Source organism: Rhinolophus hipposideros (assembly GCF_964194185.1).
Source record: "Rhinolophus hipposideros genome assembly, chromosome: X".
In the NCBI taxonomy this organism is placed as follows: Eukaryota; Metazoa; Chordata; class Mammalia; order Chiroptera; family Rhinolophidae; genus Rhinolophus; species Rhinolophus hipposideros.
In genome coordinates this window covers 534,297-653,719 of record NC_138046.1, presented here as the reverse complement: position 1 = coordinate 653,719, position 119,423 = coordinate 534,297, and the positions used below count along the sequence as shown (strand labels likewise).

General features: G+C 44.3%; 1 protein-coding gene and 1 pseudogene across 2 annotated transcripts; one reads left to right on the top strand and one right to left on the bottom strand.

Annotated features, from left to right (window-relative positions):
• Nucleotides 1-20,892: 20,892 nt before the first annotated feature.
• Nucleotides 20,893-87,736, bottom strand: SLC16A2 (solute carrier family 16 member 2). The gene is made up of 6 exons (XM_081042985.1): nucleotides 87,144-87,736; nucleotides 30,512-30,656; nucleotides 27,195-27,645; nucleotides 26,125-26,268; nucleotides 23,678-23,906; nucleotides 20,893-23,128 (listed from the first exon to the last, which is right to left on the bottom strand). The coding sequence occupies exons 1-6, from the start codon at nucleotides 87,535-87,537 to the stop codon at nucleotides 22,908-22,910; spliced, it is 1,584 nt and encodes a 527-aa protein (XP_080899111.1). The 5' UTR covers nucleotides 87,538-87,736; the 3' UTR covers nucleotides 20,893-22,907.
• LOC308495354 (small ribosomal subunit protein eS7-like) lies at nucleotides 41,318-41,821 on the top strand (annotated as a pseudogene). The gene has a single exon. The product of its transcript is annotated as a small ribosomal subunit protein eS7-like (transcript).
• Nucleotides 87,737-119,423: the final 31,687 nt, after the last annotated feature.

Sequence of the window (119,423 nt, the reverse complement as noted above, 5' to 3'; positions counted from 1 at the left end):
GTACATATAGATTATTCAAACATTGATAGACAAAGACAAAGGAAGTAGAATAGGTAAAGTAATTTTTAAAAAAGAATAAAGTAAGAGGAATTGGTCTACCCAATTTCAAGACATTAATTAGCCATAGTAGTCAAGACTGAGTGCTATAGGCAGATATGTGGACATGTAGATCAATGTAACAGAATAGAAAACACAGACGTAAATCCATGCAAATATGCCCAACTGAATTGTGATAAAGGTGTGAAATCAATTCAATGCAGGTAAGAAAGACTTTTTAACAAATGATATTGGAACAATTGGACATCAATAAGCAAAAAAACTGAACTTCAATATAAGTCTCATATCTTACACAAAAATTAACTGAAAAATCAATCACAGTCTTAATTGTAAATGAAAACCGTAAATCTTTTAGAGAAAAAAACAGGAGAAAATCTTTGGGATCTATGAGTAGGTAATGAATTTTTAGACATGAAAACAAAAACACAACCCATAAAAGGAAAAATTAATAAATTGGACCATATCAAATTAAAACAGAATAATTCATTTATACGAATGTTTACACACTCAATATTGACACCCACCACATCCCAGTTCCTAAGATTACTGCCATTTAGATTTGCTACAGGGGAAAGATTGGAAGACTCTTGTGAGGAAACTGACCACCCCAACAGAAAAGACTGAAAGATAATGACATGGGGAATTGCCCAAAGAAATGGAGCAATCAGAACATCCTGCAGAGAAAATTTGTCTTTATGTCCCATCCACATGCAGAGATGCCAATCAGCTTTCTAGTATTCAAATCTTAAATACAAGTAGACAATGGAGGATCACCATGCATTTGAGGAAATATGAATATAAATAATATGAAAGACAGAGACCAAGATCAACAAATAGAGGAAGTATTTTGGAGGAAACAAGCCATTCATGGAAAGGGAAACAAAGAAATCTAAACATTCCATTTGTCTAATATTTCCTTAGCATATTTATTCCATAATTAACTCTTCTTCCTTTGGGACCCACCCTATTGCCTCAGCAAAATCCTGAGCTACCTCCAGATCTGATGTGTTCTAGGGTGTTCCTACTTCTACTAAACTGCTCATGTATGTTATTATGTGCCTTACCTCTCTAGAAACCATTGAATTTTCCTTAAAATTTTTGCATCATAATTAAATATTTAGGAATAAAAGGCCATGACATTTATAATGTGCTCTCAAATGGTTTAGTAATAATAATAATAACAACAACAACAACAATAGCACAAGGTATATGGGAACTCCCTGTACTATTATTGCAACTTTTCTACAGAAAACTTACAAATTTTACATTTTTTAAAAAAGATTTTATTGGAGAAGGGGAACAAGACTTTATTGGGGAATAGTGTGTACTTCCGGGACTTTTCCAAGTCAAATTGTTGTCCTTTCAATCTCAGTTGTGGAGAGTGCAGCTCAACTCCAGGTCCATTTGCCATTGTTAGTTGCAGGGGGCACAGCCCAGCATTCCTTGTGGGAGTCGAACCAGCAACCTTGTGGTTGAGAGGATGCGCTCTAACCAACTGACCCACCCATCCGCCCCAAGTTTTACATTTTTAAAAAACACAAGGTCAAAAATATTGTGTTAGACAACACATATGTACACATAGCCCTATGTGGGCCACTTTCCCTTGGGATTTCTTGCAGGAAATCTTATTTAGAAACTGCTCAGCAGGCACAGTTCCAATTTTCCATTTGAAACACTGCCTCTTGAAGGTCACTGCACCCATTGACTCTAAGGGAATCAATTCAGCCCTCTCTCATATCCCTCTCCCCTTTAAGGGAATATTTCAAATGCCATTACTGTTCATGCTGAGTTCACCTCAATTTCTTTGCATGATTTTTCTAACAATCTGGATGCCAGAAATGAACATTTCTTGGCTCAGATCTAAGGTATGTTTAGATTTAGGTAGAGTTAAACATGACTCCATAGTTCCATCATCATGGAAAAGCTCCTCAACGGTAACCATTATGAATACTGGACCCAAGTGGTCTGATTGTTGCAAGGAGTTGTATTCAAAGAAGCATATTCAAAAAGGCTTAAATAATTTAAAAATATTTTCCATTTTTATCTTATGTCCCTTTAAAAATATAAAATAGAGTCCAATTTATACAATCAGCAATACTTTTTATGTCCTCTCGTATCTTTTCAATTTTCTTACACACCCTCACCCTAATATCTCTGAAGCCTCTTACTTGCAAAAATGCTTTCAAATACTCTCATCCCCCCCACCATTTTCCCCCAGTATCTTTTGGTTCTTTATTAGGTAGATTAGTCTAGCTTCTCGCTCTTTGCATACTTCTTATTTGTCCACCTTTGAGATAATGTCCTTCGCAGTTCATTTTTCCATTTCTTCATCACAAAAGATCCAAGAAATCACCTGGTGGGGGAATTGATCTTCTGGTTGGGGCTGCTAAACTGGGAAGACTGCATATCTTTACTTCCTGGGGGGAGACAGAAGAAATTGAGAACCTTGACACCTTAACATTTTTTTGCCCCTTCACTTAGTTTAGGGAAAAGGAAAAAAAGCCTCCAGAGACAAGCTCCTAGGGCAATCAAAATGCACCTGGCTGTCTTAATTCCATGGGGCTGCTTTTAAGAGACCAAGTTTGCAGAAAAATTTGCCTCATATCAATGTTTAAAAGATTATTTATTAGGTTTTGAAATGCAGAAAAATAGAAAGAAAAAACTAACGACCTATAACTCAATGTCCAGATAAAAGCCCAATGACAGCATTTTTAATAATAAACTAAATACACGAATATAGCCAGAAAATTTAAACAAAATAGAAGGGTATAAAAAAAAGTTTCCCTTCACCATCCTGCTTCCCAGTTTTCCTAAATCAAAATGATAGAAGAAAACTAGTGAAAATGTGTAACTCTGAGAATTGTGCTCTTGGAGAGTAGAGATGGTTGAGAAATGCCCCCACCCTTTTGCCTAACCACAAAGGGCCACCCTGTCCTCATATATACTCCCCGCCACTCCTGCTCATCATTTAGATGAGAGTTGCTGTCCACCTTTTCTTATGGCTCCCTTGTTTATCTGCCTCTATAAAACCCATGTCCCCTTCCTTTACTTTGAGACATTCTTCCACAGAAATGAACATTCTCCGTATTTCAATAGCCTGAATAAAAGCATCTCCTTAATTGTCCACTGCATTTTACCTCTCACATTAATGTCAAATAAAGATTATGCTGACACTTGTTAAGGAACAGTAAGGAAGACTTCATTCAAGGGACTACCGCAATGGGGGTTTGCAGTAGGAGGGAGAGATCAGGCTGAAATGCAAATACATGCAGGGTGAGTTGGGATTTAAACCAAGCAGAAGGGTAGGGGTTAGTGGGTAGAAAATTACTAAAACATCAGGGGAAAGCCGGGATTCTGACTTGACAGGTGTTGACCTTAAAATGTCAGTCAGATATCTCTAACAAAATGGGTTTATTCGAGAACAATAAAGAATTGTAATCTGGAACATGCAACCATGGCGGGCAACTTGTGAATCTACTAAAACAAAGGAAAGGAAACTTTCATCGAAGGGAAGAGGAAGTGGGTGGGGGTGGGGAGGCTCTAACAAACAAAGAGTTCTGCATGCCATGCTTTGTGACAGACGTAGGGCGTGAGGGCTCCCCCTACAGGCCCTCCCAATTTATTTTAAATGAGGTTTCTGCTTACTAATTTTTTCATACAGGATTACTACTGAAGGCAGGCCAGGGTGATCAGATAGCAAGGGTGAGGGATGAAGAATTTAATCAAGGTTGATCATAACGTGAGGGTGGGGATTCTTGCTAAACTGATTTAGCAGGATTTTTGCTAAAATTGGGCAATGCAATGATGGACACGGAAGTCCGAAGGTCGAGGACTAGTTGAGAAAAGGTTTCAGAGTAGCCTGCCTAGTTTGGTCAGGGAGAGTGCCTTTGTCACTAACAATTGAGGAATTTTGCTTTCTTTTGTTAAGCGAAGAATAAACACTAACCCCCAGCACTGGATCAAAATCTGTTGTAACTTTTATTCTTAGCTCTTCCCAATTTCCAACTTTAAACTGCAGGAAGCGAGGCGCCAGGGAATCCTGTGGGTTCCTGACCAGGACTTCTGAATCCCTAAAGATGCATTCTTAAGATCTATTATGGCTATCATTTATTCACAATAGGTCTCTAGAAATGGTTAGTGATCAGCAAGCCCAGTATTTCTCAGCAAAGAGTAAAAAATTTTACCACTATTTTTTACCGCCTTTTATTTTTGGAATTTACTCCTCTCTCTCTCTCTCTTTTTTCCCCAGTATTATTCCCACATACCCCAGAGCCAGTCTGCCAATGTTCCTTTGTTCTGTCATTTTTTTTCTCTCCTTATTGGCATTGACAATGAAAGGCTATGTATATGTATGGCAACAGAAAGAGCACAGGGCTTGGAGCCTAATTCATGTTCCAGTACTGCCTTACATGCCAACATGAATGAAGAGGCCTGAATTATTCAGAAAAGTAAGTTGCCCAGTTTATCACTAATGGCAGAGGACTCAAGACAATAACATATTCAGTGGTCTTGTTGCTTCTGTGCTGGCCTACAAACAGTCTATGGAGGTTGCACATGTAAATAAACTGATTTTTCCTCCTGTCAGTCTGTCTTGTATCAGTTTAATTAACATACCCCACTTGCAGAACTTAAAGGAGTAGACAAAAAGGGATTCCTCCCCGATAACATTCAGAAATGGGAATCTATAGATTGATGTGTAGATTTTATTTAGATCCTGACTCAAATAAACTGAAAAAACAAAAATCAAAAAGCCCTTCATAACATTGATGAGACATTTATTAAAGTTTGAATGCTCACAGCATATTTGATATTATGAAATTGTTGTTCATTACTTGAAGTGTTATGATGACACTGTAGTTGTATTAAGAGGAGAATTCTTGTGTTTCAAGCCTATACACTGAATACTTCCAAATACAATGATTTGATATTGAAACTGCAGGGCAACCTAGTTCGGGGCTCGTGCTGCCTGTCCAGCTCAGCCAATAGACCAACCCAGGAGCTGGGTCATAGAATAAGCGTTTATTATCGGAGCACCAGTGGTCTGAGAACACAGTGGGTTAACACCTCCAAAATCTGCCTTCATGTTCTCAGACCAGGTTGGGGTATTTAAGGGAAAATTTAGTCGTTCCTCTAAAGGCTACGTGACAGTTCCAGGGATATGCATGGAGTCTTCCCTCTGGCAACGTGGCTGTCTGGTGGCAGTGGCATCAGCAGCCCAGGAACAATGATAGGAATAGCTTAGAAAGAATGCTAGACCATAGAGATTGTGATCAATAAGCCTAAGGGTATTGATCACAAGTTTCAGGATAAGTTTCTAAAGCTCGGAACTGGGACACGGGACGTTGTGAGCTCAAGCCACAGGGGATGACCTATGACTAAGCTATAGGTCAAGACAAGGGGATACAGGGAGGCCTCTACTCCTGGTGTCACTATCTGCTCAAGAGTTGGTCCTTGTTGATGCTGGCTGATGTGCCTGTGTGGGGGCTGGGGGGTGGACACCTTATGCTATTCTACTTGTGTGTAAACTTGAAATTTTCCATAACAAAACGTTTTAAATATGAAATAGAGAAGGGTGGATCAGGAGCTGTTTACCCAAATGCAGCTTATCTTTTCAACTTTGGAACGCTTTCCTTACAGAGAGCAAGGATCTTAAATTTAAGAACGTGTGTGATTTGTGCACACTGGCGGTGTTGCTGGCAGCAGCTTATGACTGGAGACAGAGATGTCGCCCCCTCATTTCAGCCCCCTCATTAGGCAGCATCTGTGCTGTTCCTCCCAGCCTGTGACAGCCCGTTTGGTTGCCAGGCAATGGAAGCCAGAAGCCAGAAGCCCTTTCCTTGGGAGGGAGAAACAGGGAAAGGGAGGGAGAGAGCAAGGAAGGGGTGGGGGGGAAAGAAGTTGCTGGGGGGGGGGAAAGCTTGTTCCAGCCTGGGGGCCTGGCCCAGGGGGAGAGATGAGGGGTGCTGTGCACCCCGCGTTGGAGGCTGGATTGCACCCCACATTGGAGACCCGCTTCCCACAGCCTCCCTTTCGTGGTTCATTCCTGGGGGACAGCCGCATTGCCAGAGCGTGAGTCCCCACGGGAGGGTTGGGGGAATGCACGAATGAGACCTTCCTGTGAAGACCAGTGAGGTCTGTGATTAGGACAGAGTCAGAATTCCCGACAGGCCTCTCCTGGGACACACTCCTGAGTATGGTGAAGTTCAAAAGTCCTAGGAAAGCTGCCAGTCAAATGCGAAACCTGCACTGCTGATCACCCTGAGCTGGGGCCATGCCAGGAGGTAGGAGGGCACCAGGCTTCTTCTTTGGGTGGGGACACCTGCCCTCGCTGACCTTTGGGGAGGGGACGCAGATGCCTCCTGGGCTGCCAAATGGCCTGGCAGCCTCATGTATGCTGCCTGCGTTGGGGAGCCCCGTGCTCTGCCATGGGTTCACACTCGACTGTCACAGCTGTCACAGAGAGGCTGCGGGCCTGAGCCCTTCTCTGACGATCAGTTTGCTGATCTTGGGGCTGGGGGCGGGGTAGGGGTGGTTGTCACGTGTGGACCGTTGCCTTTCTGCAGGCTCCCATGGGCTGGAATGACAATGCGCTCCCACCCCCACCCCTGGGCAGGAATTGCTCTCACCCAGGGTGAAAGCGCCCACATTACTGCCATCTACCAGGCCACGCTGGAGGCACCGACACAGACAGTGACCTCAGTCTGTCTCTCGTGAGGGCACACCCCAGAGCCACCCTGCTGTGATCATGAGCCCCGTTCTGCTGGCCTGGGAAGTGGGATTCAGAGGGGCTGCCAGCTGGCAGGATGTGGATGAGGTCCAGCAGCTGCCTCAGAGATCAACCTTTGGAGACCCAGCACGTGAGAGAGGAAGGGTGTGTGTACCCAGTGAGAAAAACATCAGGGAGGCCAGCACTCAGGAGCTGAGCAAGAGCAGGGCCCAGACAGCCCCCTTTCTGCAGCATCTTTGTGGCTCCCGGTTGCTAGGAGCAGGCTCTTCCGTTGCTAAGCAACTGGAGCCTGGGGGATTAAAACCGATTTCCTGAGCTCGCTGGAAAGGGATGGGGGGTGGGGGGGAGAAGGTGCAACGCAGACACTGTGGGGAAGCTCACCCTTGCCTCCAACCTTTGTTGGGGGATGTGGGTAGTGGATGCAGGGAAGGTGAGGCACAGCTGGGAGGGGATCCCTAGAGAGAAGGGGGGAGGGGTGGGGAGGTTTCCACAGCTGGTACTCATTTTACAGCACACAAATCCAAGACTGGAGTGAGACTAGCAATTAAGACACCAATTAGAGTCCTAATGGATGTGAACGCTGCTCCTTTTGGAAGCCCCAGGAAAGGCCTGCAGTCCCTGGGGGCATTTCTGAGCCACCTGTCTGGGCCAGACAGGACTGGGCAGGGTTTGTCCTCCAAGCACGGGAGGATCAGAGCATTTTAGGGTGCAAGGGGCCCCAAGGGACCTGGGGCCCAGCTGCTTGCTGACTGACTGGCCCCTTGACAAGTGGCCCTCTGCTGTCTGCTTAGATAAAACCCCAGGATGACAGTGAGCTCACTTCCTCCTGTGACAGCCCTTTCTGTACCTCACCCTTGGAAAGTGCTTTGTCCAATGCAGCCCAAGCCCTTCGCCCCGTGGCTGCTTCTTTCTGCCCCAGAGTCCAGACTTCTGCCACTGCCCGGCCCACGCAGAGCCCTCCTGGCTCAGTACCTAGTCAGTGGGCAGGTGTTTCTCACTCCAGTGGGGTTTCTGTTTTAGGAAAAGCTGGCTGGGGTTGGAGGAGGAGGGCAATGGCCCTGTCCCTGCTGTGTGTTTGCCCTGACCGTGAATTTCTTCATGCCTTAGCTCCTGCTCCCTGGGCTTGGCTTAGCCTTACCTACAGACCATCTTCCTCATGCAGGTGGCATTCAGTAATCAAGGGCACATTCAGCTGGGCTGAATAAACATTTTCTTTTTCTCTATACCCCTTTCCATCATGTAACATATGTTTTCCATAGAATTTTGTTTTTCTTGCTCCCCACTATGATCTAAGTTCCACGAGGGTTGACATTTTTCTGGGTTTTGTTTATTTGTGTATCTCAGTGTGTACTGATAGGCCTGACCTAGTAGCACCTAGTAGGTGCTGAACAAATGTCATTGGGAGGATAAACAAGAAACTGGTAACCATGGTTGATTCAGGGCAGAAGAGTTGGGTGGCTGAAAGGACAGGCATAGTATATGTATTTTTCATGTTGTACCTATTTGTGCCTTTCGAATTTTGTACCATTAGCATTTATTACTTAAATGTTTTATTAAAATTTTAAAGCTTAGAGTTTTAAAACCTCTCAAATAAAAGCCAACTCAAGTGACTCATCTCCAACCTTAGGCTCCACTGTTTGTCAGCTTGCCAGACCCTAGTCATACCAGGCTATGTCATGTGATCCCCTAACTGCCAATCTATATTTAATTGTAACTAATAACTGATAATTTGCTCATGTCAAGTTGTTATGTTGAAACAGACAAGTTCATATTGTATGCCAAACATTTTCGGCTGACCTCATTGTCTCATTTCGTCCTATGAAAAGCTTAGCAGTCTTTTCCCTTTCTGCAACATGGAAACCTGCATATGTGTAGTGAGATAAGCCCTCTCATCCAGTGCCCTCGGCAGCATAAATTAGTTTGACTTTTCCCAAAGGTGGTGTGGCGATACGTCCTAAAGCTTAAAAGTACTCATCCGTATGAGCATCCATTTCTACATGGGCTAAAGAAAACATCAGACATGTGCATGTTTCATGCATAAGGATACTTTTCATTATGATGTTTATGAGAAAATATTTGAAATCATATACATGTCTAATTAGGGGAAAATGGTATTAAAATAAATGATGACACGGCCATGTGAGAGGATATCATGCAGACATTTTTAAAAAATCATGTTTTGGAGGCGACCGGGTCGCTCAGTAGTTAGAGTACGAGCTCTGAACAACAGAGTTGCCAGTTCGATTCCCACACGGGCCAGTGAGCTGTGCCCTCCACAACTAGATTGAAGACAACGAGCTGCTGCTGAACTTCCGGAGGGGCGGCCGGATGGCTCAGTTGGTTAGAGTGTGAGCTCTCAACAACAAGGTTGCTGGTTCGATTCCCACATGGGATGGTGGGCTGTGCCCCCTACAACTAAAGATTGAAAACGGCAAGTGGACTTGGAGCTGAGCTGTGCCCTCCACAACTAGGTTGAAGGACAACCACTGATGGGTCCTGGAGAAACACATGGTTCCCCAACATTCCCCAAGAAAAACTTTTTAAAAAAATCATGTCTTGTGGGAAACTGAATTTAATCTAAACTTACTGAAGAATGCTGAAAGTTGTGATTAATTATATGTACTAGATACACTGTTAGGCGCAACCACAGGAATTATGAAAAACAAAATGTCCTCTCTATTATATACTTCTTTTTTAGTAGCTTGTCTAAAACACACTCTCAGGAAGCTGGTGGGGGACAAAAATCATTTTTTTTCAAGCAGTAGACTGTAGTTAATACAGTGAATTTGCATTTTATGCAGAGGCTAGATTTTAAAAGGGATTAAATATTTAAGGAAAAATCACATATAGTCAAAATTATCCTTGAAAGTCATTTCTGAAAGCTCAGTGTGAAAGACCTACATAATGTCTATCAATAAGTCTAGCATTGGAAAAGATCTCTGTATAAGGATTTGTATACGGGTTTATTTGAGACAAACTGACAACATATGCTGGGGAGCAAGATCTCAAATGTTCCCTAGATCCCTGTTTCTCCAATTGAGCACCAGATTAAGTAGCTGGCGTGGGTTTAGAGTCCATGTTGCATGAAAAATACATGTTTAAACACTAGAAACACAGCCAAGGTGGTGACATACTGTGGGGACAGAGCCAGGAGTGCGGTTTCCAGGCTCTCGGCCTCACGTGGGAAGGTGCTGCCTCAGGTAGTAAATAGCCATCAGCTGTGATTGGATGGCCATCAGCTGTGGCTAGTTGGCCGTCAGCTGTAACCAGTGAGCCATTGGCCACTAATATAACTGTCATGGCTACGCTAGCAAAAAATGGGGGCTAGCAAGAAGATGGGGGCTGAGCCTGCAAGAGCAGCTGATTGCAACTAGTAGGGCGGATTGCTGCTAGCAAGTGAGGTTGGTTGGCAGAGAGAAGTGGACGGCAGGTTACCCATAGTGTGGCTCCTGCTTCCTGTGTCTCCTACTGTCATGCGTGGCGGCCTGCAGGGCCTCTGGTCCTTCTCCCCACATAAGAATGTAGGACATGGTGAGGCCAAAAAGGAACAGCCACAGAGCCATAAGTAGGGGAGTCATACCACTATATTCTTGCTGGCGGCATCCGCCTGTCTGCAATCCGCTCTTGCTAGCTCAGCCACCATCTTCTTGCTAGACCCCATTTTCACTGCTAGCATAGCCACAGCAGTTATATCAGTGACTAATGGCTAACTGGTTACAGCTGATGTCCAACTAGCCACAGCTGATGGCCATCTAGTACCTGAGCCAGCACCTTTCCACGTGAGGCTGAGAGCCTGGAAATTGCTCTCTGGGACTCTGTCTCCATACCAACCCAGCCGCCAGCAAGAATATAATGGTATGACTGCCCTATCTATGGCTCCATGGGTGTTCCTTTTTGGCCTCACCATGTCCTGCATTCTTATGTGGGGAACAGGACTAGAGACCCCACGTGACGCCCTGTGTGGGGACAAAACCCCCAAAAAGCAGTTTCCAGGCTCTCGGCCTCACATAGAAAGGTGCTGGCTCGGGTAGTAAATGGCCATCAACTGTGATCAGATGCCAGCAGCTGTGGCTAGTTGGCCGTCAGCTGTAACCCGTAGGCCATTGGCCACTAATATAACGGCTGTGGCTACGCTAGCAGGAAAGGAATGGGGGCTAGCAAGAAGATGGTGGCTGGCAAGCGCGGACTGCTGTTAGGCAGATTATGTAGATCCTGCTTCCTGTGTCTTCAGCACAGCCGCCAGCGAGAATATATTGGTTTGACTTCCCTACCTATGGCTCCGTGGGTGTTCCTTTTTGGCCTTACTGTGTCCTGCGTTCTTGGGCGGGGAGTGGGAGCCGAGACCCCGCCGGACGCCCTGCACGACAAATGGCGCAGCGAGCAGGGTCCCCTGCGTGACACATGGCGTAGTCGGCAGGATACGGTGCTGGCCAAAGCTTTCCGAAGGGCAGTGGAGCAGTTTGTGCCTATGAAAGCTCAGTCTGAGGAAGACCAAGAGGAGCAGCTGCCGGAGAGCTCGATTCCCGTGGAGGGGTGGAAAGACGTGGATGGTTCCCCAACCAGCAGAGGCCGGAGAAAGCAGAGAAAGCAGAGGTTGTTGCTGCCCTGTGGGCTGGGAACTGCTTGCTGAGCAGCCCGGATGCAGGACTTTTAGTCCCAGGAGGAAATGCTTGTTGAGTCCTCCTTGGGAGATGAGGGTGAGGTCAAGGTCATCCCTCACCCCCAGGACAGCCCTGGCGAATGACTATGGACTATGAGGAACTGCCTTCTATCCCTGATTTAATGGACGCTTGACTGTTTGGGAACATACCACCATGTAGTGGGACTGGTTTGATGTTTGCTTTTGTGTCTTGACTGGCCGCCATTGATAATATGTAAGCACCTTGATGTGAGCCGCTGTTGTTCCAGCACAGTACCCCGAGAGGCCCAGAGAGAGAGTGGCAGTGCCCTGAGGCCCTGGCTGTGTCCAGGAAGTCTGGCTGTGTCCAGAGAGTGGCAGTGTCCTGAGAGGCCCTGGCTGTGTCCAGGAAGTCTGGCTGTGTCCAGAGAGAGTGGCAGTGCCCTGAGAGGCCCTGGCTGAGTCCAGGAAGTCTGGCTGTGTCCAGAGAGAGTGACAGTGCCCTGAGAAACTCTGGCTGTGCCCGGGGAGACAGGTGGTACCCTAAGAAGCCCAGGAAGTCTGGCTGTGACCAGAAGTACTGTGGTGGTCCCCTGAGAAAACCTGGCTGTGCCCGGGGAGACAGGTGGTACCCTAAGAAGCCCAGGATGTCTGGCTGTGCCCAGAAGTACTGGTGGTGCCCTGAGAAACCCTGCCTGTGCCCAGAGAGCCTGGCTGTGTTCAGGATAGTGCATTCACCTCCAGGCTCCTTGCACAGGGCCCCTCGCAGAAGACGCTTGTCGCGTAGATTGTGAGGCGAGACCCTGTAGGGGTGGAGTGTGGGGACAAAACCCCCAAAAAGCAGTTTCCAGGCTCTCGGCCTCACATAGAAAGGTGCTGGCTCGGGTAGTAAATGGCCATCAACTGTGATCAGATGCCAGCAGCTGTGGCTAGTTGGCCGTCAGCTGTAACCCGTAGGCCATTGGCCACTAATATAACGGCTGTGGCTACGCTAGCAGGAAAGGAATGGGGGCTAGCAAGAAGATGGTGGCTGGCAAGCGCGGACTGCTGTTAGGCAGATTATGTAGATCCTGCTTCCTGTGTCTCCAGCACAGCCGCCAGCGAGAATATATTGGTTTGACTTCCCTACCTATGGCTCCGTGGGTGTTCCTTTTTGGCCTTACTGTGTCCTGCGTTCTTGGGCGGGGAGTGGGAGCCGAGACCCCGCCGGACGCCCTGCACGACAAATGGCGCAGCGAGCAGGGTCCCCTGCGTGACACCCTGCATGACACATACTTACACTATGAGATGCACACAGGAACTGAGATCTCCTAGGTGAAGAGCAGATTCAAGTCTCCCAACCCTCACTCACTGTGAGTGTAATGGTAGGTGGATTCACCCCCATTATTTTTATTCCTATCTCCCACATGTGTGCATGATGTGACTCCAAAATCTACAGGAAGTCACACACCCCCAAAAGGGTACATTTGGAGACAAAGTCAGAAATGCCTTTCAAACTGAAATTATTAAGAATCAACAGGAAAGGGAGATTAGCAAAAAGTGGCCAAACTGGAGAGATAGTATGTGCTTATAATATTATTACTTTCATGTTTCCCACATTTCTATAAATCATATTGCATGTCTTCTAAACAGAAATATCAAGAGCCTTCCAAATTCAATTGGGCTGATTCTGAAGTAGAAATGACTAGAATGGAATTCATTGAGTAGTGGGGGGAGTTTTCATAGGTTCAATTGTAACAAGGATGAGGTAATTGTGTTGTCACAAGAAAAGGGAAGTTTGCACAGAATATTGAAAAAGTAGGGCCCAAACTCAAGAATTGGATTGCGTTCATCAGCTCTGTGCGAAGAGGAGAGCGTGGTATGTGGCAGACATAAGATTTGGTTCCTGTGGCGGTATACCCAACTATGAGGCAAAGCCTTTTGCTCAGGTGCAGCTACACACAGCCTCTTCGGATTACCATAATGGCAGCTAACATTTTCTGAGCGCTTACTATATGGCAGGCCTACTCACATTTTCGCTTGACTCAACATACTAAGCAGGATACTAGTGGCTTCATTTCACTACTCTAACTTCCTCTTGTGTTTAAGTCTGTTTTATTCCCTCTTAGGGGACTGAAAGCTAAGAGAAGTTACTAAGGCCTAAATTGGTTGGTTTAAGGCTGAGTATCTGACTGTTTAGAAGCTCTTCCCAGGAAATTGAAACTGTGTGTGTGTGTGTGTGTGAGAGAGAGAGAGAGAGAAATGGATTTTCCCTCCATGGCCAAACCTTAGAAAGTAAACACCGTGTTTCCCTGAAAATAAAACCTAGCCAGACAATCAGCTCTAAGGCATTTTTTGGAGCAAAAATTAATATAAGACCCGGTCTTATATAAGACATGGTATTATACCTGATATTATATGATATGATATTAATTATATTATTGTCGTGCTGGGAACCCTGCTTGCTGCGCCATTTGTCGTGCAGGGTGGCCTGTGGGGTCTCTGGTCCCGCTCCCCACATAAGAACGCAGGACAGGGTGAGGCCAAAAAGGAACACCCACGGAGCCATAGATAGAGGAGTCAAACCAATATATTCTCGCTGGCGGCTGGGCTGGAGACACAGGAAGCAGGATCTACATAATCTGCCTAACAGCAGTCGGAGCTTGCCAGCCACCATCTTCTTGCTAGCCCCCATTTTTTCTGCTAGCGTAGCCACAGCCGTTATATTACTGGCCAATGGCTTACGGGTTACAGTTGACGGCCAACTAGCCACAGCTGCTGGCCATCTGATCACAGTTGATGGCCATTTACTACCCGAGCCAGCACCTTTCTATGTGAGGCCGAGAGCCTGGAAACTGTTTTTTGGGGGCTTTGTCCCCACAATTATATAAGTCCCGGTCTTATTTACTATAAGTAAAATAAGACCGGGTCTTATATTAATGTTTGCTCCAAAAGATGCCTTAGAGCTGATTGTCCGGCTAGGTCTTTTTTTCGGGGAAACATGGCAATAGTGCCATGGATCTCTGGGGAAGCTGTATTTCCCATGCTTTCTGAGGAGCAGAGGAAGCTGCTCATCAGAGTGTGATGCAAAACAAAACAAAACATTATAAAAAGGATAAAGATATTGTCTGTTGTCTGAGTTTCTGCAGACTTTGCAGTTGCCTGTTCTAGTTCATTCCTGAGATCCCATAACACTCTTGACTTTGGGTTTTACAAGACACCTCAAACTCTTTAAAATCAATTTCCCTATTTTTGCGTCAAGCAGCTTACCTTGGTTTTGGTTACTTGTAGCTGGAGAATCTTAGTATAGATACCTTAGTTAGGTTGATCATCCTGCCTAAGTCCCTGGACTAATTTCCTTTCATTTGTCTTTTATCACCTTGTCCAGAACAATGTCCAAGAACGCCCTCTACTTTCCCTGCTTCAGTCCCTGCTCCAGCCCCTTTCTTTCCACTGGCTGACATGCTGCAGTTCAATTAGTTACTCTTGCCAATGCCCAGGGGGTTGAGCCAGAGCCAAGCCACAAGTCACTGCCAACAAAGTAGCTGCATTTATTTCCAGTCTGTAGTAGTAGATAATTTATATACGTATTTAGAGTCTGTTGGAAGTTGTTGTGGAGAAAGTGGAAGGAGGAATAGTTCCAAAGTGAACATAGATACCAAATCAGTAGAGGAATGAAAGACATTTGTTAGATAATCTGTAGGAGCTCAGCCAGGGATCTCAGAGGAGACAGAGCAGATGACTGAGGTAATTCTCCAAAAATCAAGTTGCCATGTCAGGCTAACTGCTTTGTGGTGCATAGCTTTGCTTTTGAGGCAGGGAGAGCAGAAATATAACAAAGAACTAAAGAATTAGCAACCAGACAAGACAGGAACTCCAAGGCAGGGGAGAAGGTGAAGGAACAAGGTGACAGGATGGAAGAAAAATGAAATAGAAAGGCACAGAGACAAACCAGAGCATTCTAAAAGCACCAAGTCAGGAACCAGTTGACTCATCTGGATGTCGGCCAAACCAGACAGGGTAGCCCCATGTTGTGTTGATATAGGTAGTAGAGCCAAGAGCTTTGAAGACACTGATTTGGCCTTTCCTGATTATTTCGGCAAGACCAATATCCCCCCCCCCCATATTTATATCAACATGATTTGGATGAGCTCCTTTCTAATTGCCACTGTAGGCCTTCAACCTACATCAAAAGATCCTGCATTGTATCAGAGGTCTCCATTTCTCTCTATCCCTGTTTCCAGACAGAATATTGATAGAGACATCACAATTGAGCTGGCAACTAATATCTATCATTACTTGGCGCAAGTTTTAGTGTAAATGAAATCCATCTTTATATTTGGTCATTTTATCCAGGGTAAAGTGTTCCATTATAATTCATGAAAAATTCAAGAAAAAACAGAGTGTCTATTCAGGCATAATTGGTTGCAAGAAACCCACTCAAGTTAGCTTATATAAAGTGAAGTTTATTCTAAGGTTATGAGTAGAGTAATAGGATGGAAGGAAGAGTACAGAAATCCAAGAATAAATATTGTAACAGGAATGGACCTCACCAAGATCAGAGAGGGGGCATAGTTTTGGCTTCAAGGTAGTCTAGTAACTAAATGACTGCTTCTTTGCATCCCACTAACACTTGACTGCCTCTAACTACTCATTATTACTGGTAAATCTCCTTGTGCATGGCTTGTCATGACTTCTCCAGTTCCAAGTATACTTCGTGACCTTTCAGCTGTAATAAGTCACTGTTTGTTTTTTGTTATATTTGTTGTTTATATTTTAGATTGTTTAGTTGTTTTGTTTGATATTTTAGATTTAAGAAAGTAACTGATTAGCCCAGCTAATTTTTTTCAAACCAGCCCATGTCCTTGAGAAAGGTCTTCTTTCCCATCACAAAAATTTAGCTGTACCCAGGACAGGGAGGACAGGCAGAGTCATATGGTAGAAAAAGTGACTAATTAGGCAGCACCAGCTGTGCACAGGGCCATTTCACTTACAATAGTGTATGGGTAAAGCTTGCACCTTAACTAATATATCTGTGAAGGAGAATTATAGAAGTCTTCAAGAGCAGAAGACAATGGAATATGACATAAAGTGGGAGGAAAGAAAATGGCTGAGGCACTGGTGCCTACAACAATGAAAACTAACATGACGGACCAATTTAAGCCTGAGAAAAGGCCTTAGACCCAAACAGTACAAAGGTTGTTATGGGGCTCCCTTACAGGGACATGCATCGTACATCTACTTGGAACCAACCACTTTATATTTATTCACTCATTTTTCTGCTCTTACATTATTTCTGGGAAATAATTATTATAACCCAATTGTACAGATGAAGAAAATGAAGCCCCAAAAGTAACTATCTAAACTTATGAACAAAAGAATGACAGAGCTAGGAAGTCTAAGATCTATTCCACATGTTCCTGTTAGCAAGCAGGAAGCCCCCATTGGTGGGTATAGATAGTGGCCATCTTTATGAAGATAGGCGCATAAGTAGAAAGTCAGGCAAATGTCCTGGGGAGTTGGACTAGCCTTCTGGGGCCATCTGAGTTAGCGTGGTTTTAAAACCAGGCAAGTCATGTAAGTCCTAGTAGTAAGCCAGAGGTGAAAGGATGAGACACCAGGGAGAGAGTAAGTGATAGGAATTACTTTAAAAATGACCTTATGACCTCCCCTTAAATAGCCAGCCCTGACAAAGGACCCTTTGGGGATCCACAGGCATCAGGCAAGGCCCTGGAAATTGGTCGTTACTGATGATAATGTTATTGAATAATGAAGGGAGGCGGCGAGTAAGGCACAGGACAGCTCATTTTGGAGTTGTACCTCCATTTGAGGCAGAGAGGAACCCAGAAGACAATGTCCTGTACTCCCAGGGACAGGCAGATCAGAGACTCCTAATTCCTCTTCCACATTCCCCTCCCCTTCCACAGGAGAGGCGGACGTCGGTGGGCCGTGCGCAAGGGGTCCACCGAGCTCCTGCCGCCTTCCACGCCTCCATGCCTCCATCTCGGGACTCTGGTCCCCTCACTACCCAGAGCCTTCCTTGAGGAGGGGGCAGAGTGGGCCTGGGGGAAGCAGGAGCTGACTCCAGGAGCAGCAAGCAGGCCGTCTGAGAAGTCCGTCATGGGAAAAGACAGGTTCACTAACTTCCCTACTTTCTGTGAGGTGGGCTGGAGAAGAGGTTTGCAACCTGGCCTTCAGTTCCCCGCATGGGCCTCACTTTCCCGATCTGCACAACAGGTATAAGAGCAGCTGCCTCCCGTGTGTGTGTGTGTGTGTGTGTGTGTGTGTGTGTGTGTGTAAGCCCTTGTGTTCATGGTGTGTGTGTGTGTGTGTGTATGTGGGGGGGGCTTGTGTTCATGGAGCTGGAGGGTGAAGGGCGTGTGTCTGTGCACCCTTCCTCCAGGTGTGTTGGGGGAGCAGGAGGCGAATGAGGAGGCAGGTAGCTGCAAGATCTGGGACTGATACGAGGAAAGTGGCCTTTGGAAGGCTTTAGGGCCTCAGGATCTGCAAGGCGACCCCCCTCACCCCCCACAGCCAGCCTCCACCTCGGAAGAGGGAGGGTGTATGTGGGAGGTGTGGGCGGGGAGTGGGGGTGATCAGCCGGCTCCCTCCCTCGTGAGTCTCACTTAGGCAGGCGGCTGAAGAAAGCAGGCTTCGGAGCAGACTGGACGAGTGTTGCGTGGGTGCGGGGGCACAGAGGAGGCCGGGTCTTGGAGCCCACCTGGTCCTTCCCAGCATTCCTAGGGCTCCGTGCCGGTTTGCAGCAGGCTTCGCACGCCCAGGAAATGCTGCTAGCTCACCTGCGTGAAGCTGGGGCGGCCCGTGGGGGCCCGTTCTCCCTGGGGGGGACCTGGGGACGGCTGCTGGGGGAGCTCCCACCAGCGGGGTCGCCCTCCGAGTCCGGGCACAGCTTGCGTGGGGACTGGCCGTCTTGGGCAGAAGCGGCCCACGGCGCTGAGCTGATTGCTGCGTGGAGGAGGCGGCCCCGCAAGCAGGCGCGGCCTGGGGTGGGAGGTTGCAGAGCAGCGCGCCGGAAGATGGCTGCTCCGGCCCGAGCCGGCGTTTCCTGGACCCGGTTCCCGCCCGCAGCCCCCTCGTGCCCGCGGGCCTCCTGTCTGGAGTCCCCGAGGTCGCCCACCAGCTGCGGCCCGCCCCCGCCTTGGGGCCTTGGGCCCCATTTGCCGGGGAAGACAGGTCGGGTTGGAGGGCTGTCTGCCCGCGCAGCCCGGGCCCCTCGAGGACGCAGGGCGCAGCGCTGGGCCGTGCGGTGGCCGCTGAGGCGACGTCGCCGCGGTCCCGGTGCGGGTGCGGTGGTGTGGGCGTGGGCGCGGGCGCGGGGATGGAGCAGGAGCGGGGCTGGGACACGCGGCAGCTGCCGTCTGTCCGTCTGGCTCCCGGGACAGACAGTTGGCGCCCCCCCCCCACCACCACGAGCCCCTCCTTCCTCGCCGCCCCTTCCCCGGGTTCGGGCTCGGACACGCGTGAGATGTGAGCACTGAGCTGAGTTGATGGCGCCGCGTCCGGCTGCGCAGGAAACCGACGGCGGAGCGCTGACCTCTTCCGGGCGGCGCTGGCCCCGCGGAGGGCCCTGTCGGGGCGGCGGGACTGGGGTGCTGCGGCCTCGGGGCGGAAGCGGCGCCGTGCCCCCTTCCTGCCCCAAACTGCGGTTTGTATTCTCTAGGCCGCAACGGTCCCGAAGAGGAAAAGGTATCTTGGAAAGAAGATAGTAGAAATTGCTTCTTGTGTTTCTTCTCTTTGTTCCGCCTGTGCTCCTTTCATTCCTGAAATCCCTGGGTTCTAGCTGAGTGAGCGACACAAAGCAGGTCCATAGAAAATGTTGCTGAAACGACTTGAAAACCAAGCACGCAACTGTGCCTTTGGTGACCACTAGAGAGAGCTGAAAGGCAGGAATCCAAAAACCTAAAGCCAAGCCAGCTGAAGTGCCTTCCTTGTGCCTGTGCAGTATCCCCCCCATTTCAGCTTATTAGAATTTCAGTACTTCCTTCCGGACTCTGTTTCAAACCCGCACCCACCCTATCTAGGTACCAGCTGTCACACACCTGGGAAGTGGCAGAGAGCTTGCTGCTGGGAGACTCCTCAGACATGAAAAGTCCCTGCAGGAGGACATATGCTCATAAAAAGTATGGGATTCCACAACTTTGAAGTGAAATGATCCTGAGTGATCAAAAACAGACTGGGGTACTAGGGCTTCTGGGGGAGAGAGCGAGGGGGCAGCAGACCTCAGATGAGAGAGTCTCAGTGGGAGGAGATGATGAGGCTGGCATTCTGAGGATGTCTGCACTGAGTCAGGAGAGAAACTGCAATAGCCAGCAGCTGGGTGGACAAAGACCCTGTCAAAGGAAAGAAACCAGTCCTCGCTCATCGCCTCTCCCCTGCCTAGTGTGTGGCCATAGGGAGATGGACTTTGTGTGTCTCTTGGGTTGCTGGAGGTGGAAGGGCAGTAGGTGGAACCAGCTCTCCAAGGCCAAGGCTACATGAAGGTCTGCAGTGCTTGTGAAGAGAATCTCAAAGGTATGTGTCAGGAGTGAGGGTAATCATGAAAAGATGGGGTATGCTAAAAGTTACACTTAGGCTTCAATTTTGCTTGAAACCAGTAATGCTGACAACGTTTTGGAAACGGTCTCAGTACACTGTTGTTGAATGAAGTGGGCAAGTCATTTCCCCCTCCTTGGGTCAGTTTCCTCATCTGTAAAACGAGGGCTTTGGACTGGACTGGAACTCAGTTACCTGAGTTTAGGTCTCAACCTCCTGTCACTGATTAAGTGTGTGAACCTGCTGTAGCCCCTTCCTATCTCTAGGCCTCAGTTTTCCCACTAACATTTCATGGAGAGTATAGACCATGGAGACCGTAAGATGACTCCTAGCTTTGTCATCAATGTAGGTGCCTTTTTTTTTTTTCCAAATTTGTTTTTAAACAAATTTTTAAACAATTTTATTGGGGAATATCGGGGAACAGTGTGTTTCTCCAGAGCCCATCATCTCCAAGTAGTTGTCCTTCATTCTAGTGGAGGGAGCAGCTTGCCATCCCATGCGGGAATTGAACCAGCAACCCTGTTGTTCAGAGCTCGTGTTCTAAGCCATCTGGTCACCCCTATAGGTGCCTTTTGCATCACCATTAATGCCTCTTGCTTCCCGCTGTGGAACCCAGCTATAGCAGTCCTTCACATTGCCCCATCAATAACAAGGGAAACGATAGGGGGCTTGAATTTGCAACATGGCATGTTTGTAGCAAGGTAATGGCCTTGGAGGAGCCTCCACTCCAACTCAGCCAATAGGTACATTCTCATTTTGTGAAGTAACCACTTTCCCACTTCGGAGCTCCCTTACAAATCCAATCCTGAATGGTCCACCCAACTCCAAACCCCTACATAGCTCCTTTTCAAATTTCTGCTCTATGATTTGAAATAAGATTTCAGTTCTGAAGCCAAAGTTCCTGCTGTTAACCAGATTAAGACTATTTCACCCTTGCAGGCAACACACATACCAAAGCTAGATTTTTCGATCTGTTTATTTTGTTCCAAACCTTTTGAGGATTTAAATGTACCAGGTCTCAAGCTCCCAAGTTTTGTTCGTTGTCCTAGATTTGACTGTGCATGCATAAGAGGCTGCATCCTACCTTAAATATTAATACTGTGCTGCTTTGACCAACCAACATTGTCTCCAAAAGCACACAAGCCCACACATGCAGATGTACATATGTGGAAGAAGTAGACTGACACCCCCACCTTGTGTTAAGTGACACTTGATAGGGCAGATTTGGGACCTGTGAATGACTTTCCTCCATCTGGAGAGAAGTGGGTGGTAGCCTGATTCTTAAGGCTACTCACACCAGGAACAACAAAGGAGGCCCTGCATCTGCCTTCCAGTCACTTGCTGGGGGTGGGGCAGGGAGGAATGGAAGCAGGGGCTTTGTTGCTCCAACATTTTCAGTGGTCTCCTGGGGCCAAGCTTCTCCTTTCCCACTGCTGTTTGAGCTGACAGGATAGTAATTAGGCCCATTACTATTCAGAGGCAAGAACCAATGTGTTTTCCTTTGGAGAGTTGGTAAGAGCTGGACTGGGACTCCTGGAGGAGGCTCAGGACTTGGACTTGAAAGGGGCCCTCAGAGACCAACCATGTCCCAGCTGCCTGTTTGTAAGGGAAACAATAATGGGATCGCTGTCTTCTTTGGAGCCCCTCAGGGGCAAGCTCATTCTCCTGGCCCTCGAGATAGCCTTGGCTTGGGGTGGAAAGTGACTGTTAGCCCCAAGTAACAGCTGAGGATGCCTGGGAAGAAGATGAGGAAAAGTTTAGGTGATAGGAATACAAGAGACAAGGGCCCAGAACAAGGAGAAAGAGATACAAAGAGGCCGAGTGAGGGGAGACGTTGAGCCCCTAATGAAGTGAGCTGTGCTAGCTAGCTGCACACAGTCTGGCTGGGTATGCTCTTCAGTAAGACTGAAACATCTGGCACCTAGTTTAGAAGGGTGAAGATGGTCCAGAGTCTACCTTTTGTGGTATCTTTAATGCCCATGAAGCACAATGGCCCAGGATACACAGCATGGGGGACACATTGATTGGTAAAGCCTAAGAAGATATTCCCTTCTTGAAGAAACCTATCCAACCCTATGTGCAGCTGCTGCCTCTACTTTTTTTGGGATCCAAGTTGGGAATGGGATTTTCCTTAAACAGTCCCTTTCCTGGCCTAGCCTGGGTGGAAATATCATGAATAATGAGAAAGTGAGGAGTCAGTAGTTCACCAGGTCAATAACTATTGCCCCTCTCCCTACCATGCCATCCCCTCTGCCTGCTGAGATGAAAGGGATTTCTTCACATTTTGACAGGTGATACAAGGATGGGGAACTGGGAGGGCTTGCAGGTCAATGTTTTCACCTGGGAAATCTGTAAAAATCTGTGAGTGGTGTTTAAGGTCCCTTCCCTATGTGATACTCTATTCTTCCAGTCTATGATTATAGCAGCTTGAGCCAAAAAGTGAGATGTGGCTCAGCCTGAGATGAGTGGGAGTGATGAGTGTTAGGGGTGGGCTGGGCCAAGGTAAGGCTGATTGGCCCAAGCTCTGGGTCCCTCCTTTCTTTAAGCACCCATGTGTCTATGACAGTCAAAAAGAAATAGAAGGTGAAGAGAAATGAGGAGGAAGTAGAGGGAAAAAAGGATGAAGGGAAGGAGGCAGCTCATCAGTACCCAGAGGGGACAAGAAGTGCCATCCTCTTCTTCCCCCAGGGGTTAGAAAATATAGGGAGAGGTTCCAAAGGCCTGGGTGTGATTCCAAGCTTTCCTAGATCCTGGGAGAAGGACCCTGGCAAGTTTAAAGGCATTCAACGGAGAGAATTTGGTTAATGAGGTTGGAACACCTAGAGCTTTGGCTCCAAGGGAATAGTCAGGTGTCTGCAATGCTGTGTGCACAGGTTTGGGAACAAGTGTGCTGGTGGCAAAAATGTAAATGCTGAGCGGGGTGGGGTGAAGGGAAAGGGTTGGGGAGGAGCACACAATGGCAAGGAAGAGGCATTAGATTGCTTCCTCAGGGGTGGGGGAGCCTGGTAGCAGCTCCCCATTGGGGTCTGGGTCAGGTGCCAACATCTTGTCCTTGCTGGAATCCCTTTGCCCTTTCTTGAACATCCTTTGATGCATCAGAGGCACGAAGAAGAGGATTACAGCTCCAATGATTGGGGGCACACCAGCAAAGTAGAAGGCCACATGGTAGTCCCCAAAACAGTTGCGGAGGAGGCCTGAAACAGGAGAGAAAAGTCAAGCTCAGCTTTGTCCTATTGGCCAAAGGTGCTGACTTTTCTGGGGGCCCCCTCAATTTAAATACTGCTATTTGGAAGAAATAAAAGCTCTATTACAAGCACAGGTGGCTCCTCCCTGACGTACTGGAGCTGCAGGCTCTTGAGGCTAATGCTAATTATGAAGGAAGCTAACGAAGGTTGTTTAGAGAACTCTAGTGGCCAAGTTCTGGGATGTGGCCTTAATGAAATCTCTTCTACAGGCTCAGTTCAGAAGCCAGTAGAGGAGTAGGAGACTGTCTCTAAGTCTTCATAAAACCAGGGCCCACTTGCTCTTTTCTCCCTGCGCAACTATTTCTCTCTACACTGGTGGAATCAGCCATGTTGTGTACAGTAAAACTCCATTGAAATAGATGTATAACCATGAAAAGCACATTCCCCAAAATGAATCCAAGCACATATACTGTGCTTAAACAGTAAGAGGAAAACGGACTTCAAGTACAGGTGTTCAGGACTCGCCCCCTCATGTCTTCCCTGTACTATCACACTCACCTGCAATGGGGGGCCCAGCAATCATCGGCAGGGCCATCATGCCCAGGAGGTAGCCAATGGCCTGCGAGGCTTGCATTGGGCCCACCAGTTCAAACGCAATGGGAGCCATGATGGTGATGAAGAAGCCATCGCACAACCCCAGGAATAGGCAGACAACGATGAGGCCCCCGAAACCCCGGCACAGGGGAATCATCATGGACATCAGGCCCAAGAGCAGGAAGGAGATGACCTAGAGGAGCAAGGGCCTGAGGTCAGTCATATTACGCTTGCCAGTAGCAAATCACACCTTCTTTCTCAGGCTCTCATTCCTACCATGTATTAATATAAAATGGGCCCATGGGGTGTCACCAGAGAGAACACTTGGACTGAATAGTTACTTAGGCCACTTCTAAGTCCTTCATTAAAGGATTCAAAGTTTTTAAGACACTTCCTATTTAACTATGACTCTGTGTTGTTACTGCCAGTGAATATGTTAGGTTAATCAGTTGCTCTTTCAGAGAGGATAAGAAATGTCCTGAACATGCCATCTGAGAAAATCTCCTTCTTGGGAGACTTTTGACCTTTGCCAAGGTTGTTTGGTGAGAGAAGGCACAATCTAGGAATAAGAACCCAGATACCCACTGTGGGGACAGAGTCCCAGAGAGCAGTTTCCAGGTTCTCAGCCTCATGCGGGAAGGTGCTTGCTCGGGTAGTAGATGGCCATCAGCTGTGGCTAGTTGGCCATCAGCTGTAACCAGTTTGCCGTTAGTCACTGATATAACTGCCGTGGCTGAGCTAGCAAGTGCAGATTGCAGTTAGCAAGGGAGGTGGGTTACGGATCGTGTGGCTCCTGCTTGCTGTGTCTCCAACCCAGCCGCCAGCGAGAATATAGTGGTATGACTCCCCTATCTATGGCTCCGTGGGTGTTCCTTTTTGGCCTCACCATATCCTGCGTTCTGGTGCAGGGAGCAGGAACTGAGACCCCGCATAACATCCTGAAATTACACCCACCTTCCTCTCTAGGAAATTCATACATAACTGTAAGATAAAATCACACCTACCTAGCAACAACCAAGCCATAATGGTATGACAATTAAGAGTTAATACTATTATATAACGAAGAATCCCATTAACTGATTTCAATCAGATTTAATTACTACCTATTGTATCAAGCTGCCTCTTAACATCCTCCATGAGGCCTTGCCAATGTTTGGCAATTAAGAATCACTCTTGGAACTGAGAAGCAGGCTTCAACAACTGGCCCAAAGTGAGGCTGACCTGTAGGTTGTAACCATTTCCTTTCCAACAGACTGTCCAGCGGCTTCACCCCAAACACATGTGCCTGTCTTCTCAAACAGTACAAACCACAGGGTATAGTGGGGTGGCTCTTTACAACCTGAAGCTATGTATACACTCCTTTCCTCTTCCTGGCCTGTACCCAGAAAAAGAAATTTGTCCATTGTCTTGTGCTCTCAGCCTGAGACACTTACCAGCAGGATGAGATTGGACAGGTCACTTTCCCTCTGTGGGCCTTAGTTCCTCAATTTGTAAAATGAAGGAGTTGGACTACAAGTTGATGAAGATATGTTTCAGCCATAACATTGTAAGATTGTTTTATATTGTTCTAAGTGGTAAAAGTGGGTCAAGTAAGAGTGAAAAGGGGGAGAGAATGATGGGTGAGTAGGGGAACTGGTCAGCAGAAGTACTTGGCCTAAGCCTAGTTCTGCTTCTCACTAGCTAATGCCTTTGCCTCCCTTGGAGGAATTAGCTGCTGCCTCTCCTCAAAACAAAGCCCTGGCCCAATCCTAGCTACTCTGATTTCCTTTGGCCTCTTGGAGTTATCATGTGGAAGAAGCTGAGAGAGCTACACATGCTCGAACGTAAAAATCCACCCAGATAAGGCAATTGCTGATATTTACATGATTGGTTTATATCAATTACAAGCGTTTGGTTTGACCTTGTTCAAGTGACTTATCATCTCTGGGACTTGGCTCTGCCTTTCGTCACTTAGGGTACCACATGTTTCCTGGGTCTGCTGTCACCCCTCCATAGGGTTCCACATTTGGGTACTTTCCGGTAAACCCATGTGCAGGAACAAAAAGCATGAGATTAGTCCTCACTGGGGTCAGCATCTAACTCCTGGCCACAGTTTCCCTCTTTCAGATGGGAGAGCATTTACTCATAACAAATTTATTTGAACATATTCTTAGAGGTTCCATTTATACTGTTCTTTGTGGATCCTCACTCCATCTTGATGAAAGAGGCAGAATAAGGATGCTTGTATTCATTTGAAAGCAAGAGAAACTGAGGCTCAGAGAATTTTATTGACTTTCCCATGTTGCACAAGAAGCTGGTGTCAAAGCTGGGACGCACGGTACAGCAGTGACACACCCTGCCATTCTATCTCAAAGGGTGAGGGTAATCTAGCATCTGTTCCTCCCCATAGTGGACAGAGTGGCCACACTCACCTGCAAGTAGATCTTCTTAAGTCCAGGAATGGAGTCACTGACACGGCCTGACACAAGGCGCCCAAGGCCTGAGGTAGCCCCAATACACACCAAGAGCACCCAGGTCTGCTTGATTTCCAAGAACTCCTCTTCCACATATTTCATCTGAAAAGCATAGCACCAGACCCCCCAGGACAGGAGAAAAAAGAGGCGCTGACTGGTGAACTGCTGGCATACCCAGAACCCTGTACCACTTACTTGTTTGGACCATGGCAAAAACTACTGCCCCTGCAGCCCCCTCCCTTATAGCCCTATCTCTGGGACAAGCTCTCTGCTGCTTCTAAGAGCATAAAAGCCTGCATATCCCTGGCCTCTCTGGATTCTGGGCTTCTGAACAACAGCTGAATGGGATGGGTGTCTCCAAGCCTCTTCCAAGCCCTGGTGGGACAGAAAATGCAACGGTTCTCCTACAATCTCCCCATTCTGCTACCCAGAACTGACAGACTAGGGTAAAATCAGCTCATTACGGAGAAGGATTCACCAACTTTCAGGTTTTAAGTGTGTTTTAAGAAACATGAGCTGTATGGAAGATAACAGCTGGACTATAACCAACAGCTGTTTGGCCAATTAAGTAAGGTGGATGATGGTTAAATCAAACTAAATGGGTTTCATTATGGGAGGATTCTTTTGATACCTTTAAAAGATTGCTACACAATATGAAGTGAGAGAGATCTGATATATGTTAAATGATTTGACCACAAAGAACAGCATCCTTGGGTCACCTGGGCCAGTCTCCTACATCCCAGTGATGCTTATCTTCTCATGAAAATCTGTCTAAACTTTTCACGAGGAGAAACTACAGGCATAGGCCTTCCGCTAAGGAACTCCTCAGATTTCCCCTCCAGTCTTCCCTCAAACTGTGCCTTTTCTACTCTGAATCTCTCAAACTGCTAATTTGCCTCTTTTTCCAAAGGTCCCAGTTCTCCCCTTTCAATGTCCTCCACCCCAACCCTCTGGACTCTAGGCAGCTTAAGGGCAGAGTCTTAGGGCCAGGTGGGGTGGGCCCATGGGCCCACCCTGATATTCCTCACCAGGTGTACATAGGGAACGAAGTAGCCAAGGGCAGCAGCAGCAATCCCAAAGGCCCAGATGCGGTAGGTACGTTGGCGGAACACTCGCATGTTGAAGTACTTCCTGAGTTGAGCCAGAAAGCGTTGGCACAGGGTGCGGACACCTCTCTTGCTTGGGGTGTCCTGGGAGCTGGGCAGGAGGGGCCGGTAGGTGAGCGAAAGCAGTGTAAGAATAAACATGAAGGTACTCAGCACCTGGAAGGTTTGGGCGAGCTTTATCTTAGCCCCCAGCGTTTTGATGAGAAGGGGGAAGGATATGGAGAAGATGCTACTCCCAGCAGACACTACACCATTGGCCAGACCCAGGCGGCGTTGGAAGTAGTGGCCCAGGATGACGAGAGATGGCTGAAAGGCGAAGGAACAGCCACAACCAAAGAGAATCCCATAGGTGAAGTAACGCAGGCTTAGCGAGCTGTGGGAGAGACACCAAGAGCTATCCTCAGCAGCCTGATCAGCAATCTACCTGTCCTCCCCTCACCCTCCTGACACCTGCATCCCACATCAGTAACCCACAGCCCCTCTTACCACTGACCCTCAGAACACACAAGTAACAGGACCTTCTCATCCCCATTTTGCAGGTGGAGCAGCAGAGGCTCAGAGAAGTGATTTACTCAAGGTAGCATAACTGGGGATAAGCAAAACTTGGGCTTGACTCCAGGTCTGTGTGACCCTAGTTTGAATCATAGCACTTCATCATAGAGGACTGTTCAAAAGAAGGGCATAACCAACCTATGCAAAGGCTGGATGAGGTGCTACAAGGGGTAAGTCAGTACCTTTGAGAGAGCAGTTTTACCTACTGCTCATCTAGATAGAAGGGGTACGCTGGTAGCCAAATCTTTATTCCAAGTAACAACAAAGGTCTGCAAGGACTGGAAGGTTGAGACCGTGCTTAGGACTTTTCGGTGTCTTTCTCTGTGCTCAGGGCTCTTAATATTTCAGAGAATGGCTGGCGGTCTCCTGAGAGATCGCCCCTCCCCAACCCTGCCTAAGGTCTGACTATTTCAAGACCCTTTCCTTTAGGCCCTACATGATCTCCTGAGGTTCCCAACATAGCATGGCTGCTTGACGGGACCTTGAGTCTCAAAGAAGTTGTGGGTCTGGCCAAGTAAGACAGGTTCTGCGTCAAAACTCTTAGGCCCTGCTGTGGCCATAGGCCTCTTTACCGGAAGGCAAAGCATCAGCATGAAAAAGGCTGTGGGAAGGTTAGCTTGGCCAGCTGTCTGCCCCCAAACAGTATTTGCACAACCTACTGAAGAATTTTGTTTTCTTTTTGAAGCTTTCACATATTTTGCAATAGTTTTTATCTGACCACTTAATTACCTGATACTCTCCATGGTCAGGCAGTTCTTCCCAATAGATAGACCCAATCACCGTACTAAAGGCCTATGCTGTGGAGATGATGTGGGCCTATCATTTCCATTGATTTCCATCTGCTTGCATTCACTGGATATGAACAAGGGCTTGGCTTCAACACGGTTGGCTCCACTTGGAACCATTAGCTAAGACAACTGCTCTTGTGCTGTCAGATTCTAGCAACCCCTTGGGATGGCCTGGGCTAGGAGCATTGTCCAAGGGACAGGAGTTACACATTCAGGGAGTGGGTCAGTGGGGGTAAACCATGGAATTCAGTTCAGGTAGATCTATTTCCATCTGGGCCCGCAGGCAGGAGGCCACTTAGTAGGCCTACATTCTGCTCCACCTCACACCATCCAAAGAAACTCAGAGCCCTGATTCAGACAACTGGGAGGACTACTTGGAGCTCTAGCCACAAACAGAACCATTTTTCCACTGGATGTGAAGCCACTCAGAAAATTTCTTGGCTCTGAAGATGTTCTTACAGAAAAGGCAAATGGGGTTGGGGGAGGGGTTTAGGGGGCTGGAGAACAGAACGCCTAAGGAAGAGTGCCAGGAGAAAACACATCTGAGCCCCTTCCCGTCCTGTAACTGAGCTCATGTGGACCGGAAGGGAAATGGGATCCCTATGTTGCTAATTTGTTTATACTTCACTCTGCTCAGCCTTAAAAAGCAGGCCTCTCCTGCATTGTGTGGAGATGAGCTGATTCTGAGGCCTAGCTCCTTCCCACAAGGAGCCAGACACCAGATTGCTGAGGGCAAATGAGGCCAACCACTAGAGTGGTCCTGAAAGGGTTTGGAGCTGCTGCCTTGGGAGGACTGAGCCAAGAAACCATTGCAGAATAGATGTAAGCTCTGCTGGAGGGTGGGCTGGGTATCCAGCAATGCTCGTCACAAAGAAAGCTGGCTTATCCTCACAGGACCCAGTTGTGGCAGAAGACAATTATCATTCTCTGATGTGAGTGCATTGTCCTACAACAGCCCAGGCAGATTGGAAGTAGAAGGTACCATAGCTTCCAGAGTGTCTTTGGCTGAAAGTCAATGGAGTTCTTTAGGAATCCCATATTCCTCAGTCTGTGGTAGAGGGTTTTCACTTCTCCCCTTGCCTACAGACATGTGTCTGCAGGGCTGGGAGAAAGAAAATGGAAAACAAACTTGTATCTTGCTCCTTGCCTGACATTACTGAGTTTTGCCAGTAGGACTATCAGGACCAGAGTTTGACTCTAGCTTAGGCCTAGCTTGGTAGCTGGGTGCTGGGTCTGTACCTCAGTGGGGGATGCTGCTAAACATCCTTTCTCATGCCCCAAACATGAATCCTTATCTGTCCCAAATTGTGCATACATTGGTAGCCAGAAATATCTGGAAAGGGGTCAGAAATGCTAAACAGCTTTTGGCTCAGCAGATCTCTTTTTACAGCATAAGATTCCTTTAGGAATTCTGTAATGGTAGGTGTCCACATGAGCTCACTCTAAAAGCTCATTCCCAGGAAGACAGGTGAGGTCATGAGATGTTGATCAAAGGGGAATAAAATGGCAGCACTGGAAGAGACCTGAAAAGACAATCTGGTGTAATCCCCTCATATTGTTAGAGATACAGAAAATGAGGGCCAGAGAGAGGAATGGTACTCATCAATTCTTCCATAACCATTCAGTGGCCAAAACTGGACATGGGCCCAGCTGTATGAACTCCCAGGCATAGGCTCTTCCTACCAGTTTGGAACTCTTGGGTCCTCTTTGGTCACTGTGTCCTGGGGACCCTACTTAGGTGAGTCCTATTTCACAATGATCCCTGAGAGTAGAGTCTTTGAGGACCTTACATGGAAAGGGCCACAGGGGATTCTGCAATGAGAAGAGTGTCCCTAGTTGAAGCCTGGAAAGAAGCCAACCCTCGGGCTTGAGCAAATGGCCAGCAACTCATAGCCTTACCTGGTGAAGGAGCTGGTATGGAGTCCGATGAAAGCGATGGCAGCCCCTGCAGTTGCTGTGATTCGGCAGCCCAAACGATCAGTGAATATACTCACAATGGGAGAGCAGAAGAAGATCATGCCCATTGAGAGGGCTCCCACCCATGCTACAGAGGAAATAAGCACAAAGATGCCTTCGCTTAATGTGGTATCTGGTGGTGTGACTGGTGTCTCAATTCTTCTGTGGCCTTTGACAGGGGGCATTGCATTGGTCTGCACTGCCAGTCAGCCACTCCCTAGTGGTCAGACAGGCAATGTGAGAAGCAGGAGTCCAGTTCATAACTTCAGAGCTGGTGCAACGAAGCTTTAAAGATCAAGTCTATACCTTGGGCTGTTTGATAGGAACATGTAACTGAATTCAGACCAATGGAATGTAGGTATAAGTGATACACACCACTTCCAGAACCGGACTATAAAAAAAAACTCCCATGAGTTTTCTGCAGTGAACTTGAAAGCCATGTATTAAAACTGGCAGAACTGCCCTCAGTTCTGTGTTGGTCCCTGAATAACTACATGCCGTGAATGTTACATAAGAAATAAATGAAGAAACTTCTCCCTTAAACCACTGAATTTCTGAGGGCCATTTGTTACAGCAGTTAAACCGACAGACACTAAAACAAAGAGTTCCCTCCACTACCATCTTAGTGATAAAGAAACAGGTCCAGAAACGTGATGGGACTTACTAAACATCACACAGCAAGTTAGTGACAGAGCTGGGACTCAAACCTAGCTCTCCTTATTCCTAGTCCAAAGTTCATTGTAGTATATCTTCTATTGGGATGAGTGAAGCTTCCCATCATTGGAGGTGTGCAAACAGAGGCTAGATATAAAACGGGATTCAAGCACTAGGGTCAGATTGGGACTAGCCAACATTTTAGGCTCTTCCAAGGATGCTAAGCCAGATTTATAGCCTTAGGCACTGGACCACTTGGTTCCAGGGCCAAGAAGCATGGGCATTAATTAAGACTTCAGGAGCTAAGGTAAGGCTTCTCTTGGTCATTGGAACAGCCCTGTGAAGATGGTAAGATTAAGGAGCAGAGAAGGCCACAAACAAAGGCAACCTGGAATTTTACAAGGACATAGGACATGTTCAGGAGCCACTCGAAGATGTCTAAGAAGCTCATGTAACCATCATGGTGAAATCCTTCATCAGAGCCCACGTTGGGCAAGTCATGGCTCCAAACTCAAATAAAAAGAATTTATTTTGTTTATAAAGGCTCTTAAGTGTCAATAATAATCCTCACCAGGGAGGAAGAAAGTTGTCCTTTTATATTTTTCCAGCCAATTTCTCCTTCCTCAGCCCTCAGAAAAAAAGCCCAAGGGTTTGTTTGTTTGTTTGAAGGCTATTATCAAGTTTCATCTTGGGCCTCTCTTTTCTAGGCCAAATAATCTTAGTTCCTTTAACTTTTCTTCTTAGCTTAATTTCCAACTCTGTAATTATACGTTCCAAGTCATTATCATCATCAATAGGCATTCATTGAGTATCACCTGAGCAGGGCGCCAGGCCAGCTTCTGGCTCTCAATCATGGAGGCCAAAGTGGGCCAGTCTGAGTGATGCCAGGGCTAGCTCACTGGCTGTGTCTCTTACTTCAGTGCCTAATAGGTTGTTCAGATCCCCACTGGGAAAATTTGCTGCTTGGCTCCCAAAGTACTGGCCTGGGAGACCTGCAGTCTCATCATAGTTTTACCTCTTACCTTGCAATTTCACCTGTTAGCTGTGGGACCTTGAGCAAGTCACACAGCACTTCTCTAATCCTCAGTCTTCTCATCTGTAAAATGGGGATTAAAATTCCTGATGTACTTTCCTCAAAGATTTTTTTAATGATGATCAGATGTAAGAGAGCTTTGTAAATACCAATAGTCACATCATATACAAACTTTAATGCAAATGGATCATAGTCTTAAATGTAAAACTTAAAACTAAAAAGAAGTTCCAGGACGGACAGGTGGCTCAGTTGGTTAGAGCGCGTGCTCTCAACCACAAGGTTGCCGGTTCGACTCCCGCAAGGGATGGTGGGCTGCGCCCCCTGCAACTAGCAACGGCGACTGGACTTGGAGCTGAGCTGTGCCCTCCACAATTAAGACTGAAAGGACAACAACTTGAATTGGATGGAGCTTAGTATGGGTCCTGGGAAAAACACACTGTTCCCCAATAAAAAGTCCTGGAAATACAAACTGTTCCCCAATAAAGTCCTGTTCAAAAATAAATAAATAAAATAAAAAGAAGTTCCAGAAGAGAGTATAGGAGAAAATCTTTCTGACCTTTAGTTAGGCAAAAATTTCATATATTTACAAAAGTATGATCCATAAAGGAAAAAATTGATACATTCCAGTTCATCAAAATTTGAAATGTCTGTTCTTGGAAAAATAGTTACAAAAATGAAAAGGCAAGCCAAAGCCTGGGAAAAACATGTTTACAATACACTATCTGATAAAAGACTGGTACTCAGAATAGAAGTGTGAGTTGACTCTCACAACTCAATAAGATTAAAACAAACAATCCAATTTAAAACATTGCAAAGGATTTGAACAGACATTTATTTACACACACACACAAGCACACATAATATGAACGACAATTAAGCATATGAAAAGATGCTCAATATCATTAATACAAGAAATGCAAATTAAAACCAAAATGCGATAGCCACTACACACCTACTAAAAATGCTTTTAAAAAATGACAATACCTAGTACTGGGGAGGATGTTCAGGAAATGGAAATCTCATATACTTCTGATAGGAAAATAGATCAGTGAGTACCAGGAGGAAAGGATTCATTACAGAGGAGCCTGAGGGAAATTTTTGGAGTGATAAAATGTTATATGCTTCTACTGTAGTGGTGGTATTCTTTTGTCAAAATTCATAGAACTGAGCATGTAAAAAGGGTGAATATTATCACGTGTAAATTATACCTCAATAAGTCTGATTCCAGAACATTTCAATCACCTTAGAAAAGAAACCCCAAATCCATTCGTATTCATTCTCCAGCCCCTGGTGCAATCACTAATCTGATTTCGTTTCTAAGAATGTTCAAGCATATTGTCAAAGAGGAAAAAATACTTAAATTGAGTAAATCATCTTACTAATATTTCAAAAACTAGAACTCACAATTGTTTAGCCATTCTTGAGAACTGATTATTGGGCTTGGAGCTATCTTTTGTACAGTCAAAGAAAGTTCAAATTATATTCGACATAGCTTTTTTAAGTTAATGACATGTATCCATCATTATGGTATCGTATAGAATACTTTCACTGTTCTAAGAATCCTGTACTCCCCTTATTCATCCCTCCCTCCTTCTCAACCCCTGACAACCACTGATCTTTTTATTGTCACCATAGTTTTGCCTTTTCCAGAATGTCATACTGGTGGAATTACACTGTGTAGCCTTTTCAGATTAGCTTCTTTCACCTAGTAGTAATATGCATTTAAGTTTCTTCTGTGTCTCTTCATAACTTGATAGCTCATTTTTTTAAGCACTGAATAATATTCCATTGTCTGGATAGATGACAGTTTGTTTTTCCATCACCTACTGAGGGTCACCTTGGTTGCTTCCATGTTTTCACAATTATGAATAAAGCTGCTATAAACAATCATGTGCAGATTTTTAATGTGGACATAAATTTTGACTCATTTGGTTAAATGCCAAGGAGTGTGATTGCTAAATTGTATGTTTAGTTTTGCAAGGTAATGCTAAACTGTCTTGCAAAGTGGCTGCACCATTGTGCATTCCCACCAGCAGTGAATGAGAGTTCCTACACAGCCTTGCCAGCATTGGTGGTGTCAGTGCTCTGGATTTTGACTCTTCTTATAGGGGTGTAGTGGTATCACTGTTGCTTTAATTTGCATTTCTCTGATGATATATGATATTGAGTGTATTTTCATGTGCTTATTTGTCATCTGTATATTTTCTTTTAAAGATTGTATTGGGGAGGGGGAACAGGACTTTATTGGGGAACAGTGTGTACTTCCAGGACTTTTTTCCAAGTCAAGTTGTTGTCCTTTCTTAGTTGTGGAGGGCGCAGCTCAGCTCCAGGTCCAGTTGCCGTTGCTAGTTGCAGGGGGCGGAGCCCACCATCCCTTGCGGGACCCAAGGAGTTGAACTGGCAACCTTGTGGTTGAGAGCCCACTGGCCCATGTGGGAATCGAACTGGCAGCCTTCAGAGTTAGGAGCACGGAGCTCCAACCGCCTAAGCCACCGGGCCGGCCCTGTATATTTTATTCGATGAGGTGTCTGTTAAGGTCTTTGGCCCATTTTAAAACTTTGTTGTTCATTTTCTTGTTGAGTTTTAAGAGTTCTTTGTATATTTTGGATAACAGTCCTTTATCAGATATGTCCTCTGCAAATGTTTTCCCCAGTGTGGCTTATCTTCACATTCTGTTGATACTGTCTTTTGCAGAGAAGTTTTTAATTTTAATGAAGTCCACCTTATCGATTATTTCATGAATCGTACCTTTGGTGTTGTGTCTAAAATGTCATCATTGCCATAGCCAATGTCATGTAGGTTTTCTCCTGCTATTGTCTAGAAGATTTATAGTTTTGTAGTTTATATTTGTGTCTGTGATCCATTTTGAGTTAATTTTTGAAAAAAATTTAAATTTAAGTATAGCTGGTATATAATCATATTGGTTATATTTGTTTCAGGTGTACAATATAGTGATTAGACATTTTTATATCTTACAATGTGATCACTCCACTAATTCTAGTAATCATCTGCCACCATGCAAACTTATTACAATATTATTGACTATATTCCCCTTCCCCCTATATTCACTCATCCTCCCACCCTCTCCCTTTGGTCTCTGTATTCTTTGATGTGACAAGTGGTTTTCTATTGTCCTAGGCATTTTGGATATTATGTTATGAGACTCTGGATCTTATTTAAATCTTATGTTTTAGTAGGCTTACTGAGACATTGTACCAGCAAGGTACCCACTTCATTATCACTAGATGGGTGGGAGACATAGGGGTGGAAGTCTGTGTTCCCTGCTTCGCCTCCATTGACACCCTGGGGAGGATGGGTGCCTTGTTACTGCTGAGTAGGGGTTGGTGTTCAAGACTTTCACTGGACTTCCTCTGATGGCTTCTTCAGCTCCAGATTTATGAAGCAAAAAGAAAACCCAGGCAATTCATCACTGTGTTATTCCTCAGGACCTGAGGTCTTGAGCCCAGCGGCCTTTTTTGTCTCTACATTTCAGTCTTCTTATATTTCTTTTATATATAATTTTCAATGTTTTTAGTCATTATTCATAGGAGGAATAGGAAGAAATACCTTACTATAGTTTTTAATGCTAAATATATATATTTTTTCAGATGAAGCCATCCATATGTGATATTCATTTATTTAACAGTTATTTAACATCATCTCTGGCACAGACAAATGGCTACCCCATAGACATTGAGGATGCTAAATGAGTGACATATGGTCCTTGCTTTCAAGGATCTTACAGTAGAATAGGGAACATATTTTTAAAAAATAGGGTAGTAAAATGTATAAATTTCATGGTTCAAGACCATAACAGAAACCATTTAAAAGTTAGTGGGAAAGGTTATAAGAGGACACTTAGTAGGAGAAAAATAATCAAGGGATGACTATATTAAAAAAAAAGAACCAACACTCATAGTAATGACGATGATAGAGGTTTTCTAGAACTCTTGACAGTCCTTGGACTCAAAGCTAGTGAGATTTTGTTGTTACCCATGTTATTCTTTTTTTTTAAGGACTTTATTGGGGAACAGTATGTACTTCCAGGACTTTTTTCCAAGTCAGGTTGTTGTGGAGGGTGCTGTTCAGCTTCAAGTTGTTGTCCTTTCAGTCTTAGTTGTGGAGGGTGCAGCTCAGCTCCAGGTCCAGTTGCCATTTCCAGTTGCAGGGGGCGCTGCCCACCATCCCTTGCAGGACTTGAGGAGTTGAACTGGCAACCTTGTGGTTGAGAGCCCACTGGCCCATGTGGGAATTGAACCGGCAGCCTTCGGAGTTAGGAGCACGGAGCTCCAACCGCCTGAGCCACCCCTATCCATGTTATTCTTGATCTCATATGAAGAAGACAAAGATATTTTGATGAAGCAGCTGAGATGTGGGAGAGATTGGAAGGGTGAAAAGTAGATTTTTACCAGGAGATATAGAGGCTCATCTTTCTAAACAGACCTGGCAAAATCAGATGTGGCACCCCATAACTTTCCATTAGGCAGAGAGCATTATTTTCAACCCACAGCTTCACTAAGTGCTAAACAAATGCCTAATTTCTGACTAACAAACTTTCCGTCCAACAGAGCCCTAAGACTTTGAGGATGAACTATGTATAAACCCACCATCCACAGCTTTCATCCAGTGGTTCCCAGAGTTCTCTTTAGCCGTAACCACTATCCTCAGATGAGTTAAGTACTCCCAGAGAGTTGGCCCCAAAAGGCCTGTACCTGAAGTGAACATAATGTCTGTATTCAGCAAGTACACCTCCTTCCCTTTTCTAGGCAGCCACAGCCAGCTGGACTTCTGTTGGGCCTGGGCAGTACAAGAGCAGAACCGTGGCCTTTCCAACTCCATTCTGGGCCTATTGGCCCTCAAGATTCCTTATGCAAGAAAGTGTTTTCACTCAAGTGCCCAATTAGTGCCCTGGCTCCTTACCCAGGCTCATAGGCTTTGAAGTACTGGGAAACTGCTCAGAAAAGAACTCAAATGTTAGACTAGATTTCTCATTACTTGGCTGCCAAAAGCCAACCTATCTGAGCTCTCCCTCTGAATTGAAAAAGGGTGAGAGGGTACTCCAAGAGCCAAACTCTTCAAATAAATTACAGGCTTTCAAAATTCCTGTTGTCGTGGGGAACTAACAGAAGCTCAAATTAGGGAATGATGGAGCAAAGCCAAAGAAGAGGCAAAGCTAGGGAAAGGGTAGATGACAAAGAGAGGTGAAGGGGGCGGGGTAACATAAGGGCACAGGTGACTCTATTCAAGAACCCTTCCTTCCTGATAAGGTGCACAGTACGATGAAGGAATAACAAATAGGATTAGGAGTTCATGTTCTGAGGCTTAGCTATCCAACTGCTGTACCCAATGATAAGTGGAGAAAGTGGCACTACGAAATGGAGTCTCTGTTGCCAGAAATATCCCTGTATTTCTGCTCCATATCCACTTCTCTTCAGAGTCCCCAGAAGATGGTAAAGAAACTAAACCTAGTTGGGATAAGTGGGAGGTGGTAAGAACGACATAGGTAAGGCATGGTGACCATGTGGGGTAGGTGGCAGGCAGCTCAGGACTGTGTTTATGGTATGCTGGCACATCTGGCCAAGTGATCAGCACATTAGCCAACTGAAAGCATTATTGGAACACATTTAAGAGGAGGCAAGCAAAGACACTTCAGGGGTCACCCAGGCAGCTCCAGAGTGGAGAGATGCAACACCCTGGTCTTCCCTGGGGACTGAGATGGCAGGAGCTCTGGCCTCCATTCTCTTTGTGGCTGACCAGAGAGTGACCTCCAGCTGAGCTTCATTTATTAACTATTTCTCTAGCCTTGTGCAGTGGTCAGAGTTAAGTACGAGGTAGTTATTTTTCCAGTGAGTAGATGAAATACTTTTGTTCAAGGAAGCTGATTCCAAACCTTTTTTCATTTTCTGAAAAGTGCTGTATTGAGAAGCTTTCTTCCAACACTCAGCCTCTGTAAGCCCATTTACTTTGGTAGCTACTCACCATCCATCTATTGTGTTTACAACTCTACTTCAGATTTGTACCAAGGCTTTATTTAAAAATTCTAAAAGTATTTTCATATTGTCCTGGTATTTGATCCTGCCAATGGTTTAATTGTTTTCTTCATTAGGACATGGTGGTGTTTTTCCAGGTTGGCACAGCAATACTGGAAAACATTCTTTTTCAAGCATTTCACATCTAAGCAAAACCCATTTTTAACCTTCCACACTCTGTCTCAAACGTACCAACTTTAATGGGATACCTACTTTTGAGCATTAAAACTTGTGAAGTCAAATAATCACTGAAAATATAAGTTATCTTATTACCCCCTTATTAGGTTATTTGGCCTCCTTCTCTCTGATGCTACTATTTACTTACTTCCATTTTTGGAATCAAAAGATGTAGGGATTCAGTTCCTAATTTTACAGATAGTCAGACTGAGGCCCAGGGAGACTCATACCTAGGAGCACCCATGTCAAGTCTGAAAATGCAGTCGTTCTAACTCCTGTCCCAGTCTTTCAGGGGTGAATGAGTTCTACTGAATAGCCCACAGGTGTAGTACAATGGTCAGTTATCTACTCTGGTAGCTTAGTTATATTACATGTGATTCTTAGACCAAAAACCATCGGTGCTTGGAGGAACTATGAATCTAAACAATTTCCTCAGCTTTCTCTGAGAGGGCTGGCCAGCACCGACAGCCATAAATTGTCAGAAATTCACCTGATAGAGAGTATGGGAAAGAGGCAGGAGGCAGAGACAAATAGACAAGCAATTAGGAGACAGAAGGAGAGACATACATCTAAAACAAAAAGATTGATGACAAGGGCCTAATTAGAACTGCAGAATGTTAAAAATGAAAGGGTCCTCAAGAATCATAGGGGAGTAACCAAGATGGCTTCTCTGGTAAATTCCAAACATTTAAGGAAGAAATAATATCAATCGTACACAAACTCTTACAAAAAATAGAAGAGGAGGAAAAAATGTTTAACTTGTTTTATGAGTCCAATATTACCTTCATACCAAAACCAGATAAAGACATCACAAGAAAACTGCTGATGAATGTCCCTCATAAACACAGTTGTAAAACCCTTACCAACATTTTAGCAATTAAATCCAACAATATAGATTAAGGATAAAACATCATGACCAAGTAGTATTTATCCCAGAAATACAACATTAATTAACATCCAAAAATCAATCAGTGCAGTATGAGATTATGACAGACTACAATTCTTTAAAATCTCATATAATTGTCTCAATTGATGCAGAAAAAAGTATCTGACAAAATTCAATATCCATTCAAGACACAAATACTTAGGAAACTAGTAATAGAAGGGCACTTTCTCAACCTGTAAAGGGCAATTATGGAAAACCTATAGCTAACATCATACTTAATAGTGAAAGACTAAAACCTTCTACTGTAAGATTATAAACAAAGCAAGGATGTCTGCTCCTGCTAATTCTATTTAACATTGCATTGGAGGTTCTCGCCAGGTTTATCACTTTGTGAGGGGTGTAAATGTCTAACTACTACATTGTTTTGTACACCTGAAACTAATAAAAAAATAAATAAAATAAAAAGTTAAAAAAGTCTTTAAAAAAGAAGAAATAGAAGACATACAGATTAGAAAGAAGTAAAACTATCCCTATTTACAGACAACATGATTGTCTATCTAGAAAATTCAACTACAAAAAAGCTACTAGAACTAATAAGTGAGTTAAATGAGGTCACAGGATACAAAGTCAACTACAATGAGTAATTAAAAATTGAAATAAAAATACTATTTAAAATATCAACAGAAATTTGAAATGCTTATGGATAAATTTGATTAAAATATATGCAAGACCTCTACACTGAAAATTACAAAATGTTGATAAGAGAAATTAAAGAAGACCTAAACAAATAGAGGGATATATCTCATTCACGGGGTGGAAGACTCAATATTGTTAAGATATCAATTCTCCCCAAATTGTTCTATAGATACAAAGCAATCCCAATCAAACTCCCAGCAAGGTTTTTTTTTTTTGTTTTTTTGTTTTTGATAGAATTTGGCAAGCTGATTCTCATATTTATGTGTAAATAAAAAGGATATAGGGCTGGCCCAGTGGCTCAGGTGGTTGGAGCTCCGTGCTCCTAACTCTGAAGGCTACCGGTTCAATTCCCACATGGGCCAGTGGGCTCTCAACCACAAGGTTGCTGGTTCATTCTTCAAGTCCTGCAAGGGATGGTGGGCAGCGCCCCCTGCAACTAAGATCGAACAAGCACCTTGAGCTGAGCTACTGCTGAGCTCCCGGATGGCTCAGTTGGTTGGGGCGCGTCCTCTCCACCACAAAGGTTGCCGGTTCCACTCCTGCAAGGGATGGTGGGCTGTGCCCCCTGCAACTAGCAATGGCAACTGGACCTGGAGCTGAGCTGCGCCCTCCACAACTAAGACTGAAAGGACAACAACTTGAAGCTGAACGGCACCCTCCACAACTAAGATTGAAAGGACAACAGCTTGACTTGGACAAAAGTCCTGGAAGTACACACTGTTCCCCAATAAAGTCCTGTTTCTCTTCCTCAATAAAATCTTTAAAAAAAATAAAAAGGATATAGAACTGCAAAAATAATTTTGACAATGAAGAACAAAGTTGGAGGACTTATAATAACATGATTTCAAGACTTACTATAAAGTTAGGCAATCAAGACATTGTAGTATTGGCATAAAGATAGACCAGAAAAGGGCCCAGTTGATTATCAACAAAAGTATAGCTAGTTGATTATCAACAAAAGTGTCAAAACAATTCAATAGGGAAAGAGTAATATTTTTCCACAAAATGTGCTGGGTCAACTGGTTATCCACATGGAAAAGAATGAAGCTGAACTGCTACCTCATACCATATTCTAAAATTAACTCAAAATAGATCATAGAGCTAATGTAATAACTAAAATGATAAAACTTCTAGAAAACATAGGAGAAAATCATAGTGACATTGGATTAGGCAAAGATTTCTTAAATAGGACAAAGAGCACAAACTATGAAAAATACATAAAATTGACTTAATCGAAATTTTTGAGCCCGGGGCTTGTGTGCTTGCAGGAGGCCATGTTCAGCTCGAGCTCGAAGAGCGCGAAGATCGTGAAGCCCAATGGCGAGTCCGGCATCTCCCAGGAAATTGAAGTTGGTGGTAGTCGGAAAGCTATTATAATCTTTGTTCCTGTTCCTCAACTGAAATCCTTCCAGAAAATCCAAGTGCGGCTCGTGCGCGAATTGGAGAAAAAGTTCAGTGGGAAGCACGTGGTCTTCATCGCTCAGAGGAGAATTCTGCCTAAGCCAACTTGAAAGAGCCGTAGGAAAAATAAGCAAAAGCGTCCCAGGAGCCGCACTCTGACCACCGTGCAGGATGCCATCCTGGAGGACTTGGTTTTCTCGAGTGAGATCATGGGCAAGAGAATCCGCGTGAAACTGGGCGGCAGCCGGCTCATAACGGTCCACCTGGACAAAGCCCCGCAGAACAACGTGGAGCACAAGGTTGAAACCTTTTCTGGTGTCTATAAGAAGCTCACGGGCAAGGATGTTAATTTTGAATTCCCAGAATTTCAATTGTAAACAAAAATGACTAAATAAAACATTCACAATAAAAAAAAAAAGACTTCCCCCCCCATTTTTATTGGGGAATATTGGGGAACAGTGTGCTTTCCCGGGGCCTATCAGCTCCAAGTCAAGTCATTGTTTTTTGTGTTTTTTTCCAATCTAATTGTGGAGGGCGCAGCTCAGCTCCAAGTCATTGTTTTCAATCTAGTTGTGGTTATTTTCAATATAGTTGTGGAGTCGTTTTCAATCTAGTTGTGGAGGGCGCAGCTCAGCTCCAAGTCAAGTCGTTGTTTTCAATCTAGTTGTGGTTATTTTCAATCTAGTTGTGGAGTCGTTTTCAATCTTGTTGTGGAGGGCGCAGCTCAGCTCCAAGTCCAGTTGCCGTTTTCAATCTTTAGTTGCAGGGGGTGCAGCCCACCATCCCATGTGGGAATCGAACCAGCAACCTTGTTGTTGAGAGCTCACGCTCTAACCAACTGAGCCATCCGGCCACCCCTCCGGAAGCTCAGCAGCAGCTCGTTGTCTTCAATCTAGTTGTGGAGGGCACAACTCACTGGCCCATGTGGGAATTGAACTGGCAACCTGGGTGTTATGAGCACTGTGTTCTAACCACTAAGCCATCTGGCCACCCTTCATCAAAATTTTTAAATTTACTCTTTAAAAATACTTTAAAGATAATTAAAACACAAGCTACAGACTGGGAGAAATATTTGCCAACGATATAGCTGATAAAGGAAAACTCATATCACGTGTGTGTGTAAAACAATTTGGAAGTTCCTCAAATGGTTAAACATAGAGTTACAATGACTCAGCAGCCAAAAGAAATGAAAGTGTATGTCCACATCAAGACTTGTACATGAATTTCATAGCAACTGTATTTGTAATAGTAAAAAACTAGAAACAACCCAAGTGTCCATCAACATGTAAATGGTAAACATGTAGTGGTACTCATACCAAGAAATGGTACTCAGCAATAAAAAGCAATGAACTAGTGATATATGCAACAACTTGGATGAATCTCAAAACAAATATCGTGAGTAAAAGAAGCAGACTGAAAAATATATACTTTTTATCCCATCTATATAAAATACTAGAAAATGAAAACTAATATGTAGTGATGGAAAGAACAGCAATGGTTGCGTGTGGATAAGGAGAGGACTCCTGAAGATGATGGATATGCTTATTATCTTGAATATGGTGATGGCTCCATGATATATACATTTATGAAAACTTATAGTGTGCACTTTAAATATGGGCTGTTTATTTTATGTCAATTATACCTTAATAAAGGTGTTGAAAATTTTTTAGTTAGTAACATTTTCTTAATTTTTAAGTCATGTATTTTCACAATTGAAAAATTAGAAAACACAGAGAAGCAAGGCAAAAAAAAAAATCTTCAGACTTCCAATCACTTGGAGACAAGTATTTTTACCTTGGTATGTGTTCCCACATATTTCTCTATACATATATCTATATAGTTTTGTCAAAGACAGTATATATAGTACATACCATTTATAATCTGCTTTTAAAATTTTACTCATGTTTTGGAGACCTTTCCATGTCTAAAATTCAACAACACCTCCTAAATGAAGAATGGAAGAAAGGGAATAAAGAAGGCAGGGAGGGAGGAAGGAAGGAAGGAAGGAAGGAAGGAAGGAAGGAAGGAAGGAAGGAAGGAAGGAAGGAAGGAAAGAAGAAAGGGAGGGAGGAAAGGAAAACAAACAATTGATACATGCAACAGCATTGATGAATCTCAAAATAATTATGCTAAGGGAAAGAAGCCAGAGCCTGCCAAAAAATACATAGTGTATGGCTCCAGCTGTGTAAAACTCTAGAAAAATACAGACTAATCTAGAGTAATGGAAAGCATATTAGCAGTTGTCTGAGGGGTGAGGAGGGGCAAGGAGTGGAGTGAGAAGGAAACATGAGGACACTTTTGGATGGATCTGCCCATTACTTTGTTTGTTGTGATGGTTTCATAAGTGTGTGCACATGTCAAAACTTGTCAAATTGTACACTCAAAATATATGCAGTTTACTGTATGTTAGTTGTTCCTCAATAAAGTTTCAAAAGAGCATAAATGGAGAAATTGAGGCTAAGAGATGACACAAACTTCTCAAGGACACACAGCAGGTCCCTTGCTGAATCAGTACTAATACCCTCATCTTTAGACTACTCCTTCTGAGTCTCTCTCCTTGAGGTCTCTATGGGAAAGTCCCTGAGATCCCTCTGCCCCACAACACAAACCAGCTTTTCCCTGTCTGCCCCCTAGGCCATTTACTTTGACTTCTTTCTCCTTACACATCTCCAAATCCCAAGTTGCCTCTCAGTCATGCTTGCCTGCCTATGCTCAATTAGGCAATGGCTCTGTGGACTTGGCATTCCTGGGCTCTTCGGCAGTGCCTCCCAGTCTGGATCCATCTCACAGTTTTGGGTCCCCCCCTCACCCTCAAACTAGAGGCATGAAGCAAAGGCTGATCAATGATCCTCCTGTTGTTTACAGATGAAGACACTGAGACCCACAGACTTAGTTCATGGCCTCAGGTTTCCTCAATCACCATGCCCTGTTCACTCCCTCTGCCTTGAAACATCTAGGTCGGCTGGAGGCCTTATTTGACCAGGACCCTGTGAAGTTGGGAAAGGAACTCTGAGCCCGTGGGCCAGGAGTGAGTGCAGCTGGGACTGGCAATGGTGTATAGAGCTTACCAGCTGCTCCCTAGGGAAGAACAGTAAGGGTCAGATGGCTAATTTTCTTAGCTCTGTTTTCAGGAAGCATGAGGGCCTTTGCAGAGCCAAAATAAGAAACAAATGCTGAAATGATGAGCCCCTTCCTGCCCTGAGACTGGAACTGGGTAGGGCCCTGCCATCAACTTTGAGATTACTTTTGAGCTAAAGAGGTAACCAATTTAAATGATTACTCTGTCTCTAGAAGCCGCTCTCCCCACACTTGCAGTCCAGCATGAAGAAGGAAACCTTGGATGGTCAGCCTGGGACACATGACAAGGTAATCAATCCAGGGAAGACTGGGTGCCAAAATCAATAATGCTTTGATTCTCAGAACTGAGATAAATACTAATGTTGGCTCCACAGTTAGGGGCCTCCTGCTATGGTTTAATGAAGGATCAAAGCCAGGGGAAATGTCATTCTTGAGATTAGGCTATGTTCCTGCCTCTAAGTAGGAATCTGCTGACAATCCCCAGCACCCTTGGATTCCTTGTCAGAGCAAAGGGATGGTGGTAGAAAAAAGAGGGCAGAGGTAGGGAGGGACTGTAAAAACATTGGCAAAGCTCATTTTTCAGATCCTTTTCCACTCTCTTACACCATATACAAGAATAAACTCAAAAACTTAAATGTAAGGCTCAAAACCATAAAACTCCTGAAAGAAAATATAGGACGAAAACTCTCAGACATTACCCTTAGTAATATTTTTCTGATCTATCTCCTCAGACAAGGGAAACAAAATAATAAAAAAAAGGGACTGCATCCAACTAAAAAGGTTTTGCACAGCAAAGGAAACAATCAATGAAATGAAAAGACAGCCTACTGAATGGGAGAACATATTCTAAAATGATACATCCAATAAGAGATTAATATCCATAATATACAAAAATCTCAACACCAAAAAAACCCCAAAGAAACAAAGAAACAAACAATCACATTAAAAAATGGGCAGAGGATCTGAATAGACATTGTTCCAAAGAGGATAGACAGGTAGCCAACAGACCCATGAAAAGATGCTCAAGTCACTAATCATCAGAGAAATGCAAATTAATACCTCACACCTGTCAGAAAAGCATCATCAATAAATCAACAAACAAGTGCTGGCGAGGATGTGGAGAAAAGGGAACCCTTGTGCACTGCTGGTGGGATTGCAGACTGGTGCAGCCACTATGGAAAAGAGTATGGAGGTTCCTCAAAAAATTAAAAATAGACCTACCATATGACCCAGCAATTCTATTCCTGGGTATTTATACAAAGAAATCCAAAACAGCGATTTAAAAAGATATACGCACCCCTATGTCTACTACAGCATTATTTACAATAGCGAAGATACGGAAACAACCGAAATAGACGATCAGATAAAGAAATTGTAGGTACTTCTCTGAGACGTACCTCTGCAGTAGGGTGGGAGTGGCAGAGTTGGCACAGGGATGGAAGAAAACATCTTGAATTTAGAACGGCCAATAAATGTCTTCCATTTCTTCATAGTAGTAGTAGTAGGAATAGCTGACACCGTGTGACAGGCACTATGTTAAATTCCTTATGTATATTAGCCATGTCATGTCATTTAATCCTCATAGCCTCACAAAGTAAACACTATTACTGTCCCCATGTACTTTCCCTCAAGTAACTTAACAGACCAAGAGGGATTTGGAGACTAGAGTAGGTCACACAGCTAGTACATAGTAGGTGAGACTCCAACCCAGTTTTGTCTGACTTTAAAGCCCTTGCTCTTTTGTAAAGGAAGAAATTAGAGCCAGAGAGCTTGAGTGGCTTGCCCAACAACACAAAGTAAAGTAGTAGCAGAAAAAGACCTAAGTTTGGGCCTCTGACCCTCAGTCTAGTGTTCTTTGCCTCATTCCCAACTGTATCTCATATCATCACTGGCATTGCGCTCCAGGCGCCCTGTGGTCACCATGTGCTTAGAATGCCAGAGATCAGGTAAACACGCCATCTTCTAGCAAGGTCAGAATTTAATCGCATTATTTTCATATCTGCTCAATAGATGAAGTTACCAAGGTGCAAAGAAGGCAAACAGCTTACCCCAGGAACAGAGAAATTCCTCGAAGTTCTTAACTCTCAAGTCTGGGCTTGTGTCATTTGAATACCTATGCGTGTGCCCACAAGGCAGCAAAGAAAGCTGTGTGGGTCAAAAGGAAACCAGACAAAAGAAACACAGTCTACTCCCTGTGTGTCTCCTGTAACCGGGTGTGGAGCCCCTAGGGCAGAGACAGAGCTTACACAGAAGGGAGGTGGCTGAAGAGAAGGTCAGGGACCTGCAAGGACAGGACAACAGAGGTTTGAACACTGTAATTTGGGTACAGGTAGAGGGAAGGTAATGTCAGGGTCTTGAAGGTTTGCAGATACAGGAACAGAAGCAGACTTGTAAACACATTTACACCCTGCTATCTAGCCATGAAACCAACACTGACTAAGAACCTGCCAAGATTTTGGCCTGGCACCAGGGGCTGGGGTGGCTATGGAGCAGAGCAAGCCAAGCACAAGTAAAGGGAGCTTGTCCGGTAATTCCAAATGCCAGCCTGGCAGCCGTGCTTGGCTGGCTACATCTGTACTACCTAGGTAATTCAAGGCCACTGCCAAGTGTGTTGTCCATTGTCAGGGTCCCCTGTGGGGAATGGGGAGAGCAGGAGGATGTCAGAAAGACTATTTGGCTGGAGCTGTCATTCAGAAAAGGTATTTAATGTAGACCTTATTAATCTTGTAATTATTTTGTGAACCAGATATATTGTATTGTATTTGCATGATGTGTGTTTAAATGTTTAGTTGTTAAAGTTAAGTATTTCAAAAGTATCACAGTTTCTCATAGCATAGACATATTTTTCATTTAAAAATATCCAGAGAGGGGATGGCCGGTTAGCTCAGTCAGAGTGCGGTGCTCTTAACAAGGTTGCCGGTTCGATCCCCACATGGGCCACTGTGAGCTGCGCCTTCCACAACTAGATTGAAACAACTACTCGACTTGGAGCTGATGGGCCCTGGAAAAACACACTTAAAATAAATAAAAGTTTAAAAAAATATCCAGAGAGCTTCACAAAATGGATGTGTCCTGAGCCTTTCTCCAACTCTAAAAGTGGACAGCTTGAATAACAGGGTCAGGAAAAGGACCCGAATCTTTAGGTGCTAGAGAGCCCACATATAGTCCGAGTGGAATGTTAAAAAGACAACTGTGGTCATTGTGTCCATTAGGCTGTGGAGGCAGGATTGGAAGCCACCAATGAGGATGCTAGTGTCAGAGTTTTTGGGGAGGGTAAGAAGGGACTTGCCAATGGGAGCAGACTTAAGACTCACATACACAAGAGTTTGGAATGACAAAACTTAAGGTTCATCTAAACCAGCCTCTTCATTTTACACATGCAGAAAATGAGGCCCAGAGACATTAAGTATATTACCAAAGTCACTATCTGTTAGTGCCAGAGCCTAAAGGGACACGTTCCTGTGGAGATTGGACAGGATTTCGGGTCTGAGGCTGGGGTGCTTGGAAGACCCCAGAGGCTCTTTCCACATGGTAGGCCATGGGCTGATCTGGGCTTTGCTGGGTTCTGGTGGGGCAGCAGGTATCAGTACAGGCCAGGCTGCCCAGCTGCCACTGCAGCCTATTCCATTCTTCTATGTGGGTGGCATTGCCCTAGAGCCAGGGTGGGGGCAGGGTGAGCAAGCAGGGAGGTGAAGAGGAACAGGAGCTGTTTGTTGAGACATGTGCTCTTTGGAGGGGGTGGCCTCCATGCCAAGACAAACTCCTTGAGAAAAAAATACTGTACATAAAAGACTAATTATGGGTTTGAAGTTTGGGATTTAGCAGGAGAGAATTGGCTCTGTTCAGGATGAACTTTCGCAGACTGCTGTGCCAGGCTGTACAAGGGAACATGAGAGGGCAGGGTGGGAAGTGGGTATCTCCAGTACCCCTACAGCTGCATGTTTCTAACCTCCCTCCTCAACTGGATTGTGCTGCTCTCATCAGCTGCCAATACAAAGGCTCTTCACCACCAGGCCTGGGGAGAGTTTTCCTGTTGCCCCCCTCCGACCCTGAGCTACTTGTTCTCTGCATTGTCTGCCCAGCCCAGGTAAATATCTTCTCTGACAGGTGGAGGTCAAGCTGTTCTGTACAGTCCACGCGTCTATGGTAAGAGGTTGGTCTGACAATTGGGGTACAGCACTAGCTTCATTATTTACCTTTTATATACCTTCAGGCAAGTAACTTAACCCCTTCAGATTATTTTTTCTACTCTGTAAAATGGAGCTAATAGTAGTCACATTATAAGGTTATTGTATGGACTATATAAAATAATGAGGTAAAATGAATGCCAGGTAAATAGGGGGACTATCGTCGAAACCATGCTAATTTTGAGGGAATTTTCATTTCAATAATTAGAATGGGACAGCATTTATAAATGGGGACATCTAATTATTCTATTTATAAAGATTACGTATTATTAAGAAACCTGAATTTCAGTTCTGCAATTGATGGCTGTAGAACTTTAAGAAAATGACCGTTCTTCTCTGGAACTCAGTTTGTGTATCTGTGAAATAGAGTAAATAGGGTTCAAGAGGTAGACTCAGAATTACATGGATGGAAAATCTGGGAAAGGGGTTCCAAGGGACCAGAGGTCTCTTTCCTTTGTGTTCCAAGGAAGCATGCATTTCCCCCTTCCTTCCTGTGTCACTCCACCCACGTACATAAGAGAAGAGCAGCAGGAATGGAGAAAAGGGGCAGCCTTGCTCAGTGCCCTCTATATTAAGTGTCAAGGTCAATGGAAGATAAATCACAAGCACAGGTTTGAAGAAGGAAACATCTTGGCCGTCTGCATGAGTGAGGGAAAACAAAAAATGATTTTTTTCCACAACAGTTGAACTCTTTGCCATATTTTGAGGCCCCATAACCCACACTGCCTGAGCAATTGCTCTCCAAGGCTACGTTCCCAATCAACTAGAACTGACTCCCCCAGAAATAGCTACCACCAGGACAGTGCCGGCAGCACCCAGCTTCCTGGTGGGGAATCAGCAAGCTCTGACAGGGCAGAGACCGTGTCCCACTTGTTTACTGTTCCATTCCCAATAACTCACTCACTGTTTGTTGACTAAATGAAGTAGCCAGGAGACTTAATAGCTACGAGTGTCATGGCTGAGTTAGTGTTCCCATTCAGGCACTTAGTAGTGTTCTCTTTAGGAGACTGGCTCTCTAATTCACCATCCCAACCTTCCTGATGACCCCACCTGATCTCCACACCAAACTCCTAGCTGTTCCAGCTCTGTGTGATCTTGGACAAGACCCCGTCTCCTTGTCTGGAAAATAGGGAGGCTGCGGTACATGGAGGACAAAGAGCCAATCAGTGCCAGAACACAGCTGCCTCCTCAGGACTCCAGACCCCAGTCCCCCACTATTGTGACTTGAGTTGTGGTGACGAAAAGCCGTGATGCCCACCCAGGTACTTCTGGGACAGTGAACATGCTTATGCAGGCCTGGGCCTTGGCCAGAGGAAGTAAGGCTCACAGACAGTAGGAAACATGCAGGAAGACCTTCCTGACTGGAAAGATGATTAAGACCAGCAACCACTTAGCAAGGAATGTTGTGGGTCTCCCTTTCCTGGAGATCACAGAAACATGGAAGCTAATGGGCCCCTAGAGATCCTCTAGTCCACCCCTTTCATTGTGTAGATAAGGAAAGTGAGACCCACCGGGAGGAAGCTGCCTGCCCGGGGTCACAGAGCAGTGTAAGTAAAGAGCAGAGGCCCAGCCCTGCCACCAGGAGAAACAGATGGCCACTCCTGCCTGGGATCCTGGATCTCTGCTTGAAGACCCGCCCGCCCGTACATCCAGCCCACCCGCCCTCCAGCACTAAAGGTTCCCACATCAGGTAGTTTCTGGATGAGGGGCAGAGTGAGGTACGTGCACCCAAAGGCAGCCACTTGGGAGGAGAGAAATGCACCGGAGAGTTCAGAGGACAGGTCTTTGACGTAGACCAGGGTGAGTGATGGAGACAGAAAGACCATTCACACTTGTATACACAAGAATGATCACAAACTTCTTGATCAACTGTTTGTTCTCCTGAAAATCCATGTATCTTTCCTAAAAGGAATTTCTTTTCCCTGCAAGTGTCTTTCCCTCCCTTTTCATATGTTAAAATGGTATATAAGCACCAAATTCCACTCACCGCTTTGAGTTACCATCACTGAGTTCTCCTGTGTACATTGAGGTTGCACATGTAAATAAACAGATTTTTCCTCCTGTCAGTCTGTCTTGTATCAGTTTAATTAACATACCCCACTTGCAGAACTTAAGGGAGTAGAGGAAAAGGGATTCCTCCCCGATGATATTCAGAAACAGGAATCTATAGATTGATGTGTAGATTTTATTTAGATCCTAACTCAAATAAACTGAAAAAACAAAAAACAAAAAACCTTTCATAGCATTGATAAGACATTTAAAGTTTGAATGCTCACAACATATTTGATGATATTATGAACTTGTTGTTCTTTACTTGAGGTGTTATGATGACACTATAGTTGTGTTAAGAACAGAATTCTTGTGTTTCAAAGCTATACACTGAATACTTGTAGATACAATGATTTGATATCTGCTCAGGAGTTGGTCCTTGTTGATGCTGGCTGATGTGCCTGTGTGGGGGCTGGGGGGTGGACACCTTATGCTATTCTACTTGTGTGTAAACTTGAAATTTTCCATAACAAAACGTTTTAAATATGAAATAGAGAAGGGTGGATCAGGAGCTGTTTACCCAAATGCAGCTTATCTTTTCAACTTTGGAACGCTTTCCTTACAGAGAGCAAGGATCTTAAATTTAAGAACGTGTGTGATTTGTGCACACTGGCGGTGTTGCTGGCAGCAGCTTATGACTGGAGACAGAGATGTCGCCCCCTCATTTCAGCCCCCTCATTAGGCAGCATCTGTGCTGTTCCTCCCAGCCTGTGACAGCCCGTTTGGTTGCCAGGCAATGGAAGCCAGAAGCCAGAAGCCCTTTCCTTGGGAGGGAGAAACAGGGAAAGGGAGGGAGAGAGCAAGGAAGGGGTGGGGGGGAAAGAAGTTGCTGGGGGGGGGGAAAGCTTGTTCCAGCCTGGGGGCCTGGCCCAGGGGGAGAGATGAGGGGTGCTGTGCACCCCGCGTTGGAGGCTGGATTGCACCCCACATTGGAGACCCGCTTCCCACAGCCTCCCTTTCGTGGTTCATTCCTGGGGGACAGCCGCATTGCCAGAGCGTGAGTCCCCACGGGAGGGTTGGGGGAATGCACGAATGAGACCTTCCTGTGAAGACCAGTGAGGTCTGTGATTAGGACAGAGTCAGAATTCCTGACAGGCCTCTCCTGGGACACACTCCTGAGTATGGTGAAGTTCAAAAGTCCTAGGAAAGCTGCCAGTCAAATGCGAAACCTGCACTGCTGATCACCCTGAGCTGGGGCCATGCCAGGAGGTAGGAGGGCACCAGGCTTCTTCTTTGGGTGGGGACACCTGCCCTCGCTGACCTTTGGGGAGGGGACGCAGATGCCTCCTGGGCTGCCAAATGGCCTGGCAGCCTCATGGATGCTGCCTGCGTTGGGGAGCCCCGTGCTCTGCCATGGGTTCACACTCGACTGTCACAGCTGTCACAGAGAGGCTGCGGGCCTGAGCCCTTCTCTGACGATCAGTTTGCTGATCTTGGGGCTGGGGGCGGGGTAGGGGTGGTTGTCACGTGTGGACCGTTGCCTTCCTGCAGGCTCCCATGGGCTGGAATGACAATGCGCTCCCACCCCCACCCCTGGGCAGGAATTGCTCTCACCCAGGGTGAAAGCGCCCACATTACTGCCATCTACCAGGCCACGCTGGAGGCACCGACACAGACAGTGACCTCAGTCTGTCTCTCGTGAGGGCACACCCCAGAGCCACCCTGCTGTGATCATGAGCCCCGTTCTGCTGGCCTGGGAAGTGGGATTCAGAGGGGCTGCCAGCTGGCAGGATGTGGATGAGGTCCAGCAGCTGCCTCAGAGATCAACCTTTGGAGACCCAGCACGTGAGAGAGGAAGGGTGTGTGTACCCAGTGAGAAAAACATCAGGGAGGCCAGCACTCAGGAGCTGAGCAAGAGCAGGGCCCAGACAGCCCCCTTTCTGCAGCATCTTTGTGGCTCCCGGTTGCTAGGAGCAGGCTCTTCCGTTGCTAAGCAACTGGAGCCTGGGGGATTAAAACCGATTTCCTGAGCTCGCTGGAAAGGGATGGGGGGTGGGGGGGAGAAGGTGCAATGCAGACACTGTGGGGAAGCTCACCCTTGCCTCCAACCTTTGTTGGGGGATGTGGGTAGTGGATGCAGGGAAGGTGAGGCACAGCTGGGAGCGGATCCCTAGGGAGAAGGGGGGAGGGGTGGGGAGGTTTCCACAGCTGGTACTCATTTTACAGCACACAAATCCAAGACTGGAGTGAGACTAGCAATTAAGATACCAATTAGAGTCCTAATGGATGTGAACGCTGCTCCTTTTGGAAGCCCCAGGAAAGGCCTGCAGTCCCTGGGGGTATTTCTGAGCCACCTGTCTGGGCCAGACAGGACTGGGCAGGGTTTGTCCTCCAAGCACGGGAGGATCAGAGCATTTTAGGGTGCAAGGGGCCCGAAGGGTCCTGGGGCCCAGCTGCTTGCTGACTGACTGGCCCCTTGACAAGTGGCCCTCTGCTGTCTGCTTAGATAAAACCCCAGGATGACAGTGAGCTCACTTCCTCCTGTGACAGCCCTTTCTGTACCTCACCCTTGGAAAGTGCTTTGTCCAATGCAGCCCAAGCCCTTCGCCCTGTGGCTGCTTCTTGTAGGGGGCCAAGGGAGCTGGTCCAATCTGTCTTGCTGTAGGGACATGTAGCCTCTCTCTTCTGTGAGCCCTACCTTCCATCTCTTGCCACCTGTCAGGGGGCAGACTGTGTGGGGGCCTCACCATGACTTGGTTCCTTCTGATCCCCCACCTCAGGTCTGGTCTTTAGCCTCCTTAAGGGAAAAGCCACTAGGAAGGCCAAATTTACAAAGAGTGTCCAGGACCCAGTTTCTGCACCAGAGTGCAGGTATCTCCCACTGCTCAGCTCAGGTAGAGCCCTCCTGGCACTGGGCATGGTCTTGGTTCCGAGGGAAAGAAGATCACCTGCGTGGTGTGGGTGGGAGTGTGGTGTTTACAAACCTAACAGAGGAGAATGGGGATGGATGAGTCCTGAGGGGACATACTTTATTTGGAACAGAGCAGAAGTTCCTGCCTAAGGGCATCGTCAAAAACAATGGAGATCTTGGTGTGGTGAGCAATTCAGAGGGGCCTGGGAGCTCCACAATAATAGTACAATTGTAAATTTAATGGAAAGAACCAAGGGAAAAACTAAGAACTATTCTAGGGTCTCAGCAAGCTTCCAAAAAAACCCAGCCTGTCCCAGCAAGGGAGTGTAACTTTAACTGGATCAGATTGTGGAGCAATTTATGCCCATGGGTGTCATTAAGAAAAAACAATAGTGGAATTAAGAAGCAATTAGTGGACGCTAATAGCTGGGTTTGATAGCACTAAAGATAGAACAACTAGAAACTAAATTGGATCTTGGTGATAAAGTAGACAACATGCAAGAACGGATGGGCAATGTAAGCAGAGAGAAGGAAATTCTAAGAATCAAAACCATATGCTAGAGATCAAAAACAGTGTAACAGAAATGAAGAATGCCTTTGATAGGCTCATTAGTAGACTGGACATGATTGAGGAAAGTTAGTGAGGTAGATTATATATCAATGGAAACTTCCAAAATGGAAAAGCAAAGAAAAAAAGTCTGAAAAAATAAAAGGAACAGAATATCCAAAAATGGTGGGACAACTACAAAAAGTGTAACATATACATGATGGGAATACTGGAAAAAGAACCAAACAACAAAGTAAAAGAAGAAATATTTGAACCAATAATAACTGAGAATTTCCCCCAAATTAGTATCAGACACCAAATCACTGATCCAGGAAACTTAGAGAGCATCAAGCACTATAAATGCTCCCAACCTACAGGTTGGCATATTATATTCAAACTGCAGAAAATAAAAAATAAAGAAAAAAAATCTTACGTATAGAGGAGTAAAGATAAAAATTACATCTGACTTCTTCTCAGAATTCATGTAAGCAAGAAGAGAGTAGGGTGAAGCATTTAAAATGTTGAGAGAAAAAAAATATCACCAAGCTAGAATTCTGTACCACAGGAAATCATCCTCTAGAACAGAGGTGTCCAAACTTTTTTCAACGGTTTTCACGAAGGACCATATGCGGTAAAATACACAAACAGCCGGGCCACTCACTCGAGGTGAAGTACGTATTGCCTCACCTGGTTTATTTAAGTAAACTAAATATATTTTTGGAATTTGCTGCGGGCCAATTAACAATGGATCATGGGCCGCAGTTGGCCCGCGGGCCGCAGTTTGGACATCCCTGCTCTAGAAGTAAAAGAGAAATAAAGACTTTCTCAATCAAAAATAGAAGGAATTTGTTGTCAATTGACCTGCTATGCCACAAATGTTAAAATAATTTCTTCAGAGAGAAGGAAAATGATATAGGCCAGAAACTTCTTATCTATATAAAGAAAGGTAGAACATTGAAGAATGAATAAGTAAAAGTAAAAACTTATTTTTCTTATTTTTAATTGATCTAACAAATCAATTTTTGTTCAAAATAATAATAGCAACAATGTATTAAGACTTATATATAAGATTTACGTATAAGTCAATGTATGTAGACTTATGTATAAGTGAAATAAATACAAAGGACAGGAGGAAAGAATTAACATTTTTTTTATCATAAGGTACTCACACTACATGTGAGATTGTATAGTGTTATTGAAAAGCGAACTTGGATTAGTTGTAAATGTATATTGCAACCTTTAGGGCAGCCACTAAAAAGAAGTAAACAAATGGAGAGATATTCTATGTTCATGGATAGGAAAGCTCAATATTGTCAAAATGTCAGTTCATCCCAACTTGATCAACACAATCCCAATAAAAATCCCAGGAAGTTATTTTGTGGATATCAACAAGCTGATTCTGAAGTTTATATGAAGAGGCAACAGACCCCAAAATAGCCAACACAATATTGAAGGAGACTACTCTGACTACCAAATACAAATTTAGGAAGAACTATGTATGATAAGTGGTGCTGTCAAGTCCTCTTATGTGAGTACAAGTTATTGTTTATCTTGAGAACATGTATATAATAGGTTGTATCTGCTTGGCTATATAAAACAGTGAGATTTCTTCCTGTTTCTAAGCAGACTGCTCGTGGTGCACATCATACTCTGGTTTAATGCTTTGTTATCTTCTAAAAACAATATTGATGGAAAAGAACAAAAGTTGGAGGACTGACACTACCCAACTCCAAGACTTACTATAAAGCTACAATATTCAAGATAGTGTGATATTGTGCAAGAATAGACAAATTCCTTTTAAACTAGAAAGTAATATAGGAGAAAATCTAGATGATCTTGATATGGTTATGACTTTTAGATATGATCCATAAATGAAATAATTGATAAGCTATACTTCTCTAAAATTAAAAACTTTTGCTCTGTGAAAGACACTGTCAAGAGAATAAGAAGATAAGCCACAGAGTGAAAGAAAATACTTGCAGAAGACAAATCTGATAAAGGACTGCTTGTTATTGAATATATACAAATAACTCTTAAAACTCAACAAAAAGAAAATGAAAAACCCAATTAAAATATGGGCAAAAGACCTTAACAGATACCTCACCAAAGAAGAGATACAGATGGCAAATAAACGTATGAAAAGATGTTCCATATCATCTGTCATTAGGGAATTGCAAATGAAAATGACAACAATGAAATACCACTACCCCTATAAGAACAGCTAAATTCCAAAACACTGACAACACCAAATACTGGCAAGGATATGGAGCAACAGGAACTCTAATTCACTGCTGGTGGGAATGCAAAATGTTGCAGACACTTTGCTATTTACTCAAATAAGTGGAAAACTCATGTCCACACAAAAATCTGCACATGATTGTTTACAGCAGCTGTATTCATAATTGCCAAAACTTGGAGGCAATGAAGACGTCCTTCAGTAAGTGATGGATAAACAAACTGGTCCATCCAGACAGTGGAATATTACTCAGTGCTAAAAAATTTGAGCTATGAAGTCATGAAAATACATGGAGGAACCTTAAATGCACATTATTAGGTGAAAGAAGCCAATCTGAAAAGGCTGCATACTGTATGATTCCAACTGTATGATATTTTGGAAAGATCATAATCTTTACTAGTCAGAAGTTCTGATTGGTAGTTATGGCTTAGGCTAATAAGATGAGGAAATGAATTATCATGTGATCAATACATTTATTGGTGAACTAACTCTTTCAAAATACATGGCTCAAGAGGGAAAATATTTCAAAGTGTGAAAAATTTGAGAACTGCTGATGGAATCTGAACATTTAATTTTAGTCATGAGGAAACAGACTCAGGAAAGAGAAATGAATTGCCTGAAGTCTACAGTGAGTGGTCCTGTGAAGTCTGGAGTCTTGGTCACTTAACTTTGAGCCAGAACCCTGTTTCCTATTCAGGACTGCGTGTTCCCCCCAAATAAAATAAGTGCTTGGGAAGGGCTTGTTGAATTGAACAAAAACCATCAGTTTTGCCAGGAAAATATCTGGCTTGATTGGTTCCATGGTCATAAAGTGATCTGGGTTGCCAGAATTGGGCTCAAAATCTAGAACCTGGGCTAAACAGTCTAAAATCTCTCTAAGGCCAAGTGAATACTTAGTATTGTGACAAAGGCATTGGCTAAATACATAGCAACCCTAACTTAGATCAGGACAACATCCTGGTCTCAACCCAAACCATAAGTTCCAGAACTGCCATACCCGTTTTATTGTTTTCAGCAGGCACAGTAGGTGAACTTCTTTGTGACAAGGAGGGGCACCGAGAATCAGACCCCTAGAAGAAGCACAGGTCTGCAGCAGACCCTAGATAAAAGACATTCACATGAGAGGAATAGTGAGTATGGAGTCAGGGAAAGGGGGTGGAGAACGCTGTAGCCTAAGCAGCTGTTTGTCTTTCAAAGCTTTTTAGGAGCCAGGTCTAGAAAAAGCTCATAAAGACAATGAAAGTAAAAAGTTCACACCAGCCCCAAGCCCCGGGGCTTTGAAGCATTGGTGAGACAGTATGGAGTCTGCATGCACCGCCCATCCGGACTCCTGGGGCCTTAGATGGAGCCTGTACCCTTCTTCCTAGGCTTCCCCCAGTGCTGTTGCCTGCTGGGTTTGCAGTTGTCGTGGTTCCCTTCTCATCTCTCCTTGCAGGTGGTATTGACCAGATAAGGACATCATGTTCTTTCTGATCTACAAGAGCAAAGCAATCTGTAGTCCCTGGGGTTTGGGAGGACCGGAGAGGGGAAGTTCTAATGTTTGTAAGAAGATCAGTCAGTCTCCTGGACAGCCCCAGGGGCTCTTGGTCCACATATCCTCCACCACCTCCCTTTCAGTCCCCTCCTCATCTTTATCCTGCCCCCTCACACAGCCTCTTCATTTCAAGCCAAGAACAATGCATCCCATCTCCCTGGGATTGTCACCCCAATGTGGGTGTTGGCTTAGGAAGAGAATCGCAGGGTGTTCTTCACTAGCTCTCTCTCCAACTCCCTCAGCCCTTTCCTGCCTGCCATTGGGGTGTGCCCTGGTGCACAAATACTATCTCCAACCTATAGGATGGACTGAACACCACTCCTGGCAACCAGTAGGGAAGAGTTTGAAAGGTGGGCAAGGGCAGTGAGAACCTGTGCGGTTGCACCAGTTGATGAGTCAATGACTTCTGAAGCGTTTTGCTCTTGCTTTTCTTTGCAGTAACTTATTGTCCAGGACACATGCACAGACTCCAGAGCTCAGGGCAAAGTTTTTGTGGTTGGCTCCTCCATTTTAGGCTACCTTTTTCCACACTGTGACAAAATGTCCTCAAGCCATACTCTCTCCTAGCTTGAGAGTCATCCTTGGTTTCCAAATACTCCCATGGGGCAATTTTAAATTTCATTAAGGAAATATAAACCAAAATAAAATATGAATGAAATAAAAGTATGGTCATTTCCTTGGGGAGGCCTGAAAGGGAGACATGAGATAGATCTCATATCCCATTCTATTAACAGTTCTATTAACAGATGCACACCATGCAATCTCTCTCTGAACCCATTTCCTGAAAGGCCTGATTCCTCTGTGTTGCCATATACTTTAGCTCAATGGTGGACTAACATGTCTGAAACTGACTATCTTAGCATTGTGTCCCCTGTCCCACTCATTGATTGCTAGTGTCTGCTAGCTCTGTAAAGACCCTAGCCTTCGTCTAGGTCAGTAGGTTTAAAAACAAATTAATAGTGTCTTTATTTTATATTATATTTATTGGTTTGTTTTACTACACATATAATATTTACAAGTACTTTGCCTCTCATTTCCCCCTAAGACAACTTTTTTATACAAAAAGGCTTAAGTTTTTCAACTGAAATTCTTCCTACATAGGTTTTCAGAAACCCATTCTTCATGCTTGGGGAAGTGCTACTGTAGGATCAGCAATGTGTAATTACATCAAAAGGATGTAAAACATCAACAACAAAAACTGCTATTTTTGCGAAGTCAATTTCTGCTAAAGATTTTAAAAATCAAAGTCATCAGTTAAATTAAAAAGTACTTGTACATAAATGTTCATAACAGTTTTATTTCTAATAGTCCAAAACTAAAAACAGCCAAAATATCCATCAAGAAGTGAATGAATAAACAAAGTATGTTATGTTTATAGAATGGAATACTACTTAGCAATGAAAAGCTATGAAATATTGATATAGACATTATTTTGAATCTCTAAATTACGCTGAGTGAAAGAATCTCTGGACAAAAAGAGTACAGTTTATTTTATAAATCCATAAGGCAAAAAATTAACTGTAGCAGATGCTGTTGGACTAACTCAGTGTCCATTTCAACTGTCTTCTCTAATTCTGTCACTATTACAAAAGTTAGAAAAGCTAAATTCTTACTTTTTCAGACTCATAACTAGAAGTTAGAAAGTTTAAAATCTTTCTAAATCCATAGAACCGCTTTTCCTTTCCAGTTGCAGTCTTACAGTGTATAAGTCATATAAAAGCGGGGCTGCAGTGGTGTGATGGAACCGCCACTGATTTTTCTCTCATTAACTTTCTTGTCATCCATCCTCTGCCTCTGAGGGATTCTGAATAATTTGTGCAATTGTACAGATTTATTCCTTCCTAAAAAGATGATAGAGTCCAGTCCTCTCATTTGATATGTAAGGAAATTGGGCCACAGGGAGGTGAAGGGGTCTGAACATGGTCTCACAAGACAGAAGCAGAAGTTGGTGGCCCAAGTGTTTTGATGGCATTTTCTCTTTAGTTTCTTCACAGGTATGTTGAACCCCTAATAAATTCCTGCTACACTAGTCCTAAGCACAAGGACTTAGCAGTACCCTGCTCAGTCCTGTTTCTCTTTGGTCATGGTCTTCCAGGCCTGTGAATGTTACCCCTTTCTTTTGGAGAAGCCCATTCTCCACAGATTTGCAGCAGGCTTGGTAGTGAAGTTGTGACATGGTGGGAGTAGAATACCAAATTGGAACCAAAAGTTCTGGGTGAAACACTAGCAGTCAGGAGACTATGCAGGAAACATGTGCCTCAGTACAAATACCACCTCAAACAATGAGAACCTCAAGCCCCCAAAGGAGCCTGGGAACCAGGAAGCACAAACGACCTTGATTCCCAATCTTTCTCTGCATGCATGCAAGGGGCTCCACCCAAAGTCAGAGGGGCAGCTCGAGACACTCTTCAAATATACTGGGTCAACAGAGGTGGGGCGCCACTAGAGGGAAGAGGAGACAGGAAGAGAGAATTCAAGGGGAGGGGCAACTATGAAAGGAGACAGTCCACTGAGGGTAGGAGACAGTGAAGGCCACTGAAGTGCACAGGGTTAGATTTAGGGACATCAGGAGCTTGGAACAAAGCATTCTGGCCTCTCCAGATGGGGCTCAATCTCTCCTAGGAAGAGTTGGAAGTGATTAACTTTCAAATCTCTGGGGTGGTTCCTGGCCACATAAAGCGAAAGCTACAATGACTTTCAACCTTATCATTTAATTTGGTAATGATACCAGAACTAGAGACCGTCTATTCCGTACATCTGTACCTGTCATTTAGTAGCTGACCCATCCCAGGCCAAGGAGTAAGGTAAAGATTGTAGTTCAAAAGAGAGCCTTCTTGCTAAAGTAGGTCAACATGTGTGTTGCCTAGCAGTGCGTGCGGGAACCGCCGAGCAAAGCTGGAAACAAGCTGCAGGAGACCTCTCTCTCTCTCTCTCTCTCTCTCTCTCTCTCTCTCTCTCTCTCTCTCTCTCTCTCTCTCTCTCTCTCTCTCATACACACACACACACACACACACACACACACACACTCCTTTTCCAACACATTACTGACCTTTAGAAAAACATGAACACCACAATTTGAATAAGAAAACGACTGAGGAAACATAGAAAAAGTGGCAGTCACAAAAAATAAGACCTGAGGCCCAGAAAGAGACAGTCATAGAACGTATAGGGACTAAGGTCACAGAGAGTGTAGGGACATGTCTAAGGTGATGAGGTTTATTAGTGGCAAACCTGGAGCTAGATTTCCCTGACTCTCAATCCAAAATGAAGATCAAGAGAGATCTTCGTGTGAAGAAACCCTGCCATCTGTGACAACATGGATGGATCTAGAGGGCATTATGCTAAGTGAAGTAAGTCAGACAAATAGCACAAATACCATACGACCTCATTTATATGTGGGATCTAAAGAACAGAATAAACGAGCAAACAAAATGCAGCTCACGGATACAGAGAACAGATTGGAGGTTGCCTGAGGCAGGGGATAAGAGGTGGGGGGAGTGAGTGAAGGGGGTCAAAAGGTACAAATTTTCAGTTATAAGATGAATAAGTGATGGGGATATAATGGTGACTATAGTTAAGAATATTGTGTTGCACATTTGAAAGTAGCTAGCAGACTGGATCTTGAAAGTTCTCATCACAAGAAAAATTTTTTATAATTATGTATGGTGGTGGATGTTAACTGGACTTATTATGGTGATCATTTCACAATATACACAAGTATTGAATCATTATGTTGTATACCTGAAAGTGACACAATGTTTTGTCAACTATACATCAATGAAAAAGGAAGTTCTCCCTCCATAAGAAGGTATATAAAACACTAAAAAAAGAAAAAGAAAAAAAAAAGTTCATCTGAGATACCGATTTGGAGTAAAGCAAGGCAATAAATTTGGGTTACCTATAAGGTCTCTCCAAATCTCAGGGATTGTTCTTCAATGTTTAGAAACCTGCTGACTATTTACTAAAAGTGGCTTATGGCTTCTCATTATAGAGGACCCTCCTGTTTGTGAGGGGTCTCCAAGAATCAGACAATAAAATGGGATTAAATGTGCAAGGATTTATTAAGGGAAATGAGACCAAGTGGGGAGGAAGCCTAATAAGGCTAGGAGAGCCATGAGACTGCAACATAAATCTGACCCTGAACAAAAGAGAGAGGGACTGAAGGTTACACGGAAGTGTTCTAGTCTGCCTCACACTCTAAGGAAGGTTTAGCAAGGCCATCAGGAATCCACGAAGCCAAGATCAGTAGGCAGTCAGATCTGTGTGGCTCTCAGGAACAGGGACCTACTGTGTAGCAGGTACTCGGTGCAAATGCTGGGATGGATTTCAGCAGCCAAGGCCCTTGGTCAATTATGCTCCTTGGATGGGGAAGTCTGCAAGGCACACTCTCTTGGGTGGACAGAACTCCACTCATAGCTTCTACTGCACCCCTTCTTTGCCTAGGTGCAGCTGATTTCACCATATCCACAAGCCCAGCTGGGGCTCTGAGTCTCTAGAGATGAAGAACAGAAGACAACAGGGACCTGAAGCACTGACGTCAGACCCACCTTGACTATGGCTCTTTCCTTCCATGGCCCCACTAGTTCTCAATCAAAGCCATTCAATTTCAGTAGTCCTTCCAGGTACCCTGAATGTATAGACCCTTTCTTGCTCTTCACACACCTTATCCTTCCTTTGTCTAGCCTCTTAACCACCCAAGTCTGGAGAACACATAGCAAAACAGAGAATGGCCAAGAAGGTGGGGTGAGAGTTGGAGAAAACATCACATGCAACTATTTGCTTCCAATAATGTGACTCTTAGGACCAGGATAGGAACAGTTTAGGGACACTAACATTTTGTTGACACCCCCTTTCCCCCGCTCCATTTCTCAGTATTCCTAATCTGCATTACTCCACACACGTACGCTGATAGGTATTATTGTACCTGCTTGGTGGATGAGAAAACTGAGTATACATGTAACACAGCTGTAAGTGGTGGAGACCGTAAGCTCACATGCAACCAGAACCCCAGTACAGGGACCCAAACTTCACCCTCCAGTGCCTCAGTGTCTCTTTTGAGGATTCCTCTCAGCCTCTGGCCTTAATAGGAGGCAGGTGAAACACAAGATCAAGGTCAGGGCTCAGCTACAGGTAGAGGCCAGAGCAGAGGTCTGTAACTGGCTTGAGGGGATGCAGACATGGCTCTGGTAAGGCAAGGATTGGGGCACTGATTCATAGGTGGACGGACATAGAGGAGGGAGCAGAAATCTGGCCAAGAAAGTGTCTATTTTGTCAAACAATTATTGATAATTCCTTAAAGTCTGATCACCTTGGAGAGAGCCAGAGAAGATACATATTGTGTGTGGGAGCCTCAAAGAAAAGTCAGAAATGGGGGGATATTGTTTGTGGGTTTCCCACTGGAGGCAGGCATTCTCTTCATAGGCTTTTGTGATACGTAAAAAGAGAGTTAAAAGGCTGGAAATAAAATCCTTCTAGGATGGGGCGAAGGTGATCACAAGAGGGTCGAGGCGACTCAAGGTAACATCAGTGACCCTGAAACTCACATTCCCAGACTCCTAGGCTTTGCACATACTCAGTTTTGGAGATTTGCTGAGATGCAAGGCAGCCCAGACTTAATGGAGCAGTGGCTGGCAAATCTGCTTTGTTGCCCTCAGGTCTCACAGATGCAAGGCTTATTTTCTCTCTAACATTGTGTTTTTTGTTTGTTTTTAAAATATTTTATTTATTTATTTTTAAGGAGGGCGCAGCTCACAGTGGCCCATAAGGGGATCAAAGTGGCAATCTTAGTGCTACCTGCACCAAGCTCTAACCAACTGAGCTAACTGGCCACCCCTGTGGGGTTTTTTTTTTTTGTTAATCTTGACTGAACATTAGAATAACCTAGAGAGCTTTGAAAAATATCTCCCCAACCCCCACACATGCTGATTCAACTGGTCTGGAAGAATTTTTTAAAGCTCCCCATGGATTTGGATGGGCTGCTGGGGTTGAGAAACAGTGCTCTGAAGGAAGCCCATAGTCTCAGTGTGATGCCAGCTTAGGTGACAGGTCAAGTGAGTGGGAGTTGGTGAAGGTAGAGAGATAGGAAATAGCAGTGTGGAAAGTGCATACAAGGCCCTGTTTCTGACGCTGCTTTACTGTATGACCCTGGTCGAGTCCCTGTGTCTGTTTGAGCCACCAGCACGACGAAAGAGTCCTCTGACTTCTTTAACATTCTAGGAATCTTTCCGAGATAGAAATGTACATACCTCATATTTCAAGTTACTGTTTTCCAAGCTCAAGCCTTGCCATGATTCTCAGCCCACACACTGCACTCTAAGCATGGCTTGCTGCCCAGTTGTGAAGGGAGCAAAATGTCTTCTCTCACCTCCAATCCAACTCCCTTCCCTGCATCTCCTGGCAGTTTCTTCAGCCATCTCTCACCTCTCCCACACAGCCCTACTCATGAATTACAGAACACAATCCATTAAATAACACTTTCACCACACAACCACCACAACTCACACATAAGTCAATTACTTAGAATGGACGCTCCTTGGGAAAGAAGAGACCTAAGTTCTTTTTCCTCAGTCCCCTACAGCTTAACACAGAACTGAGCAGACAGTTTGTACTTTTCACAAGAGACCGGTTTATCTAATAAAGTTGCCAGGACTAATCAATCTAGGATTGTAAGAGCCCAATGCAGTAAACAAATATGCATGGATTTTGTGAGTAGGTATTTTGGAATATAGGTCCAAAGCTTTGGATTGCCACTGCACGCTCTCCTCCTCCCTCTTCCACACACAACTCTCCTGCCTGCTCCCCATATGGCTACCATGCCCAGGTATCTCCTCTTCAGGTTCATTCTCCTCCTGACCAGAAGTATAATGTAGGAGGAACAAAACCCACCTCGTCCACTACCCTACACCCCACTTGGGCTCCCTCTGCCTGGAACTGCCAGACTCTCATCAAAGCCAATCTTATTCTACTTGTTTCCTCATCACCATCAGCAAGTCTTCCCTACTTCCCCAGCCAGAAGAACTTTTAAATTCCCATGGGCCTATTTCTCTCCCTCTTATGGCATTTTCTACTCTATAGTCAATCCACCAATAACCCTAAGGCAGCTCACTTGTTGTATGACCTTCAATAAGTCACTTAACCTCTCAAGCTTTTGTTACTCATTTGTAAAATAGGGATGACAATCCCTACTCTAACACTCTTCCATATCAAATGAGATAAAATATGTGAAAGCATATAATATATAATCAGTTATAGTTAATATTTATTGACTTATATGTGCCAGTCACTGTTCTAACGACCTCATATATATATCAATTCACTTAAACCCAGTGTCCTTGTGCAGCACATATAATTATTATCCTGGTTTTGAAGAAACTGAGACATACAGAGAGATTAAGTAACTTGCACAGGGACACACACTAAGCTGTAGAACCAGATTTGAACCCAGGTAGTCTTGCTCTGGAGTGCTCACTTGTATGACTCAGTCAAACACCTCCAATGCAGGCAATACAATATAAATTTATACATATACATTTTTATATAATATTAAGTGTGAAGCAATACACAGGAAATGCAACAGAAATTTAGAAATTCAGAGGATAGATCAAGGTATTTAGAGCCGTTGAATAAAGCATAATGGAAGACATAGAGACTTAAGTTGGGACATGAAAGATGAATTAGAGCCAGGAGTGTTATCATAACAGGAGAGCTTAGTGTAGTCAAAAGCCTGTAGGCAGATTGGCTAGAGTGAGGCATCATGATAATCACATAGAGAAAGGGTAGATGAGCAGTAAAAGGAATGGTCTGGAAAAATATATATGACCTGCTGATCAAGAGCTATGTGCAGGTTAAATGTAGCTCACTCAGAGCCAATGAAACCAGATTTAAATATGCATGAAGATGGTCACGGAAGGGATGTGTAAGTGTATTTTTAAAAAGGCAAGTCAAGGTGAAAGGTAAATTATAATAAAGATAAGTAACCATTACTACATGTGGATTAAAAAGCAACCCATACAATTATAGAATAAGGGAGCTATAGCTTACCAGAGACACATGTGAGAGATACCTGGGGGTTTTAGGCAACAATAAGTTCAATAGGTATCAAAGTTGTGATGCGCTGCCTTATTGGGTTGTAACGCACATTTTGAAAAACACTATGCTAGATAAACTTCAAGGTGTCCACCTGCTCTAGGCTTCCACCCTTCTGTGTTGCTCATTCCTTGCCCCCCAATTCAAACTGGTACCTGAACTATGGGCATGTCCCTGCTCCTCTTTCCTAGAACAGGAGCTGGGAAGGTCTGCCCCACTCCAGGCCAGTTCCTAAATCCACCCTGCTTAGAGCAATGGCGGAAATGCTTCAGGGAGGAAAGCAGACTGGCACTTATGATGGGAACCAGCTGGCCTGGCCTCAATGCATGTCCAGTCTGGAGGGTGCCAACTCTATTCTGGTCATTTTTCCATGATCCAAGGGGGTCAAGGAACAACCTGATGCTAGTCATTTAGCTTAAATTGTTTTCTGAATGTGAACAGGGATGTTGAACTTACTCCTTCTAGAAATAGAGAGCCTCCTTTGGCCCTTTCTCAACTATGGGATCCCTCAAACCCCTTACTGATGATAACACATCCCTTCTCTTTCTGACAGACCATGACATATTTGAATCCAGGCTCATTCCCTCCTATTTATAACACCAGGGACGCTCAAGTACACCAAAGGCATTTGATCAGTGTGGCACATTTAACTGTCACATTTCCCTATGAGACATTTGTCCCATGACAGGTGGGGGGACCCCCTGGGGGATGGCATTTCAATGCAAACAGGCACATCACCCCCTCATGCACATCTACACACTTCTTTTCTGATCCCTTCTTGAGCTAAGAGACCCTGAGGATCCCTGCTTCATAGGTCACTGCCCATCACTAACCACAAACCTTCCATGTCACTTTATGGCCAAGTCTATCAAGGTCTAGCCATGTGACATGGTCATTTGTTCCTTACCTAGAATAAAACATTGAGAGTAACCACAAGGGTAGAAAAGTGCATTGCAAGTCTCAATAATCTCATAGAGTCAGAGAATGAAGAGTAGAACTAGAACATATCTCAGAGATTATCTAGCCTAAATCTGATGTTTGACCACGGAGTCTAACTGTATGGACGAGGGAGTGTGGGAGGTACAAGTGACCAGCTTTTCAATTTATTGATGACACTTTTTAGGCTGCCGACATTGTTCATCTGGTAAATATGTTTTACCTTTACTCAAACAGCAGCATCTACGTCCCCTCTGAAACTTACCATATAGCCACTGCCTAATACCAAGTCCAATCTTACTCACCACACTCAAAGAACACCTTTCTACTTGTTACATATTTGTACTCAGAGAATCATACATTTCCAAGATTGGAAGTTCTCTTTAGTAAAAAGAGTCCTTAACGTTCATGTGCTTCACCCATAGAGCCCTACAGAAACCCAATACAGAAGGACAAGAGAGGAAAGACTAATTAAGAGAGAATCTACCTTTTCTGGTTTTCTGTGTGGTTTCCTTTAATCCCAGGCAGGTAGGCCTGCATACATTTCCATGGCTGGATGAGACTTTCAAAATCAAGATGTATGTGCTTGTAAAAGGGGACAAGGATTTTGTTCTGCCATGATCAAGACTCCCAGATCTCCAGGAACCTGCCCACCCCAACGACTAGTAGAGTGGGGATAGTTAGTACAGGAGTTCAGATTACAGTCATAAACTGCCACAAATGGAAGAGCCGTAAAAGAGACCATTAAGTTAAGCATCCAACTATACAGGGAAAGAGACTTAAATCCAGAGAGGAAGGGATATGTCGAAGGGTAAAAGATGGATTAGTGGCTTTTCCAGGTTTCCTGACTCAGCTAGCACTATTTCCTTTGGCTTTTAGATCTGTTTAGTCTTCATTTGTTCATCATTATTTATTCAACAAATATTTATTGAGTATCTATTATGTGTCAGCCAGGCCTTGTGCTAGGCCCTGGGGCATACAATGGGGGAATCTATAATTCTCAATAGGAAGCAATTTCGTTGGAATGAGGTGACTAGAGGACTTGTCTTGGTGCTTGTATAGTAAGCACATGACTTTTACTTAGATTATCAGTTTCTTAGACATGGATTTTGGGGATGTTAGATTTCCCCAAGCTAGCCCCTGATGCTGTCACTGGTGGTACAAGAAGGGTGGACCTTCCTGGCAGACCACAGTGTGCCTCTTCCAAGACAAAGATCATCCCATAATGCCTTAGGGGATTGGGGCAGGAGGTGGGGAGGAGAACGAAGGAGGGAGCGTTGTTGGGAGTAGAAGGGTTAGGCAGAAGAGAAATCCCCAAAGCGAAACTGCCAAACAGAAGAGTTCCCCACAACAGGATGAATCAAGGCCTTTCCAGTCAGAGAAACCACAGGATGTTGGCACTGGGCCGGTACTAGCAGGTGACCTAGTTAGAGGGGTGTGTGGCTGAGGGAATCAATGTGTTAAAAAGCCCCATAATTTTATAAGAGAGAACTGAGGAGGGGATCTTGAGAAGCATAGTTAGCTATAATCCACATCCAGAGTGCAGGGAACGGGCATCACCCTACAGCTTGGTTTTTCAATTAACACCATTAAATCAGAACTGAAAAGTTCTGACCCTAACTTCCTCACTGTGTGGGTAAGGAAACTGAGGCTTAGAGGGGCCTACTCCACAGTTGCATAGCAAGTGAACATGGCAGCCAGGGCTCCTTCCTCCATACTGGCTGGCTACTGAACTCATCTCAGTGCACAAAATTGCCAACTACAGGTCACCCTGCCTTGACTCCCACCAGCCATCTTTCCATTCTCTTTCTTACCCTGGCCCTGAAAGTAGCAGGCCAACGCTGTGGGCAGATCTGCAGAATTAGGCAGGGTGAAACACAGTGCTGTGAGAATGATAAGCCCGCCTTAAGATGTGCACATGAAGGAACAACTCCCAGGAGTTCTCTCAATGCTGGGTAATTGATATTTGAAGCACTTTTCAAAGCATGTCATTATCCTTGCACTTAAGGCTGCCCCTGGCAATAGTGTGATGGGAATAAGGCCAAAATTTCCCGAGATAAACAAACACACACTCAGCCCCAGCCCAAGTTTCAGGTAACCTGCTGCCACTAGACATTCCTGCTCCCTCCACACAAGAAATGGGCTGTCAGCTCCCACACAGCTCTGGACAGATCTCTGACAGCACACACACTTGAAACTTTGCAGTCAGCCCTGCTTTTTGAAGGAAGGGGGCACTGTGGCTCCTGCCCCAACCCTTTATCCTTAGAAAAAGGGAGGTGCAAGGGCTAAGACTGTGAACTTGCCCAGCACGTTGGGAGCTTGGCTTCAAAGATTGAGCTCAAGGACTTGGATTCCTCAGAGATGGATCTGACATGGGCCAACCATCAAAGTACTCACAGGTGTTCTATGCAAAGGAGGGATGGTGAGAGCTGAGGCAGAAGGGCTCTGCCCTTATTTTCCTGTCTGGGCACTTTGCTTCAGGCCACTGACTCTCTAAGCCTCAGTTTCCTCATCTAAAAAAAAATCGAAAGATTCAACCAAGGAGTTCTTGAACCTTGCTTATTATCAGAACCACTGGATGAGATAAAACACAGACTTTGGAGCCCCACCTCAGAAACTCTGATTCAGTAGGTTTACCATAGAACAGCCCCAGAGAAGCTGTATTTTTAACATACTCCCTAGCTGGTTTTGATGGTCAGTCAGGGTGAGAAACCACTGGACTAGATGCCCACTGAAGACCTAGCCGCAACCTTATATAAGTCAAATGTAGACTAAGTATTTCTTATGACTCACGACTGGACATTTCACACAGGGAGTTCGCGGGCTTCTCTGAAAATGCACAAACATTGAAATTGACCACATGATCAGATCCAAAGAACATACCTATGGTCTGTTAAACAATGGATGTTTTATTTGAATAAGTCAGTAACTTAATAACCATATTTAGGAAGACAAGGGTAAAAACCTATTGAGGGGTGGCAAAGTGAGATGTATTCAATTACAAGTTGGGGCAAGACCGGGATGGGAGGAATGCATTCTTTGTTGCAAACAGTTAGGTAACTCTGTCATTCTGTCATCCTCATCTTCACCTGGGCCCAAGGCCAAAATCTGAACTTCTGACAGTGAGAAAATAGACAGAGACTTTCATCTCTCTGGCATGACTGGAGGCAGGAGGCTGAATCCCAGGGCTTAGGGAGAACTGTATGTGTAATGATGATTTATAATTCTCAAAGTTGAGAAGTTCTTTCTTCTAGATTAATTATCTTCTGCTGCAAATTTACCTCACCAGTACTCTGGTCTTTGTTACCAATCCCTGTATAATTGTGTGTCAGAATCCACTCAAACCCGGGATGCAATCTGCTTGCTTCATCCAAAGGTGTTACTGAGCTGGCAACAGAGGAGCCTGTTTCCCCTGCCAGCTTATCTCATGAAGGGGAAAGAAAGCAGAGCTTAGGTTGAGTGTGGCTCATCTGGGATCAATTCCACCGCACCAGGTACCAGACCCTCACTAATATCTCTCTGTGAGCAAGCCAAACTGCCTTCTGCTGCTCAAGGTTCAAAAGAGGATGGAAAATTCATCAGCATCTTCCAAGAGGAAAAGGCCTGATGGAATAGGCAGAGGAAATATTCATCTCAGGCCACCAACAGGGCTGTGGACAATGCAGAATCAACGTAGGCCTCTGTCTGCAACTCCTAGTTGTACCATGCGCCCAGAAAAGCACATACGCAGATATAGGCACAATCACATGAGACATAGGTCGCTTCCCTGGGTCGCTTTTGCATGATTTTCTTATTTGACAATTTAAGGAGATATTTCCTGTTTTCCACAGAGGGAGAGAGTTACAGGGCCCAGGCCTAGAGCCAAGAGCAGCTTCCGGAGGTCATTACAGAAGAAGGCACCTCACCTGGGACCTGGGGCCAGGAGTGGGGGAAGCCGAGTCAGAGCCCCAGGCCAACTCAAACTGAGCTGATTGGGGACTACTTGCCCACTCTTTCCCTGTACCACACATGGAGAGACCCTAGTGGGAAGGGGAGCATGACAGGGGACTACAACCAAGGGTGGGGAAGGATTACCATAGAGTTGCTGACGTCTAGAATGTCAGGTTCTCCAGGAGGAGATACCCTGGGCTCGGAAATCAATATGCTATACTAATGCTATACCAGCACTTGACCTTGCAATAGTTACTAACATTCATCAAGCAGAGTTGCAGTTGAATTCTAATCCCTCCATTACTAGCTGTTTTACTTTGAGCAAGCCACTTAACAGATTATTGTGACTGTGGTAGACTGCCCTCAACCACTGCCAAGCTAATAGTAAAAGTAGGTCTCATTACACGTGCCTCAGTTTCCTCATATATAAAATGATGGGGTATTCTATCTAATTGCTCTCTGGAAATTAAGGATTCCGCAACTCAATGAACCTGGAGATTAGGCCTGGCTCTGCACTACATGTGGTAATGGGCCCACTTTGAGGGCAGTTTAATTCCCCAGGTATGTTCTCCCTATTTATAATCCTGGATAAACTACCTTTTTCCCACTCCTTTTGTTCATCTTCCTTCATCCCAAAACATTGAGCTCTGATTACCCCAGGCTCTCTCTGAAGTAAATGCATTCTGCGCCATCCCCATCCTCCACCCCAGGCTTAGAGATCCTCGGAATAAAAAAAAGGAGTGTCAAAAGGAGAAAGAGAGAGAGACAGAGACAGAGACAGAGACAGAGACAGAGAGACAGAGAGAGAGAAAGACAGGAGAGAGACTCAATCTCATTTAGGCTCTGTGACTAATTTCTTTTAGCTCGCGGGCATGTGGTCCAGCAACTATTTTCATGGCTGGATTAACTGTGTTTTAAAAAAAAAATCTGAAAATGCTGTGAGCTCTTTGCAAGCATGTCTATAAATATATTGTGCAGAATAGAGTTGTAATGCTATTCACAGAGAGCAACTGGACAAAGACCATGTTCTCCAGACATGTGGTTACTGCAGCTTGAATTTTGTCAGCAGCTGTACTAATCTGCAAACAAGATGGAAGCAGGGAAAAGGCCCCAGCAAGGGCAAAAGGGACATCATCAACATGAAGTGTGGGGATTTACAAACAGGGCCTTTCTCAGACCCTTAGAAAACTGAAGAATCTGGGGAGAAGCTGGATGGTATGGTATGTTCACCTGTACAGATATGGAGCTGTACATATATGTACATATGTATGCAGATACATACGTACATAGATGCATACACATCTGGCTGTGTGTGGGTATATATGTAAGATAAAGAGAAAAAGGTTCTCCATGTAGGTAACTGTGTGCTTTTAGTTGTACACATCATGAGTTCAGGTTTAGTTTTTATAGTTTTGTACACACAAGTGGTTACTTATACGTCATTGGTGATGCTTCAATTCATCTACACAAGCAAGAGCACATGTCCAAATCTACAGATAAACTTATGTACGTACCTGACAGCCATCATAATAATTCATATGTAAGGCTCAATACAATTTTCAAAGGATTGTCACAATCCATCTTGTCGTTGGAACGTCATCATAGGACTGCAAGATAGAGATTATTACTCCCTTCCCCCATTTTACAGATAGGGAAAGTGAGGTTCAGAGAGGCCAGGTGACTTGGTCAAGGTTGCAGATTAGGTAAATGGCAAAGCTAGGACTTGAACGCAGGTCTATCTGATGTCACATCCTGTGCCATGCCATATACCACAGAGCACAGGGAAAAATGAGGCAAAAGGGATTTGAACTTTGGGGTCTTCCTTATGACCTCCCATTCCAAGGTCATTTTTTCTATTAGTGCTGAAACCGATTCCATGAAAAGGCCGTGGCCTCCTGGAGCAGATGTTCACTGGTGAGACCCTGGAGCCTATGGGGAGGGGCTTCTTGGGGTTGGGAGCAGAGACAATAGGTTTGTTCCATTCCCGTTCTCTCCTCTGGCTGTCTTTCTCTTCCTAAAAGCCGCAGGCTTCAAACATCTGGTCTGACCGGTTCCACCTGAGCTTTCCATGTTTGAGACATTCTACGAGGAGGGCAGGTAGCACAGGCCTGGCTAGGCTTGAATGTGAGTAGTACCATCCAGGGCAAGGCAGAAAATGAACCTGCCTGGCATCCTTCCAACCTGTCTTACCCTGGCCACCAGGTCTTTTCAGCTTGTTGGCCAGCCGATCTAAGGAAATATAATACAATACCCAGTCTTATTTTAATACAAGACCAGGTATAATATATAATATAATATAATATAATATAATGTAATGTAATATAATATAATATAATAGTAGAATATAATATAACATAATATAAAATAAATAAAATACCGGGTCTTATTTTACTATAATATAAGATTGGGTATAATATAATATAATAATATAATATAATACCAGGTCTTATTTTAATATAATATAAGATTGGGTATAATATAATATAATATAATATAATATAATATAAAATAGGTCAAGGTAAAAAGCCCTGTGGCTCTTAGAGCATACAACTGTCCTATTATTCGCCACTTGGGTGATTAGAACCATGCTGAAGAGTATTGGAGATAATGATAGTGACTCCAAGGTTCCACAATCACTGATTTGAAGTCCTTGGAAAAGTCAGAGGTCAGGGGAGGGGAGATGGTCTCCTAGTTATCTGGTGGCAGGACGTCCTCATCATTTCCTTTCTCTACTATGACCATGCTCAGTCATCCTAACTCATCACCAGAATTTTAACTTGAAAATGTTTAGAGCTTCCCACAAGGGTCCCTATTGGGACTTCCAGGCATTTGTCCTCCATTCCCCATGGCCCCAGAAGATGAACTCTCCCTCCAAGTAACAGGATGGGAGCTCCCAATTGGCAAAGAAGTCATGGGGTAGGATTAGCACTTACAAGGAGGGACACAGAGCACCCAGTTGTGGATGGAGCTGTTCGTGTATAAAACTGTTGTATGTGGACATGTTGACCACCCATACTCATTGGTTTCCTTTAGAATTTAGGAAAGAGCTTATAAGCTGATGTGACCAGTGCAGGATTAGCCAACAGGTGGACTAAGTATGAGTTTAGGGCACCAGTGAAGCATGACCACCCCAAAATGAGAAAAGTATAAATTTAATGAATTCTTTCAGATTTGGCAGTCAGAAAAACAGTGCTTAGGGCCTCTAAATGTCTTAATCTGGTCCTGGGCATGACCAACATTACAGAAGCCTAGATGGTACCTTGACAAGGCACTTTTAACCCAGAATTCCTGACTGAGTAATGCTAAGCTCCCCTGGACTCATATGGAGTTACACTAGCCTACTGAGAAGATAATAACAATAGGGAACACTTTTACAGCACTTACCATGTGCCAGACACTGTTCTAAGCTACTTATAACTCATTTAACAACCATATGTGGTAAGTACTCTTGCTATCTTCCTCTTACAAATGAGGAAACAGTGGCACAGAGAAGTTAATACCTTGCCTAATGACACACAGCTAGTAAATGGTGGAGCCAGGATTTATCCAGTTTGGCTCCAGGGTCAATGCTCTCTCAAGAGGGCTCCATGAGAAAAGGGCTCTCAATGGTACTTCACCCATAAGACACAAACCCCTTTAAAAATATAAAGCCAAGATCGTACAAGAGTTTTTTGGAAGTGGAGAATATTCCAGAGACATTTCCAGGCATGTTGCCTCAGCATGTCATGTTCTGTCCCACCAAATCTTAGTTTCCATTGAGGCACTCACTTACTTGTGCACACATGCTTTCTCTTTGCCTCTTGGATGGAATTCTCCAAGATGAGATAGAGACCATGGGATAGCTAACCTTTTTAACACTCATGTTTTCTCAAATCTGGGAGGATATGTTTGACATTTAATATTATTTTATATTAGTTTCAGGTGTGCAGCATAGTCGTTAGACATTTATATAATTTAGAAAGTGATCGCCCCAATAAATCTAGTACCCACCTGACACCATAGATAGTTATTACCACATTATTGACTACATGTCTCTTTGTCTCCCATTTTGGCTGCCTCTCTGTGTTGGTTTCTATGTATTAGGTAGGGCTGCTATGACTCCTGGTCTTAGCAGACTGACCTTATATATCATAGAAGGTGTCCTATGGGGCCCAGTGGCACAGTCTCCCTGGTCACCTGAGCGGGGTACTCCAGGTGTGTCCTTTGTGTGCCCTCCTCTTGTAGTTGAGCCTTAGTTGCTGTTTGCACGTCAGTGGGCAGGACTGACCCTCAGGCTGATTGGTTGTGAGGACTGGCCATAACTACAATGGAGGAGCTGTGGTGCAGGGAGTGACCCTACGGAGCAGGATTCACTTTAGCAGAGCTGTCTTGCCTGCCAGGTCTGCCCTTTGGGTGTGTCATTTGGAGGTGGTTGAGTGGTGCTCTGGTGTGGTCTGAAGCTGGCCACCAGGTATGTTCGTCTGGGGCCTCTTGGGAGTATCTCCGATGCAGGCCAGGGTCAGCCCACTGCCTGTGCCCAGCTTGGAGCCACCTGGCAGAAGCTACAAAGTGATCTGCAGTTTGTAGCTGCCTGTGCTGGGCTTGGAGGTTCTGGGCGAGGCTACTGTGCAAACCAAGTCAGGCTGCTGCTAGTGCTGGACTTGGGGCCACTTCACAAGAGTTACAGGGCATGCTGAAGCCAGATGCTGCTTATTTGGGGTTTGTGGCCCTTTGACAGATTTTAAGCAAGTCCACAGTGTGGGCTGAGGCCAGCTGCTCGTGAGGGACAGCCACTGAAAAAGTTTCAGGCCAGTACGTGAGTTGGATGGGGTAAGGTCTCAGGGAATCATCAGGTTTGGGCAAGCAGTATTAGCCAGGTTGATGGAGACTCAGATATGGCACCTACCCGCACTTGCAGGCTGGGTGGGGAGAGGGCTCAAAAAAGTAACAATGGCTTCCGCTAGTATTTCTGTCTGGGAAAAAGCTGTCCCTCCAGCTCTTGCTCTGAAGTCAGACAATTCAGTTCCTCCCCCATATGTCTCTGGTGCTTGTCAAGCTGCTGTTCCTTCTCCGGAGCTTAGGGCGAGTGTTTGTGAGTGTGTGAGTCTGTGTGCAGGCCTTTTAAGAGGATGCCTGAGTCTACAGCAGCCTTCCATCTCACCTAGACAGCAGGCACAATCCCCACTGATTTTCAAAGCCTGATGTTGTGGGGGCTCCTCTTTCCAGCACTGGATCCCTGGGTTGGGGAACCTGGTGGTGGCTGGGACCCCTTTCTCCTCAGAGGGGAACTCCACATCCAAGATATCCTTCCCAATTTTTAACCCCCCCACACAGGTGTGGGACCATCCTGTTCCACATCTGTGCCCCTCCTACTTGTCTCAACGTGGCTTCTTCTATATGTTGTTAGTTTTAGGACTTCTGTTCAGCTAGACTTCAGGTGATTCTCAGTGATGGTTGTTCTGTAGTTTAGTCATAATTCTGATGTGGTTGTCAGAGGAGGCGAGCACAGCATTTACCTATTTCACCATCTTTATTGGAAGTCCTGGGAGGTTCTGTTTTTCATTTTCTTCAGAGAAGTTGTTCTCTTGCACTCACTACCTTACCATGCCCCATTACTCCCAACCTGTTGCCAGGAAGTACCCAAAGCCTCTTTGGTTTATAGAAACCATTAGTTGTAAGCATCACTAAGTCTCTGGGAGGTACAGCTTTCTCATTGCATAAGTGGAGAAATTGAGGCCCAGAAAGGATCAGGGTCATAAAGGCATTAGCAGAGCCAGGAGCAGAACCCAGATCTCCTGACTCCCAGTTCAGTGCTCTTTCTTTATACCAGCCAGCAGGCCTTAGCTATGCCTAGATCCTTTCTTTCATGATCCTCATTTGCATCCCTCTTAACTTTTTGACTCCCAATTGTTTGTTTGTTAATTTGTTTTTCATCATACTGTAGTATTTCTCATCCATACACTTAAACTCCAGGCTGCCATCAAGTTTAGAGAAAACTCGATTCCAGCTTTCAGAGAGCTCCTACATCTCTGTCCCCATGGAACACGGAATTAGGAGACCTGGATTCTAATCTCAGCTCTGCTAAATATTAAGTGTATGACCTTAGGCCACTCACTTGCCCTTTATCTACTCTCCATTTTCTACAACTACAAAATGGGGATATAAATCTCTACATAGCCCTTCTCTGTCATGAACTTTTCCTTAAGTAATACAAACCGCATTGACTTCTCATTTTTCAAAAGCCCTCAATGAAGCACTAGTTGTAGTCAAAGATGTTGGCACATGATGTTATTCAAGTGAATGTTTTATTTCATAACTGTCTCTGATATAAACTACAATGTACCACACACAGAGGGGATTTTGAGTCCTGATACAACATCTGGAAGCCAGTTTGGGACTCAGGGTGAGGGGCTGAAAGCTGCTTCCACTTCTGCTCTCACACCCTTTATCCCTCTTCTCAGAGCTCTTAGAATAAGTGCTTGGGATGCTGACATGGAAGAGCAGGTGGTATAGGCTGGGTGGACTATGCCACAAGCCATTTGTAGGCACCTCATTCTGTGGCCCAATGCCCAGACATCCCCCTGCCCCATGCTGTTCTCTGCAAATGTCCTCAGTATTTTCTTCTCCTTCTGCCCCTCCACCCCACCCCACCCCACCCGCTGGGCAGGGCCTGTTGCAGAACAGTGACTCACTGGACTCCCAGAGAGGGCAAAGACTCAGGCTCTGAGCAACAACCAAACTGTCTAATTCTCAACCCTTACTCCACCACTACCCAATTCATAGGCTCCCTCTACACTTAGGTAAATTCCATTTCAAGTTAGAACTCTACCAGCAAACTTCCCTTGAGTCCTCTGGCCGGCACACTCATCTCTCTATATCACCACACAAAAACTGCATTCAATTTTATATATACACATAATTTTGCTACTTAGCAGTGAACTGTGGTCGTTTGGTATGTTATATCTTCTCAAAAAATTATAAATTTTGTGAGGTACACTTTTCCTTCTCGGGCTCACCCAAGGCCCAGCCTAGCACATCACAAACACCTGTTGACTTGAATTGAACAAACATTAATTGAATTGGAGGTGACGAGTATGGAGAAGGTTTGGGAGTAGGGAGAGAACTAATATTTATTCACTATTTGTTAATTGTGTGCCAGACTGTATGCTAGATGTTTGATATGCCTCATCTCACTTAATCTTCATACCAATAATGACAGATATTATTATTATCCCTATTTTATGCATGAGAAAACTCAGATTGAAAAAGCTAAAACCGGGCGGACAGATGGCTCAGTTGGTTAGAGCGTGAGCTCTGGGCAACGGGGCTGCCGGTTCGATTCCCACATGGGCCAGTGAGCTGTGCCCTCCACAACTAGAATGAAGTCAATGAGGTGCCGCTGAGCTCCCGGATGGCCCAGTTGGTTGGAGCACAGGCTCTCAACCACAAGGTTGCCAGTTCAACTCCTGGAGTCCCACAAGGGATGGTGGACAGCGCCCTCTGCAACTAACAATGGCAACTGGACCTGGAGCTGAGCTGCGCCCTCCACAACTAAGATTGAAAGGACAACAACTTGACTTGGATAAAAGGCCTGGAAGTACACACTGTTCCCCAATAAAGTCCTGTTCCCCTTCCCCAATTAAAAAAAAAAAGTATATCTTTTAAAAAAAAAGAAAGAAAAAGCTAAAACATTTGGCCAGCCTTTTGGTAAGTACAGTGGTACCTTGGTTTTCAAACGTAATCCGTTCCAGAAGACTGTTCGAGTTCTGAAATGTTCGAAAACAGCCGATAGCTAGGCCTTAGGATCTTGCACTCAGCGGAAGCCACATGACATGTTCGACTTCCGAGGCTTGTTCGAAAACCAAAGCATTTACTTCTGGGTTTACGGAGTTTGTAAACTGAAATGTTCATCAATGGAGACTTTCAGAAACCGAGGTACTACTGTAATTGAATCTAGTGCTGTTTGATTCAAAAGCCCATGTTGAAAGATAGGTAACACCTTGAATACCTATTAACAAAGTGCTGATTAAATACATTATGATGTACCCATATTATGAAATACTGTGCAGTTATCAAAAAGAGTGAGGACTTTATGGAATTAATGTGTAACAACATCTAGGACATATTTTGAAGTATAAAAGGCAAAGTGGAGGATAATGAGAATTATAGGCAATCATTCATGTTTTGAAAATAGGGTATATACACACAAGCACAATTGCTTGTACATATACAGATTATCTCTGGATGGACACACAAGGTAACACTTCTGGCCTCTCTAGAGGGGAATAGGAGTGGGAGCAAGACTTTTCACCATCGTACTTCTTGAATCTTGTCTAATAGTAAGTAAATAAAATGAATTCATTAAAATATAATACAATCTCTTTCCACAAAGTAGTGCCTGGGGATTGACTTTGGAAAAGTTCATGGAGTCAGTATGCCAGTAATTGAATTGGGGAACTCCTAGGGTGTCAGAAGCCCCACCCCTTGCACCCATTTACCAACCCCTTTTACAAACCAATCTCCAGTGTAATCATCTATCTGCCTGTAATGCTGACTGAGGTCACATCTTTCCAGAACTCACTTGTCTACCTGTAAAATGGGAACCAAGGGGTAGGATCACATAGTCTCTAAAATGCCTTCCAATTCAGACATTTAAAAAACTTAAACTCAAGATGGTAAGTATATCTGAAATCTTATTTGAAATCTAGTGCATTTGAAATCTTAGTCTCAAAAAAGGTCTTGGGGATTTTGTTTTCTTGTTTGTAACAAAGAAGAGAAACATTTCCATTCTGATTTGCCTACTAGATGATCTTAAGGGAGGCTCCCTCAGTGGGCACTGAAATGTTTGTTCAAAACTGCCTTCTGTGGCCTCTGTTCTCCAGGACTATCCTGTTTAGAACACAAGGAAATTGGCCCACTCCAAAACTGAATACAAACGATCAAGGCCCTTTCTATGTTTAATGTCCCCTGGCCCAGACCTTCTGATCCTAAATATCCCTTTCCTTCTTCCTCACTACCTGCAGGAGAACAGAGGCTCCATGAGAGACCCTCAGGAGGAAGTAACACCCTAACTCCACCCACCATCCACCCCTAATTCCTACTAAAAAAACTCAGGCCTTGAGTCTTAGGGAGGTTTGTGAACTCCTGCCAAGAGCTGTAAATATTTCAACATGCCTTGTTTCCTTGAATGTATATGGCCTGGGATTTGACCCCTCCTCTTCCTGGGCTCTTAGAGAATAGAGCAACAGACACAAAAAAGAACATAGCCAGTCCTTAGCTATAAGACACCTGGGTCAAATTGCAGAAGAATTCAGAGGGGAAGAAATGGAGTGGGGAGGTAAAAAGTGGGGAGGAGGGATTGACTCCTGTTCCAGAAACATTTAGAGAAAGGTATACTCCATTTCTAGGGTTTAGATAAGGTTGCTGGATAAGAAGATGATGATGATGATGATGATATGATGATGATATCAACTTCTTCACAATTTACAAAGATGTTTCACCTACACAATTTAATTTGAGCCTTCATAGTCCTATAAAAGTAAACATTGTTAATCTCATTGTGCAGATGAAAACAGTGAAGCCTTGAAAGGTTATGTGACTTGTTCAGGGCTAAACAACTAAGAGGAGACAGTTTCTGTAGCCATGTTTGGACCCAAGGATCATGACTCTGGATAGAGTAAGATGGGTGGTTAGAGGAGGATGTCATGATTACAAGACTGTCAGAGTTTTGTTTACTAAACCCTTTCTTGGTACATCTAAAGTGCTTAACATAATGCCTGGTACAGAGTTAAATGCTAAATAAATGTTTGCTATTAGTATTATTACTGTTATTATTTTAGGGCACTTGACAGAGAGTGGCCATCACTAGGCTTCACATTTTTCTCCAGTTGCAGCGAGTCATCTCTATATTTCTATTCCATCTCCTTAGGGCACATGTAGGGAACAGAAGAGCTTTTTTTTTTGTGAGAAGCTCAGTGACCTGAACAAGTGACTGAATCTGTGACCTCAGTCTTATGGGTACCATGTTCTAAGCAACTGTGCTAATTGGCCTAGATAGACATAACACACCCAGCTATACACACATACACACAGGTCCAGACACATAGGTGTGTGCACATACCCTTCCAGTCTGGGTAACAGAGAGAGTGGGCAGATCCACAGGATAAGTTGGGCAAAGAGAGTGTGTGGGGACTGCTTGTTTGGTGACAGTTCCCTTCCAATTTTCCCTTGAGCTACATAGAAGCAGGGAAGCAACTAACCTGGAAGCTTCAATCCCTCCCTCCACCCTCACTGAAGGCACTTTTGACTCTAGTTAGCACTTGGGTGTGTGTCTCCTCCCTTGTCCAACTCCTTTACAATCAATTCTGCAATATTTCTTGCAAGAAGAGAGATGATAGGGGCTTAATATAGAATGAAGACTTTGGGTCTCTCCAGAACTCCTAAAGCTTCTGAAAAGCAATATGACCTCTCTAGAGGTTCAGTTGGCCCTGAAAATGGAGGACGATGATAGTAAGAATTTAAAGAGAAATGGGGTTCAGCCAGGACATTTGTTGAATAGTATTGGGTAAGACCTGCTACAATATTATCTCCTGGCCTGGGGTTCTGGTGCTATGAAAAGAGGAGGTGTGGAAATTAGAAGAAGGATTTCATAGTAGCTATCTCACTGCAAAAATTCAGAGGTGATGGCTTCAACACACTTGAGCCCTCCATAGAAAGTCACTCTTCCCCCAGAAAGTGGAGAGTACAACAAGGGAGAAAGGGGGAAATGGAAGAGATGCCTCTGCGGGATGTGTAGGGATGGGCCTGAGATCCAGGCTGGAGTTGGGCCTGTACAACATCTGAAACCCCAGTTGTTCCTCTAATTGAACAAGAGAAAAAAAGAGAAAGCAATACTGACTGGGAGGAGGGGAGGTGGCATATCTAGCAAAGGTGATCCAAATGTACCATGAAAATAGGAGTCTAGAAATGTGTGGTCGGGACAGCCAATGTCATCCCTTCTTCTCCTACCAACCCCAGAAACTGGAGTATATTCTCTTCATCACTCTCACCTGCCAAGTTTTCCAGTCTGGATCCTTTGTACTGGTCCCCCACAACCCCTACGGAAGTCTCTGTTACATTAAACCTACTTCCATAAACAGATTTCAAAAGACATTTTTCAGATAAAATATTCAGAATCCACGGCCTGCCTGAGGTGTATGGTGCGCGCTCACGCAAGTGATGAATAAAGCCTTTTCTGTAAGGTATTACGAGTAAAAACTTTTCTCTAAAGTTTACTAACTCAATCCCAGATGAAACAGATCCTTTCAAGATAGGAAATCCCATTCCATCTTTCACACAATCTGAAAGAGAGTAAATGATTCTTTTCAAAATTCAACAAGACAAAAAGATGCTGGTAGGAAAAGCAGTACACCCTCCTGGGAAAGTGGTCTGCTCAAAAGGTGAGATGGCATCCTTTACATATTTCTGCAAATGTTGACAATCCAGCCACTTGTTTACTCTTCGTGGCACTGGAGGAAATTTCCAACGACAAGCAAGTGTAAATTCAGGGAAAAGGAGAGAGGTGTGCTTCTGTCTCAGGAAAGGAGAGTAATAGTGCCTGCTATTACTTCAGTAGCCGTACCCTCAGCTAAGCCTGAGTGAAGCTGAAGTTGACCAGGGACTTCTGTAGGATTGCAAGCAGCAGCCTTCCCACACCCACCACAGTGGGACCCAGGCAGACCTGAACCAGCTATAAAGATGCCCTATTGGAAGCCCCCTGAAGGAAACCACTGTAGTGCATTTAGGAATCTTGGTTTACTGTTCTATGCTGAAATAACAGCAAAGCAAGGTCATAGTAACCATCAATTTCTGAGAAATGATAACGAGCTGTGGGAAATTAAGCTTCAGGAGAGGACTGCAAAATAAGGCTTAAGGGAATGCTTGAAGTTTAATGCTTTTTAGGAAACAGACCGACCCTGCAACAGGGCAAGTCGAGGGAAATCTATGCTGAGCAGGGCATTCTGGGAGAAGCAGTTATACATCCAGAGTTGCGTTTAGATACTGGGGTAAATAGGAGTGGGTCATTTCAAGCACATCAGTACACACAAGCAGCCCCATCATCTTTAAATACACACAACATGGAAAATGATATCTACATGACTTTTCATTGTTCACCCAATCTCCTCCCTACTTGTCTGCACCCCCATTCAGGCAGATTAACAAATTCCATTTGTGTGAATGAGTCAAAATTTATGCCAGATGAGTAGTGAAGAATAAAACACCACAAAAGTCTAGAAAGATAGAATGGCAGAGCTAGAGAGTTGATCTATTTTTTTTTAAATTTTCACTAAATTTACTGGGATGACATTGGTTAGTAAAATTATATAGGTTTCAAGTGTACAGTTCTGTAACACATCATCGACACAACGCAATATACAAATGATGTAGTATAGAATGGTACACTTGAAAGCTATATCATTCTAAGCCTCTCATTTCACAGATAGATAAACAGAGGTACAGAGAGGTAAAGCAGCTATTCAAAGTCACTGAGCAAGTCAAGGACAAACAAGTTATCTAACTGCTAGTCACTGCCTATTTGGCATTACTGCGATCAGCAGCCCTTTGGGGTCCGCATTTAGACTTCAAATGAGTATTTGAGGCCAGCAGACAGTGAGCCAGGAATGCAGCCTCAGCCAGCTACTGCAACCCCACCCAGTACCCCCTGGGAGACCCCCCCAAGTACCTCCAGTACCCAGCACCTCCTCCTCATATGAATGCAGGTCCCAGGTTGGCAGCCACTTTGCTTGCATTGACCTGAAAGCTGCCGGCCCAATGGCCCTGTCACTCGAAGCTCTGAACCGACCTCAGCTAGCTGCTCTGGACAGTAGGCAAAAGGCTTCAGCCAAAGTCAAGACATTTGCAGCTTTTCTCAAAAGATCCCTGGTTCCCAAAGTCAGCAATTTAGTGGTAAGCCCAGTGAAATACTGAACCAAGCAATGAAAGACCCTAAGATGAGGAAGAGAAAAACAGCCTGATCTGCCATTGCTCTCACCCATCCTTGGCAGTCTTTGTTTGCCCAAAAGGCAGAACATACTATTTTCCCATGTCTAGAAAATTCTGTCTCCATCAGAGTAGCCCATCAGCCTAAACTATCTTCTGCCCAGCCTCCTTGCCCATTGTCCCTTTCCCTGAGTGGTAAGAGCCCTAGCCACACTCTCCCCACCTGGGAGCTTGCAAGGGCCGTGCTCATAAACTACCCAATAAAAGATGCCTCCCATCAAATTTTATGGCCCAGTGCTAGCTAGACTGGCAGTCGAGGTGGAAAGTGCAGGGCAACGGGTTTACTCTGGAGCACATTCAAAAACACCTAAGCTTGGAGCCAACGTTAACAACTCTGGCTTGTTCTCTCTTGTGCCCTGGACCCCCAACCCTAACCCTGCCCCACTTAGGGTCCCAATAATGAACTGGGGCCTGCAACCAAAGCCACCTTGCTTCTCTTTCCTCCAAAACACTCCCCTCTCATCCCAGGAAGCTTTCTTATACTTTCCACCAAATTGACTGGTTGCCCTTGTCCTGTATGCTGCTTGGTATGGGTTGAGGGACTCCCAAATTTCTCACAAGCTCTGCAAAAAATGCACGCTCATTTCTCTCCTGATCTTTTCCTTTTTTTATTAAGTCAGACCTTAGTCACTTGCTTCCATCTCAGGAACCTCTGACCTGCCAGTCCTACCAGGCCTAGGGTCCAGGTAAAGTTACCTTCCCTTTGAAAACAGGTGAAAAGAAGGCACAGAGACTACACAACGCATGCTCTCGAATGGCCTGAGTTCCTCTTTCCTTGTACTCTCTGTGCTTTTCCCCATACCCAGAGACCCCTCTGATGTGGAGTTAGCCCCCAAACATCAAAATTGCCTTTCTCTGGGCTCCGTATCATGTGCAGAACCGTACAGCCATTAAGCCTATCAGTGCAGCTTTAAGTCTGTGAAGATTATCAGGCCAAAGAGAACTTTGGTTGTGAGGTGCCTCCAAACATTACATTCACAGATTTAGAGATGGAAGGCATGTCCAATATTAATAAAAATGGACAATGCACCAACCTCCTTGACTGTGCGGGTATATGTTCCATGTTCCCTAGAATGGCTATTGGGCAAATACTGGCTGATAAAGACTTTAGCAAGCTTCTCGGGCTTGTTTATGCTTTGGAGACACCAGTGTTGTGGCACAGGTGGCTAGGAAATTTTGAATAAACTGCAGAAAGTGTACAGAGGCAGAGACACATTTGGAACCTCAGGTTCTGAGTAGTGGCTTGAGAAAGCTGAGGGGCTCGAGAATGGTAGTGCTGAGGATGAGATTTTCTAGGAGCTGAGGAACGTGGTGGGGTGTTCCTGTCTTTTTCAAAATAAAAAGGGAGGTGTTCCTGAGAGCCTTCAGTATCAAAAAATAACTTTCATGAATTCAAGACGCACCACGACAAGGACCAAAGCCAAAGTATTCTGAGACACTGGGGACATACCGAATTCCTTTCTGTCCCTTCCTGACCTATACTCACCAGAATTTAAGCCAGTAACCCCAGCCGCTTGGTGGACCTAGTTGGTCCCAGTACACAGCACCACACCTCTGCACAGCCCATGGCACCACCCCCTTCCCAGCTGCACTGTGAGGTCTTGACAGGAAAGTCCCAACCAGCCCTCCCCCTGAGTCCCCTATGATCACCTACTTTGAAGTTTGTCCCCCAGCAGCGAACCGCTTCCTGGTAAAATAGTGGTTTTTCCAACTATTATTACACACTCCTAAGGCCTCAGCTCTAGGCCTGCTCACACCACTTGAATGCCAGGGCCTAGCTTCAGCCCATCCCCCACTACCGCCCATGAAGTTTTGCCCAGACTTTGCAACTGACCCCAAAGGCCAACAGTCTGCCTTCAGCCACAGTTGCCCTCGGAGTTAATTAGGCCACAGCTAGAGGTCCTCCCTGGCTCCCTTCCTAGGAGCCCCTGAAGTGCATCAAAGCAGGGCTGAGTGTGACAGTGAACTTACACCCAGGGACCCCTTCCACTCTGGCATCAGTGTGGCCTGGGCAATCTCTGGACAGTCAGTGATCCACATTAGAACTTTCAAGTGGGACCCGCACACTGTGGTACCAATGGGTCACAAGATCGGAGGTGCCAAGAGCCCCCAACGGTTTTCATCAAGTGCAGCCCAGTGAAGCTGAAAACTGAAAAACGGAGTCCTTGGTTGATAAGAGGCTTTCCAAGGGCTGAGGGTATCCACAGGTGGACACCCCAGAATTCAGGGTTTCTGTGTTCACTGAATAATCCCCAGGCCCACTCAGACAGCAGCATAAGCACATGTTGGGGTGGCATGAGGAAGGAACCGGAGGTCAACACTGTGAAAAGCCACCAGTAGAGCAGTCCTGAGGGGGCCCCAGAGGAAGCAAGCCTTGAAGGAGACATCTTAGGAGAAGTGTTGGGGGGCTCTGCCATCGCTCGCTGAGAAAGCAGACGGCCTTGACTTCTCCGAGCTCACCCGCTGGCCTTGAGAGTGAGGGTAAGCCCCTCCACACACACACACCGCCCTGCTTGTGTTAGGGAAAAAGACCAAGTGAGTCCCACACGAAAGCGGGAGGGGTAGAGGCGGGCATTCTGTTAGGGCACCCCGCGGACAGCGGAGAGGTGCCGGGCGCCCCGGAGTTCAGCTCCGAGGGCACGGAGATCCGCTGGCTCCCTCCGAGTGGCAGAGGACAGCCGGGCCCGGCTGGGCGGCAAGCACCACGGGCAAAAAGACGAGTGCACTGCCCCACTCGCTGTCCCTCCCTCCCTCCCTTCTTCTCTACTGCAGACACACACGCTTGCCATGTGTTTGACTGTTCACTCAGAGTCACCAGGATTCCTAAAGCGTCCGCTCCGGGGATAGTAGCAGGGACTGGTGGCCGAGATCCGCGGAATGGCGTTTCTGTCAGTCTTCCCAGCCTCCCAATTCTCCTCTCTGCATGACTTCGACCCCCACCCACATCCACCCCCAAAAAACATTCTGCACATATTTTCGTCCAGTACACACAGTCAGGGTACTTCAAACCCAAAAGATGCGCCTGGGTTTGCCCCAGGGCGATAAAGTGTATTCGTTGGCTGTGGTCAATGGATGTTCCAACTCCAACCCCAGGAGGTCTTGCACCCCGTCGACACAGCCGAGGCTGCCCAGAGCCCATCGAGCAGTGCAAGGGGCGAGGAGAGGATTGAGAGCCGCGCGCTGGAGGGGCTCCTGGCAGCAGGGTGTGGGGCCGGCGGAATGCCATGTGGGGCGCTCGGGGCCACTCACCTGCTTGGAACTCCACTTGGCGATTCTTCTCTCTTTCCTCCTGCAGCAGCATGGAGTACAGGATCCCGAAGGAGTTCTGGATGCCAAAGATAGAGCCGTTGCACCAGGTAGCAGCGAAGACCACCATCCAGCCGAAACCACCTTCGGGGGGCTGGAAGCCGCGCGCGGTGCCGCGGGTTTCCACGGTGGGCGTGGGCTCGGATTCGTGCACCGGCTCTGGCTCAAACTCCAGCTCCGGCAGGGGTGCAGGGTCCGGTAGGGGCTGCGGCTCCGGCTGGGGCTCCGGCTGGGGCTCCGGTGGGGGCACCGGCACGGGCTCCGGCTCCGGCTGTTCCTGGTTTGCCTCCCGGCAGGGCCCCTTGTCTTCCTCGCTCGCTGGGCTGGGCAGCGCCATCGCGGCCGAGGGACTGTGGCGGCTCGGGCCGGAGGAGCCGCTGTGTGGCTGCTACTTGTTTCTGCTGCTGCTCCAGGAGCTGCTGCTGCCACTGCCTCCTCCTCCCGGCTCCGCGCCCCAGCTGGCCAGCCTGTCCCGCGACAGACGGTCCCTCGAGCCCTCTCCTCCTCCTCCCCAGTCCAACCCCCCTTCTGCTCTCCCATGTCATCTCTCTCCTCCCCCTCCTCCTCCTCCTCTCCCCCACCCCCACTTCTTCCTCCCTTAACAGGCAGCCGCTATAGCCTCGCTCTTCTCCCCAGTTCTTCCTGCTGCTTCTCATACTCGTCCCTGCGTCCCTCAACTGCCTTTCCAAACAACTAAATCCTGCCCTCCTTGTCCAGATGCCCGGCAGAGGGAGAGTGAAAATGGACGAGAGCACACTATCCTGTTCCTCTGCCCTCTCCTCCCCGCAGGCTCCAAACGGGCATTGATCGACTCATTCCCTAGGGAAGACCTCGTCTGTCCTTTGCTCCCACTCCCTCTTTCCTCAGAAGCAGCGTGGAACTAGGGTGGCCCCGGGGAGCTCAGCACGAGAGTTGACCTGGGAAAGACCCCACCCTGACCTCGGGAGTTCCTATGCGCCCCCTTGGGCTGGAGGGGGCGACCTGGAGGGGACAATCCAGACTTCGGACAGAGAATGGGCACAATGTAGTCGAGCCCGGGGGGCTCAGACCTCCACAGCTCTGCTCACCCCTTCCAGTCTGTCTCCCTCCGCCTCCGCCCTTCCCCGCAAATCCCTGGCGGGGCGCGGAGGAGAGGAGGCGGCCCGGCAGTGAGGCCCGCCCCTCCGGGCAGTCAATCAGGGCTTTGTTTGCGCCAACCTGGAGCCCAGAGGAGCTGTAGAGGGCCGGGTCTGGGAGGGAAGGAGGTGCAGTGGCTCCGGCGAGCAGGAGCCAGAGCTCAGCGCAGGCTCCTCCGGGCTCTGTGTCCAGAACCGGGTAAGAGGGAGTCGGGGCCAGGTCGAGCGCCACTTTGGGCAACGGTCCCCCGGCCCCCGACATTCCGGCTGGGCCGCCCCTCAGGCCTGGGCCGCCGCTATTTGGGCTCAGCCACTAGCGCGGTGATGTCTTCCCACCACCCACGCCCCCTTCCGCCCACCTCTTGTAAGACTCGCTGAACCGCCCAGCTCCGCGAGGGTAGGGGCGACTTTACTCCCCAGAGAGCGCTCAGGTCCAGGGGGACGGGAGGGATAATCTGCCCAGCTCAGCTTCAGCCCTCGGGCCGGCCGCACCACGGAAGCTCGGCCTCCCGAAAGGCCGCGCGTCTAATGCACTAACCAGGAGGGGTCGATGTGCTTACCCAGCTACTCCGCTCCTCGGCAGCGCGCGGGCGAGCGCCAAGCCCTTTCCACACAGCATCTCATTAACTTTCTTGCTCGGTGAAAAGACTGCATGTCCGGTGAAAATGCAGCTCAGGGCTGTGACAGCTGCCCAGCAACACCGAGTCATTAAGCATCTGATGGCGGGATGAGCCGGGCGGAAGGATAAAGGTGTGCGGAGGTCTTTGCTGGCTCCTGAGAGGGATCGCCAAATTCACAAATCACAGGGGCTCTACCGTCAGCAGAGCAGGCTTTGCTCCAGCGAGTAGAGCATGTCCCCTATTGCCCTGAGGTAACTACTATCGCCTGCTGTTTCCAGGCAGGAAACCTGAGGTCAAGGCGTTTATTACCCTAATGTCATGGGACAAGTCAAGTACAAGCTGGAATTCAAGGCAGGTCTCCATACAGCAAAGCCTTGGGCTCCCTGAGCTTTTGTCACACGAGTTCTAGAACCTGGTGCTTCCGGGGAGAGTGACAGGACAGGGAAGACAGAATCTGGCCTAGCTATCACAGTAGGACATGGTGGTTAAGATGGGACTTGAATGTTGTGAAGGATTTTAACAGGCTAGGGGCGGCCGTGAGGTGTCCCTGCGTAAGAGGGACAAAGCACAGAGGCATAGAAGGAGTCTACTCATAGAAAGAGGTAAGTGAAAGCTAATCAGACCCAAAAGTTAATATATACCTTGCAAATGTATCACCCTCAGGTTGGGGTGATTTGTCCCTGTCTTACAAGTGAGGAAACAGGCTCTAAGAGGTTAAGTTAGTTGTTGTCTACAAAGCCATTAAGAAGTAGAACAGGGATTTTTGCTCATTTGTCTGAGCTTCAAGGTATGTGCCCCACCCGGAGACAGGATTGTGTAACCACTATCCTACCATTTTAGCAACACACGCGGTACCTACCCTTTCTCCCCTCTTTAGAAGGTACTTTACAATGCCTAGAACACTGGCATGAGGAGCCCTGCATTCTAATCTTGATTGTACCATTGCACTCCTCTGTGATCCTAAGCAAGTTGTTTTCCCTCTTTGAGCTTTGGGGGTTTTTTCTTTTTGTTTTTTTAATCTGCAAAATGGAGTTAATACCTACTTCAAAGAGTTGTTAAATGCCTTGCTCAGAAGTGTAGGCTTTATTTTGGCTATACAAGATAGCCACTGAAGATCTGCATTTTAAAAAGAAAACTGTGGTGACAGTGTGGAAAGATACTGTGTCTTGAAAAGATAAGAGGTAAGGAAACCAAGCAATAAACCAGGTTTAAAAAAGTGTTGGTGATCTAAAATAAGGTACCACTGTTATGGTAGAGTTGACAGAACAGATTTGGGTAGTGAAGGGAAAAGAAGAAGCAAAGATGATGCTGACATTTCTTGCCCGAGTGAAGGAAATTGTGTTAACTTACATTGGGAATTAGGAGCCCAATCAGGTCTGCGGTGCCTGTGGTTTCTTGTCTCTTCTTCCAAACAATTCTGTCAATTACAGCTCTAAAATACAATTTTAATCACAACACTTTTCTGCTTTAAAAACATTCAGTGATTCTCCATTTGACTCTTAAGGTAAAATTCCTCACCCAGGCATAAATTATGGTTTGGGAGCAGCCTCATTCGTTCAGCAAATTTACTAAGAACCTCTATGTGCCAGGCTCTGTACTAAATACCAAGGACACAAAAATATCTAGTGCCTGTTTTCCAAGGCGCTCATATTCAACATATGCAGCACCACTCTGTTGTTTTCTCACCTCTCTTTTGTCTTATGCATGTCAAGCTCCAAACACACTGAATTACCCACCATTCCTGCTGTTCTCTCAGTCCTCACCGTCCATTTCCACCAATGGGTTAGTCTGGAGCTGGGGAGGTCATGCCTCTTGCTCTCATCATGCCCTTCAATCATTCATTTCTCAAATAGTTATTGAGCAACTATTCAGCTAGTCACTATGTTACACACTGAGAACATACAATGGTCCTTATCCTCATCGAGCTTATATTTTAGTGGAAGATATTAATAATTATAACTACCATTTATTGAATTTGACTGCACTAGGTCAAATTTGACATTGAGGAAAAGGGAAAGGAAGGATATAAAGGAGACAAGGCTGAGGTGGTAGAGTGAGGTAGAGTGAGGTGAGAGTGAAATGGTAGAAGTAGGGCCAAGGTCTTGAGATGAATTAAGATTTCTGTACAAATTTCTAAATCAGACTTGGTCAACAAACATTATCAATATTAACAAATCTTTAGAGAGCACCTACTATGTATAAACTCATTCAGCTTGGCTCATACTTAAAACTTTGTGGACCAACACAAGCATGTCGATTTTTAATGTTGCCATGTGAGGACATGTTTCATCACATATCATTAATGAAATTATATTTTAACACTGAAATATAGAAACTAGAAAGGATGTATTCTTTTACTGACTGAAGTCTTTCTCAAGAAAGGTTAGTTGGCAACAATTTTCCCCATGTGTCAGCAGACTGATAAAAATCTCACAGACTGTTATGGATCTGCAGATTAGAGTTTGGGACTCACTGGCCAAAGGCACTTCCTTGCTTTGGGCTGCTCCTATTGTCCAATAGAATTTTCTGTCTTGAGTGGAACTCAGTAGGTCATTTACATCATCCCCCTGCCCTGTGCTTAAATCATCGTAGCTACTCAAGAATGGATGACGCATTGAGAGCTTTCTCAAGAAGGTAAGTACAAATATTTCCGTCCTTCATTCACTTTTACCTCTGCATCTCTATGACGGTAACTTAAGAGTTCTGATGACACCAAATCACCTTGGATCCAAGCACCAAATGGCATTGATTGTGAAAAGGAGTCAGGCTGTTCCAGTAGTGGCAAAAGAAGTCTAAAGGCAGATAAAACTTCGGTTTTATTATCCATAATCAGGAAAGTACTGATGGGAACCCATATTACTGGGAAATAAATTTGAATACTGACACCTATCTGAGGGCCAAAGTGGGTGCATTAAAAACAAATCAATTGGCCATATTCATGGAGACTGCTTCCTGAATGCCAAGAAAACAATTCTGCTCAATAATTGGCCTATTATTAGAGCAGACATAGAGGGGGAAAGATGACAGAAGCAGCAGGAGCATTATAGAAAAGAATGCAACAGGAATACTTAACCCTCTGAGGTACAGCATAGAACAGCAAAGCTGGAAAGGTGAAATGGATTGGTTTCTTGATCACATCTAAGAGAGAAATAGAATGGGATTTTAAGCCTTTTATTAGTTCATTTTCTCATTTAAGAGAAATTTATTGAGAACCTGTTATGTGCTAAACATTGTGTTAGACCCTAGCTGAAAGATTTCCTATCCTGAGAAATGGAACCCTCGTAGAGCTGGAACAGAGGTGTCTCAGATGTATGGTTACAATGCAGCATAAGGGTGGGCCTTGTCCTTGTTACATCTGTTTCCTCACATAAATTGTGACCTCCTTGAGACTAGGGTCAGTATTTTTTATTTTTCTGTCCTTAGCACTTAACACAATGCCTGATACAAAGAAGGTGCTCTAAATACATATGTACATTTAGCCATTTGATGTAACAAAGCCTGTGAACAATAGAGACGAGGCTCATCTTTCAGGTTTGTTGTGAGGATTAGCAATAAAATATGGAAAGCACCTAACATAGCACCTGGCATGTAGTAAGTACTCAATAAGTGTTGACAGCAAGATGGTTTGAAGATTGCTTTCATTGGAAAAAGAAGAAAACCACCTAGTGTGTTCTTTGGCATTGGTTCAATTCCAAAATCTAGAACATAGAATGTCCACAAAGTTCAGTTTCCTCGTTTTACAGATGGGGAAACTTAAACCTAAAGAGAAAAAAAGACTTACTTAAGTTGACATGTAAATTATCTAAGTTTTCCCTCTAGTAATTAACTCAAGTCCTTATGGAACACAATATGACACACACACACATGCATGCATATATATGTGTGTGTATATATATATATGTGTGTGTGTGTGTGTGTATATATATATGTGTGTGTGTGTATATATATATATATAGTAGGCATCATTTTGTAATTGACACAGAGAAAGATTCAGCGTATGATTCACAGTGACTGCAGAGTCTGTGATTTCAACCACTACACATATCTATTACAGCACTTATGAAATTATATTAAAATTACCCCTTGAAGAAGGAGTCCATGAGGGCTTCCACTGTGGGTACATATTCATTCACTTATCAAATATTGATTGAGCAACTATTATACACCAGGACATGCTAACCCTAAAGAGCAGGCTGTATCTTTGAAGCCAGATTATCTGTGATGCTGTTGGTGTTCATTTCCTTTTTGTCATCTCCTTCCCTTTTCTAGTGTCTTGTTGAACATTTCAACTTAGTCTCATCTGTTCTTTGGGGCATAAGGTTCTGTGCCCAGGCTTGGGTCAGCCTATAAAAGGAGAAACTTCAGGGGGAAAGCAAAATGTCAGAGATCTGGAAGTTCCTCACCACATGAAGAGGCTTCTTTCAGTAAAAGATTTGGGGTGTTACATTTGGTAAGTTGTTTTCTTTTGTTTAATTTAGGAAGTGCTCTGGCCTTACAATATCCTTTGCCTGCCCCCGCCCATTTGGCCTTCTGAGAATTCACAGTCTAGCTAAAAAGATGAGTCATATAAATCCAGAAAGATAAGTCCCCTAACACCAGGTCAGTGCTAGAGACACTAACTGCTGAAGACACCTAAGGAAACCTGGGAGTAGGGTGAAGTGAGGTTCAGGATAGCAAAGGGAAGGCTCTAAGTAGACATTGTTTACCTGCATTGTCAGACATTGCTTGGTCCACTGCTTTGGAGGTGACTTCCCGGACTCCAAGATAGCTACAAACCTAGGGTCTTTAGGACCCCAATGCCGTAGCACAGGAAGTTTCTAGAGAGTAAGAGACAGAAGGATGAAATAGTGGTGGGCCTTAGTACCAGAATCAAGTATCATCAGCTGAGTTAGCAGAGAGTGACTGGCATGCTAGGGCCCAGGGGTCAAGTTTCAAGTACAACTTGCTGACCCTGCAGATAAAGAAAGCCAGTTAAAGGGCAGGAAACATCATTCAAATGGAGCAGAGGCAAGGGAATTGGGTGGAGAGTAAGAACAAAGAAGAGGTACTTTATTTTTCTCCTTCAGTACACACATATTTATAGACTCCTTTGTGTGTCTCCGTTTTCCCAAGGCCTCTCTATGGAGGAGGAGACCTGAGGATGTTAAACCACTTACCCAAGGTCATGCTGTGAGTGAGACCAGAACCCTTGTCTCTTAGCTCCTAACTATGAGACATTTCTCCATGTCACACTACCTCCGATTATGTCATTCAAACTGCTTAAAAATCTGAGATTATTCCTCAGTACCTAAGACGTAAAAGTCCAAACTCCTGAGCTGCCACATTGTGCCCCTAATTATCCAGGCCCTGTTCAACTCTCCAATTAGTTCCTGGGAACCAATTGATTTAAGCCCAAGCAGCACAGAGCTCTTTCCTACCTTACTGCCCACAAATGTCCCTGTCTCCTTTTTCTCAACTCCCACTCCCACCAAACTAAATTTCACCATGAACACCTGTATACGCATCACTAGATTCTACCATCAACATTTTACTATATTTGTTTTATCACATATCTGTCCATCTATTCAACTCTCCATTGATCTACTCCATCCATCTTATATTTTAATACATTACAAAGTAAATTGAAGATACCAGTACGCATCTTTCTCCAACTATTTCTTCATGTATATTATTAACGAGAGTTCATTTTTAAAATTTATTTTTCAATTACAGTTGACATTCAATATTATTTTATGCTAGTTTTGGGTATACAGCTTAGTGATTACACATTTATATAATTTACAAACTGATACCCACCCCCACCCCCGATTAGTCTAGTACCCACCTGGCACTACATATAAAAAAGAATGAATTCTCACCACCTGTGACAGCATGGATAAGCCTAGAGGGCACTACGCTAAGTGAAATAAGTCATACTGAGAAATACAAATACCATATGATCTCACTTATATGTGGAATCTATAGAACAAAATAAACAAACAGACTGATAGATACAGAGAACCAATGGTTGCCAGAGGGGACGGGGCTTGGGCTACAGGGTGAAAAAGGTGAAGGGATTAAGCAGTACAAATTGGCAGTTACAAAATAGTCACGGGGATTAGATTTTCTTTGTCTTTTCAAAGAACCAGCTCTTGATCTTTTCTATTGTTTTTTTAGATTCTATTTCATTTATTTCCACTCTGATCTTTATTATTCCCTTCCTTCTATTCACTTTGGGCTTTATTTGCTGTTCTTTTTGTAGTTCCTTTAGATGTAAGGTTAGATTGATTGTTTGAGATTTTTCTTGTTTCTTGAGGTAGTCCTGTATTGCTATGAATTTCCCTTTTAGGACTGCTTTCACTGTGTCCCATAGATTTTGGGTCATTGTGTTTTCATTTTTGTTTGTCTCAAGGTCTCTTTAAATTTCTTCCTAATTTCATTGTTGACCCATTCATTGTTTAGCAGCATGTTATTAAGTTTCCATATGTTTGTGTGTTTTTCCTTATTTTTTTCCCTTGTAATGGATTTCTAGTTTCAGACCATTGTGATTGGAGAAAATGTTTGGTATGATTTTAATCTTATTAAACTTATTGAGACTTGTTTTGTGGCCTAACATGTGATCCATCCTGGAAAATGTTCCATGTGCACTTGAAAAGAATGGCTATTCTGCTGCTTTGGGGTGAAATGTAAAAATATCAGTTAAGTCCATCTACTGTAATGTGTCATTTAAGGCTGCTTTTTCTTTGTTGACTTTCTGTCTGGAAGATGTCAGTGGGGGTGTTAAAGTCCCCTTTGATGACTGTATTACTGTGGAACAATCCCTTTATTGTCAAAAAGTCCCTCTTGGGAGGGGCTCCAGTAAAGACCAAGGTCAACCACTGCCTGTGTGTGACCAGACTGGGGCTACCTGGTAGGAGCCCCAAAGCAATCTGTGATTGGTCGCTGCCTGTGATGGCTCTGGAGGTGGATGGAAGAGGTCACGCTGTGAACCAAGGCTGGCTGCTACCAGCACCAGGCGTGAACCTGCTTAGCCAAAGGCACAGGGGACCTCAAGGCCTGCCACCACTTGCTGGTTGCTTCACATCCTTGACAACACTTAGTATTGTTTATCTTTTTCATTTTATTTGTTCTGGTGCAAATAAGATTGTGGTTTTAATTTCATTTCCCTGATTAAAAGATCGAGTATATTTTCATATGTTTATCAAACATTTATTTATCCTCTTAGAAGTGTCATCTCTTTGATGAAACTTTCTCCATACCCTAGGCCATATAAATGTTTTCTCAGAATTCTCATAACACTTTGCACTCAATTATAATATTTCACTTTTATTGGGCATCTATTTGTACCTATTACTCAGTTAAACTATTTGTTAGAGCAGCTCCAGCTTTGTGTCATGGGACCTATCTCTTTGTAAATTACCTTCCTCAACTAGCCTGGGAGCTCTTCAAAGGCAGAACTCTACCTTATTTAATTCTGCATTCACTAGCCCCACATTTACAGAGTGACAAGCACGTAGTGAGCATTCAATATAATTTGTTACATTAAATGCTTGTTGTTGAATACATGACACATTTTATTTTACATCTGCACAGGGCCTCAGCGATGGTTGATCTTGTTGTATCAATGTTAAGACAAATTTTGTATAGGAAGGATTAAATCAAGTCACTGTAAGTTCTCCCATAGCCCTGAGGCTCAGAACTAGACCTTGGATTTATTTTCCAAGGCTGGAAGAACAGGAGCTATTTTTCTTAGGTCCCTGCCATGTTCCTAGAATGTCAGCTCCATGGTGACAGGGACTTTTATCTCCAGTATCTAGAAGAGGTCCCGATGCATAGTAGATGTTTAATAATTGGTTTTCAAGTGAATGATAAGAAAGTCAACAAAGTGGCCTCAGCCTCCACCCTTTCTCCCATCCTGCCCTGTTTAAAATGCTGCATTAGTGGCTGCTTCCTTTAAATTATGCTCTTTCAAAATACCAGTCCCCGGAGAGAAGTGACTCACTCAACGTTTTACATGTGCATATTGATTGGCTCTTCACAAAACAACTTCATATCCAGTATTCCCTTTGATCTGTACAATTTTCTGAGGTGGGCAGTTCAGAGATTATCATGCCCATTTTGCAAAGAGGAAATTGAAGCTCAGATAGGTGAAATTGTTTTTTTTCAAGTTACTCAACTAATAAGTGAAAAAGGCAAGACTTGTACCTAAGTTTTCTTATCTCCATCCAGAAATTTTTTTCCACCACAAATGGATTTATCAGATTGGTGAAGGTGGAGGTGCTTGAGGGCCCCGGTAAAACACTTCCCTGGCTAGGAGGAATCCAATCCGGGGGGTACTTGTGAAAGAAAGAATATTTCAGGCCCTCTACCTATTAGATTTTATTTTAGGGATTAGGATTTAGGGGAGGCTATTGAGGGTGCAGAGATGGTGGTAAAAGTTAGCCCTGCCTCAGGGCCCTGCCAGCCAATCAGCAACAAAATCCCTATGTTCAAATTTCTGGGGAAGTGCCACATGTATGAAGCAGGTGGGAGTGGGTCCCCAGCTTCTTATCCAACTAGGGAAAGCCAAATAGAGTTACCAGAATCCGACGGTACAAATCAGTTATAGACCCATTTCCAACACTTCCTTTTTGAAGTGCTTCATGAACAAGTTTGGACTGGGGAGGAAGTTGGAAGGAACAACAGCCCAGAGCTCAGAACTCTTGGAGTTGAGTTTCTGGCCACATTCAATTTGTTCGTTTGAATTTGGCGGGTGGGTTCTGTGTTTGCAAATGAGATGAAGTAGCAGGAGAAAAGAACGGACGTTGGTAAATAAGTCAGTGGTTAAAAAAAAACAAAACAAAGAACTCCATGGTCATGGCTTCTGTGCTCTTGTAGCACCCAGTGCTCCACATCCCAGCACTCTAATCAGCTGTTTACTGAGCTGTTCCACCCACTGGAATGTGAGCTCCTTTCTGTGTCCTCAAGCACATGATAGGTGCTCTATAATTTCATGTTGCATGTATAAGCAAATGAGACCAGCCTTTGGAAAGATGGGGCCTCACAAGTACTTGGCCCAGACAGACATAGGAAATCATTGTACCTCGCAGTTGTCTTGGACCTCCTGAGCCACAGCTTCTGTACTCGCCCCAATTCAGTAAACAATAGGTTTTTTTCTTGTCTTTCCATTCCTTCTTATAGGAGAGTCTAGATGGTAGAGGGGCTTCCTAATACCCTTGGAATCTGGTACAGTGAAAGGAACAAAAGACCAGAAGTTGGGTTTAAGTCTCTGTTCTGTCACTGTCACCTTGGGTGAGTCCCTTAACTTTTTGCATCTCTTAGTGTCTTTGGTACCATAGGGCATCATTTCCCAAAGTGTAATGCAAGGACATGAGACAAGGTTAGATGTTACCAGAAACAAACGTTAAATTTCAATAGCTGTAGATGTATTTTAATATGAATTTGAAAAAATATGCCTAGGACATCACATCTATGATGTTACGTAAGATGAATTTATTTAAGAAAAAAAGTGAGCCAATTTAAAGAAACATGTTAAATAAATATTAGCACATTCACAAGTCAGAGTTGAGATCAGGGACTCCCACTGTCAACCATCACCACCACGATCCTTTAACCAAAAGATTTGCACCTTTGATTTGAAGAAACAAAAGGACAAAAAAAAAAATCCCTGTCCCAGGTAATCCCTGAGGGCCCCCCAGTGCTGATACTCTAAGACTCTAAATCACAACAGCCAAACTTGGATGTTCTCCTGTCCCAAGGGGTAACTTGATGACTTTGTCTAAGTCAGGTGATTTGAGAAGTTGCCTACTTTCCTGAAGTGCACTTCAGGCTCTAGGGCAAAGTTATGGGAAGAAATTTGGAAGCTGCCATTCAGTTAGTCTGGGGGGAGGGATGACCGGGACAGGAATAGTCTATAAAGTCCAGCTGCCCCCTGGTGGTCATAGATATCAACATGTATGAATAGAAAGTTTCTTTTAGATTGGATTGGCATCTATTCAGAGCAGCTAGTGCCAGAGCATAGTGGTTCTCAACAAACCTCAGAGATTGTAGATTTAGGGGAGTTGGAGTGGGAATGAACCTGAGAAGTCTTTATAGCTCTGGCCTTTACACCTGACTAGGCTATATACCTTCTTCAGCCCAAGAGCAGAATGATAGAAAAAGACTCAAAAAATCTTGACCCTAACCCAAAACTCAGGTCAGTTTGCTTGACTCCCAAGTCCCTCTCAAAAAGGGTCTATTGGTGGTTGACCAGGCTCATCTTCCCATCCTGACATGTAATCTCAGAAGCAGCTTCCCAATCAAAGAACCGCTTGCTACTTCAGCAGCACCAAGAGGGGCCTGAGAAGGATTTAACACTTCGCCCCATAATTTTCATGAGTTCTCACACATACATGATGTTGACAATTTGTGTTTTCTCAAATATATGCAATGTGCTTTGTGAACACAGCTTAAAGAAAAGTTCCCTAAACCACTCCTCTTGTGCCACCCTTAAAAATTGGTTTGAAAATTCTGGAGGCACTTCAGCCCTCAGGATGCATGAAAGTGCGTAACTGTTTATTTTGGCAAACATAGTGTTTTAAAAATTAGGGTATATCAGTCACTGAAAATGATGGAGTAAGGAACTCCAGGTATACAATCCTTCCCAAAAGCAACCAATGAGCTACAAAAACTGTCAGAATCAGCTTTAGAAAAACTGGAATCTAGTTAGAAACTTAACAACAAGGGGACTTAAAACACCAAGATTTGGTGAAGAAAGAAGATGCTGCTTTGTGGTAAGAGAGTGCTGTAGTATTTTAAATCATTCACTTACCATCCCCCACACCCACATTAGCTAGTGCCAGAGGGAGCAACACGGACTTTACTCTTAAAGAAGTGTGTTAAGGGTCTCAACCTGCGTGGAGGCTCCTTCAAGAACTGGCACAAAGGTTCCTCTTTGTTTTGCTTGACTCAGCATGTTCATAGAGTTCAGATGGCTTTCAAGGGAGGCTACTGCCAAAAGCATTTAAAGACATAGATATTGACCATAGCAGCATGGGACAACACTTGACAAAAGTAGTAGACAGACCTAGAAGCCTAGAAAGGAGGAGTGTGAAGGAGATATGTGTGGGAATAGAGGCTTTAAGAGAAGACCTTAAGCTTCCACCTGGCTGGTCTTCAGGCTTGACAAATGTAGAAAGTGAAAGTTAAGGAAGAGTTGTAAATGACCTGGCTAAACATTGAAGGAATGCCCCAACACAGAACCAATCAGCAGAAATTGGGATTGTATGTTTTTTCCTTTCTTGGTTTTCTTTCTTTTTTTTTTTCTTTTTTTTGGCTCCAGGCATTTAAGGTAAGTCTGTCAAAATACCAGATGACCATTAAGCTAACAGAACACAGACTTCAGTGGCCACTCACAATAAAGAATACAGACTTCATAAAGATAGTTTAGAAAAGTCACTATACATGCAAACAACAACACACAATAATCAGCAGAAACAAACCCTGAGGAGGAGGGATAATCTGGTTTCCAGAGTTGTCACATTATAATATTCAAAATGTCCAGTTTTTAATAAAAAAATTATGAGACATGTGAAGAAACCAAAAAATATGGTCCACTCACAGGAAATAAAAAGAGGAATTACTAGAAATTGTCCATAAAGAAGCTCAGGCATTAGACTCACTAGACAAAGGCTTTAAATCTATGGTCTAAATATGCTCAAAGAGATAAAGTAAACCATGAACAAAGAACTAAAGGAAACCAGGAGAATGATGTCTAAACAAATAGAAAATATCAATAAAGACAGAGAGAAATTATAAAAAGGAACCAAATAGAAATTCCAGAGGTGAAAAGTATAATTATTGAGATGAAAAAAAAAATCACTAGAGGGGTTCAACAGTAGATTTAAACAGGTGGAAGAAAGAATCAGTGAACTTGGTGATAGGTCAATTAAGGTTAACTAATCTGGAAGTAGAAAGAGAAAAGAATGAAGAAAAATAGAGTCTAAGAGACCTGTGGGATAACATCAAGAGCATTAACATGCACATAATGGGAATACCAGAAGGACAGGAGAGAGAAAGGAGGCAGAAAGAATATTTTGGGGAAAAAAAGACCATAAACTTCCCAAATTTGAGGAAAGACATGAAACTATACATTCCAGAAGCTCAACCAATTCCAAATAGGAGAAACTTAAAGAGATCCATACTGGGTCATATTATATTCCAAGTGTCCAAAGGCAAAAAAAAAAAAAAAAAAGCGGCAAGAGAGAAATGATTGAACATGTACGAGGAGTCCTCAATAAGATTAACAGGCAATTTCTCACGAGAAACCATGGAGGCCAGAAGGCAATGAGATAACATTTAAAATGGTGAAAGGAAAAAAAATGAACTAAGAATCCTATATCCAGCAAAACTAACCTTCAAAAATGAAGGAAAGACTTCCACTTTCTGGTGCAGCATGTAAGGATCTTGGAAATCATCACTCTATCCTAACAACAAGTAAAAAGCTGAACAAATTTAAAAATCAATAACTCTTTGTAGGTCTATCAGAATTAAGGATGCAGGACAAATTGATGCCCCAAATTGGAGCAAAAAAAAAGGCAGCTACAGAAAATTACATTGACCAGAACAGAAACCTAAAGCAGAAGCCTCCATGGGAACTAGTACCGGGGTAGGAAAACCTAAATTGTAATTGATGAATTGCTGGAGGCTCAGTGTGGAAAAGTTTGAGAGTTAAAAACTTCAGGGAGTCTAGTCATAGAGGTGCCCCAACACTTCTGTGATTTTTACCTCCAGGAGCGCTACAAGGCTCTTGCAATGAAGATCAGAGGAAAATCTCCTTGTGCTTCTGGTGGGGAATCAGCAAAGAAGCCATTTTGAAATATGCCCAGTACATTCTCTTTTTCACAACAAGGCCTGCCTTCCAAACTATTTTACCAGAGTGTAACCTACTGGGGTTTTGTTAGAATCTACCCAACCTGGAAGAAGGGGAATACCCAACTCTAGCACACTCTAACCTTCCTGACCCACATAAAGGAATGAAGAAACTGAGAATCATTTGTAAAGTTCACAATCCAGGAGCACAGGCTCACTAAAAGACCAATACCTAATTATAGGTGTGCAGAATGCTTCTCTTCTCCCCACACCTTACCACCATACCATTAAAGGCCAATTTACCCTAGTTCCTTATACCCAGAACATCATGTCTGGTTTCAAAAAAAATTACAAGGGATACTAAAAGAAAAAAAAAAAGACAGAGCAAACATCAGAACCAGACTCTGATGTGATATGGCAGAGATGTTTGAATTATCAGACCAGGAATTTAAAATAACTATGATTAATATGCTAAGGTCTCTGTTGGATAAAGTAGACAGTATTAACAAAAAAACATGGGTAATGTAAGCAAAGAGAGAGAAAATCTAAAAAAGAATCAAAAGAAATTCTAGAAATACAAAACAATAACAGAAATGAAGAATGAATTTGAGAAAAAACCCAAATGTCCATAAACAAATGAATGGATAAAAAAGTTAATTGATAGATATAGATACAATGCAATATTATTCAACTTTTAAAAAGAAGGAAATATTTCCATTTGTGACAACATGGATAAACCTGCAGGACACTATGCTAAGTGAAATAATCCAGTCACAGAAATACAAATACTGCATGGTTCCACTTATATGAGGAATCTAAAATAGTCAAACTCATAGAAGCAGAGAATAGAATGGTGATTGCCAGGGGTTGGAGGAGGGGCAAACAGAGAGTTTTTGTTAAATGGGTATAAAGATTCAGTTACACAAGATGAATAAGTTCTAAAGATCTTATGTACAACATAGTGTACATAGTTAACAATACTGTATTGTGCATTTAAAATTTTAAGGGGTTAGATCTCATGTTAAGTATTCTTACCACAAATAAAACAAAGAAGCACAAGAAAATGTTTGGAGGTGTTGAATATGTTTGTTACTATGATTATGGTAATGGTTTCAAGAGAATGTGCAATGTTCAAGCTCATTAAATTGAAAACATGAAATACATGCAGTTTTTTGTATAGCAGTTATACCTCACTAAAGCTGCTAACATTTTTTTTTTAAAGAATACATTTTATGAGCTCAGTAATAACCTGACCATGGCTAAGGAAATAGTCGGTGAGCTTGAGAATATGTCAATAGAACTTTCCAAAACTGAAAACAAAACAAAAAAAAAAGAATTAAAGAAAAATAAAACAGGATAATCAAACACTGTGGGAAAACAAATACAAAAGGTGTAATGGATATGTAATGGGAGTACCAGAAGAAGTTGAAAGAAACAGAAAATGTATCTAATGCCATGATGACTGACAATTTAATAAAATTGATGTCAGACACCAAACCAAAAATCTAGAAATCTCAGAGAACAGCAAGCAATATAGGTGCCAATAAACTATACCTACGTATATCACATTTAAACTGCAGAAAATCAAAGATAAAGAAAAAATCTTGAAAGAAGCCAGAGGAAAAAACACCTTACTCATAGAGGGGAAAGACTAAGAATCACACCAGATTTCTATTCAGAAACTATGCAAGCAAGAAAAATATGTGCTGAAATATTTAAAGTATTGAGAAAAACAAAACAAAACACCACTCTAGAAATCTGTATCCAGTGAAAGAGAAATAAAGACTTTCTAACACAAACAAAAATGAGGAAATCTGTTGCCAGTAGACCATCCCTGGAAGAAATGTTAAAAGAATTTCTTTGGTGAGAAGGAAAATGATATAGGCCAGAAACTCAAAGCTACAAAAACCAAGGAAGAGTGGTAGAGAAAGAATAAGTGATGGTATGATAAAACTTATTTTCTTATCCTTAATTGATCTAATATATAAATATTTGTTCAAAATAACATTAGCAACATAGTATTCAATAATTATACCTTATGCATAAGTGAAATGAATGACAGCAATGATACTAGGGATAGAAGGAAGGAATTGGAAATACTTCATTATGATACTTGTACTACCCCAAAAGTACTATCCTTCACAAATTATTCCAAAAAATTGAAGAGAAGAAGTCTCCCAAACTCATTTTACAAGGCCAGCATTACCCTAATACCAAAACCAAAGACACTACAAGAAGAAAATTATAGGCCAGTATCCCTAATGAGCATAGATGAAGAAAATCCTCAACAAAATATTAGCAAACCGAATTCACCAATATATTAAAAAGATCATACAACATGATCAAGTGGGATTTATTCTTAGGATACAAGGTTGATTCAATACCTACAAATAGGGTTTCCAGGCAGGAATTCCCGCCCATTCTCAGGAATTTTTTTTTGCTTTCCCTTCCCGAATCCTGAGAAAAGTTGGTTGGGAAATCGGGAAAAGCGGCTCTTTGAACCCAGCTGGTTGATAGTATCAGCAGTCACTTTGTGGAAACGATTCATCGTGGAGAACAGAAAACAGTTTATATCTCGGGATTTGGGAACAGGAAAATAAAAACAATTCCTGAGAACGGGCAGGAATTCCCACCTGGAAACCCTACCTACAAATCAATTAACGTGATACATACACCACATAAATAAAATAAAGGATAAAAATTATATGCTCAAGTCAATAGATGCAGAAAAAGCATTTAACTAAATACACTACCCATTTATCATTAAAAAAAACTGTCAGAAAAGTGGGAATAGAGGAAATATACCTCAACATAATAAAGACCATATATGACAAATCCACAGCTAACATTTTAATGGCAAAAAGCTAAAAGCATTATCCTTAAGATCAGGAACAAGACAAGGATGTCCACTTTCACCACTTTTATTCAGAACAGTACTGGAAGTCCTAGCTACAGCAATCAGACAAGAAAAAGAAATAAAGAGCATGCAAATTGGAAAGGAGGAAGTAAAACCGTCATTATTTGCAGATGACATGATACTATATATAGAGAACCCAAAAGATTCCACCAAAAAACTATTAAAACTGATAAATTCAGTAAAGTAGCAGGATACAAAATTAATATCCAGAAATTGGTTGCATTTTATACACTAATAATGAACTACCAGAAGAGAAATTAAGAAAACAATCCCATCTACAATTACATAAAAAAAAACACCTTTGGAATAAATTTAACTGAGAAGGTAAAAGACCTGTACTAGGCAAACTATAAGACATTGAAGAAAGAATTTGAAGACACTTCACAAAAGATGATATCTAAATGGCCAATGAACATACAGAAAAGTGTTTGACTTCATAAATCATCAGGGAAATGCAAATGAAAAGCAAGGGGAGATACCAGTACACCCCCATAAGAACAGATTTTTAATTACTCAAAATATCAAGTATTGTCAAGGATCTGGAGCAAATGGAAGACACACTCACATTCTTAGGCATATATCAAACAAAAATGTGTAACAAAGTACAGGAATATTCATGGCAGCTTTATTCATAATATCCCCAAACTGGAAACAACCGAATGTACATCAAAAGTAGAATGGATGAATAAATTGTTATATTCAAACAGTGGAATTTTATATGGCAACGAGGAAAAAAAAGAACAATTTCTGAACAAGAACTTAAAAATATATAACCTCAAACAAAAGAATATAGACAAAAAGTATACATGCTTATGAATCCATTTATGAAAAGCAAAAGTAACCTGTGCTTTTAGACTTGAGAAGAGTGGCTGCCCTTGAGGGGGGCGGTGTCGCACGACTAGAAGGAGCCACAGGAGACTTCTGGGGTGCAAGTAATGTTAAGTGTGACCTAGATCCTGGTTATAGGGGTGAATTAACAGTATAAAACTTCATTAGGCTGCACATTTATGATTTGTGAATTTCTATGTATGTATGATATACTTCAATAAAATTTTCCTTAAACATGCAAAAGCAGGATGTAAAACAGTGTGTCCATTTGAAAAAACACACACCAAATGTTATTAGAGGTTATTTCTGGGAGTTGAGATTTGGGGAAATTTTTACTTAATTCTTACACCTTGATATATTGTTTTCAGTTCCTACGATTCAGTTCCTACATCTTTTTGCTGTGAATTCATAAATGTGACCACATATATACCTTTTTTTTTAAAGATTTTATTGGGGAAGGGGAACAGGACTTTATTGGGAACAGTGTGTACTTCCAGGCCTTTTTTCCAAGTCAAGTTGTTGTCCTTTCGATCTTAGTTGTGGAGGGCGCAGCTCAGCTCCAGGTCCAGTTGCCGTTTCTAGTTGCAGGGGGAGCAGCCCACCATCCCTTGTGGGAGTCGACCAGCAACCTTACGGTTGAGAGGATGCACTCCAACCAACTGAGCCATCCGGGAGCTCAGCGGCAGCTCAGCTCAAGGTGCCGTGTTCAATCTTAGTTGCAGGGGGCGCTGCCCACCATCCGTTGTGGGACTTGAGGAATTAAACTGGCAACCTTGTGGTTGAGAGCCCACTGGCCCATGTGGGAATCCAACCGGCAGCCTTCGGAGTTAGGAGCACGGAGCTTTAATCGCCTGAGACACCGGGCAGGCCCTATACCTTTTTTTAATGTGGCTTTTTTGCTTTCCATTTTTTCCCTGCCTTCCCTGTTCCATGGAAGCATGACTCTCCACCCTGCCATAAGTGACCTACATTAAGAATTTGCATATCGTTCTATATATTTTTGTATTCCTAAAATGCTATGTAGTTATATATATGAGTTGTGATCAAAAGATGGATATAGTGAATGTTTAAATTTAAAAAATGTATTACAGTAAAAGACACATTGCCATTAATCCCCCTCAAAAGACCCCCTTGCACCAAACACATGTATCCCATCATTCTTGCCACTTTCTGAAGCAGTTCTGGAAGTCCTGTTTCATCTTTACTTCATCTTCCATCATGACAGTGCTCCGTGTCACACATCACTTCTGGTATATGGTAATTTCTGTCAAATACAAACATTACAATGTGTCCTCATCCACCTTATTCACTGAATCTGGCAGCATGTGACTTCTGGCTCTTCCCCAAAGTCAAAATGACCATGAAAGGAAAACATTTTGAATTGATTCAGGACATTGAGACAGCCATGACTGCACAACTAAAGGCACTCATGAAAGGGGACTTCCAGAACTGCTTCAGAAAGTGGCAACAACAATGGGATAAGTGTGTTCAAAGTGAGGGGGAGTATTTTGAGGGGGATTAATGGCAATGTGTCTTTTACTATAATTTTTTTTATTTAAACATTCACCATATATATATTTTTTGTATCAACCTTGTAAACATATGGGTGTTTTTTGGTTCTTGCTTTTTTTAAAAACATAAAAAAGGTAGAGGGGGAGAGATAGTATCTGCATTTTCTCATTTATTTCTATTTCCATTAAACAATACTTTACGGAATGTGCCATTTGTATGATCAGAACAGACAATGAAGCCATTTTCATTAGGCAACAGAAATACAGGGCTCCCATGAGCTGAAACTTGGCTAGTTCTGGGATTGGAACGCTGAGAAGGGTTAGGGGACCTGAAATACTGCAATGCTCAGGTCCCAAGCCAAGAAGCCCCCAGGAAGGGTGCGGGATTTCCACTGGTCTTAGGTTCTGGACTCCATTGTCTGTTTCTGTTCTGTCAGGACAGGTGATCTGTCTGGACTCCCGTCTTTGAATTATTGATCTCCATGCTCTCAAATCAGTACGTTCCCCAGCACTGAAGGTGCCTAACACATTCAGGTGACAACATCCCTTCCCTTGAAGGGGGGGGGAGTCCTTTTACCCGGAACCTCTAGTGGACCTATTTCCAACACGTATTTTGCTCCTCAATGTCCCAGTATGAACTGCAAAGTCCCAATGACAGACTCTGAATTCCATTCCCGCCAGAGACCTGAACGGTACACACCTCCGCACAAAAATGCAGTCCTTTCTGGGGCAGGAAGGGGGCACGGCGCCGCTTCCGCCCCGAGGCCGCAGCACCCCAGTCCCGCCGCCCCGACAGGGCCCTCCGCGGGGCCAGCGCCGCCCGGAAGAGGTCAGCGCTCCGCCGTCGGTTTCCTGCGCAGCCGGACGCGGCGCCATCAACTCAGCTCAGTGCTCACATCTCACGCGTGTCCGAGCCCGAACCCGGGGAAGGGGCGGCGAGGAAGGAGGGGCTCGTGGTGGTGGGGGGGGGCGCCAACTGTCTGTCCCGGGAGCCAGACGGACAGACGGCAGCTGCCGCGTGTCCCAGCCCCGCTCCTGCTCCATCCCCGCGCCCGCGCCCACGCCCACACCACCGCACCCGCACCGGGACCGCGGCGACGTCGCCTCAGCGGCCACCGCACGGCCCAGCGCTGCGCCCTGCGTCCTCGAGGGGCCCGGGCTGCGCGGGCAGACAGCCCTCCAACCCGACCTGTCTTCCCCGGCAAATGGGGCCCAAGGCCCCAAGGCGGGGGCGGGCCGCAGCTGGTGGGCGACCTCGGGGACTCCAGACAGGAGGCCCGCGGGCACGAGGGGGCTGCGGGCGGGAACCGGGTCCAGGAAACGCCGGCTCGGGCCGGAGCAGCCATCTTCCGGCGCGCTGCTCTGCAACCTCCCACCCCAGGCCGCGCCTGCTTGCGGGGCCGCCTCCTCCACGCAGCAATCAGCTCAGCGCCGTGGGCCGCTTCTGCCCAAGACGGCCAGTCCCCACGCAAGCTGTGCCCGGACTCGGAGGGCGACCCCGCTGGTGGGAGCTCCCCCAGCAGCCGTCCCCAGGTCCCCCCCAGGGAGAACGGGCCCCCACGGGCCGCCCCAGCTTCACGCAGGTGAGCTAGCAGCATTTCCTGGGCGTGCGAAGCCTGCTGCAAACCGGCACGGAGCCCTAGGAATGCTGGGAAGGACCAGGTGGGCTCCAAGACCCGGCCTCCTCTGTGCCCCCGCACCCACGCAACACTCGTCCAGTCTGCTCCGAAGCCTGCTTTCTTCAGCCGCCTGCCTAAGTGAGACTCACGAGGGAGGGAGCCGGCTGATCACCCCCACTCCCCGCCCACACCTCCCACATACACCCTCCCTCTTCCGAGGTGGAGGCTGGCTGTGGGGGGTGAGGGGGGTCGCCTTGCAGATCCTGAGGCCCTAAAGCCTTCCAAAGGCCACTTTCCTCGTATCAGTCCCAGATCTTGCAGCTACCTGCCTCCTCATTCGCCTCCTGCTCCCCCAACACACCTGGAGGAAGGGTGCACAGACACACGCCCTTCACCCTCCAGCTCCATGAACACAAGCCCCCCCCACATACACACACACACACACACACCATGAACACAAGGGCTTACACACACACACACACACACACACACACACACACACACGGGAGGCAGCTGCTCTTATACCTGTTGTGCAGATCGGGAAAGTGAGGCCCATGCGGGGAACTGAAGGCCAGGTTGCAAACCTCTTCTCCAGCCCACCTCACAGAAAGTAGGGAAGTTAGTGAACCTGTCTTTTCCCATGACGGACTTCTCAGACGGCCTGCTTGCTGCTCCTGGAGTCAGCTCCTGCTTCCCCCAGGCCCACTCTGCCCCCTCCTCAAGGAAGGCTCTGGGTAGTGAGGGGACCAGAGTCCCGAGATGGAGGCATGGAGGCGTGGAAGGCGGCAGGAGCTCGGTGGACCCCTTGCGCACGGCCCACCGACGTCCGCCTCTCCTGTGGAAGGGGAGGGGAATGTGGAAGAGGAATTAGGAGTCTCTGATCTGCCTGTCCCTGGGAGTACAGGACATTGTCTTCTGGGTTCCTCTCTGCCTCAAATGGAGGTACAACTCCAAAATGAGCTGTCCTGTGCCTTACTCGCCGCCTCCCTTCATTATTCAATAACATTATCATCAGTAACGACCAATTTCCAGGGCCTTGCCTGATGCCTGTGGATCCCCAAAGGGTCCTTTGTCAGAGCTGGCTATTGATGGGGTGTGTGTGTGAGGAACCATTTCTGGGAGGCTGTGCTTTCATGAGAAAAGATTTCTGTGTCTAAGTGGTCAATACAACTAGCTTAGAAGCTCCCTTTCTTCTAGACTTCCAGTGCTTTGCCAAGCTACAGAGATGATGGGGAAGAGTAGCAAATATCATGCAGTTAAGTGTAGGGGAATTCCTCATTAAGTGTAAGGAAAATAAAAGTGGAAAACATGCCTAAACCCCTGCTCACACACCTCAGTAAGTTGGAGTTGTCCTCTATATGCCTCTCAGCAACTGTGGCCATTACTATCCTCATCTTCCCTGTTCCCAGTTGAGAGAGTCTCTGTATCTGCATGGGAGCTTGGTTTCATCTAGTACTTCCCACCCCTTAGTACCACATTGTTTGGTGGGCTCTACATTCCCAGGTCCCAGTAAGTCCTAGCCTAAGCCTTTTCTTCAGGGCAATCGCTTCACAAATCCAAGCCAGGTTCCTCCAAGGTTGGCACTCACCTGTCAACCACAACAGCTGGGTTTGCAAAGCAGGGAGAGCCAAGTTTCAGGGAAAGTCAAGGTCTAGGCAAAGCCAGTTCATGTTCAGTAACTCTAAATAGTTGTAACTAATGAACTCCAGGAGAACTTTAAACATTATATTGACAGAGTACAGGGGCTACTAACAAACTTACTTTAATTCCCTTTCTTTTTCTAGTCAACTGAGTTCTTTGTTCATAATCCTTGGTCAACACAGTTAAGGGCTGTCCTACCAGGAGGAAGTTAAAGACCCAAAGGAGACCAGAGTTGAAATGGTGGAAAGATTCAGATCCAGTAGTTTTCACACTGAACTCTGACTCTTTGTGGGAGTCAGAGAGGCACCTTAAAGTCCACCAAAATTTCTGGGACTGATATTTCCCAGACTTGGTACTGGAGAAGCTGGAGACCCAGAAATGCCAATGGGCATTGACATAAAAAGCCCAATAAAATCTTTCTCTAACCAAAGAATCAGGAGAGGGATAGCTGAAAAAGACAAAACTTAAATAACCACTCTATTCCAGTTAAACACCATGGAAAAAAACTGTGGCCCCACTCCCACCCCAGCAAGCAAAGGCAAAGTGAAGAGCTTGTATTTCCCCCCATCACCACTGTGGTATTGTAGAAGGCCAGGTATGGAGCCTAGACTTCAATCCCAGCCGGGCAGAAACCTGTGGGAAACACTAATGAGACATCCCTGTCCCTTGCAGCCCTGTGCCTTAACTCCTACCACCACAAAGCAGTAACGAGGGGCCTCTTACTATGTGGGCATCAACAGAACCCCAGTAGGAAACGTGGACTTCTACCTTGACCTGACAGTAATGAGGCAGGACAAAACTCCAGAAAAAGAACTAAACAAAATGGAGACAAGCAATTTACCAGATGCAGAGTTCCAAACACAGATCTCAGGGAGAACTTCAACAAAGAGATAGGAAACATAAATGTGGAGATAGAAAACATAAAAAAGAACCAGTCTGAAATAAAGACTGCAATAACTGAAATAAAGAATACATTAGAGGGAATCAACAGGACATTAGATGAAGCAGAGGATCAAATCATAAATTTGGAAGACAAGGTAGCAGAAAACACCCTATCAGAACAGCAGTGAAAAAAAATTAAAATTAAAATTAAAAAAAAAATTTAATGAGGAGAATTTAAGGGGCCTCCAGGACAACATCAAGCATGCCAACATTTGCATCACGGGTGTACCAGAAGGAGAAGAGAGAGCAAGGAATTGAAAACCTATTTGAAAAAATAATGATGGAAGACTTCCCTAACTTGGTGAAGGAAAAAGACATACAAGTCTAGGAAGTGCAGAGAGACCCAAACAAGATGAACCCAAAGAGGTCCACACCAAGACACATCATAATTAAAATACCAAAGGTTAAAGACAAAGAGACAATCTTAAAAGCAGCAAGAAATGCAGTTAGTTTCCTATAAGGGAGCTCCCATAAGACTCTTAGCTGATTTCTCAACAGAAACATTGCAGGGCAGAATGGAGTGGCAAGAAATACAATCAAGACTACTCTACGCAGCAAACCTATCATTTAGAATTGAAGGACAGAAAAAGCTTCCCAGACGAAAAACAGCTAAAAGAGTTCATCATCACCAATCCAGTATTACAAGGAATCTTACAGGGACTTCTTTAAGAGAAGGACAAAAAGATAAAATATATGGATAAAATGGCAATATCTACATATCTATCAACAATTACTTTAAATGTAAATGGATTAAATATTCCAATCAAAAGACATAGGGTGTCTAAATGAATCAGAAAACAAGACCCTTACATATGTTGCCTACAAGAGACTCACTTCAGATCGAAAGACAGACACAAACTTGAAAGTGAAGGGATGGAAAAAGATATTTTATGAAAATGGAAACAAACAAACAAAAGGCTGGGGTAGCAATACTTATACCAGACAAAACAGACTTTAAAACAAAGGCTATATCAAGAGATAAAGAAGGACCTAGTAATCCCGCTTCTGGTTATTTATCTGAAAAAAACCCAAAATGCTACTTTGAGGGGATGTGTGAATCCATATGTTCACTGCAGCATTGTTTACAATGGCCAAGATGTGGAGGCAGCCTGGGCATCTGCTGATAGAAGAATGGATAAAGAGGAAGTGGTACATATATATCCAATGGAATATTGCTCAGCCAGGGAGGGGAATGTGTTCTTGCCATCTGCGGCAGCATGGATAGAAATGGAGGGTATTGTGCTGAGTGTCACACAGAGAAAGACAGATGCAATGTGATTTCACTTATATGTGGAATCTAAAGAACAAAATAAACAAACAGAAACAAATTCATAAATACAGAGAACATTTTGATGGTTGCCAGATGAGTGGGAGTGTTGGGAGTATGGGTGAAAAAGGGGAAGAGATTAAATAATTGGTTGTTACACAGCAGTCATAGGGATGTAGGATATAGCATAAGGAATACAGTCACTAATATTGTAGTAACCATGTATGGTGTCAGATGGGTACTAGATTTGTTGGCGTGATAGCTGGGAGGGTGTTGGGGGACCCAGTGAAAAAGGGGAAGGGATTAAGAAGTACAAATTGGTAGTTACAAAATAGTCATGGGGATGTAAAATAAAGCATAAGGGAATAGAGTCAATAATATGGTAATAACTATGCAAGCATGGCCAGGTGGGTACTAGTCAGGGGGAACACTTCTTAAATTACATAAATGTCTAACCACTATGCTGTACACCTGAAATTAATATAAAATAATATTCAATGTCAACTGCAATTGAAAAATTTGAAAAGGGGGGTAAGGTGAAGGGGAATAAGAGGTCCAGATTTCCAGGTATAAAACAAGTAAGTCATGGAGATGTAATATACAGCATAGGAAATATAGTCAATAATATTGTGATAGCATGGGACGGTGTCAGGTGGTTGCTGGACTTATGGTGATCACTTCTTTAGGTGTAAATGTTGAATAACTGTGGTGTACACATGAAAGTAATATAATACTGTATGTTAGCTATATTTTAATAAATTCTTTAAAAAAACCAAAAATCGATGTTTAGGGAAAAAAAATCTTACTGCTGACTTTTCCCTCTCTAGATGGTGTAACCTTTTTTAGCAGTCATATACGTAAATATACCAGGGTGCCAAAAAAATGTACACAAGTGGACTCTGTGGTCAGCGTTGCTCAAGCAGTAGTTCACCATAATCAGAAGTGTCTGAACGCTAATGGTAACCACTTTGAGCACCTCTTGTAATCGCAGAAGTCAAACGTGACTTGTATTCATCTTTTGTGATTGGTATATATTGAGTATTACAATTTTAATAATTTTTTCCTCTCTTAAAATTTGTATACATTTTTTTGGCTCCCTATATTGCTAAGGTTGATTTTGTAACCTTCACTCCTAACTCTTTACACTAAGTCTTCGTGATCTCCTCTGCTAGGCCTAGCAGTTACATCCATTGCTAATCACTACATGGTGTCATCTACTGAAACAACAGTGTAAAAAAAAAAAAAGTCTACAGTTCCAGGGAGAGGTAAGGCCTAGAGATATAGAATTGAGTCATTGGGGTATGGGAAATAGTTAAAACCATGAGAAAATTTCTTCTGTAATAATAAGCTAAACAATTCTTACATAAAGGAAAAATACCACAGAGGTGGGTAAAGCCAACAGCATTATCTAGAGAACAAAAAGGTCTGGTGGTACTTTTTTTCTGAGCTATGATCTCTGATAGTTGAAGACTTGAACCATCCTGAGCATGCTGAGGATAGTAGTAGGGCTTTGTGGGATGGATAGGTTAATGCAAAAGGGGTTCCCTCTGGGGAAACTGTTTTGTTGTCTCTGCCCTAGGAGTAGCTTCATCCTTTCAGAAGAACAGAGGAAAATCTCAATTCAAGTGAGACCTGGGGATGCTGATTACAAACAGAAGGCTACCAGTGCAGTGTCTAAAGGTTGCTAAAGGCTAACTGAGGGGTTCCTAGTGAAGAGGACCCCAAACTGCAGAAGTTCTAGGTAAGATTCTGGGAGTTACTGGTTTCTAACAAGAATTTGCTGTGAAGCTAAGATGCACACTTTTCACATTTCTTTTCCTTCTCAATCTTTTCCAACGTATCAAAGATTTCTTTCTTAGCATCACTCAGTATGTGTGGTGGAATCTTTGAGACACATGCAAGTTTTAAAAAACCCATCGTAACATCCTTCTTTTTAGGCTATTTTTAGATTTTCTTTTCATTTGCACCTAGTATATGTAATTATTTGCCTATCCAGCTCCTGCTGTAGTTTCTAAATAGTGGCTAGATTCTGAGGAAGAAAAAATGGTTACCATAGAAACAACCATTGATTTGTTGGTACACAGGAAAGTGGGTATAGTCCTACTTCACCTGTTACATGAGCTTTTTTCCCCCCCTACTGTCTCACAATGGACAGGTCCTGTTTTATTCTAGAACAACTGTGTCTGTGTCCTTTCCTGTCTCCTTCACACACCTACCTAGTAGGCTTCTTTAGGCATCCAAAGAAGATTGGGCAGATGCATTCATCTTTATTGAAGTTGATTTCTGAGACCACATGTTCACTGTTTTTTAAATGTCATAAAATTTGACGTCTCTGACAATGGACAAAAATCCTTTCCTATCTTATTAGTACCTCAATAGAATGTCTCTTCCATCAAAGTGCTAGGGGATTTACCTACGGGATTGGTAAACTTCTCAACATGGTAGGCATCATTATCCCCACTTTGCAGAAAGGAAAATTGACTCAAAAGAATTGTCATCTAATACCACATAAGTTGTAAGAGGCATATGAATCTACGTTGGAGTGGCTCCTAAATCTGTTCTTTTCATCTTTAGGTCCCCAGATCACCTATCCTAGTGGCCATCTGCTCATTACTGTTAAGGCCTTGGACCCATATATTGTGTCTTAAACAAAGTTCCTGGCGCCATGTGTCTTTATCCAGACAGAATTCTAATGATTCAGCTAGATCTCCAGGTAAATAGATTATTTTCAAGGGGTAAAAGATCAAGGGACATTTCGGGGGAAAAAGCCACCAGGAGTTCACTTCCCTACGTGAGTGTCTAACACAGGACAGCCCTGACAATTCCTGGAATGTGGCTCTGAAGTGACCCATCCCAGCAGTCAGTGGTGGCATGGCCGGGAGATGACAGAGGACTGCAGCGTGCTCCGATAACTGAAACCCAGAAGATGAACTAGGCACTTGGATAACAAAGTTGGGGCCCCTATACCCATGGTTAGGTTATGATCCCATGTCCCCTCAATAACTGGAAGCATTCAATCCAGAATCTGCAATTCTGTCAGGATGGCTTCAATGTAGAATTGTGTAGATGCAGGCATCTGACCCGAGTGACTCGCAATTGTAAAATGCCAGGGCATATTAGCTAATCCATAAATGCATGTTAAATTTACTAGATTCATCTGAGCTCATTGGGGTTGGTCTACCCATCAGTAAAATCACTCACAAGTCACCAAAAGGCATCCAATGAAAAGGATTTTGGTAAGCAGCTCTTTAAAATCAGCTTCTCTTTCGTTCATTATATGGGCAACCCTGCCCCCTACAGGTATTAGCAAAGTAAAACAGCAACGCTGGCCCATTGAGCAGTGGCTTTGGGTCCTATTTGAGGATTTTCTCTGCCATAGCAGGATAGGGTCAATCAAATCAGATTACAGGAAAATAACATAAAGAGCCACATTTCTGTTTACGTGAATCATACAAACTGAGTTTCTTAGGAAAACAAGGAAACCTAGAAAGAGAAATCAAAGGCTTAGAGCAGGGGTGTCCAAACAGCAGACCGCTGACTGCAGCGCGTAATCCATTGTTAATTGGCCCACAGCAAATTCCAAAAATATATTTAGTTTACTGAAATAAACCAGGCGAGGCAATACGTACTTCACCTCGAGTGAGTGGCCTGGCTGTTTGTGTATTTTACCGCATATGGCCCTTGGTAAAAAATGTTGAAAAAAGTATGGACACCCCTGGCTTATAGCATTGCAGAGCCAGGCCCAGATTCCAGTCCCTCCCAGTTGGGGGGAAAAAAGGGCAGGAGACAGTCTTGTGCAGTCATGGAACATGTGACAGCCACTTGGTAGTTAAGTCAAAACACTTTACTTCCATGATCAAGATTCCAACAACTTCTCATCTCAGAATAAAATCCTATCTCCCTTTCCTTAGCTATAAAACACTCAGGAACTGGCCTGACTCATCTCACCTCACTTCAACACTGCGCCTTTTCCTCCCTCCAGCTAATGAGCAGAGCTCATTTCCTGGGTCTGGAATGCTGTTTCCTATTCATTCAGGTCTCAGCTTGTGTCACCACCTCAGAAAGGTCTTCTCCAATCATCCGACTCCATCTGTCACAATCACATCACACCATTTTATTTTCTTCTCAGCATTTAATCAGTGTCTTAATTTGTATTTACAAATGTATTATCTGCCATGAAGGTAAGAGCAAAGTTGCTTGGAATATAGATTCTGATCAAAATTTTTGGATGATCAATACTAACAGTGAGACTTGGAGCATGTCACTTAACCTTGGATTCTATTTCGATTATAAAATGTAAATATCCAATTTCTCCCAATTGTTTTCATTATTATTTATTATTTGACTATCAAGTAAAAGGACAAATTGAAAAGGCCTAGCCAATAAACACATGTATTAATGTATTCATCAACCTATAACCATCTCTCCACCTGCACTTCCCTTTCAGGACCATGGACCTTTCTGTGTCTGTGCGCACGCGCTCTGTAAATCACAGTATGCTTTCTAGTGGGTCCCACAAAGTACTTCTTTGGAACAGTCGTGGCTACATATTTCAGTCATCCACAAAGATTTCAGAGTCAGGAATGTAGCGCACTTGCGTTTCTAGGATCAGATTTATAAACTGGCATTTCAAACAGGAAATAAGGCCTAGGCCAGGCCTAGTTAATATATGCTGGACAGTTAACATATAAGTGTTCAAAATTAATTGTACCAATAGTGTGAACTGAAGGGAACATCTTGGGTGGAACAGAAAGAACTAGAAGGTCTGCACCCAAGATTCTGGAAAAAAAAAAGCTGGGTGACTGCTCCTCTGGCCTCTTCCAAGTACACAGATTCATGTGCTGTAGACAGATTTCAGTCACGCATGCTAGAAACCAAGTTTCACCCTCTACTACTAAATGGGTTTTCAGATTCTTAAATAAGAATGTTACATTATATTCACACAGAAAATACAAGTAAAGCCAAGCCAAATGAATCAGCTTTTTCCAAAACCTCAACTCCAAAGGCTCTTTCTTCACAGGAGTTAATATTTTACACCATGTTGCCAAACAAAACAAACTTTCAGCAGTGGCGTCAGAGACTTGGTGTTGGGAAATACTTGCTTTCACTGGGGCTGAAGTCTGATCTGGTAGCCTTTCATATATTATCAACTTTCCCCCTTCTACCCCAAGAAACCTACTCATATTAACTATTTGGAAATTATTTCTTTGTACAATTTTAACACAACTGAACTAAGAGAATCCACACAAAACATTGGGTGCTTGTTCCTGCAATAAATAAATGGAACCACCGCTATTTATTGGCAGTTGTGATGGGCTTTCCCAGCTTTTACGGGGCCCTCAAACACTTAAGGTCTTTCACTAATTCTTAATGGTTAGATTTCTAACTTGGGCACGGAGTATATTCTTGTAACCTCAAAAGGGGAAGAGAAAGATGGTAGTTTTGTAAAAGTAAGTACACTATCCACTGAGAAACCCAGCAATATTTTGGAGGCTTCAGGTCCCCATCCTAACCAAAAACAAGTGGAGCACAATGCACATTGATCTATTAGCTGAGGAAACAAACTCTAAATTGGGGTGACCCCTTGTTCACCTCATTACTCCTTGCTGCTCCTCTCAAATATCATTTGAATGGCGATGGATAATTATAGCGTGTCTTTGGAGGCTTTTGTGAGGCTTTATGAACTATGTCCGCTCCTTGTCAGTAGGGATTTGTATCTTTATCCATGCTTCAAATGTTGAATGAGGTGTGATAATCGTTACAAAATACCCAGTAGCCGTGTACTTCTTCTAAATACTACTACACCGGTTCTCTGACATGCCTTGCTTGCAATAGTGCATTCTTCTGAATGTGCTTGAGGGTGGCAAATCTCCATTGCGAAAGGTAATTCTTGCAAAGAGCCAAGATTCATCTTAAGGGTGGCAGGTAATATGAAGAGGGCTGCTTCTGCTGCTCACAAAATTTTTTCTGAAAGCCATTTGAAACAAATGCCACGTATCTGTTGAGTAATGAGGACATTCTTGGAAATGCCTGTGGCTGCCCAGGGCAGCTTTAAAGAGCATTTACTTGGATGCCAATAAACTGGCTGCCATACTAAAAAATAAAAAAAGCTGCAATTTGTTCTAGTTATTTCATATTTCAAATGAAGTCATAATTGGTACCAAGAGCACATGTAATAAAGGGGCTGAGATGACCACTAACCTTAAAGACTCCTTAAACATCTTCCAGTCCCCTTTCAAGCTTTCAGAAATGAAACCTTGATAAACATGGTGCTCAGGTGTATTTGGTAGTGCCCATAGTGATTTACTGAAATTTACAATGTATAACCTTTAATCCTCCTCAAATCTGCCCTTTCAATTTTCCTTGGCAAACTAGCCAAAACCGATATTTATCCGAAGAAAGCTTACCTCATAGATAATATAATCTAGGGCATGAGATAAATATTAAAAAACCAAATTAGGTGCCACATAGTAGCAGGGTTAAGAGCACTATGAAACTATGCTCTGGAATCAGAGATCTGACTGGAAATACTTTGTCACTTACCGTGTTATCTCAACTGCATCATCTACAAACAGGGTGGTAAATACACCTCAGAGCCACTGTGAGGATTAAATCATTTATACAGTGCTTAATACTACACCTGATAGCAATCAGAAAAAACTAGCTTTTCTTAATATAGCTATTAGTAATCTATTTGCAAGGCCTTAGGCTTTAGTCTTGCGCGAATTCAAAGACCTCAAAGAAACTAGACCTTAGCTTTCATTTCCTATTTTTTTAAATGACCATGAAGAGTCTAGCTTGTAAGATGCTGATTTACCAGATCCACTGTTCTAGGTAATGACCCTTTTTTCCTTAGTTTCCCTCAACAAGACGTCTGTGCACTGGCTTACTCTGCTGTCTCCAATGTAAACTTTTCAGTGGTGTGCTTGATTTTC

Coding starts and splice junctions, on each gene's coding strand:
- SLC16A2 (XM_081042985.1), bottom strand. CDS start 87,537: ATGGCGCTGCCCAGCCCAGCGAGCGAGGAAGACAAGGGGCCCTGCCGG. Junction 27,646..30,511: donor CATACCAGCTCCTTCACCAG/GTAAGGCTATGA, acceptor TCTCTCCCACAG/CTCGCTAAGCCTGCGTTACT. Junction 23,129..23,677: donor TGCTGGGCCCCCCATTGCAG/GTGAGTGTGATA, acceptor CTCCTGTTTCAG/GCCTCCTCCGCAACTGTTTT.